At 36.0% G+C, this 115705-nt stretch overlaps 6 protein-coding genes and 2 pseudogenes across 7 annotated transcripts; 2 read left to right on the plus strand and 6 right to left on the minus strand.

The window, feature by feature from the left end:
- Positions 1-8442: 8442 nt before the first annotated feature.
- Positions 8443-11399, minus strand: LOC120118780 (annotated as a pseudogene).
- Positions 11400-27251: 15852 nt separating this feature from the next.
- Positions 27252-41929, plus strand: LOC120118781 (annotated as a pseudogene).
- LOC120118402 (acyl-carrier-protein phosphodiesterase PptH-like) lies at positions 38420-67723 on the minus strand. Its single transcript, XM_039138435.1, has 8 exons — positions 67343-67723; positions 66782-66901; positions 66599-66652; positions 65740-65903; positions 65208-65384; positions 64360-64594; positions 54878-54879; positions 38420-38430 (listed from the first exon to the last, which is right to left on the minus strand). The coding sequence occupies exons 1-6, from the start codon at positions 67706-67708 to the stop codon at positions 64384-64386; spliced, it is 1092 nt and encodes a 363-aa protein (XP_038994366.1). The 5' UTR covers positions 67709-67723; the 3' UTR covers positions 38420-38430; positions 54878-54879; positions 64360-64383.
- Positions 41748-44166, minus strand: LOC120118782. Its single transcript, XM_039138762.1, has 8 exons — positions 44006-44166; positions 43702-43894; positions 43531-43641; positions 43206-43412; positions 42908-43072; positions 42756-42809; positions 42525-42671; positions 41748-42453 (listed from the first exon to the last, which is right to left on the minus strand). The coding sequence occupies exons 1-8, from the start codon at positions 44164-44166 to the stop codon at positions 42076-42078; spliced, it is 1416 nt and encodes a 471-aa protein (XP_038994693.1). The 3' UTR covers positions 41748-42075.
- LOC120118783 lies at positions 48298-50775 on the plus strand. The gene is made up of 4 exons (XM_039138763.1): positions 48298-48302; positions 48377-48469; positions 49473-49925; positions 50204-50775. The coding sequence occupies exons 1-4, from the start codon at positions 48298-48300 to the stop codon at positions 50616-50618; spliced, it is 966 nt and encodes a 321-aa protein (XP_038994694.1). The 3' UTR covers positions 50619-50775.
- Positions 51203-53902, minus strand: LOC120118400 (protein REVEILLE 7-like). The gene is made up of 6 exons (XM_039138432.1): positions 53876-53902; positions 53294-53425; positions 53075-53186; positions 52930-52991; positions 52377-52802; positions 51203-52280 (listed from the first exon to the last, which is right to left on the minus strand). Exons 1-6 carry the CDS (start codon positions 53885-53887, stop codon positions 51609-51611), a joined length of 1416 nt encoding a protein of 471 aa, XP_038994363.1. The 5' UTR covers positions 53888-53902; the 3' UTR covers positions 51203-51608.
- Positions 56895-62052, minus strand: LOC120118401. Of its 2 annotated transcripts, none has more exons than XM_039138434.1 (13): positions 61943-62051; positions 61402-61462; positions 60793-61064; positions 60633-60707; positions 60486-60544; positions 60216-60348; positions 59890-59986; positions 59717-59783; positions 59348-59446; positions 58809-58898; positions 57391-57545; positions 57165-57266; positions 56895-57079 (listed from the first exon to the last, which is right to left on the minus strand). In XM_039138434.1, exons 3-13 carry the CDS (start codon positions 61043-61045, stop codon positions 56932-56934), a joined length of 1278 nt encoding a protein of 425 aa, XP_038994365.1. In that variant the 5' UTR covers positions 61046-61064; positions 61402-61462; positions 61943-62051; the 3' UTR covers positions 56895-56931. The 2 variants fall into 2 exon arrangements, with proteins under 2 accessions (XP_038994365.1, XP_038994364.1); XM_039138433.1 differs by having other exon boundaries at positions 56896-57079; positions 60793-61072; positions 61943-62052.
- A 29890-nt stretch (positions 67724-97613) lies between the features above and the next one.
- Positions 97614-100974, minus strand: LOC120118275 (homeobox-leucine zipper protein HDG11-like). Its single transcript, XM_039138360.1, has 10 exons — positions 100733-100974; positions 100508-100625; positions 100236-100424; positions 99676-100146; positions 99493-99594; positions 99206-99406; positions 98941-99121; positions 98609-98862; positions 98436-98525; positions 97614-98349 (listed from the first exon to the last, which is right to left on the minus strand). Exons 1-10 carry the CDS (start codon positions 100852-100854, stop codon positions 97957-97959), a joined length of 2121 nt encoding a protein of 706 aa, XP_038994291.1. The 5' UTR covers positions 100855-100974; the 3' UTR covers positions 97614-97956.
- Positions 100975-115705: the final 14731 nt, after the last annotated feature.

Genomic DNA, 115705 nt, shown 5'->3' on the forward strand with positions numbered 1-115705 from the left:
TGAGGGGGTCGCCAGAAGCATCGTTTACCCAACTGCCGGCTTATTGTCACAATTTAAAGTTGAAAAATCCTGGGTCGGTAACTCATATCAAAACAGATAGAGATGGACGCTTTGAGTTGCTGTTTATCGCCATTGGTGCTGCGGTTAGTAAATCAATATAATTTTGTTGACTCATTTTTGTTAGTTACATGCATTTCACATTTAAATGATTATATTTCTTGTGTATATGATTTTGTAGATTGTTCGTTTATTAATTGCATGCGCCCAGTTATTATAGTTGACGGAGCACATTTAAAGGTCGATACCTTGGAGTAAACTTATTAGCAGTAGCCATGGATGCTAACAATGGGATACTGCCAATAGCTTACGGGGTTGGCAAATCTGAAACCTTTGATTCATGGACATGGTTTATGGGGCATCTTAGGGATTGCATAGGTCCTATTAGCAATCTGACAATCATATCCGATAGGGCAACAATTGACAACGTTGTTAGAAGGTGTTTCCCATATGCTTTTTATGGACTTTGTGGTGTTCATTTGTATAGAAATCTAAAATCAAGGTCTGCTGGTATAAAAAATCACAAATGGACATACTGGAAGGCTGTAAAAGCTTATCGGGAAGTGGATTTTAATAAGCATATAAACTGTTTAAGACGTGTTTTGCCTCAGTGTGCTCAAACCTAGAAGATATCGGTTTGAAAGATGGTCAAGAGTACATCAACTTGGAGCAAGATATGGTTTCATGACGTCTAATAGTGCAGAATCAATCAACGCTCTAAGTCGTCATTCCCAGAAATTACCCATTACTATGTTAATGGAGTTTTTTCGAGCCTCTATTCAACAGTGGTACTACAAGAAAAGAAACCATGCAGGTATTATTTCTTTAAATTCGTAACTTATCATATATTTTACTAAGTATTATTTATTTAAATTTACAGGAACATTGGAACATCGTGTTACACCATGGACAGAAAAAAAGATAAGAAATGTGTTGTGAAGTCAACGTCATGGAGAGTTGAATCATGTTCAAACACTTTGTTTTAAGTACTGGATAATAACTTAAATGGGCTTAGCGATCTAAATGCAAAGACGTGTAGTTGTATGAAATGGCAAACATCTGGTTATCCGTGTGGCCATGTTATAAAAGTTTCTCTTCATCTAAACCAAGATGATTCAAGCGCATACGCTATGGATTGCTACACTACATAAGTATATCGACAGACTTATGGCGAGATTGTCTACCCTATTCCACATCCTCTGAGGGGACATATCAGATGACTTACAAACAGTTTTGCCACCAGCCATGGACAGAAGGCTACCTGGCCGACCAAAAAATCACGATCGTATACCATCTAAGGGTGAAGAGAAGAAGTGATCGACATGTCGGTGCAAGGAAAGTGGTCCTACAAGGTTGACATGTGGATCACCAGTGCCATCACAATCATCTTTTCCTCTACCAAAATATGGATCCTCATCAAAATCCAAAGCTCATATGGTGTCAAGCAAAAGGCAATCAAAATCACAATCATCTTTAAAATCCCAATCACAACCGGCTTCACCTTTTGGGACTGTTAACTTAGGTGATTTTTAAATGCAAACGTTGTATTATGTGGATTTTATGTGTGAACTTTTAACTTTTCAGTTAGGCATGTATTAGTAACTTGAGTTTGAAAATTGCTATGATCTGTTCAGTTGTTATCACTTATTAGGCATTCATTTGACTATCACACACGGAAATGACGTTCGCAATCATTAATGTCTATCGCAATGCGAAATGAAAATCGCAACGAGAGAATCGCAATGCGAAATGAAAATCACAACGTGAAAATCGCAACGCGAATATGATATCGCAACGCGGAAATACTATCGCAATGCGAAATGAAAATCGCAACGAGAGAATCGCAAAGCGAAATGAAAATCGCAACGCGAATTTAGTTTCGCGTTGCGATTTTCATTTCGCATTGCGATTCTCTCGTTGCGATTTTCATTTCGCATTGCGATAGTCATTTTTGCCTTTAACATAATGCAAATTGAAATCAACCATTACATTTCAATCAATTAAACAAGCACAAATAAGAATTATGTTCACATCAATTAAACAAATCAACTTTTACAAATCATCTTTTACAAATCAATTAAACAATAAAAAATAGCAATAATTCTTATTTCCCATCTACTATTGAATCAACTTTTGCAGCCATACATCATTTTCATGCAGCTCACTTCTGAGATTAACCTGGAGAAACCAAACATTTGCTCAAACAACACTTTCTACACATCTAAAACCTACAAACAACAATTATTGAATTCTAGTACTTAACCAACATTTTCAAACCAAAAGCCTATAAACTTACCAATTGTTTATGGACATTTTTATAACGCGGATGCAGGTAGGCAGCTTCTCATATATCGATCTAGCCATATGTTGAAACCACAAGCTTACTGCAGCTCTATCTCTATCGGTGGGAGGTAGATACTTTATACTTCCTGTGATCAAACGCTCCAACGCCAAGCATACGAGAGGACCACAATCCCCTCTGGCTCATTCCGTTTGTTGTGGTGCGTCTCGTCTCTGTTAACTGTAATATTGAGCTTCTTTGGCTTCTTGTTTCCAGAACGAGTCCAATAATTTATCGCATCCAAGAATTTAGCCAAATGAGAGCTCCATCCCTTAATAATATCTCTTAAATCAGCCAATGATATGTAATTTATCATGCTGTCATATACTATTACCTTAAGGGATGGGAGCTGAAGCGACGAGAAGCCAATGTTTACGTTCCAAAACAGGGATAAACACCTGCAATCATAAGTAATAATTCATTCATTTGCACACTTATTATGAATACCTTTAAACTCAATCTAAAATAATACTAACCTTATCGACCTCCCACCATGCAGGATAAAGTTTAACTTGTCCATTGCCCAACGCAAATGATTCATCTCGTTGATTCTTCAAGTGAACGGCGTTAAAAGACGTCGGCATAATTGTATCGTGTATTTCTTTTTTTTTAAGTTTTTAATTATTAGAAGACGTGACATCCACGCATCGATATGCTGTTTTACAAAAAAAGACTATATTAGTGACTTACATAAATTTAAAAAAAATAATCAAATTGAAATATAAGAAAAATATAACTTACCCCTCCATCAAATAGACATTGTCTTCAACCCCTAATAATACGCCCCACCAAGACCGATCAAGCAACAAATAGATATCATCGTTGAGCTTGCATATGTCAGTGAAACACCCTGGCTCCGCTCATAGATAAAAATTCAACTGCGGTCTTAGCCCAAAGGGTGTTATCCAGAATTGTGTCCGTAGTTGTCTCTTCTCCACTTCAGATACTGGAATGGTACTGGCCGGTAGCTCATACGAGAGCCAACTCTCATCCATGTCTGGCACGTCAGAGGGTTTCTCAAGAATCTTACATATGACGCCATGTGAATCGGGCTCTTGAATGGTGGAGGGACCTCTTCAACGATGACAGTGGCCTCTGAACGGTGGGAAGGGACTCTCGAGGAATGATAGGGCCTCTTCAACGATAGGAGTGGACTTGAGGGATGAGAGGCGAGTCGGGCTTCTTCTTGCGGTGTCTTCGCACTATTAGGGTGTACGAGACTTAATAGCACGTGCACGCCGTCTGATGCGTGAACTCCGACGTGCAAGAAAACCCGACGTAAATCCACCTTATCGGGCCGCTAAATAATTAAATACAAAATCAGTAAATAAACAGACATGATATTTAAATAGTGAAAACAAAGACAATATGTTTCAAACTTGCATTGTATTCACCCAAGTCATTATTCTATCATAGTTCACAAAATGCATCAGATAACAAAGACAAATATATTCAAACTTGCAACACTGTCAAGTTAGTATTTGCCTTTGTATATTGGTTGAAGTAATGCAATTCATTCAAGTTTCAATTTGCAGAAGAAGAATAGTTTCTGAACTTAAAATCGCAACGTAAAAAATGACTATCGCAACGCGAAATGAAAATCGCAACGAGAGAATCACAACGCGAAATGAAAATCGCAACGTTATAGTTTCGCGTTGCGATTTTGGTTTCGTGTTGCAATTTTCATTTCGCGTTGCGATTCATTTCACGTTGCGATTCATTTCACGTTGCGATAGTCATTTTTCATGTTGCGATTTTAAGTTTCGTGTTGCGAAAGTAAACTATTTCTTCTTCTGCAAATTAAAACTTGAATGGATTGCATTACTTCAACCAAAAGACAAAACAAAGATAAATACTAACTTCAGGTATTAAAGAATACACAGTTTAGCAGAATTGGCAGCAACCGAACAAATTTACTTTCAACCAAAAGACAAACAAAGACAAATACTAACTTCACAGTGTTAAAGAATACACAGTTTAGCAGAATTGGCAGCAACCGACAAATTACTTTCAACCAAAAACAACAAAGACAATACTAACTTCACAGTGTTAAAGATACACAGTTTAGCAGAATTGGCAGCAACCGAATAAATTTACTTCAGCCAAAAGACAAAACAAAAGACAAATACTACTTCACAGTGTTAAAGATAAACAGTTTGTAGTATTGGCAGCAACCGAATAATTTACTAAGCAATCTAGTGAAATGGTTAATCTAAGTGAAATTACGAGTAAATTTATCATCAAGTTAAATGAAAAATCTTAAACTTACCTCGTTGCGTAGAGTATGAACCTTATTGCAACGATACTACCATCTCACGTAGAGCGGCAACCTCACCAGTAAAGTAGACACCTCCACACGCCATGCACCATCGTTATCGCGTAGAGTACCAATCTCCTCACGCAAGGCATTGACCTCATCACGTAACTCCCTTGACTCATCCCGTGGAGGTGGAGGTGGAGAACAGGGAGATAAAGTCGTGGCATCTTTTTCGGTCGCCTATAATGAGGTGATGGTGGAGAAAGGCTCGATGATGTGACGGATAGGTGATGGCTCTCGTTGTAGAGTGTATAGTTGGGTCGATCAGGTGATGCTCTGGGTGAGGTGATGGCTCTCGAAGTGGAGGAAGTGGAGGATGCTCATCATTCGTGCCATCAAAAAAACGCTGACTAGCTTGCCACCATTCATGGCAAGCTCAGCCTCCGTGGGTGTCAGTCTCTGTAATGGAGTGTTGGCCTCCTAAAACATAAAAACTTAAACAAAGTTAAACGTCTACTATTAATAACTTGTTTATATATGATAATATTTGTGTTAACTTACATTATTTATTGTCGCATATGGTATTAAGTCTTCCCAATCCAACAGACGTTTCCTCTTCCAGGAAATAGCCCTAGGAATATCATTTGAAGTTTTAATGCATATGTCTGCATGCGGGGAAAGCCTCGAATATCCAAATCTACAAACAATATAATAACAACATTAGTAATTGTTAAATAATTAATAAATTTTGAAACATTATATAGAAATTCTTACCTTAAAGGTCCAAACAAAGCTTGACAAAGTGTATTTCGACCCATCGCGCGCAAACTTTGCGGTCATCAAATGAAGACGACAACTTAGTCCAGGTAGCTTTCCATATACGAACCCCACGAAACAGATTCCATGCATTTAGGTCCTCTACCAATAATATTAGCTCCTGAGGAATAGGTTGTCTGGCCTCTATGCTAAAAACCGGCATACAAAAGTACTAGAGGCATACTCGACATCGACGTCATTCATCGAGTAAAATCATTTTCTTATTAAACAATTTCTTCAGGTCGTCGACGTGTAAGTTCAGCTTCTCTATTGACTCATTAGGAAAACCCGGGATAACCTGATGGGCGGGTGATATGACGAGTGTACCGGCCTACATCGTGTCTGAATCGTAGACCAGTGATAAGCAGAACTCCTTCCGCCCAAAACAAGTATACGCCGGTGGAAAATGAAACCATATCTCTTCCTCACCACGTTGTATACTGTCGGATAGCTAGTCATGGTCTGAAGCCACAATGGGTCAAATTACATCTCTACCCGGATGCTGTACTCTCAGCCATGGCCCGAAGCAGATTTCCTCAAACAATTTTCTTTGTGCAGGTGAAAGCTTCGAAGTAATTGTAGTGGCTAGGCTAACTTATTCCTTAATGTCAATGCCGAAAAAAATTTCTACAAAAACAATAAACTATACCAAAAACTACACTGTGAAGATATACCAAAACAATAAACATAAAGAGTAGTAGTTTTTCTTGAAACTAAAATTTGCAACACTGTTTTGTCTTTTGGTTGAAATGAAAATCGCAACGAGAGAATGACTATCGCAACGCGGAAATGACTATCGCAACGAGAGAATCGCAACGCGAAATGAAAATCGCAACGAGAGAATCGCAACGCGAAATTAAAATCGCAACGAGAGAATCGTAACGCGAAATGAAAATCGCAATGCGATTCTCTCGTTGCGATTTTCATTTCTCTCGTTGCGATAGTCATTTTCGTGTTGCGATTTTCATTTTCATGTTGCGATTTTAAGTTTAGAAACTATTCTTCTTCTGCAAATTGAAACTTTAATGGATTGCATTACTTCAACCAAAAGACAAAACAAAGACAAATACTAACTTCACAGGGTTAAAGACTAAACAGTTTAACAGTATTGGCAGCAATCAAATGAATTTAATAAGAAATTTAAGTGAAATGGTTAATCTATTGAAATTACCTGTAAACTTATCATCAATTCAATATGAAAAACCTAAATAATGTAAAAATTTCAAAATAAAAATAATTAAAAAAACTAACCCTCAGAGTTGATTTTCCATTTCTGAATGATTGAGGATTTCTGACCGTGAATGGTTGTGAGGGATTTCGCCAGATGGGGATGGAAATCTTCGGAGATGGGGACGGATTTCGCCGTAGAGTGAGAGATGGAGATGGGACTGAGTTGTGATTTTAGGTTTTAAGTTATGAGTTGCATTACGATATATATTTGGATGGTTCAGTCCGATATTAATATTCGTTTGGAATTTGAAAATAAAATACGTAGCGATTCTAATGGCGCTTTAAAAATCGCGTTACGATTTACGTATTGTCGTTGCGATTTACAGATACGCATTACGATTACGTATTCTCGTTGCGATTTACAGATACACGTTGCGATTTACAGATACGCGTTGCGATTTACGTATTCTCGTTGCGATTTACGGATACGCGTTGCGATTTTACGTATTGTCGTTGCGATTTACGGATACGCGTTGCGATTTACGGATACTCGTTGCGATAGTCAGAATCGCGTTGCGATTTATATGTTCGCGTTGCGATTTTCATATTTGCGTTGCGATTCTGGAAAATCGCAATGCTAATTTGTACTATGCATTGCGATCTGGGAACTGATTTGCGATTCTGGAGATCGCGTTGCGATTTTTATTCGCATTGTGATTTGTCGGTCATTTGGCAAATCCAAAAAAGTTGGTTAAAATCGTATATATAAGATTTTTGTCATTGAGGTTATTTTCTCTAAAATTAAAGGGCTAAAGTCTAACCAAATCGATATATTGAGTTATACTGATTTTAGATTGATAAAATGGTAATGCATTCATCCTAAAGATACATTGGAAGTAACCAAAACCTAATAACACTAAAGCATCTAGACTATCGGCTCAACTAGTCATCTTCGGTAGTTTCATTTCTATAATGAAGTAATGATAGAAACATAGCAAGGTCATACCAAATGTGTTCCAAAACACTTCAATTGGTTCCAACTAAGTTCTATGATACATATGGAGATTGTTTCGACATCCTGCATGTTACTGCATCACAAACTAGTCAAAGTAGAACATCAGCTCAAACCATAAAATCAGCACAAAATTGGAAATCTGATACAGTGAAGCAGCCCCCCACTCTATCTTCATTTTACCCTGCCATATATTTCGAAATCTCAAATTAGAAAAATTCTTCACTACGAATCTTGCAGTCTTAAGTGGAGTTGAACCAATAACATAGTATATACGCCATGCAAGTTCATAATGTGCACAAATGCCTTGCCCTGAGATCCTAAGGATATAGTACAAATACCTATTTTACATAATTCATGAACTTGCCCTTGCCTAACGTAGGTAAGAGAGTCTGGGGGTTAACTTAGAAAGACGAAAACCAAGGGGTAAACATATTATTCAAAGACAGGAGTTCCTGGAAAACAATATGCTAGACACACTTTAAAGTTTGAACCATTAAGCATGAAAATCTTGTAGGTATGTAAAAGATTATTTGCAAGGCAGGAACAAGCCGGGTCAAGTTGACAGCTCAAAGCTCAATCTCCATCCCTTAATTTTTTGCTACTATCTATCGCAAGATATGACTGAATCTTCAAAGAAAACAACAACATTCTACTCATAAAATGGCAGACAGATATAAAACGTGTGTGTGTGCTACTTTCTGTATACAGTCCAAGACAGAGAACATGTAAGTTTGGATACAATGCCTTAAAACGAGGGGAACGGCGAACAAGTGGTGATAAAAGATCTTGTTTTGCTACTTCCTAATCCGAGGGGAGCGATGAACAACCGATGATAAGATATCTGATTTGGCTACTTTCTTGGGATATTTATTGAATACTCCATCAATAAATTTATTTCGTTTACTTTCATGGGAGATTCACTTCCTTGGCTGACTTTCTTAAATTGCCTATTTACATCTTGAAGTGGGATGTGATGCTCATTTTTCTGGCATAAGTTTCACTTCTATCAATTGAAACTGATAAAGCTGGACCAGACAGAGAGATTGTGGAACAGTCCTGATGAGAACTGTGGATTGGGGATGCAATCCTGATGAGTCATAAATGATGGAAGAATTTTGTTAAGAGCAATGAGTCCAAACTCATATTGGAATTGGAGGAACTGCAGGGGAAGAATTTAAATAATAGCTTCTTAAATTACAAATAACAGGAAAGGTCTCCATAGATGGAATTATATAATTGAATCCAAGTGTCAAATTCAAGCTCCAGCAAGCAGGGTGAAAGAATACAATGAAATCATACCAAGTGTCGCTGCTTCTTGAAGCTTTTCTCTCATGATTCTAACAAAGCCGAATAAGTCATTTGTGCTGTTCAACTCATTCATCAACCTTTAATGCCAGTCAACTGTGGGTTGCAATCCAGTACTTAAGATCATGAGGAAGAGATAAATATGTTAGAACACATACCATTTTAGAATATAGCTAACACATTAGAGTGAATTAAGTACAGGCGTAGGCATCATTTGAATGACGAATGGTAAAAGAATCTGCTTCAGATTTTTAAGTTAATATCATTGAACACAAATTCACCCCTGGATAAACAAAAGAGACAGTAAGAAAACAAAGGGGCAGCAGGAGGCTCAAAATGTCATGCAACATAACTAGTCACTTACCATGACCACCTTCAATCTGAAAACCGAGAACCCGATTGTAGCTTCTTGAATTTCTCTATTTTCCTCTCTTTCATGTACTGCCTCCTCTTCAGCTTTTGACAATGGTGTGGGTATCACCAAAGAGATAAAATAAGAAAGCACATAATAAGCAGTAAATTAGAAGAACCCTTGCGAATGAAGTGAATATAATCAATAAATTTACATAGAAATTATTATACGGAAAAGAAGAATAACAGCCTAAAAATTGTTTAGTGAATATCAGGAAACAGGAAAAATATATATATTCCAGAAAATTAGGCACAAGGAATAAGTTTTTTTGTTTCTCCTTTGCTTGGAGTAGATTCGTTGGATTGGACCACAAAAGTTGCATGGCGATCCAAAATAACTGCTTAAGAAGACCTCCTGAGTTTTGACACCTTAAAAATTCCTCGCCAGCCAATAGGTAGTGCAGACTCAAACCACCCACTACATGGCATGAGAAATAGAACACAGATACAGACAGTACAAATGTGCAGGTACAAACTTCCGTCAAAAAGAAAGGAAAATAAGCAAGTTCAGCAAGGAATGGAGACTTAGCAGTTCAATTGGCATGACAATGTCTCCACAGAAACTTATATAACTTGCTTCATCGATATCACAATGTATGAAATGCACTATCCATGAATAAAAGTTAATGTGAATAATTTAATAAATTCAGAATTTAAAAACGTTATGGTGTCAAATTTAAGAAATTAAGATTTTAGAATGTTATAGTAAAATAATTCGAGGAATATGAATAAAAGTTAATATAAAATAAAAATTAAAATATATAATAATCAGGTATCGAGTCGGAGGGTACAGGTTAACCAACATTTTCACGCTCGACCCAAACCCGATAGGGTACCCGACCCAGAAAATCGGGTATTTTTATTATAAATACCCGATATTTTTTTAATTGGGTAAGGTGTCAACGAGTCTGGTATTTTTTTAACAACCTTACTCGCATGACATGTGGTATAGTTCAATTGGAGATTTAAATTTATTTAATTTATTAAAAGTATCAGTAAATTGAGAGAATAAGTAATAACAGATACCAAATGTTTGATATATCAAAAATATTTAACTGTTGTTTACGGCAGTTAACTCGGGGTGACCACATCTTAATTAAATAAAACAAAGTAACCATATTTTAATTAAATAAAAACAAAAGTGACCATAATTTGTTTTTTGAAATCAGTGACCTAAAGTGGACAAATCACAAAGATAAGTTACCATCCATGTAGTTAACCCATGTGAAAATTAGATGTTTTAAAATAGGGTAAATTACAAATTTGATAACTAAACTTTCATATGATTCCTATTTTACTCACCATACTTTCAAAAATTATAATTTGCTCACTCAACTTTATAGATTGAGTTTTTTTTGTCACTCTGCTGTTAAACTTCTCACGTCGTGGACGTGGCTTAGAGAAATAGTTTTTTAATCTTTAAAAGCCACGGATGCTATGACAAGTCAGAAAAAATAAAGGGTAAATTACAAATTTGATAATTGAACTTCTATATAATTCATATTTTCACTCTACTTTCAAATTTTCAATTTTGCATATTCTGCCATTAAACTTCTCATCATCAACGATCGTCCACCGCTGACCTCATCGCTGAACCCATCTCCGGCCAGTGATGGCTCGTACTGCCACCTCCAACAACACCAGCGTCGCCTCTCGATTGAAGCCCTGTCATTCACCATTGATGAAACCCATCGTTCATCATAAAATCATAGGAAATCGTTGATCTCAGTCGCCGTTGGAACGGTGACTATGACCATCAATATCGGTGTATGCGTCAGGCCACCTAGATCAAAAACTGGTGGTCGATTGTCAAGGCTCTCCACCATTAGTCGTGGAGAAACCGTCAAAGGTTCGTCGGGAAACCAAAGCTTCCCATTGGTTTTCATCGATATTCGGACACCCTGACAGTCTGTTCGTCTCACTACCGCCACCGTTGAAGTCCTCTCATCTTTTCGACCAAAACCCAACCTATTTGCCCTTTCAGCGTTGTTGCCTCCGCTGACCGTTTGTTCGTCTAACCCTGACATAGTGAACAAAAAATGCATTTTATAAAGTTGAGTGAGCAAATTGAAAATTTTGAAAGTACGGTGAGTAAAATAAGAATTGTATGAAAGTTCAGTTATCAAATTTGTAATTTACCCTTATTTTTTTTAGGATATAAAACAACATTTTTTTGTAGAGATTTTCATGTCATAACACTGTTAGCTATTTAACGGTTAAGTGATCAAAACATGAGCAATTTAAAAGTTAAGTGAGAAAATTGAAAATTTTGAAAGTACAATGAGTAAAATATGAATCACATGAAAATTCAATTATCAAATTTGTAATTTACCCTTTAAAATATAACATGTAAGATATTAGAAATTAATGAAGTGGTACGATCCTTCAGTTGATTGTTAATATGTATAAAAAAAACTATCAGTGCATGATACTAATATTGTCATATTAAAATGTGTTTGAGTGTTAATCTATTATTAGGATTGTAACATCCTTAACCGGGTTAGTGACTAAATCGTAAAATTTCAGAATTTGGGAATAAAAGTAGAATAGTTCAATAGTTCAATGATTTATGTGAGATATTTCCTGAAAGTTATTAGTAATTATCAAAGGAATTAAAGGGCAAATGGGTCTTTGGACAAGAAAATAATTAAATAAGAATTCATGGGTATTATAATAACCCATGTGGAGCATGTTTGGAAACAAAGTTTCCAGGCAATTCTCATCTTCTCTCTTCTTCAACGTGAAGACCCAAGCCAGTGTAAGATTTTTCGTTGTTGATTATTAGTTAAAATTTAAGTTGGGTTTTGATCCTAGATGATAACTAAGCTTAAGGAAAGCTCAAGTTATCTTAAAATCAAAAGATAAAGGAGTTATGAAAGATTAAAGAAAATGGGGTTTTAAGTGAAATTTTGAATAAGAAAGTTTAAATGAATTTGGAGGATGAATTTGACTTGTCATCTATGAGAATAAGAAGTTAGAAGTGTTAGAATTAAGTTTGGATAACATGGGAAATTTGATATGATTCTTAGCTTTAAGAATTTGGACGAAATATGGAAGATTATAGGGTGTTTGGAATGATAGGAATTGGTTAAAGTTGTTATAGATGAATTTAGTAACATGATAAGGATTTTATACATGAAAATTTGGGTGAAGTATTGATGAATTTCGGGCAATTCTGGGCAGGTGCATCAATGCACTATGAGTGTGTATCGATGCACTAAGACAAAATTTGAAGATGCATCGATGCATTAAGGGGTGCATCGATGCATGGGAATTTCGAAGCTATTCTATGTACTGATGCACCTATAGTGCATCTATACACCCCTAAAGGAAAACTGAATTTTTGGGTTCATTAAATTAGCTCAAGTTATTAGTATTGAATTATAAGGTTTAGGCTTCTGAAATTCATCTCGGGAATTATATTTATGTAGATAATGAGCCTAAACAAATTCGGGAACAATCAAAGAATTAGGATCGAATCAAAGCAAGGCTAAGGTGAGTGCAATTTAATTGTACTTATGCTATCGAAAAACATTGGCTTGCGATGAGACAGTGACGGAGTTACTATGGTAAGAAGTGACTCCTAAAATGTTATATGATTGATGATTCTATGTGTGCATATTAGTTTATAGGATTATAAGGAATTGGACTTGTGATAAGTCTATTTCCATTAGTTATAATGTATGGAGTATTGATTATAAGAATGTGAATGACATGAAATGTATGTATACTTGATTATATGAATTGATATATGATATATGATATATGATATATGTGATGCATGTGAAGCATATGAGAACAAGAGATGACATGATTTGTATGATATATGAATTCATGAGTAAAGGCATATGTGAATATAATTTGTATGCATTATATGTCATGTGAATAAGAGAATAAAGCATATTATATGATATGAGGTTAGGTGATAAACATAGATGAAATATATATGATGATATAAGAATAAGACATGATCAAATGATATATATGTTATGTGAATCCATGCAAAGTGATACAAGCTATGTTATATATGAATATGAATTCATATGAAAAGTGACATGAAAGTAAACTACGTGATTATATGCACATGTGATATGTTATTACAAGAGAAATGACATGAGTACATGAACATATGAAACATAAGAATAATGCCCATGTTATATATTACGAGAGCTATAGATATAGTTGGTATGCCAAGAGTCGAGGGTCTACGCGGTCCTTCGGGACATATACAGTGGTCCTTCGGGACAAATTTCATATGTCACTTGTTCGCGTGTTGTGAGTACTATAAAATATACGCAAATAATGTGCAAGTATACACAATCGCTCAAGTAATATAATGATGAGTGAGTATCGTCTCCACAGGGATTGGGTGAAATTACGAAAGTCTAACCAATGCAACGCACTAAATTATCTAAGTATAGTTAGTCTTGATATATACAAATGTCACGGCAATGGATATGTGTATGCTGGTGGATGCGGATTGATGGTGTGATGGTGTAGCAAATGGAAATATAGTGGCAATGATGGATGTTTAATATTGAGTATGGTAAAATGTCAAGGCAATGAAAAATGGTAAAAACAGTAAATAAAAAGATAAATAAAATAAATAAAATAAGAAGAAAATAATCCTCACGTGGCAAGCTTCCAATGAAATGAATGTTAAGGATTGGTCTAAGGTTGCTAAACTTATTTATCAAGTATATTTAAACTATCTCGTCTTTACTTACTCGACAGGGCTTTCCTAAGGTGTTCAAAAGAACCTAACAGAATAGGATGCCAATGCATCTGCTCTCACTCAACGATGTTGGACAGCCTACCTTATTGATAAAGACACCCTTTTTAGTCATTAAAATCCTATCCTAGTCTCTTCCGAGATCTAAGGGATTAAGTTATAATATTCCTAAGCCGGTTCAAAGCCCCTTGAAAATACCATAACCCATTGCTTATGAGGATCTTATCTTGCGTTTCTTCCGAATACTTACAAGTAATTTTAGCTTAGGATTCTTCCGAATACCTAACCTTCATCTAAGAGATGGACATTTCCATGCCTCTTACAAGCCTAGATGGTGAATCATTCATAAGCAAAGCAAATAAAGAACCCAAAATAAACTTAAATATACCCTAAAAATAAAGTTTAAACAATCGTTCAACCAACCACCACCAAATAAGTTAGTTCATGGTGGGGTTCGAAATATCCAAACACAAAGTCATGAAAATATTCGTTCCAACAACCCACAAATTAATAAAAAAATAACAGCAAAAGGGAAGTGAGAAGAAGCCTTGGACGCGCCACCAGAGGTCTCTTCTTGGCCACCACGAACCACCTAGCTCGCTAGCTCATTCCGGCGCCTAGCTTGCCACTCCTTGGAGCTTTATCAATGGAGGAATATCCCAAGGAAGAAGAAAAGAAAAGAGAAAATAAAAATATGATTTTTTTTCTGCTCTATGCGTGTGCTCTCTCTCCCCTCTTTTTTTCTCTCCCATGAGGTGCCATATATAAAAATATCTAGGGGTAATGATGAGGTTGTTGGGTGCAAAATACCCCTCATACCCTAGAATCACATGTTGTGCATGAACCTTATCCTCCAAGTGATAGTGGTCCTTTGGCAGCTCTGGCAGGCGGTTACAACAGTCCTTCATGTGCAGAGACAGCTGTCCAGTGCCAGGTGTCCTTATGCAGAAATATCTTTTTGTCTTTTTCTGCGCCAGAAATGCCAAGGCATTTCAATCTGTTTTAGCAACGTGTGATGCCGCGGCATTACTTCCCAAAGAATCATTTTTCTTGCTATTCCCTGCACACCATAGATAAACTGCACATTTCCCTCAACAGCACCATTAAGAAATAAAATAGCACAACCACCACAAATGCAACTATATGCAACTACATGATCCTAAAATGACTAAAATGAGCTTTTAAACAAACAATAACTTAAGCGAAAAAGGCTTTAAAAGTAGCCTGTTTAGGAAGTTAACACACCCCCAAATTTAAGCTATTGCTTGTCCTCAAGCAATGGATAGCAGTTACATAAGCATAATGTCATGGCAAAGTTCGATAGTAAGACAGTAGGACAAAATTGAATTTCAACCCTCAGAACGATAGGCTTCAACATGCTAGACTTATCAATAATTCAAGTACTTTTCCCTAGGTCAAAATCCTTTGTGGTAGTGTGTGTGCGTGATTGTATCCAATCTATACTTAGCGAATTTAGACAATTTCTAATCAAGTCCCCTAGTTTTTGTCAAGGCATTTACTTATCATTAAGCACATTTTTACTCCATTTTCTTTGATTTTTTTTATGCTGTTACGAAGGGAGTCAGCTCATCACACCTACTCTCCCATACTCTAGATGAAAGAGAGCATACCTTCCATCCCCGAGCTAGTTAAGTAGAGTCATCCCGTGACTTCTTTCATTCACTCATATGCACAAGGCTTCCATTTATTAAAGAAAGTTCCAGGAAATGCCACGGCAAAGAGGAGTGTCCCTCTACAGCTATGCTTAAGCATTTATTCACAGTTTTATTTATAAGGGAGTTTGTTTTTGATTTTTCTTTTAAACACCATACTATATTTCAATGCCAAGACTAACTAAAGTTCCTTCATAAAATTTCCTAAATTTTCTAAGTATAGAAAACATACAAATCGTGTAATATTTTTCACAAAGCATCAAGCCCTAGAGTGAGTTCTATCATTCTCAACAGTCATTTACATTCAGATTCTAGCCTAACAAAATTATCATCATCGGGTATCCTCAAAACATTTCATCTAACTGTCCTACCATTTACTGATGCCATGGCATAATACTATGCTAATGCTATCATGCATATGACCTACCAAGAATAATACCTCCCCCAAACTTAAGGGAAGCATTATCCTCAATGCTTTAAAGAGAACTAAACTAACTATAAACTATATGTTATGCAATGAAATGCAACTAAATGAAAATGGATGCAAGAGAGGTACCTCAATGTTTACGTGGTGGTGGTTCTTTGGAGGTGCTAGCAGCTCCTCGTCGGGTGCGCTTTCGGATAGGTGCTGGGCTGGACTCGGAAGAAGTGGAGTAATAGTGCGCAATGCATCCAGCCGTGGTCTTGGTGCGGCGACCACTACGTTGTGCATGAGAAGGATTGGGTGCTGGGATGGGACTGGGTGTTTCTTCGACACGGACAGTGGGCGGATATTCAGGAGTCTCGGACCGGTGTGTATCAGGAGTAGGGTCAACATCAGGAGGATCGGGTGCATCGTGCTCAGGCTCTGGAGATGCCTCGGCATTGAATGCCAGCAGAATTTCGTCTGGGAAACCAGGGAAATTTTGTTGACCGTGGGGAATAATTTCTTGAAACAACGATTCCACCATAGCATCTCTATGCTTCACGTATCCAAAGAAATTACGGATGTCACCGTGTAAAGCATGCAGTTGAGCTTGAGTCTGCGTCACAGCTTCCTCGAGAGCAAGTAACCTTGCCTCGGCATTCGATTCTATAGTACCTGCAGATTTCTCATGAACAGGGTCTTTAGACTTGGGATTTTTAAGTCCCAACAATAGTGGAAGTCTAGCCCTAGTGATGCCCGATAATCCAGGTAAAATTTCATCAAAAGCATTTTCCTCAACCTTTTTCTTACGACATAAAGTGGTAATTAAATTAGGAAACACCAAAGCACTTGCCTTTTTACCCAAACAGTCATGAACTTGCTGAACAATAATACGACCCACACATCGATCGGACGAGATACTATCATAGAATGTAAAAGCAATAAGCGTGAAAGTGATACCATAGTGTTGTGGGAAGTGGGCATTAGTTTATGCTTGAGAAAGTGATTCCATAACTTTGCGCACGGCTGAAGACGTTCTCGGTTGACCGAGTATCTACTCGTTTGTCGTCCATTCCACTCAGTGTTTTCAAACAAAGGTCCTCCAATACCCATCGTATGTTGCTATCGGCTTCCTCTTCGAACATGGCATGGCCATCTACTACCTCCTGTAAATGAAAATAACGATTAATAGCAGTGGATGTAAAATGGATTTGCTTACCTCGAACGAAGATGGAGTGTTGATTGGGCTTGGAGATGTTCGCATAGAACTCCTTAACTAATGAGGCGTTCACCGAACCAGGATGACGGGCAAACTTCTGCCACTTGAGTGGCGTCACGATGTCCATAACATCGGGTCCAAAACCACCATCGGTTTCCTCGATAAAAATAAATCCCAACTCAAAAAAGAGTTTTCGGTTCTTGAAGTTTTGGAACCGAGCCTTGGCCTCATCGTTCTCAAACTGTTGCCAAGCGGTCATGTCGGTTGGAGCTGGTCTTGAGCGCACCATTTCCAGTGTTTTTGAAGTAAGAAAAATGAAAAAGGAAGAAGCTTTTGAAAGCTTTAAAAACTTGGATGTATTTCGGCTATGGAGAGAATAACGGAAGAATATGAGTAAAGAGAGAGAAAAGTAAAGTTAACATGAAAGAGAAAAAATGAATAAAGAAAGAGAAAAGAAAAAGTTAAAAATTGGGAGGGAAAAGGGTGATAGGACGGTTAAGAGAGGAATTAGTGGGTGGGGGTTGATGTATAGGGAAGGAAAAAAACTGCCAAAAGGTAATGATGGTGATAGGACAAGTCTGTGGAAAAAGAAAAAGAAATGTCAGAAATTAAATTAAATAAAAAGAAACAAATCAAAAGAATATCTCTCCAATTAATGCTTTGTCCTTTCCTCCCTTTGGTAACCGCTCCTTGTACGGTTTGCAGTAATGTGGCCCTACAAATCAGATCAAAAATTAATTACAAAATAAAATAAAATAAAACTAAAGAAAAAAACTTGAATGTTAAATTTTATTTATGCACAGACACAAATTCAATGCCGAGGCATCTAATTTTGGTTCTCCTCTGGGCACGCTTCAGTATCGTGCAGCCGTAACACGTCCTTGTTGTGCGGTGGTGGAATTCCATTGTAGGCTTTCAGACGCTGGCCATTGACCTTGAAGATCTTCCCATTGTCTATTCTCTTGATGTCAACAGCTCCATGGGGATAGACATAATGCACCTCAAATGGCCCTGACCATCGAGATTTTAGCTTCCCAGGAAAGAGTTTAAGTCTGGAGTTGTAAAGCAAGACTTGGTGCCCCACATGAAAATGTCGTGGCATCATTTTTTGGTCATGCCACTTCTTGGTTTTCTCCTTGTATATCCGAGCATTCTCATATGCTTGTGCTCTAAACTCTTCCATTTCATTAAGTTCTAATAATCTCTGCTCCCCAGCTAGTTGAGCATCGAAATTCAATCGCTTGATAGCCCAATAAGCTTTATGTTCAAGCTCAACCGGGAGATGACAAGCTTTACCATACACTAACTTGAAGGGTGACATCCCCAAAGGAGTTTTGAATGTTGTTCTGTACACCCAAAGTACTTCATCCAACTTTGGCGACCAATCCTTTCGCTTTGGGTTCACCACTTTCTCTAAAATCTGCTTGATCTCTCGATTAGATATCTCAGCTTGGCCATTTGTCTGCGGATGATATGCCGTGGCAATCTTGTGTCGAACTCCATATCTCAGCAATGCCTTGGCAATCAACTTGTTATCAAAATGGGTTCCTTCATCACTGATGATAGCACGAGGTACTCCAAACCGAGTGAAAATATACTTGTGCAAAAACTTGAGTACGGTCTTGGAGTCATTCCTTGATGTTGCTATTGCTTCCACCCACTTTGACACATAATCCACAGCAAGCAATATATATAATTTTCCTTCAGAAGATGGGAATGGTCCCATGAAGTCGATGCCCCACACATCAAACAACTCTATCTCCAAAATATTTTGCAGCGGCATCTCATGTCGTCTGGAGATGTTTTACAGTCCGTTGGCATCGATCACATCCTTTGTAAAATGCTTGGGCATCTCTAAACAAAGTTGTCCAATAAAAGCCTGATTGCAGGACCTTAGCAGCAGTCCTTGCTCCACCAAAATGGCCTCCACTTGGGGCCGAATGACAATGGTACAAAATATCACTTTGCTCCTCTTCAGGTACACATCGTCTAATGAGCTGATCGTCACAATGTTTGAACAGATATGGCTCATCCCAAAAATAGTGCCTTGCATCGTGCTTGAACTTCTTTTTAGCATGACTATTCAAATTAAAAGGCACAATTCCACTAACAAGAAAATTAACAAGGTCAGCGTACTACAGGATTCTCGCGGCATATAAAATTTTCTCATCAGGAAATTCCTCTTGGATATCTACAGTGTCATGGCATTCAGAATTGTTCTCTAGCCTAGATAAGTGATCAACAACTTGATTTTCAGTTCCTTTTCTATCTACCACCTCTAAGTCAAATTCTTGCAAAAGTAAGATCCACCTAATAAGTCTAGGCTTGGCATTCTTTTTGTTCACTAAGTATTTTATAGCCGAATGATCAGTGTGAACAATAACTTTAGTGCCTATTAGGTAAGGTCTAAATTTATCAAAAGCAAATACTATGGCAAGTAATTCTTTCTCAGTGGTGGTGTAGTTCAATTGTGCTTCATTTAAAGTGCGGCTAGAGTAATAAATAACATGAAAGATTTTACCTCGGCGTTGCCCCAAAACAGCTCCTACGGCATAATCGCTTGCATCACACATCAGCTCAAATGGTGATGTCTAGTCGGGAGGGACTACAATGGATGCCGAGATTAGTTGTCGCTTTAGCTCAGTAAACGCGTCGAGGCATAATTCGTCAAACACAAAGGGTTGGTTTTGTTGAAGCAATGTGCACAAGGGTTTAGAAATCTTGGAGAAGTCTTTGATAAACCTTCTATAGAATCCAGCATGTCCAAGAAAACTTCTTATTTCCTTGACCGAAGTTGGTGGTGGCAATTTTTCAATCACTTCAATCTTTGCCTTGTCCACCTCAATACCCTTGTGTGAAAATTTGTGGCCTAATACAATACCTTCAGTCACCATGAAGTGACATTTTTCCCAGTTTAAGACCAACTCAGCCTCCTCGCATCTCTTGAGAACTTTTGCTAAATTGTCGAGGCATCGTTCAAAGTCGTCCCCACAAACAGAAAAGTCATCCATGAAGATCTCCAGAAAATCCTCAACCATATCTGAAAATGTAGCTTGCATACAGCGCTGAAACATTGCCGGGGCATTACAGAGTCCAAAAGGCATCCTCCTAAAGGCAAAAGTGCCATAGGGACAAGTAAATGTAGTCTTCTCCTGGTCCTCTGGTGCGATGGCAATTTGATTGTAACCCAAGTATCCATCCAAAAAGCAATAGAATGCTTTGCCGGCCAATCGATCCAACATTTGGTCGATGAAAGGTAGAGGAAAGTGGTCCTTCTTCGTAGCTTTGTTGAGTTTTCTATAGTCCATACATATCCTCCATCCGGTCACAGTGCGAGTGGGTAATAGCTCATTATCCTCATTCGTAACCACCGTCGTGCCTCCTTTCTTCGGAACACATTGGACAGGGCTCACCCATGAGCTATTAGAGATAGGGTAGATCACTCCAGCATCAAGCCATTTCAGAATTTCTTTCATCACTACTTGCTTCATAACAGGGTTGAGTCTTCTTTGTGGTTCAATTGAATTGTCGTGGTAATCTTCTAGCAGAATATTGTGCATGCAGATCGTAGGACTAATGCCTTTCAAATCGGCCATAGTCCAACCAATTGTTTTCTTATGCTACATCAAAACACTTAACAAACTTTGCTCTTGGTTAGCAGTAAGGTTAGCGGAAATAATCACCGGTAAAGTCTCATCGCTACCTAAGTAAACATATTTAAGATGCCCTGGCAAAGTCTTAAGCTCTAGATTGGGTGCATGCAATAAGGAAGGCTTAGGAGAAATGAATTCATCAAAATTCAGAGGTTCAAAATTCATACCTGATCTAACTTGTACTAAGCTAGATTGCTCCTCCAAAATTGGAAAGTCGTCGGACTCCACTAAGCTTTCATCATCCACCCAATATTCATTTTCTGCAAGCTGAATGAATTTGTTCTGGCAAAGATGTTCAGTCTCTTCTTCAATCACTGAGTTCAATTCAGAAATGGCTTGGCATTTTTCAGTGTCATCAACATATTTGAGCGTTCTAAAAACATTAACAGTCACACACTGATCAGCCACTCTCATGGTGAGTTCACCTTTTTCACAGTCTATCAAGATACGTCCAGTGGCTAGGAAAGGTCTTCCCAGAATGATTGGTGCCTTGGCATCAACTTCGCAGTCCAGAATTAAGAAGTCGACTGGAAACACAAACTTGTCCACCCTTACTATGACATCCTCGACTCTCCCTTCAGGTTTAACATGGGATTTGTCGGCAAGTTGTAAAATAACTGAGGTGGGTCTTGCATCTCCTATGCCAAGCTTCAAGAATATCGATTTTGGCATTAAGTTGACACTTGAACCAAGATCACATAAAGCATTTCCAACGAAATTAGCTCCAATTGAACAATGAATAATGAAGCTGCCCGGATCATTTCTCTTTGGCGGCAACTTACTCAATGAAGAACAAAATTCTGTTGCCGTGGCAACAGTCTCTACTTTCCTCTTCTTGGTACAGATGTCCTTCAGAAATTTGGTATACATCGGCATCTGTTCAACAGCTTCCAAGAGAGGTATATTGATATGGAGCTGATCAAGAATGTCTACGAACTTCTTGAACTGAACTTCATCATTGTGCTTCTTCAATCTTTGCGGGAAGGGTGGGGGAGGTCTAGCTTCCTTAGCTGTAGGAATAGAATTTTCTTTTGCCTTGGCATCAGAATCTGGTACCTTGGCAGAATCCTCCTCATTGTCCTTCTCAGAAACTCTATCATCTTGTAATTCAACTTCAGTAGTGGGATTAGAATCATCATGCTGTGGCCCACTATCCTTGACTTGTCGATTGATTTGTGTTCCACTCCTAAGAGTTAACACATTGCAGTGCTCTTTTCCAGGCCCTTTAGTGACTTCAGTATCACTTGGCAAAAGTCCTTGCTGACGCTCTTGTAATGCCGTAGCAATCTGACCAACTTGACCTTCCAAAGCTCTCAGAGACGAGCTATGGCTTTGAAGTAAGGCGCCTTGACTATGAAGTAAAGCTCCTTGATTCTTAATTGAAGTAGAATGGTCTTGCAGCATTGTCTTCGTAGTAGATATGAATTCTTGAATTGTAGCTTCTAAGGAACTTATGCTCGCTGAAGATGAAGCTCCTTTATTAGCATTATGCCATGGCATAGCATTTTGGTAACTTTGAGACTCATTGTGATTCTGCTGCCTAGTAGGTTGATTAGCATTGTGGGCTCCTTGATTTCCCCATGAGAAATTGGGATGCTGACGCCATCCAGCATTATAAGTGTTTGAGTAAGGATTGTTGCTGCCTCGATTGTAATTACCAACAAAGTTGATGGACTCATGGTTGGTTGGGCATTCGCTCTCGTGATGATTGCCTTGGCATAACAGACATGCCAGATTAGTTATTTTCACTTCCTTCACATCAGTGGAACATTGTAAGTTCTTCAACATATTAGTAATAGCGGAGAGTTAAGAGGACACCAAATCTTTGGCTTCTAACTCGAATGCTCCAGGTGCTCTCCTCCCACTCCCAATTCTTGAGGAAGGAAATTGATAATCATTGTTAGCAATTTTGTCCAAGATAGCAAACGTCTCCGTAGGTGATTTGTCCAGTAATGTCCCATTTACCGAGGCATCCAATAACATCCTCGTGGGTGCATTGACTCCATTATAGAACATGACTACTTGAGTCCAATCATGAAAACCATGATTTAAACACTTTCGAAGCAAACTCTTGTAAAGATCCCAGTACTCATACATGGATTCGTCGTCGCCCTAGCGAAAAGATGATATTTCATTTCTTAGCTGTGTATTCATGTTTGGTGGGTTGTACCTCAATAAGAAACTCTTGCAAAGATCGGCCCATGATTCCATTGAACCGGCTGGTACACCACTCAACCAAGCTCTTGCTCGGTCACGCAATGAATACGGAAAAAACTTTAATTTCAGAAAATCCTCATGCACTCCTTCTTGGCGGAAAGAATCACAAACTTCCAGAAAATTGTGAATGTGCTGCCTGGCATCTTCAGTTGGCATACCCCCAAACTGCCCAATGGAATTCAACATGTTGAACATGACTGGTTTCAGCTCGAAATGTGCAGCTTGAATTTCGGGTGCCACAATCCCAGGATTCAGATCATCCAGCATCGGATTTAAATGATCTCGAATAACACGAGGCCTGATAGCAGGTTCAACATTGTTTAATGCCGCGGCATTCTGATTTCCGTCATCTTGACCAATGCCTTGGTTTCCAATCTGATACATATTTCCTTGAGCACGTCTTCTTCTTCTAAAGAGTCTTTCAATCTCAGGTTCTATTGGTTCCAAAGGCTCTTCAGAATTTCTTCTAGGCATACACTAAATAAACCTGAAAAATAAAACAAAAATATCAAGTAAACTATACAAAAAAATAAAAATGCAAAACAAAATAAAATTCTCTGGAAAAACTAAATAACTTCAGGCTGCCAATCCCCGGCAACGGCGCAAAAAACTTGTTCACGTGTTGTGAGTACTATAAAATATACGCAAATAATGTGCAAGTATACACAATCACTCAAGTAATATAATGATGAGTGAGTATCGTCTCCACAGGGATTGAGTGAAATTACGAAAGTCTAACCAAAACAACGCACTAAATTATCTAAGTATAGTTAGTCTTGATATATACAAATGTCACGGCAATGGATATGTGTATGCTGGTGGATGAGGATTGATGGTGTGATGGTGTAGTAAATGGAAATGCAGTGGCAATGATGGATGTTTAATATTGAGTATGGTGAAATGTCAAGGCAATGAAAAATGGTAAAAACAGTAAATAAAAAGATAAATAAAATAAATAAAATAAATAAAATAAGAAGAAAATAATCCTCACGTGACAGGCTTCCAATGAAATGAATGGTAAGGATTGGTCTAAGGTTGCTAAACTTATTTCTCAAGTATATTTAAACTATCTCGTCTTTACTTACTCGACAGGGCTTTCCTAAGGTGTTCAAAAGAACCAAACAGAATATGATGCCAAGGCATCTGCTCTCACTCAACGTTGTTGGACAACATACCCTACTGATAAAGACACCCTTTTTAGTCGTTGAAATCCTATCCTAGTCTCTTCCGAGATCTAAGGGATTAAGTTATAATATTCCTAAGCCGGTTCAAAGCCCCTTGAAAATACCATAACCCATTGTTTATGAGGATCTTATCTTGCGTTTCTTCCGAATACTTACAAGTATTTTTAGCTTAGGATTCTTCCGAATACCTTACCTTCATCTAAGAGATGGACATTTCCATGCCTCTTACAAGCCTAGATGGTGAAGCATTCATAAGCAAAGCAAATAAAGAACCCAAAATAAACTTAAATATACCCTAAAAATAAAGTTTAAACAATCGTTCAACCAACCACCACCAAATAAGTTAGTTCATGGTGGGGTTCGAAATATCCAAACACAAAGTCATGAAAATATTCGTTCCAACAACCCATAAATTAATAGAAAAATAACAGCAAAAGGGAAGTGAGAAGAAGCCTTCGACGCGCCACTGGAGGTCTCCTCTTGGCCACCACGAACCACCAAGCTCGCTAGCTCCTTCCGGCGCCAAGCTTGCCACTCCTTGGAGCTTTATCAATAGAGGAATATCCCAAGGAAGAAGAAAGGAAAAGAGAAAATAAAAATGTGATTTTTTTCTGCTCTATGCGTGTGCTCTCTCTCCCCTCTTTTTTTCTCTCCCATGAGGTGTCATATATAATAAAAATATCTAGGGGTAATGATGAGGTTGTTGGGTGCAAAATACCCCTCATACCCCTAGAATCACATGTTGTGCATGAACTTTATCCTCCAAGTGGCAGTGGTCCTTTGGCAGCTCTGGCAGGCGGTTACAGCAATCCTTCACGTGCAGAGATAGCTGTCCAGTGCCAGCTGTCCTTATGCAGAAATATCTTTTTGTCTTTTTTCTGCGCCAGAAATGCCAAGGCATTTCAATCTGCTTTAGCAATGTGTGATGCCGCGGCATTACTTCCCAAAGAATCCTTTTTCTTGCTATTCCCTGCACACCATAGACAAACTGCATATTTCCCTCAAACAGCACCATTAAGAAATAAAATAGCACAACCACCACAAATGCAACTATATGCAACTACATGATCCTAAAATGACTAAAATGAGCTTTTAAACAAATAATAACTTAAGTGAAAAAGGCTTTAAAAGTAGCCTTTTTAGGAAGTTAACATCACTCAGTGGGACTTATATGAGTTATGGTGACAACATTAGTGCACAACCTCAATGTACTCACATACCTTCAGTTCTCAACAGTGTACATGGGATAATAAAGAGATTAAATATGATATATATATATATATATATATATATATATAATGTATATGCTTTTGATGATATGAAATGTTACAAGAATTATATGATGATATATGTTTCTATATGATATGAATTGTATGAAATGATATATGTGTGTTATCAGTCATTGTATCTGTTATAAGAATGAGGCATAATATATACGATAAGAGCATAAGAGGTTATATGAACAAGAGATAAGAAATATGAATGATAATAGTGTATGAATATGATAGAGATCATAACAATGTTGCCATATGTACATGTATGTATTCTGTTATGTGAAATGTTTTATGATTTTTATTATATATGTTTATATGCCTCACTAAGTCATCGACTTAGCGTGTGATTATTTCACATGTAGGTTTGGAAAGCAAAAAGAGAAGTAAAGAGGAACAAGACATGTCAGTTCTCCTTATCTAAGATCAGATCAGAAATGTAAATCAATTTACATGTATTTTGTTAGAAAGAATTTAGTTGGCATGTACTAATATAAAAGATTTGAATCCGATATGTTTTAATCGGTTTTGTAAAATCATATGATTGAATTTTGTAATGTTTTAAATATGTATATGTAAAATGAAAATTTTATACGGATGAAACCTTGGATTTTATGAATTTATACGTATTTTACAAAGTTACTATAGCAATATTGTAGCAGTATTGTAGCAGTATTGTAGCAGTGCATCGATGCATGATTTATATTCGAATTTTTCACTGTTCATGGCATTGTTCGGGTATTGTAGAAGGTACTGTTCATTATTGTTCATACGGTACTGTTCATATCGTATTTTACTGTTTATAAATACATTTTTTCCTTAAAATTTTATAACAAACACAATTCAATAATATATTATCGTATTTTCTTAAAATGAGTTCAAATGTTTTGATATTTTGTAAGAAAAAGGTTTTGAAAAGTCAATGTGACATCTTGGGCTCGTATTCGGGTCGGATACGGGTTGAGGTGTTACAAGGATGGTTCAGAATTAATATTTGATAAAATTATGTTGAATTGTAATGGTATTATTGTAGTTAGCGAGGTTATTATAAATGATGTAAGAGAATAAATCTTTGGTTTCTCCAAAAATATATCCTGCATTCATGGCAAAATTGTGGATTGTGTAGGATGTTTTACGATAAGCAATGAACTTGAGATACATGAAAAGTATAGCGGAGACGAATTGCTTGAAAATAGTTCAATTATTCTGTTCTTAAACATAAACATCAAAAGGGTTTATATTAATTATTGCGATTTGTAATTTGATACACATTGAATGAGAAATATATATTAAACACATACGACACTTAACTAATAGAATAACTTACTTTCTGACATGTTTATTTAATTAAAATACTAAAAATAAACCGGGTATCCATAATTATTTCATTTTGTGTTACAAACAAGAAAAAATTAGAGATTCTAGCAAATAATGTCACTGCAAAACTGGGTTTTAGTGGCGTTTACTGTCGAAACGCCGCTAAGTTTTTACATATTGCTTCGTTTATGGTTAAAACGCCAGAAAATGGTAACATTAGCTGTATTTTGCGTTTGTAACAAATTGCCACTACAAACTAATATTTTAGTAGTGTTTTTATACAAACGCCGCAAAAGAATGTATATATAATGGTATTTTTTAAGCAATCGCCATAGTCTTTCTGTATATTAGTAGCGTTTACAGCCAAAATGCCACAAAACTGTAACATTATTGGCGTTTCTAAAATCGCTGCTAAAAAGTCCTACATTAGTGGCATTTTTAAGATAAACGCTGCAAAAAGAATGCATATTAGTGGTGTTCTTTTAGTTGTACTTGGCCCAAAATCAGCCTGTGCTATTTACTGGTTTAATAGATGATTGGACAGCTTCCAAACACTGGGTTTCAGTCAATGGCCAATCTAAACTCCTCTTTTTTTTCTACCCATTTTGGTAAATCCAAAGTTCAGGTATTTCGTTGTCTTTCTCAACTTTTCATTCTGTTTTTCTTTTGGTCGTTTTTACAAACACTTGGGGTACAATGGTTATGGAATTCACAACTTGAATTCCCCCACCCCCGTGAATTACGCACTACAGGTTGCAGATTTTGATACAAGGGAATTTACGGATCAGAAAAGGATAGAAATGTATGTTTCTGAGTTTGTTAATCACTGGCTTCAGGGTTTGAAGGAGAACCTTGATGTTAATGCGAAGTTCGTTCTATATTTGAAGGATTGGCATTTCGTGAAGGTGCGAGTTTTAATCTTTTAGTATTGATCGTTAGTTGATCATTGTTTCATAAAGGTTCCTCTTTTTTCTATTTTAAATCGCTAAGCCGTGTGGATTTCAGAACTCATACATGGATATGACTTATCCCTAAAGTCGTGGATGTTATTCTTGACAATTATCACATACATGACGATGTGGAAACTAATAAAGTTAATAATGATTTAAGTTACTCTGACTATCCCTTTGTGTATATGGGATCTAAAGATTTGAATATATATGCAACAATATCATCTGTAGTTGCATATATTGTAGAACTTTAGATATTTGTCTTTCCAGTGAAGATGCTTAATGACCATTCTGTATCCATGAATATTTAGTGTAAAGGAAACTATCTAACCATTTAAACCTTTTGATTCCAGGATCCTGGACATCTTTTCATGCTGATGTTTTCAGATCATATAGCTGGTCAAAAAATGTGTGTGGCAAGAAAAAGTAGTTTTTTCTGCCGCCTCAGCAAGTTATTCTTCCGTTTGACAGGCATGGATAACTTTTTTCTCAATATGACATGTTTGGAGATTTTAGCTTTCTAGTCTTCTTGCACTAGTTAAAAGAACATCTAGTCAGCTTTAGAACTATAACAACTAGTTTCTTGAGTTTCTTCTGCTTCACGCAAATGCTGAAGTCAATTAAGGTGCTATAAAGGCAGAGCAAGAGTAAAGAGTCTCTGAGAGATCCTTTACCTAAATGGCAGATGGTCCTTTTGTTGGGAAATTAACAGAGTACGAGTAATTTCCCTATAACCAGATTAGTGAGAATGCGAAATAAAAGCGGAAAAATAATACCCGAAATTGATAATGGAGTTCAACCAATTTTGCTTACGTCTTCGGACTGTTGCAGATCTTTTACTATAGCGAAAATTTACAGACAAAACACTCACTACTCACAAGAAAGCTCTCTAGTATTGGGAGAAGGAAATGATTTCGGATTTTGGGATGATTTTGAAGCTAAATGAGCTAGGGTATTTATAGTTGAAACTTAGGGATTAATCTTTGAAAATACCCTAAAGTGCAATGACTAAAGTGAATTTACCCATTCTTATTTTCAACAAACATCTACCAAACTTTGAAAAATATTTTTCAAAGAAACATTTACCAAACTTTGAAAAACATTTTTCAAAGTTGGTTGCCGAACTTTGAAACTAACTTTTAACAATCTCCCACTTGAAGACTGATTTTAATATGTCTTCACACCTCGATCAATGCAGCAGTATTTCTGGTCTTGTTATTCTAGCATGCCAACTGAAGCTGAACACAACTTCAGTTTGACCGTAGTCACTGTCTTTGTCAACATGTCTGCTGGATTTTGAGCTCCACTAATCTTTTCAAGTTTCAAAATCTCATCTTCCAGAAGAGATCGGATAAAATGATATCTCAATTGTATGTGTTTCGTCCTGGAATGAAAAGACGGATTCTTTGCTAGATGGATAGCACTTTAACTGTCGCAATACAAGACATTGTTTTCTTATTTCTTGCCTAACTCTTTCAAGAAACTTTGGAGCCAAACAATCTCCTTGCTGTCTTCCATAACAGCGACATATTCTGCTTCAGTTGTGGAGAGAGCAACTATCTTCTGTAGTTGAGAAACCCAACTCACTGCAGTTCCTCCTAGAGTATAGACATACCCTGTAGTGCTCCTTTTGATGTCAATATTTCCAGCTAAGTCAACATCTACATAGCCTGTCAGTATCGTATCTCCACCTTTGAAACAAAGTGTTTTGTTTGTAGTACCCCGAAGATATATGAGGATCCATTTGACTGCTTCCCAGTGTACCTTACCCGGATTATTCATGTACCTGCTAACAGCTCCTACTGCTTGAGCAATATCTAGTCTGGTACAAACCATGGTATACATTAGACTTCCAATTGCTGAGGCATACAACACCTTCACCATGTGTGCACGTTCTTCCTCCGTCTTTGGTGACTATTTTTTGGAGAGTCTAAAATTAACACCTAAAGGTGTACTTACTGGTTTAGCATCTTTCATGTTGAACCTTGAGAGTACTTTATTGATGTACTCAGCCTGTGATAACATAAAAGTCTCCGACTTTATGTCTCTCTTGATCCTCAACACAAGAATCTGCTTTGCAGCGCCCAGATCTTTCATTGCAAACTGCTTCGACAATTTTTGCTTCAAGTTTATAATCTCTTGCATATCTGAGCTTGCAACGAGCATGTCATCAATGTACAACAATAAAATAATGAAGCTATTGTCGAACCTCTTGATATAGCAACAATGATCTGTTTGGCATCTGGTAAAACCACTGCTACTCATGAAGTTATCGAACTTCTTGTACCACTATCTAGGAGCTTGTTTTAAACCATACAAGCTCTTCTTCAACCTGCATACCAGGTTTTTCTTGTCTGCCTCTATGAAGCCTTCTGGCTGCCTCATATAGATTTCTTCCTCCAAATCACCATGAAGGAAAGTTGTCTTTACATCTAACTGCTCAAGATGTAAATTCTCTGCAGCTACAATTTTCAACACCAGTCTGATTGTAGACAATATTACGACTGGAGAGAAAATTTCATTGTAGTCAATATCTTCTTTTTGCTGAAAAACTTTGACAACCAATCTTGCTTTGTAGCGTTTTCTCCCACCATGCTCTTCTTTGATCCTGTAAATCCACTTGTTGTGGAGCACTTTCTTTCCTGGTGGTAATTCAGCTAATTCCCAAGTCTGATTTGACATAAGCGAGTCAATCTCATCTTTCATGGAATACTCCCACTTGACTGAATCCTCCACTTGCATTGCTTCATCATAGCACTCTGGTTCATCATTGTCAGCCAGCAACAAGTAGTGCAAAGAAGGAGAATACCGTTGGATTGGTTTAGAAATTATGGATGAGCGTCTCAGTTCTGGTGTGACTGGTTCTTCTTGAACTGCTTCAGGAGTGATCTGAACATCATTTCCAAAAATCTCCTCAAACTCAACAAATTCCTTTGTTTCAGCTTCGGTGTTGGAGCTACTTGATTCCATGGTTGACATGTCTTTGTACATCACATTCTCATTGAAAATGACATCTCTGCTTTTGATGATCTTCCGATTTTCATAGTCCCAAAACCGGTAACCAAACTCATCACCACCATAACCAACAAAGACACATTTGTTGGACTTGGCATCAAGTTTACTTCTTTCAGTAGAATCTATGTGTACATAAGAAATACAACCAAACACTCTTAGGTGTGAAAGGTTTATTTCTTTCTTGCTCCAAACTTCCTCTGGTATTCTGCCATCCAAAGGAATTGAGGGCCCACGGTTGATCAAGTAAGTTGTAGTATTGATAGCTTCAGCCCATAGAAATTTGGGCAATCTGGCATGTATCCTCATGCTTCTGGCACGTTCATTCATAGTTCTGTTCATGCGCTCTGCTACACCATTCTGCTGCGGTTTCATGGGAACTGTTGTCTCCATCTTGATCCCATTATTTGCGCAGAAATCTCTGAATATCCTATTTCTATACTCTCCTCCATTGTCAGACCTCAATCACTTGACTTTCAGACCAGTCTCATTTTCCACTATGGCCTTCCATTTTCTGAAGGTATCAAAGACTTCTGATTTCTTCTTCAGGAAATAAACTCACACCTTCCTTGTTGAATCATCGATGAAGGTGACATAATATAGTGAGCATGCAAGGGATAGAACTGGAGATGGTCCCCATACATCAGTATGAACCAACTCTAACTTTTCTGCCTTGGGTGTCTTGTCAATCTTTGCAAAACTGATTTTTTTTGTTTGCCAAATATGCAATCCTCACATAGTCTGACATCTACATTCTTTAGATCCGACAGCTTTCCTTTTGACAAAAGTGTCTTCATCCCTTTCTCGCTCATATGGCCAAGCCTTTGGTGCCATAGGTTTGATTTTCCATCAGCATCTGTTGCAGCAATGATATTCTCTAAATTTGAGGTTATATAGAGAGTACCAGTCTTCATACCACGAGCAATGACGAGTTCTCCTTTGGCGATCTTCCATTCACAGCCTGAAAAAGTTGTGATATATCCTTCTCTATCAAGCTGTCCTACAGAAATCAAATTTCTTTTGAGGCCAGGAATATGTCTTACTCCTTTCAGCATCCAGGTGGTCTGGTTTGGCAACTTTAATCGAATGTCTCCTTTTCCGACGATCTTCAAGGTTTCATCATCAGCTAGATAAACCTTCCCAAAATCACTACTGACATAGTTCTCCATGATTTCTCGGCATGGGGTGGAGTGGAAAGAAGCTCCTGAATCCAAGATCCATGATTCAATTGGACTGTTGGCGCTTAGAATCATGGCATCACTTGTCTCCTCTGTCATGTTGGCAGAATCCTGTGTGCCGGTATCTTTCTTCAGTGCTCGACAATCTCTTTTAAAGTGACTCTTATTGCCACAATTATAACAGGTAAAATCTTTCTTTCCCATTCTAGATTTTCCCCGTCTGGATTTCGATCTGCCACGATTTGAATTTCTTTCTGAAGTTCTCCCTCTGGACTCCGTGTGCAAGGCTGAGGAGGTTGATGTTTCACCCGATTCTCTCCGTCGAATTTCTTCACTCAATACCAGATCCTGTACATCGTCGAATTTTAATTTGTTATTTTCCGATGAGCTGCTGACTGCTGTAATAATAGTATTCCAACTGTCTGGTAAATATGATAAGAGAATTAATGCTCGAACTTCATCATCAAATTCAATTTCTATTGAACTCAATTGGGTTGTGATTGTGTTGAGTTCATTTAGGTGTTGAGCCACTGATACCCCTTCCGCCATCCGCAAATTGAATAATCGCCTCAACAAATGAACTTTATTTGAGGCCGATGGCTTCTCATACATACTGGAGAGAACCGCCATAAGACCCACCGTGGTCTTTTCCTTTGCTATGTTGAAAGCAACATTGCGGGATAATGTCATTCGGATAACTCCGAGGGCTTATCTGTCGAGAAGAGCCCAGTCTTCATTCTTCATGCCCTCTGGTTGATTTCCTGAGAGAGGTTGATATAGATTTTTCTGGTACAAAAAATATTCAATCTGCATCTTCCAAAAGCCAAAGTCCGCACCATTGAAGTTTTCAATTTTCACATTACATTCGTCTGCAGCCATCGCTCCCACTCGAATCTGGCTTCTTTAGATCGTTCTGACAATTTTCGTAAACACCCGTGTATTAGAACACCTCCGTCAACAAATTTGTATCGCCGACAAAATTTTACTATTCACAAACTTCACTATTCACGTGAATATTAACCTCGCAAAAATTGACAAAATTCATAACCAAAAGCTCTGATTGCCAGTTATTGGGAAATTAACAGAGTACGAGTAATTTCCCTATAACATGATTAGTGAGAATGTGAAATATAAGCGGAAAAATAATAGTTCAGCCAATTTTGCTTACGTCTCCATACTGCTGCAGATCTTTTACTAGAGATAAAATTTACAGGTGTTTACAAAACACTCAATACTCACAAGAAAGCTCTCTAGTATTGGGAGAAAGAAATGATTTGGGATTTTGGGATGATTTTGAAGCTAAATGAGCTAGGGTATTTATAGTTGAAACTTAGGGACTAATCTTTGAAAATACCCTAAAGTGAAAAGACTAAAGTGAATTTACCCATTCCTATTTTCAACAAACATCTACCAAACTTTACCAAACTTTGAAAAACATTTTTCAAAGAAACATTTACCAAAATTTGAAAAACATTTTTCAAAGTTGGTTGTCAAACTTTGAAACTAACTTTCAACACCTTTAAATAAGTAGCCCAATTAATCCGAATTAGGGAGTGATACATTGAGTGTCATATGTTTGTGTCTGGTGGCCTTAATACTAGCCTAGCACAATGCTTCGCTGCCCTGAGCTTGAAACCAGGTATAACCTATCATATATGGAGCTGGTGGCTTGTGCAGCTCTCTTGTTTTTAAATTTGCCCTACAGAATGGATCCATGGTCTTTGCTCATATCAGATATCACCTAAAAGGTTCAAAAGATACTAAAAAGCTGAGAGAAATTTACATGTATTCTTTTATGGGGTTGTGATGACAACTGCATAGGATATTATCATCTTATCACATCTTATTATAGAGCGGATTACTGTTACAAGAATGCATTTTCTATACATTGCAGGCCTTTAATGGCATTGTTTCTTGACTGCTGTCTTATTTCACCCCAAGAACATGAAAACCACTATATATAACATCTTTGATGACATTAGTGAGACTAAATTTCCTGGTTTTAGGAAGGTAACTAGTCCTTCTAGAGCTTCAAAATGTATTTGTAATTTTTTTCCTGTGCATATTAAACATATGCTCTTATTTTCATGTTATGCGAAGGCTACCTGGCTGGAGTACACGCAGGACTAGAATGAAATTATCTTTGTACCTAGTGGATGGTACTACCAAGTCCATAATCTGGTAAATTACATTATTTTTTCTTTTTTATTCTTTCCTAAAAATCAATTTGAAGGTTATCAATATTTTAAGGGCTTGCAATTTAAAAAGGTCCCCTGAAAAAGGATAATAGACTTAGAGGAAATGACAGATAGAGGGATTGGGGAATGGAAGGGCATTGGCTAATGTGTTTGTTGGATAACGACTGAAGATATTTTTTTCATGGTGTTTCTAACTTATAAAGAGGGGTAAAATACCGTCTTGCAATATTAGGTCCCATAAAGAGGGGTAAAATGTGATCTAGGTCCCAAAGCTCCTGTGATGATGTAGTTCGCCTAAAGCTTTAGTTTCAAGCCTCGTATAGATGTTAGTAGGGTGAATGTTCGATCGAGTCGATTAAAAAAATTGAGTTATTCGAGTTGACGAGTCCTATTTTACAACTCGAACTTGATTTGAAATTTTTTTCGAGTAGAGTTAATTTTTCAAGTTTTTGTTTAAATTTAGTTGTAAATATTTATAATATTATAATATTATTTGATTCCAATTCAAGTGACTTTCTATAACTATATATAATACATATATATTTCTTCGTATTTTTTCATGTGATATACATATATTATACAAAGTCCAAGGAATCGACTCAAACTTAAAAATAAGTCCACTAATTACAAAAATTTCGAGTTATTCGAGTTGCATTTTACAACTTGATTTGAACTTGAATTTTTTTTGAGTTTAGTTGAGTTTATGAAATTGCAACTCAAAGTCAATTCGAGTCAAGTTTTTTTGAGTCGAAAAATTCAGTTTTTCGAGTCGAAAAATTCAGTTTTTCGAGTCGAGTCGAGTTTTGCTCACCCCATATTAGCTTTCTTGCATGTGATGATTGGTACACCTCTTTAACTCATAATACAAAGTTTTTTAGAACCACAACTGGTTCAATGGCTACAATCTTTCTTGGGTGGTAAATGCAGTTACTAGACTTGTTTTTTAGAAAAATAAGAATAACCCAGTACAGAATATGAAGTATGTCTTGTTCATTATTCTTTCTTTCAGTGGGATCTGTTAGTAAGTGACTACAAGGAGGCCAAGGAATACATAGAGGATATCAAAGACATTTGCAATGATTTTGAAGGGCTCTGTCAACACAATCTTGCAGCAAATACATGTATATTTTAATCTCGACATAGATGATGATAATTCACCACATGTTTAGTTACAAGTTTTTCTCCAGTTGAAATATGTTCTCTTTTCTTCTTCTAGCTGTTTTTTCATGGCCAAAATTTATGGATGGACTTATTTATTTAATTTTGGCCATGAAATTTTAACCACATGATCTAATTGTTGAAAATAGGTTAAAGCAAAGCACCGAAAGTTAGCATTAATTCCAACGAATTAAATGGTCAAAAGTAGGTGTAAATGTTGAAAAAAATGAAAGGGTACAATTATAAACTTTAGTTATTATAATTTAGGGTATTTAGAAATTAGTCCTTAAGCTTCAACTATAAATACTCTAGCTCATTTAGCTTCAAAACCATCCCAAAGCATTCTAGATTTCTTCCAATACTAGAGATAATTTAGAGAGTTTCTTGAGAGTTGTTTTCTCCTTTTTATCAAGAGAGAATTATCATTGTTTTCTTCTTGATCGATCGAGAGAAGTTGTAATTCCTATTTTCTCATAGTGAAATTCTTCTATCGTTGCCGTGGTTTTTACCCTATATTATTTAGGAGTTTTCCACGTAAAATTTGTGTCTTCTTTATTTTCATTTTTATTTTCACAAATTATCAGGTGCGATTTTGCTCTATCCGATAGCCGTCTTCCGTAACAATTGGTATCATAATCAGATTTGAGTGTGTAATATATGCTTATCGTCTTTGTGGTTGCCACCAAAAAGGTGGATCCTCTAACATAAGAAAGTAAGAAGATATTACCCATTCTTTGAAGGTTCCAGAGAACTATTCACGATAGTGAAATAGTAGGAGCTATCCGTAAAAGAAGCTATGGCAACGAAATTTGATATTGAAAAATTCAATGGGAGAAATTTCTCATTGTGGAAATTGAAGATGAAGATCATCCTGAGGAAAGACGTATAGCAACTATCAGTGAAAGGCCGGTAGATTTTTCAGATGACAACAAATGGATCGAAATGGACGGGAATGCTATGGAAAACTTTCATCTAGCATTAGCAGATGAAGTATTATCAAACACCGAGGAGAAGAAGACAGCTAAAGAGATATGGGATCATCTCACCAAATTGTACGAGGCCACATCGTTGCACAATAAAATTTTCCTTAAGAGGAAAGTGTACACTCTCCGTATGCCAGAATCTACTTCAGTGATGGAGCACTTAAACACACTGAACACTTTATTTTCTCAGTTTACATCCTTAAGATGTACAATAGGAGAACAAGAACGGGTTGAACTTCTACTTCAAAGTCTACCTGATTCGTATGATCAACTCATCATCAACTTGACAAACAGTAATGTCACTAGTCTAGTCTTCGATGACGTTGCAGCTACTGTTCTACAATAAGAAAATCGGCGCAAGAACAAGGAAGACAGACAAGTAAATCTGCAACAAGCAGAAGCGTTGACAACGATGAGAGGGAGATCAACAGAACGTGGCCAAAGTAGCAATCACAAACATGGTAGATCGAAATCGATAAGCAAAAAGAATTTAAAGTGCTACAACTGTGGAAAGAAGGGTCACTTGAAGAATGATTGTTGGAGTCTAAATAAAAACTCCAATCCACAAGGCAATACCATAAATACTTCAGATGATGGAGATGATCTATGTTGTGAAGCGTCAACCACCATGGAAGGTAGAAAGAGATATGCAAATATATGACTCATTGATTCGGGAGCAGCATATCATATGACCTCGAGAAGAGAATGGTTCCATCATTATGAACCTATCTTAGGAGGATCTATGTATAATTGCAATGATCATGCCTTAGAGATCGTTGGCGTGAGAACCATCAAATTAAAGATAATGATGGAACAATTAAAGTTGTTCGAGATGTGCGGCACGTGAAAGGCCTGAAGAAAAATTTATTATCATATGGATTGTTGGATAATAATGCAAGAAAGATTGAAACACGGAAAGCAATCATGAAGGTGTTCCGTGGAGCGCTTGTGGTGCTGAAAGGCGAAAAGATAACAGCAAACTTGTACATGCTGAAGGGAGAGACTGTGCTAGAAGCAGAAGCCTCTGTTGCCTCATGTAGTTCAGATTATGCAATGTTATGGCATCAGAAACTTGGACACGTGTCAGAAAAGGAATGAAAGTCATTGTGGAGCAAAAGCTACTTCCAGACTTAACAAAAGGTATCACTTCCTTTGTGTGAGCATTGCATAACAAGTAAGCAGCACCGATTGAAATTCAATACGTCAAATTCTAGAGGCAAAAGTGTTCTAGAATTAGTTCACTCTGACATATGGCAAGCACCAGTTACATCTTTAAGCGGAGCAAAATACTTCTCTCATTTATTGATGACTACTCTAGGAGATGTTGGGTGTACCCTATTAAGAAGAAGTAAGACGTGTTTTCAACTTTCAAAAACGTAAAAGCGCAGGTGGAACTTGATTCTAGAAATAAGATCAAGTGTTTCAGAACAGATAATGGAGGAGAATACACAAGCGAATAATTTGATGACTTTTGCAGGAAAGAATACATCAAAAGACAGTTCACAGTGGCGAACACTCCTCAACAAAATGGAGTGGCAGAACGGATGAACAGAACCTTGATAGAAAGAACAAGAGCAATGTTGAGGAATGCAGGCCTAGAAAAATCGCTCTGGGCAGAAGCAATCAATACCGTCTGTTATTTGGTGAATCGAGCTCCATCAACTGCAATAGAGCTGAAGACACCAATGGAGATGTGGACTGGTAAACCAGCTGATTATTCAAACTTCCATATATTTAGAAGTATAGTGTACGTGATGTACAACTCCCAAGAAATTTTAAAGTTGGATCCAAAATCCAGGAAATGCAAATTCTTGGGGTATGCTGACGGTGTAAAGGGGTTTCGCTTGTGGGATCCCACTACCCGCAAAGTGATCATCAGCAGGGATGTTATCTTTGTAGAAGATAAACTACAAAGAAAAGAAGACGATGATAGCGTTGAAAAGTCAGAGACTACTCAGATACATGTGGAAAAGGAGTTTGAACAAGGAGATTCTTCTGAAGCAGAACCAACACATGATGAATAAGAACTAGAGAGTTTTGAAGCTGCTCCAACAACTCGTCAATCAGATCGTGTGAGAAGATGTCCCAATTGGCACTCAGATTATGTTATAGAAGGTAATATTGCATACTGCCTTTTAACAGAGGACGGTGAGCCATCAACATACCAGGAGGTAATAAACAGCTCAGATGCTTCACTGTGGATGATGGCGATGCAAGAAGAAATTGAAGCCCTTCATAAAAATAATACATGAGACCTTGTGCCACTACCACAAGAAAGGAAGCCAATTGGTAACAAATGAGTCTTCAAAATCAAGCGAAATGGTGAAGATCAAGTGGAGAGGTATCGTGCAAGACTGATGGTCAAAGGATATGCTCAAAAAGAAGGTATTGATTTCAATGAAATCTTTTCTCCTGTGGTTCGACTAACAACAGTTCGAGTAGTCTTGGCAATGTGTGCTACATTGAACTTAAATCTAGAGCAGCTAGATGTTAAAACAACTTTTCTTCATGGAAATATTGAAGAAGAGATTTATATGCTACAACCTGAAGGTTTTGAAGAAGACGAAAAGAAGAACTTGATTTGCAGGTTGAACAAATCTTTGTATGGTCTAAAGCAGGCGCCGATGTGTTGGCATAAGAGATTTGATTCCTTCATTATGTGCCTTGGATACAACAGACTTAATGCATACCATTGTGCTTATTTCAAGAGGTATGGTGATAACGATTTTGTTATATTACTGTTGTATATGGATGACATGTTGGTTGCAGGACCCAACAAAGATCATATTGAAGAATTGAAGGCACAACTGGCTAGGGAATTTGAAATGAAGGACTTGGGATAAACAAACAAGATTCTAGGGATGCAAATACACCGAGACAGAAGTAATAGGAAGATTTGGCTTTCACAAAAGAATTACTTGAAGAAGATCTTGTCATGATTCAGCATGCAAGATTGTAAGCCAATTTCTACCCCTCTTCCTAGTAACTTCAAATTATCCTCCAGTATGAGTCCTAACAGTGAAGAAGAGAGGATAGAGATGTCTCGAGTACCGTATGCATCAGTAGTGGGAAGTTTAATGTTCGCTATGATATGCACAAGACCAGACATTGCACAAGCAGTGGGAGTGGTTAGTCAGTACATGGATAATCCAGGCAAAGAGAATTGGAATACAATAAAGAGGATCTTGAGATACATCAAAGGGACCTCTAATGTTGCATTATGTTACGGAGGATCAAACTTACTAATAAATGGGTATGTAGATTCTGACTATGCAGGGGATTTGGATAAAAGCAAATCTACTACATGATATGTGTTCAAAATTGTTGGTGGAGCTGTAAGCTGGGTTTCAAAATTGCAGTCAATTGTGGCTATATCCACAACAGAAGCAGAATATGTTGCAGCTACACAAGCCAGTAAAGAAGTAATTTGGTTGAAGATGCTATTGGAGGAGCTTGGGCACAATCAAGAGTATGTCTCTCTGTTTTGTGACAGTCAAAGCGCCTTGCATTTAGCAAGGAATCCAGCATTTCATTCAAGGACAAAGCACATACGAGTTCAGTACCATTTCATTCGTGAAAATGTGGAAGAAGGGACGATAGATATGCAGAAGATCCATACCAAAGACAACATAGCAGATTTCATGACGAAGGCAATCAATGCTGATAAATTTACCTGGTGTCGATCCTCCTGTGGCCTGTCAGAGACGTAAGAAACATGATGGTACAAGGTAGAAAGAATGGTGTGAAGATATGGTTGTTCTAATCAAATCTTCAAGTGGGAGAATGTTGAAAATAGGTGAAAGCAAAGCACCGAAAGTTAGCATTAATTCCACCGAATTAAATGGTCAAAAGTATGTGTAATTGTTGAAAAAAATGAAAGGGTAAAATTACAAACTTTAGTAATTGTAATTTAGGGTATTTACAAATTAGTCCTTAAGTTTCAACTATAAATACACTAGCTCATTTAGCTTCAAAACCATCCCAAAGCATTCTAACTTTCTTCCAATATTAGAGAGAATTTAGAGAGTTTATTGAGAGTTGTTTTCTCCTTTTTATCAAGAGAGAATTATCATTGTTTTCTCCTTGATCGATTGAGAGAAGTTGTAATTCCTATTTTCTCATAGTGAAATTCTTCTGCAGTTGCCCGTGGTTTTTACCCTATATTATTTAGGAGTTTTCCGCGTAAAATTTGTGTCTTCTTTATTTTTATTTTTATTTTCTCAAATTATCAATTGCGATTTTGTACTATCCGATAGCCGTCTTCCGCAACACTAATCCCTTGTTATTCAACGATTTTCCGATGTAGAAGGGGCAAGAGAAGAATTTTACAGACCTTATACATTTTTTTTGGATAGTATCATTCAGTTGATTCTGCAACTTACTAGAACTCTTCCTATCACATGTGTTTTTGCAATATACTTTCTATTACAAATGCTCCAATGCTATTTCTACTTGGACAGTGGTAATTGATATTCCAAAGTTGACGTTCTTATCATAGCTTGATAAAATTTGTTCTCTTTCCACAGGAATGAATTTTAATGATTTCTTCATCTTCATATCACGCTTTTCACTGGCCAATGCGGTGGAGCTGTATTATCTACATGGTGAATCAAACTCTGAAAGTTCAATCTGGCATTGCTCTGCTACAGTAAAGCATTTTGCTCTGAACCTTGCATCGATAAGGAAAATAGCATTGAAGATGAAATCTGAAGGCGTGGAAGGAAATCTGGGCATCATAAATTTGTGGGAAACTCTAAGTGATCCTAAGTTTCTTAAACTATGCACTGGTCTAGGCAGAATATATTCGGCTGTCCCTGAGGAAGAGGACTGGAGCTGTACCGAGAAGAAAGTTCTGATGGCTGATTTTGAGAAGTACGGATTTCAAGTTTGTAGTCCGGAAGATCTCGTTACATTTATAGACGATGCCGTTTCAAAACTTAGTAGCAATTGCAATGAACAAAACACTCCTGTCAGCATTATACGAAATCCAGCCACATCAGAGAAATTAGCATTCTTCTCTGTTATCCCCCCCTCCCCTATATCCACGTGTGAATTCGACTCGAATGTAGACAAGAGGCAGATGGAAGCATTCAAGAAAAGCTTGTGGAATGGAAGTGTATGCATTACGGCAGGAAACTTGACCTATATAAGTTTGTTGTATTACCTAGAATCAAAACCGACGCATTTCGTTAATATATATATTTAAGGGTTCTTTCTTTGGCACTTTTCTTGAGCTCCCAAACATCTAAATGTGTGTAAACTGATGAAATTTCTGCTGTTATTTACTGTGAATGAGAATTTTAGATTTTAGCAGCAAACAAGAAAAGACAGACATCACTTGCTAGTATTATTAACAGTTTGTATTTTCCCTCCAAAATTTACATGTATATAGTTCCCAGATGGTAGGGCAAATCAACCTTCCAGGTGGCCAAAAATATACATTGATTGATAGAGAGAAAAATATTTCTAAGAATCAACCTGGGATGAAAACTAAATACCCAAAGGGGTAAAAAAGGACAAAAATAAAAATAAAGGGTTCAAAGTTGAAACAGTCAAGGACATCTTACATTCCTTCCTGGACCTCCATAGTAAAAGTATGTTCCCCAAACATTGTTTCTTCCATGTCTGATGTCGTAACAATTTGAATGATCAGCCAACAGTCGAAGGTTTTTAAACGGAACCAAATTATTATCCCAATCAACGGTCTGCAAGTTCCTGAAATAAGCTGCTTTCCCGAAGCCTTCTCGGGCAAATCGGCCACTGCCCATTTGCGTTGATGTGTGAAATCCTGAGGATCTGGTGTTCACAACTTCTCCTCCGAATTGTACCATGTTTGCATGGCTTCTCAAGTGACTGAAAAGCAATGCAGGCCAGTATCCCACCAGTAATCCTGATCCAAATTCTAACCACCAATGTCCATGTTTTGGATCCTACAAAAAAAAAACTGCGTTAAATGTTGAATGTTGTATGACGATTCTGTTTAAGCCGATATCGAACTCACCTTCCAGACCATTAAGCCAATATCGAACTGCCTGCCATTGAAGGAGGACTTTGGGGATATGGCTGCTCCAATAGCAATCTTGTTGTTGATTTGGACAAATCCTGAGCAAAGCAAGTTGTAGCATCCTGTGGTGTGGTAAGCATCATTCTGTAAATTAAAAGTTAATTAGCAGTTGATTCACTTTTCTTGGTTTTAAATCTTGCTTTCGGATTTGCTAGATATTATACTCACTGTCCAGTATATGAAGAACCTTGGGCGATTATCTCCATATAGGTCAGGGCTAACCTGAAGAAACGTGAATATGGAAATCTTATCATAAGCATAAAGAAACTTCTCAATGAACAACTTCTGAATATTTTTGTACCGAAAGTTTAGGGACATGCCTGCCAACCAGCTTCAATGGTATTAAGATCATTGCCAAAAGAACCAGAGATGATCCATATCTGTGACAAGCTAAACTCGTACGCATTTGTCACGCGAGGCGCCCATACATTTATTTTTGCTTTTGCTCCATAATACTGATCTCCATTCTCAAACACAACTGCATGCTGCAATGAGAAAATATTTTTTTCTGATACCAATCTCATTGTCAAGACCAACTGCCAGTTTTACTCATATTTTGTGTCTTGAATTTTAAAAAAGTAGACAAGTTTTTAGGTATCAAAGGTCGAAGGTACTAACCTCATGGCCGCTGCTCGTGGAGTCTCTCCGCACATGTCTTCTTCTTCCATATCTTCTAACAGAACTTGCTCTCAGAATGTCTTTCTCAGTTGTCCTTCTGATTGGAACAGTCCCTTTGGGACAGGATTCACCTGTGTCTGTCCAAAGCTGGAAGCTTTCAGAGCCTGCTTCTGTAGAGTTATGACCTTTTGGCCTCGCCGGTGGATCCTGTCAGAACGAAGCTTCCATTAGTTTTTGTTTCATGCTCACCCACCCTAATGACTAAACCATATTGTCTTGAAACTCAATGCATCCATTAAACAAGAAGAAATTTTTAAATTTTTACCAATGGCTTCTTCCCTCTAAGCTCAGGGTGATCAAATGCAGGTTGAAGGAGAGATGGAACACAATCTATGACATCACCATCTGGACTCTGCAGCAACAAACGAAGAGACCAAAATCATATAATCATCAAGCCCACCAATCAAAGACTAGCTGAAAGTTTCAAAGAAGATGCCTGAATGGTCTTCACAGCTGGCTTGTTAATCTTCTTGAGATAAGCGTCGACTCTCCTTAGCTTTTGACTGTCTTTATCCGGGTTAAAAGTATGGTTCACCATTTTCCGGTGGTCGGAATCCGGTAAAGACAGGAAAGAGCCGAGAGAGGAAGAAACAACGAGGAAAGCAACAAAAATGGGAATCATTGAAAAACTAGTATTGTGGAAAACAAAAGTAGTCATACAGTGGCAAGTATTTGTGCTGCTTGGTTTTGATAGCAAGGATTCAGTTTGTATGCATTGGGTGTTGTCTTGTTGTGTTCACAACACAAGAACCACACTCTTCTCAGGCCTCACTTCACTTCCATTTCCATTGTTCAACATATAAACAAACCCAAGAGGTTCTAAGAAAGTGCTTTTGGATTTTGAGATACAGTACACACCAAGAAACTTGAAGGACCACCACCACCTCTTAGTCTTAATCATAGTTGGTCCTGTACTTTTGAATATGTAGAGGAACATTTTAACATTTTTTGTGTGTGTGTGGGGCATTTGTGTTAGTTGAAAGATACTGCCGTAAAACAGAAAAATTACTAGTATTGACTTGTAAATAAGATTATTGTGTGGTGTCGAGTAAATTATTATTTTAAAATCAATTTCATATGTATTTGTACAATCTTGAAAGTAAATGTTATCCCAAAATTAACACAATATTCTAAGTTTTATATAAAATTCATTGACCACACTAGGTTAAGCTTAATGGCGTATGAAGTAGGTAGTTGGGTGATCTGATGATGCACTTAATGAATGGTAGTGGTAGTATCCTGACCTGGTATTTGCGGGCAACAACAAATTTCCTAGTCGAGAATTGCACACAATATCTGCTCTTTGGACCCCAAATACTCAAAACTATGGAATGAAGAGGGAAAGAATCATTGATACCTATATTAATTTAGAAAATAAGGTCTGAGTTACTAAAGGTGAGAAAATACAAAATTTTAAGAATACAACAACATTAAATATTGTGAGAAGTGGTGGGTGGAAAAAGACATGTTCTTCTGGACCTCTGGTTAGCTTTTTTGGTTGGGATGCTTGCCACTTCCAACTCCATTTTTTTTTCTTTTGAGGAATGGCAACTTAATAGTTCCCACCAACCTGTGCAAAGAATTAAAGCTAGCTGTTGAGGAATATTGGGCCACTGCAACACTAGTCACCCTCATTTTTTTTTTGAGTAAACTAGTCACCCTAAATTTAAAGCATTGCCATATGGGGATTAGGATTAAAAGGCTGCCAATCCCATGCATACAAGTCACCCTCAATTCCATGGGGATTAAGAATAAAAGGCTGCCAATCCCATGCATGTATTTTCCCTTTTGGTTTCTTTATGCTAACATGTTGGTGTGTGTAATAATAATTCATGCGGGTGAATTACAGGTTGGACCACTATAAGTTTTTGTGTTGGGGGGTAATAAAACAATGCTACCAAAAACAATGATGAAGCCTAATTACTAGGGCAGTGATTAGGTTTGCATTGCAGATGCCATGTAATGTGCGATTGCCAAGTTAAATACAGCCAACTGTATACTTCTAACCTCGTACAACTCATTACTTGGTTACTCTAAACAAAGTTATATATATATATATATATATATATATATAACCTTATCAGCTTTCTTCCTCCTATACCTTCTTTCTTTCTTTATAATTTATATTAATTTTATTGATTAATTTAATTTTTTTTAATTTTGTTTAACAATGATGATGTTGATTTTGGTTGTCGTTCACCAGTTATTTTTTTTATTTTTAAAATAAAAATAAATATATTTTTGTGATATGTTCTCTATCTTTATAATATATTTTATTTGTATTTGTGACACGTTTTTTTTTTACTTTTGGTAGTTTACGATTTTTTATCGTTATTTTCATTTTTATTTTTTATTTGGATTTGACATTGTCATGACTGATCAAGATATAATTATTTGTTATCATGATGATCTTCCATGTTTTGGACTCTAGGATTGATTTGGATACATGTTTTGCGTTCGTGGATATTTTTTTCACGTCGCTTGACTCTGATTTGTGATTTGTTGGTGGCCTTAAGTAGTTTCATCCCCTTTTATGGTTCATTTGTCGATGCAGTCAGATTTGTTTGTATATTTATTTTGTTTGAGCTTTTTGGTTGGTTTTTTTACCTTTTCCTTATTGGTATTTATGTGATCTAGGTAGCTACTTTTGTGTCAATGGTTATAGGAAAATATCCTAATTATAATCTTGTTTACGTTTACATTATACTTGTAAATCTTCATTTTAATTTTGAATATTTTATATTTTTAATAAAACTAGTTGATTTCTATAAAGTATATATAGTTATATATAGTTATATAATTTTTTTTTAAAAATAAAATAGAATTAATTGAGTCATCTTAGTGATTAAATGAAATATTATTTTCTTAGATATCTCATATTCAAACATTTCCGTCAGTGTTATCAAGAGGTTGAAAAATTCTAAATAGATATTAACCTAATCACCCTGAATTATTAGAAAAATAATATATATATATATATATATATATATAGTTTTTAGATGAAGATATCATCACTACCACATGATGTAATCTTGTGGTGCTGCACGAATCTAACGATCTTAGCGTCAATATCAAACTAGTTGTCGGAAAAAAAACATATGTATCAAATTAGTAGGAAAAGAAAATCTAAGTACCAAATTATAAGAAAATGATAAGTACAAAGGTTTTATACGTATTTATACCTCATGTACAAATTACTATGAAGTAAAGGGTGAATATAAAGGATAAATGTACAAGTAGTATAAGAAAATGGTGTTTCAACTTTCTTTAATACTTTAAACACCAAATGACAATCCAGTAAAGTCCAAAAGATCGATGGTGATGCATGCCTGCCTACCACAATCAAAATAAATTTATATCTAAATTAAATTTAAAATTTTCAATTCCTGAAATCCCAATAAACAAAGTATTGTTCCATCATCTTTGCGGAAAGCAAAGCTGCAAATTGATGAACTTTTTCTAAAAGCATGGCCCTTTAATCTTGAATCACACAATCCACATAACTGAAATGGGATTTTGACATGAAACTTTAGTATAATTTTTCTAAAATTTATATTTTTAACTCTCTGAAAAAAAAATATCAAGTTAAAACAAAAATTTCCGACTTTACTCCTGTTGTTGGGTTGGGCATGCTTATAGAGTTGATAATTTTAACCATCTTTGTTGTGGATCCAAAAGCACAAGACCAGACGAACTAGATGATTTGGGCTCAGCAATCAACACACAGCAATACCAGAGGGACCTGGACTCCAGCGAGTAGAGGTAGGCTGCAAGTTGAGTTAAGCCCCTCTTTTAGTCTGCAAGTGACCCGAGACAACAATTCGGGTGTCACCATGGTCCTATTTGCTACTTTTGAAGATATAAATGGAAGATAAAGAATAAAGCAAGTTTCATTTTGAAGCTGTTTTGGGAGAAGGAGAGGATAGGAGCTGAAGATATCATACTGTCTAAAGGTGAGTCTCCTCCTCCTCCTCCTCCTCCACTTATCTGTTTTAGTTTTAATTTATTCTTAAAATTTTGAATGCACTTTGGGATTTTGTTTCCCTGAAGATTTTTTTGTTCAAAATAGCAAACCAAAATCAATAAAAGCAATAGGTTACGGATTGAATTCGACTTGTGTTTTTAATTTCTTTAAAAGAACGAGGAATTTAATTTATCCATATAGAAATTGGTCTGCTTTGGAGTTTTTAGCTTCAACCTACGTTTGGATGCTGAGAAAATAGAGGGAAGGTAATGCCAATATCTGCTGATAAGCTGAAAATAACACAAATTTTCAGTCCAGCTTTTTTTTCTCCCGAGAACAAAGTTAAATGAATAGATTTCTCTTTCACTTTCGGAAACTCAACTGAGCTCCCATTTTTCTTGGCATTCTCGTCCGACTTTTGTGTAAATATCTGCTGTTTGTTCTGTACTGTAAATCTTCACTCAATATATTTGATTGCTACAATTAGGACAAGGTGAATTTGGTTCCTGTAATATTTCTTACTATGGCTGGTATTGTTCTATCTGGGAGTCTGGGTTTAGCAGGGTCCCTTTTTTGTTCTTGTTGGGATTTTTCATATCATTGTTTTGTAAGAGTTTCTTGCTTACGTATAGTTGAAAACTTCTAATCTCTTTTGGTGCCATGTTCATTTCGTTTCATTTCTTTAGGCCTTGTTGAATAAATGTTCAGGCGCTTGAGGTGAAAGTTGCAACTATGGTGTTGGTGACCCATCAATTGCAGGTATTCTAAGAAAACTTTTGAGCAATAGTGTTAGACTAGGAGTATATTAATTGGGACTTTGATGTAAAGTTCTTTAGAAACCAAGAGTTTGATGGGCACCTTGCACCCAGGACAGTTAGGTCCATCTAAGTGCTGTTTGTTGAATCCTATTAGATGTAAAATTACGTTCCGGAAGCTTCTGTTTGTATTGGTTGGAGAACCTTTGTTTATCGAGGAAGTCTCATTTGATCTCATGTACAAATATAGTGAGCTCAGCTTTCTTTTGGTATTTATCTGAATGCAAAGTATGCTGCCCATTTTAGGGTTCATATGTGGTCTTCTTTCAAGGCCATTTTTATTGTATTACAGGGTTCATATGTAGCATTCGTACAAGGCCTTTATCATGTAGGAAAGGATTGACATTAAGGAGACCTGTAGCTACTCTTCGTATGCTTGGGAGAAGGGAGAGGGGCATATCAGTAAGGCACTCCACTTGTTTATGGTAAGTAACATTTCCCTCGTGATTAAGCAACGAACTCCGTGCTGGTAGCTTGTCCCTTAATATAATGGTTGGTTTGATTAATTTGCATGGTGTATGTGGAAGTGGTGATCTGAAAGGACTAGGACTACGCTTTTAATTTAGCATATTGATTTTATCTCTCTAAGAAAGATCCAAAATGTTTATTCTTACCACGTTTTTCCTTTCCCCAATTTTACCATTTCTTTTAAATAGAAATTTAGAAGTGAAGTTACAAGTTAGTAAAAGAAGGCAGGGGATCAACATAATACAAGCGAGTGTGTGTGAAGAAAATAGGCTATGAGTTATCTCTGAACTAGAATTAAATTGAGGCCTTTTCTTTTTTCTATCTTTTTGCAAGAAAAAGAAGTGAAGGAACAAGTTAACAAAAGAAGTGGTGAATTAAGTATGTTGAAAATGCAGCATAGTAATTACATCTACACTTGGTGCATAAAATTTCAATGAGAAGTTTGTGTGATGTGGTGTGAGGTTGTAAATGAAAAGTTGTTTACTTGTGATTACTGGGTGTTAACGGTGTCAAACATTTCCTGATTGGTGCATTGATGCTATCTCTAACTCTATAATAAATACAGGTCTATCCAAACCATATATTTTTGTTTTTCATGTGTTCTTTCTTCTTGGATGTGCAGTTCTTGCCTCAGAATTCTTAGTTGTTTTCATTTACTCGTGTGGATGACAAGAACTCTTTTGCATGGCATGAAAATAGTAGTAGGCGCAGTGGGTGCCATTCTACTATTCTAAATTAATATTTTTTCTTGTAAAACCAAATTAATTTGTTCTCATCTAACATGCTTCTGCATTCATTGTTCCGGTGGAAAAGGGATGAAGTGATCTCTTTTCTACTTTTTACAATTATTTTTCTTGTGTTGTATTTCGCATTCCTATTTTCCATTCATTTTCTTCATATACTTCATTTTTCATTGTATGCATCTGGAGCATTTAAATTCTGACAGGCTTATTTTTGCAGTATAGGGGCTCAGTCTCGCGGATGGAATGCCAATAATATGAGGATTTCAGCTTTCAAAGGCAGTGTCCAGAGTGATGAATCGGGAGCCAGAGAAAACGAAGGGAATGCTTCAAAGAGTTCTATTAAAGTTTCTTATCCTCCAAAAGATGGTGAAGGGGCCAGGATAGAATCTTCCAAGGCTCATAATGGTCCAGTTGCCTGTGCCTCGGAAACTGGTGAGAACGTTGTGGGATCCCCTGCTATTCAGAAATTATTCAAGAAATGGATAATGATGCTGCGATCACATTCCCCAAGTCAAGTGGTGGATGATGCTTTGGGAGAAGAAGCACCTCCTACGGATGCATCAGAAACTCAAATTGGCACCCAAAGTAATGGGAAAAGCGAGATTCTAAAGATGGTTTGGTGTTATTTCTGGGATTTGAACGCAACAATCAAAATACCCTTGTTAATATTGTAAGTATGATTAACGTGTTATCTCTTTCTGCTCCCTCCCTGGAATTATTTTCTAGCGGCTTGCATGATTTATTACTGTGTGGCATTATGTTGTGATATCAAACGGCTGTGTGTCTACTGTAAAGAGCAAAAAGTGACAACCATAAAGCTCTCGTCTTGATTTATAAGGACTTCTGGTGTACGTCTGATAAACCGTTTCAAAGTTAACTGGTTCTGATTTTGTTCTTTGTCAATCATACCTACATACATCACTAACAGATGCTCTGCCACATGTGCAGTGTTCCGTGGTACCTCGGTGTCAATTTGATATACGGGGCTGAAGTTTCGGAGGACTTGACTCCTCTATGGGTGTTTGGGCCCCTGATCGTTGCCCTTTACATCAAGATGCTCAGAGGCTTGTGTGCGTTTTATGTTTTCAGCTTCAAGCAGACAGTTCAGATAATTAAGAACCTACCTACCTACTACCTCCTGGCTTACAATTATATTGCACGTGGAAAGCTGAAGGAAGATGTACGAGCTCACTTGTGGCAACCCGTGGAAGACATGAAGAACATGGACTACAAAGAGATATGGAGGAATAAGGTGAAAGATTTTCAAGAGTGGTTGACGGAGAAGTACCTGGACTATGTGGAATCCATATGGCCATATTACTGCAGAACCATCAGGTTCCTAAAGAGGGCTAATCTCATTTAGGTTTATAGTTCTTTTGATCCGAGCGAAGTGTCAGGCGAGGTATTAACGCTGAGGGTTTAGAGTTTGAAATTGATTGCAAGGCTGAAAATTTTGGAACAAAGGTAGCAGAGTGCAAACCCCATATTTTTGGAGTTCAAAGAAAGATGATTCAAACCGAGTGCTCACGCACAAACCCCGTCTGTAAGTACTGGAAGATTTGTTTATGCCTTTTGCGATGCCACTTTGATGGTCCATTCATTCCTAGTAACGAATATCTTCGATAACGAAATATAATACTGTGAAGGTAGTTTTTTTTTTCTTCGATAAGGAAGGGTGGTGGTGGTGGTGGTGGTTTGATAATGAAAGAGAAACTAAGGGTATGTATTCGATTGCATCAGATTAATTTTTTTTTTAATTTTTGAATTAGATGAACTGACAAGTCATATTTTTTGATTCAGATTTTATTTTAAAAAAATGGAGTCATGATCTATATTTTTTTTGCTTAATAGTATCCCAGATGTTGGGCGACATGCTTCTTAGAAGCAAAGGTACTAATCAAAATTGCAACCGTTGACAGATGAACAATAGTATACAGCCAGTCAACGTTTATGTAGAAGATGGGTAAACAAACTGTTCAATTTAACAAGGGGAGAAGTTAAGATTACAGGCGTTGCAGTAAAACATGTCGGCATCCAGAACATACATATATGTACATATATATCTTCAACTCGATGCTTGACATGAAAAATCTAGGATACATGATTCTTTCACACACAAACAGACCCCCATGTTGCTAAGGCCATTCCAACTCTGGAGCTATAAACACACCGGACCACAGATGTTAAAACTGCCATTGATCGGTCTGCTTCCCCCGTGTCCACGTGCCACCTGGAGGTAGCTAATATACAGAATGGTATATTACAAACAGGTCAAAATTACCTATAATATGTAAACCAGCACCTGAAGTGATTATTTGTCACCCCCTTACTAACAAAGGCGCTGTCATAGCAACTATGACCAAACTCGGGCTTTCTGCGCTCTCTCCTGCTCCTTGGGAACGGACATATCTCTTTCCCCTAAGCATCTTTTGTATGGCACAAACCCCTTACTACTCTTTTGGGGGTTCATTTTTCCCTCTGGAGAAAGATTTTGGCACTGAGAATCAACAGAATCTGAATTCTTCTCCCTATTTTCTGTTTGACTAACCGAGCCAGTATTTGAACCCGTGGAAGATCTTTCATTCAGAGTTTCCTTTTCTTTCGTACTCTCTTCGACACAAGAGTCTTTACGGGTTTGATTAAATGAAGTAACGTAATAAAAGGGTAGACCTTGGTAAAGAGCCAACCATGGCACAGGAGCATTACCGGTGTATTCTACATGGTCTTTTTTATCTGGGTGGATTTCAGTACAAGGGGATAAACTAGATTTGGAAGGTACCATTCTCCAATTATCGATGACTGTCCCGTTTGACAGATGCAAGTCCAAACATGTCGATGGTAATGCCTGAACAAGTCTCTCACTGTCTACATCATTTCCCTCTACACTGCTCTTAGATGTGTAAGGTTTACCAGAACATTTCACCTCAACTGTTTTCCCAAAAAGCTTAATACTAGTGAAAGGCACATCTACTGTGTCTGCACTTCCTTTGGCACAAACAGGTTCCTCGAAATTTGTATTAGATTTCTGGGTAATTACATGAAGATGAAAGATCAGATTCTAAATTCTGGACAAAGGTCAGTAATAGTTGTTTGATATAATGAAGAAGGGCAGAAATTTTACCAAAGATAAAATGTTCTCCTCAGTTGAATGTCCTGAAACTTTAACAGATGATAAAGATTCATTCTCTTTCTCTGTAGATGTCACATAGTCATTTTCTTTTTCAACAGGGGATGTATTGAGTGACTGTATATTAGTAGTAGTACAAGATGTTGGGGAAGAGCATCTATTTGGTTGCTCCGAGGCAGAAGACCCCATTGCATCGAAAACAAATGCAGACAGAACTGATGAGGGCGACTTGTTATCCTGTTCTGAAACAAAGTGATTGGGGGATGGAGACCTCTCTGGTTGAGATGATGGAGATATTCCTTTGAGCAAAACAACAGATTTACGTGGATATGGACGCATTGGCTTCCTTTTTGGACGAGGAGGTGGTATCTCAATTGGTTTAGTGGAACTCTCAAAGCCATCATTGGATTCACGAGCAACCTAGAACCACAATCGCAAAAGTATGAGATGCAAGTTACAAAAACCTATCTAAAAATGTCTACACATAGCATGTTCAAAAAAGATACAATCATTTTTCAATCAAGAAAATCTTGCAGTGAACTTAAACCTTAGAGAAAAACTTTTGAGCATGACTTCGAATTTGAACAGCAGTTTTCGTGCCTACATGCTCTGCATAAAAACAAGTGTAACTTGATCTGCTCACGGCATAACTGGAAAAGGAATGAATTTGATAATCTCCACTGTGCACTTACCTTCTATTTGGCGCCAGCCACGACCATACAAACTTAAAGCTTCAAGAAACTTTTGATGCTCTTCCTCTGTCCATTTTTCCCTTTGCTTGGTTATAGAATAGGGCTTCCGGACCTATTTTACAGGAAAATTTGAGCATAGCAAGAAAAGATTAACAATTACTCATCGGGGACTGTTAAATAGAAAGGAAAGTAAAGTTAGGCAACACGAAGAAATGGAACCTTGGGTGTTTGGTCATGCTTAAATGAGTAAAGCACCTGCAGTTGGGTCAATGATTCAGACTGTTGGTTGCCAACGGAACAGCATATACCGGATTTAAGAGCATTAGGCGATATTCTGCCTTCAATTTGATCCTATATAAAATTTGCAACAGCATTTTAACAATTAGAAAACGCTCTTCACAATATGGATTATTATATAAGAATTTTTCCATTCTAAAAACAAACCTAACGACACCAAACTACTACTAATCCTTCCCATTAAAGCAGATTCAGGACCGCACATACTTTAGCACATTAGAACATACGACTTGGAATAACCAAAATTAAGATAATACGAAAGAAGAAGCATGCAATTTCATAAATTGCAGTAATCCATAAAAGGAGCATTTTTCAAGGTCCAGCAAATATAGCAATAACAATTAAATAAATAGCAGCATTTGACTCAAATTATGCGTAGTACACACTGAAAATTGGCAGCTTACATTATAACTTCTTCTTTTTATATCTAAACTTTAAAATGAATAAAGTACAATGCAAAACAACAATCCAAGTATAATCATACAAATATAGAACTGCATGTACCTCAGTAGGCATCGGGAGCAACGGATTTTTGCTTCAAATCTTACGGAGCCTAGAATACTCCTGCAACTTCACCTAAACCAAAATCACCCTCAGTATATCTGTATATTTCTTGTATACACATAATTTAATTATCAGAACAAATTCAACAATCAGATAAGACTTTTTCTTTCCGATTAAAAAATTACTAAAAACTCCTCTCTCTGGTATGAAGAGTGAGTCCCATAAGAAGGAAACATTATGAAATGAAAAAAAGTAATATAATCCATGAACAAAGCAGATCGGGCACAAACTTACCAGTCACAACGATAAATCTTGAAAACAGAGTGATCAAGGAACCAAAGGAAAAATTGGATGATAATTGTTAAAAAATAGCAGAAAATTGAAAGAGTCGTACTGCACTGATAATTTGCTGAAGAAGCAATTGTTTCGAGAAATTAAAAAAGAATACAAACAGAAGATGAAGCAAGAAGAATCGAAATTAGATTTGGACGTTGAATCAAGGAACGAAGGGGAAGGGAAGAAGAAGACGGAAGGTATTTTGAAAATAGTGAAGATACATATAATCATGTTTATAAAAAAGCGAAGGGAAGGACGCCACGTCAGATTCAATTCGGATTATTTTATTTAATTCTCCAAGGAAAACTCGAGAAGGGCTTGGAGTCTTGCCGCTGAGAACGCTCCAGTCCTTCGCCACGCGTCGTCTTTCGACATTTGCACTTTCTTTTATTTCAAAGATTTTTCTTCTCCTTTTTTTTGTGTGGAAGATATTGGACCGTGGATGGATAATTGACGAGTGTTGCCTATTTCAGATATTTTTCAACTTTTTACTCCCACGCGCGCTTCGTTTCACTCCTCTGACGTTTCGTCTCTTTTCCACTAGTGAGGGAGCGTGGTTTGCATTTTCTCCGAAAATAGGTGGAGAGTGATATAAAACAATTAAAAAAGGAAAAAATTTATATTAGGGACAGAAAGACGGCTGGCCCTACTGCCGGGGGTGGGTACAGCTGCTCGTGACATAAAGGCCTCAGTGGTGGGGACTACCACACCTCTTCTGCGCTTTTCTGCCATATCAGCCCGTCAACGCCACGCGTACCAACCACAGCCAAACGTCCATGTAAATTTTTTATTTTTAATATGCTTGTAATATTTCATTCATTTGTTTTTACTTCTCCCTCTTCTTTTATTAGAAAGTCGCGTCTCAACTTTTTTTGGTAAAAGAATAAGGTTAGGCACATTCGATCCTAGAAAATAATTAATTACACCCAATTCCTTAAACTATTTAGGCTTTTGAAATTTAATCCTTTACTTTTGTATTCAATAATCTAATTATTCAGCCTCGTTTGAAAATCAAAGTCTATTTTTTTAAATAAATTTTCATTAACATTTTTATATTCTAATATTTTGTTTAAAAATTAAAGCCCACTCGATAACATTCATTTATATTTAACAAAAGTAAAATTGTAGTGTTGCTCTCACAACATCCTAAAGATTGTAAATTCAAGCGTGTGTTGAGATCGTAATAGTATCTGGGGTTTAGAAGGAATATTGTAAAGGATCAAACTTTAAAAATTGAAAGAGAAGGGGGGCGAAAACAAAATAGACGTATAAAAGTGTTGAAGGGCCGTAGATTGGTTGAGCGGCGATGAGCACTAACGGTAGCGTGACACACCATGTGGTGAAGCAGTGGTATCAGTGTTGCGAGTATCAGCCTCTCGTTTGTTGAATTGTTTTTTATTTTATTTTGTATTCCCCACCGTGGAGTGAGGTGGGCCTGGCTCTCGTTTATTTTATCGTATTTCTCTTTGGGTGGATAATTCTGAATGTCTTCTACTCTCGTCATTTACGTTCACAAAAATCCCCTCCTGTACTCACCGTTTACTTTGAATTCTAGGATCAAAGGGTTGAATTTTAATATTATAAATCCACTATAATCAAGAAATTATTTAATATCAAATATTTTCATACCTATTATTTTTGAGTAAAAAGTAAATGGTGTGAGCACATCCACTGGATATGCAAGTGTAGAGCCAAGATTGCGGACAGGGTCTTGTATATTAATATTGTTATACTAAAAGAAGATAAATATAAAATTTCATTAATTTATTTCAATCTAAAACAAAAACAATTTCGTAGGATTCATAACCTTCCCCCCCCCCTGATTGTATGACCTTTTACTAACAAAATAAAATAATAGGAAAAATTGAGAGCCACAAGTTGTGTGGCAGAGGTATTTGAAATATACGATTATTTATTTTTCTTAGATCGGTATTAACAAAGAGGGTTTTAGATTTTTAAATTAGATTTCTTTAAGACGGTCTCTCTGTGTGTGTGCTGTTTTTCTTTTTCTTTTGTCATGAAATATATAAAACTTCATAGCTGGGTCGGTATATCTAACCTCTGGTGAAATTTCCGGATCCTTTAATGCAAATCAGTTCCTAAAATTTGGTATCATCATCGGTTTTGGGTGAATACTAAACTTTTGTAAGATGGTGATGAATGACCCCACATTGCTCGTATATTTGTTTTCTAAAGGCTTAAACCACTACTGATTCTTTAAATTATATGATTATAAACTCTGAATCGGATATGGTGGCTGTCTAATCACCCCCTCCCTCTCGGCTTAAATCAAATCCCGATTGCAGCACGTGATTCCATTTCCGTTTCGCCCGACTACCCGGTGCTTTGCCACGTGATTCCATTGCCCAAGTACCCAACCTTTGGCTTTCTTTATCCTTTTGTTTTTCTTTTCTTTTCTTTTCTCCACCACTCATTTCCCACTTGCTTTGCCGTTGGGTCGTACCTCTGCCAAACTTACACAAATAAAAATTGTATTTATTATTTTTTAAAATATAAAATAAGCAGACATATATAAATAATTATATTTTCAAGTTAACTTTTCTTATAGTATATATGAATATTAAATAATTCAAAAAATGGGCAGAACACAAATCCTTTTCTGCAATGTAGGCTTGAAGCCATGTTACAGCATACTTATGAAATCCACCAACCTTTTACCCGTTCCTCGTACCATTTTGATACAAAGAAACATCAGTCAACTATCTTTTATCAGGCTTCACCTCATTAATGCCATCGTGGCTCAACTGTAGAATCTTATTCCACGGGGGATCCACCGGAGGCAATTGATATTCGTCAGGTTTCAGTGCCAACGGAAAATCCGGTAAACTAGGAGCCGTCCCCATGATTCTGAATAACATTACCAATGCCGAGGTTATCTTGATTAACCAAAAGAATCCACTACCAATTTTGGAAATAGAAACCATGCACTTACTTTTCATGAGAGTAGAGGTCTCGGTTTATCCGGACCTTGCTAGAAGTGTCTTTCGGAATTTTCTCGGATAGATACTTCATCGTCCCCCAAAGAGGTGGATTTCTGTACCAATCAAGAATCTCTAGCTTGTAACCACATTGCTAAACAAAACCAAGTCCACACAGAGAACGCATGCAAATGAAATCGTGATGGTAAGAAGATAATAGTTTGTCACCATCTAAATTACCTGGACAAAGGATGAGCCGCATTAAATACTTCACAAGCCCTCTTACTTTCTTCAAAATATTTATCGGCAGCTTGCAGAGCGGCTACAGCCATACCATGGGATTTCTCTGTGTTTCCCTCATCAAGGATCAAACCATGATAATAATATGCTGCAGCCTGCATTTGTATAAATCAATAACCTTGTGGTAGAGCGCAAGGTTCTTAACCTTGTGGTCGTGGGATCGAGTCCCACGGAGGGCATTTCATAATTCGAAGGTCTCCCACGAAAGCTGCTCTCAACCTGGCGTTGGGAGCAGCCTACTATCCTACCTCCCCCTTACCCCATTACATATGGGAATAAGGGTCAGCTAATTTTTAATAAACAGATATAATAACTACTACTGTTAGCTGATAAATGCAACTTCAAGATAGCCATCACTGCCATCTCCATACGCTTGTGGTAAATGAAACCATGCTCGCTGCACTAATCTTAACAAGTCAGTTTAGGACAAGAAGGTTGGCTCAAATCTAAAAGGAGTTCCAAATAAAAAAAAAAGAATTATATAGTCCAATTCGCCCTTAATTAGCTAATATTATCATACACACCCAACAGCAATACATACTGTAACATCAAACAGTTCTAGGCACCATGTCTAACAACGTGTCATGCACTAATAGTAAAAGGCTAATAGTTACCTATATGTTTGGTCAGACTCGGGTGCAGTGTATTTGAATACGATCCAATTGTTCAACATGAAATTTGTTAACGCAGCTATAGTTATCCGACAAGAGAATAAGAGTTCAGAAATCATCATCCCTATCATTGAGAGTGTTATGATTTGATTTCTACGAAAACTATATCAGTTGTGTGACTGTTTATACAAACTAAAACATGATATTAGCTTTTTTGAGTCTCGAGGGGGGGGGGAAAGAAAAACGTGGTTCAGTTGTCATTTTTCATGATCATCTATAAAAAATGGCATTATAAAACTTTTTCTTTCCTTCTTCCCGCTTGTGTAATTATTATTTTTCCAGGATGGAATCATAAAACTGAATTTATACGCTATTGGTATTACTATGGCCCAGGCCGACTTTAGAGAGTCCAGACACAAATCTCAAACACAAGCCATTGTCAAGGCATTTTGACACAGGTATGCCATAAGAAAAATGCCATATAGAGTTGATCCAAATTCTACCAATACAGATGCCGCACTTACCACTAGGTTTCAACTTTCAACTACTAGTAAATATAGCACATATCTTGATTGATATTTGCTACATTCAGTATATACTGTTATTTGCTTCTTCAAAAATGCTACCGCAATCTCATATTTAAATTCAAGAATGCACGAACGAGAATAACCACATATGACATAACCATGCTTTTGTCCTCAAACCTAAAAAAGAAAAGAGAGGAACGAAACAAAGGATATGATATACCTTGGCTTCAACATATTTCCACTTTACAAAAAGTCGATGCTTTTCACCCCATCCATTTGATAATGGAAGATTCATAATGTTATCTTGAGCCTGTTAAAACAGGGAAATAAATATAAATATATGTTTGAAGATCGGGAACTACAATTTCATTCAGCAAATGGATGATAAATTACAAGATGAATGATTTATAAAACACTTAAGTGAAGATAGAACACAAACCATAATATCAATAGCACAGTAAGTTTTAAGAAACTCTGTTATCAGATTATGAGAAAATTGTCATAAAAAATGCCAGTAAGTGCTGAAAGTTGCGAACTTGCTGAAAGGTTATCAGGGCACCATTAATCTCATTCTTACTACATTTACAATAGTGAATCACCAATTTAACACATGGCTGACACAAAAACTGAACAATTATATATGCAAATAAAATGAACAGGAAATTTTGATAAAAAATAGTAGTATAATTGAAACGAAGACATTGATGCAGTAGGCTGGTCAGAGTTCGAAAAACAATGAAACATAAAGTGCATTGATACCTGCTGCCAGTATTTTACCATCTCACATGCAAGCCTTCGCTTCACAGCAAGGGTAGCCTTGATGCTATCAATTGCCATTCCAAGCTGGATTTCAACACCCTACAACAGAAACATAATATATAATGTAAAAAAACCTAAACCATGAGGGGATAAAATAAAGCCTGCACAATGCCTGTTCCAATTTGTTTTGTGTCACACACATAAAAAGAAAGAAAAGTGCACATGACCAACACTTGATCCCTCTACTAATTTATTCTTTACCATCACGCTTCATTACACTGCATTTTTAATGAGCGGCAATACATATACAGTGACATTCAGAGGAGCAACCTAACAGTCCTTCCATCAATCCAGAGATGAAGTTAGTACCTGCCCTAATGCTTGCAAACAAAGTGCTCGAAGAACACCTTCTGCTAGGTCTACCGGTAAATTTCTCCTACAAGAAAAGCGGACATCAGTAGATTATTACAAGATCTGGAAGCGAGAAAGTCATTGTGAAGATACCAAAGAAAGTTGACAGCCGGTATTTCATCTTTATATACCTTAGTTCAGATGGTAGCTGAGGAAGAACCTGCCTGACAGCACAATCCAGGTATCCAGCTGCCTTCAAGAAAATATCAATAGAAGCTCGTCTCCTTTCTGTTTATTGAGAGAATTGAAGTCACCAGGCACATGAAAATAGAGGTTAAAGCCAATATCAGAATGAAAATCTAAAGTGAGTTGAAAGGATCAACATATTTTCTGCTAATAAGCATTTTAAACTTTTAAAACCAAGTGGGAAAAAGAGGGGACAAAAAACAAAAGAAATAGCATCCAGAAAGAACAATCAGCAATTGAGTTTTCCATTTTTCCCTTCATAACTACTTACCTTCTGATACTTTTGGTTGATGACTATCAGAAGTTCTTGGAAGAAGCAGTAAGTTGGCTTGTGATAATGATAACACTGCCATCAGATGCAATAATGACAACACTTCATACCAAGCATTAAACATGGCTGTTTCCTGCTCCCCCCCCCCCAAACAACCAAAAAAAATTGATTTACTCAAAATATGTATTCCTGAAAAAGTAGGACCAAATAAAGCACCAAACACTAGGAAAAGGCTAGTTGATATTTATAGCTTACACCCCCGAGTCATACCTCAGCATCATCTTCCTGATTAACCCAAATAAACTGTACTTTGAATTGTAGCTGGCTCCCTGACCAGAAAAATGAATCATACTGTTACAACTTGACTTATACTACACTAAACATTTTAAAGAACATAGCATTAACAACATATTTTACCATCTGAAACTAATCCCAGAAGGACAGGCAAATAATCTTCAAGAACTTGAAGAAGATCTGCCAATGCCGAACCCCCTGCATACTATTTTCAACCAAAATATCAGTAAAAGTGCTTACTAGATACCATTTTCAAGGAAACCAGGTTTGGATGTAACAAAACCATGCTGTGTAGAAGCTTTCCTTCTTGTTCTTGTAATTGTAGGTGCTTCTTGCCCAGCCATAACAACTATTCGAGTTCTCAATGCATTAAGGCGCTCCACTAATGTCTTTGACAAGTGACGACCGAGTGGTTGAGAGAAATCAATAGGTTTGGGAGTTCGTAAACCCGGGACATACACAGAAACGTCCCCAATATTTGTTGGCCTCCGCCTATTTCCCCCAGAATCCTTTGGTTTTGAAACCATACATCCCATATCTTGAGAGTTTCTGTATCTGCCAATCTTGGCATAAAATGTCAAACTCTCCAGTAAAGTGACCTATATTCTAGCATGAAAGAAGAGAACCCTAAAGCATGTATCCAATATAAGCCCATTGATGATAAAGCAAACGGAAAAATGGGGAAGGAACAGATAACATGTATTGCAATAGAAGCTAATGAGAGTATGTAATTTGCAAGCCATGGAGAGTACAACTCATTAATTGTCCAACCATCAAAGCAGAACAAGTAGGCAATTCACGAGCTCCATCAAAGGACTCCAACTAGAACTCTCCAAAATATATTTTAATCATTTTAAATGGAAAAATAAAATACAATGATCGGCTTACTCACCTTGTCTCCCGGATCAGAAGAAGATGATCAGATGAGTCAAAACTCTAGTAGCTTCTGCATCCGACAAATGTAAAAAACTTAAAATTACTCCTTTAAATGAAGGAGGGAGAATGAGTACAGAGAACAAACCAATAAAGCTAACGAATCACGAGAAAGTCATGAAACTTGACAATTGTCATTAAAAAGTAGTCAAGTAGGTGATAGACTTTTTCATTCTAAGAAAATTTAAGATGCTTTTATGGATTTCGCATGCGAAATTCAAAAGAACAATGTGAAACTGAAGAATTATGAATTCAACTCACAAGCAGCATCGATAATCATATCCATAACAAGAGACCATTTTAATTATATTTGAATTTACTGAAAAGGATTGCGGATCAACGTAGCATCCCCGAAATTTGGGAAAAAAAGCAGAAAATCAATGATCGAAGAGAACTGAAAGCTATAGGTTCAGCAATCTAGAAGGTTGAAGAAAGTTCTGGACAAGGATACATATATAAATAATAATAATTAATAACCTGGTTCTCCCACCATGGGTTTAAGTAGAGAGTCAAAGTCCAATGTCCAAACCCTAGCAGTAGCAGTACATGCTTATTATGATGAGTTTGGGTAAGGAATTCTCAAGCGATTGCGAGGTAACGGTGATGGGAACTGAAGAGAGAGAAGGGGGGGGGGGTTTGAGAGTTGAGACTGTAAGTGAAGGTTAAGTTCGCGGCTTCTAATTGGGTTATTTTTTTTAATTTAAATGTTTGAATTAATTATTATATAATAGACGGTAAAAAATGTTTCATAAACGAAATAATTATTATACTATAAATTTAAATCGAAGTTAATTTAAATTTAAATACTCATGATTCAAACCCACGATGTTTAAAATATTACTATAATATAAAAAAAATAGTTTTCTCTAAAAAAAACTTAGTTTCTGCCGCTCATTTTTTTATTAATTAATTGTTACATTAATTTTAGTGTTAGTTACCTATCATCTGTATTTTTTATTATCTTTTTCTTTTTTATATCGTATATTTATTTTCTTTTTTTATTCTCAATAAGTCTTTATTTGTTGTATATTTTCATATGCATTTATGATATATTTTCTTTTGTCTTTTTGCATGTTTTTCGGTTCTTTGGTTGTATTTTCATTTATTTTACGGGTTGATTTGACATCGCTATGACTGATCAAGATGTCACTTATTTGATATCTTGTGTCTTCCCTGCTTTGGACCTTCGAATTAGATTTGGATATCCGCTTTGTGTTCGTTGATAGTTTTTCACGTCGCTCGAGTTTGATTTACGGTTTGTAGGTGATCTTTCAATAGTTTAATCTCCTTTTGTGATTCGTTTATCGATACGATTATATCTATTTATATCTATCTTTGTTCGAGTTTCTTGGTTAATTTTTTTTTTCTGGTGCTTATGTGATCTTAAGTTGTTAGTTTTGTTTCAATGATTATAGAAAAATTTTCTAATTATATGTTTAATTTACTTTTGTAATTGTAATTTTTTATTATAATTTGAGATATTTTTTATTATAATTTGAGATATTTTAATTGCTTCTTTCAAAAAAATATTACTATAATATATTAATAGTACCGATTAAGATTGGATCAATGAAAATTAAATTATTTTGAGATATTTTTTGAGTTTCAATAATTTCAAAAAGGATGAATCATTTTAATATTTCATATTCAAATTAATTTGCGTGTTTAAAAATATTCATATATTAATTATCGATTGCCGGTTATTATTTAATATACAATTTAATTATCATATCTCTTTGCTTTAATCTATTTTTTTACTCACAGGCCAGGCCACAAGTAGGGATGGCAAACAGGCGAGTCGGATGCGGATACCCCCTCCCCATCCCCATACCCACCTAATATTTTTCAATCCACCACCCGCCCACCACCCATGATGGGTACAAATTTTCAAATCCACACCCGCCCACGCGGGTACATTTTCAAATCCATCCCCACACCCACAACCCACTGGTGACGTACCCGTCTAGACCTGCCTGAAAGCAAACTTAAGTTATATATAAGCAACAAACATAAAAAAACATGTCCATTAAGAAACATAATAAAATAATCCAAGGATTATTTTAGTTAAGTGTTAATATAGATCTTAAAGTACATAAAACACCATAATAAAAGACATAATTAAAGTTTAGAAACATAAATGACAAACACATAATATTTTTGTTCTTTGACACAACATTCTAAAATTTCAAGCAATGCTTATGACATCTGATACTCGAGTATTACAATCATCATTCTCTATTTCCTTCAATTGAGAGCGCTCCAATTTAAATTCACTACTACCTACATATATAATAGAAAGTGGACGAGCGGGTAGATATTTAACTGGGCGGGCTGATGTGGGGCGGATGCGGGACGGGTAATGTCTTAAACCCATTACCCGCCCACTACCCGCGACGGGTATCACTTTCTAAATCCACACCCGCCCACTACCCGCTAAAATTATACCCATCCCCGCCCCAATTGGAGCGGGTGCGGTGCAGAATCCGCGAAACTGTATCCGTTTGCCATCCCTAGCCACAAGTGGGCAAGTGGTTTGTGCATTTTGGCAGTGACGCAACATAAAAAGTACATTTTAGCAAGGACTAAACCACCAGCTAGAAACGCAACATCCTCTAATATACTTATTTCTCGGTACACGTTCTTGCATCGTGTAAACAAACCTTGATTGCAAATATGTAAGTTCGACCTATTTAACTGACTGCAATAGAAGCGGGGAGCAAGCAACTGTTGCTCAATCACTATCTCAAACTCCGATTTGTGTTGAAATCTTTCAAATATTGCATAAACGGATATGTATCAACTTTGAAACCTATCACAACTTCAAGTACCACAAGTTTTTATGTCTGAACTCCTCTAGGACATGGCACTATCAGGCCTGAGTGTAAACTTGGTCTAGGCGATTTGACCCACCCTCAACTGTGTAAGCGTGTCTATGTTTTTCCTAAACTAATTTATAAAACCTAGCAACCCAAGGTGCGAGTTGAGTGTTACTCGGGGTTCTCGGATTTACGGCATAATAATCAGACCAATAGCAAGGCATAACTTTGGCAGCAAATTCCCCATCCGAATAAATGCAAAATGGCAACCAAGTCTCACCTCCATTCATCCTTCTTTTCCTCTCTCTTGGGTATGCCAACGGTGCCTGTACATATCTGCAAAAATGATTTCCCATATTCAAATCAAAACTTTGGTAATATTTAAATCCTCAATTGCAACTTACAGCTCACCTACATGCTACAGAAGGACGAAAGATACAAATGAAATTGACTAATAACCATAACTAATAGCAAATAAGAGAGACAACTTTCCTGAAAATGGTTATAATGCCCAACAATCATTATTTTAACAGCTTCCCCATTTGAAAACTGAAATCCTCAACAAACTCTAAAAAGAATTTTAATGTCAATTAGTGTTCCCCAAGGTTAACACAGAAGCTTCTAGAATCGTACACCAGGCAAAGGAAGAACTCAAAATAGAACAGCTATTTTCTGAAGGTGGAGAACAGCCAAACTTGGAGAAGAGAGAGAGAGAGAGAATAAGAGAGAAATCAGATGATTGTGGTGTGAAAAAAAATGTGAGATATACATCTTTTCATTACCAAAAAATAGGATAAAATATGAAACCATCCAGTTCAAAATAGGAATGCAGCCAGTAACTTAAACAAAACTAGTCTTAGTATACCATTCCTAACCACAGAAATTGTATTTAATAGAAAATTTTCAAGAAGAAACAATAATCTGGTGAAAAATGTGACTACATTAATACCTGATACCATCCACTATAGCATCCCAGCAGAAATGTGTGTGGCCAAACACATGACATGCAAAGGAACTACTTTCAACCCCGTGTATAGACCTTATACGATCCTCAAGCCAATCAGAGCCAATGACTTTTGGGAGGTTTGGATAGAACAACATTCTTTTCTCGGGACACAGCTCTTGCCTGCATAAGAATATCACAAGAAACAGTTACACCTCACTCAATGTATTTGTCGAACCAACAATACAAAAGCCTATTGCTCACACAGTTTCCACCATTCTAATCATCTTTGCAAACTTCACTCATTTTTTTATGCTGACATTTATATACTGCACTTGTGGGGCCATTTTCGCCTTCACATCTACCTACCTATTTGACAAAAGTATTCTATACTGCTTTAAATTGTCATAAACTTCATCCCATTTCTCTCACAATACAATGTTTATGAACCTGATAAGGAAACTATCCTTTTCTAGCCACCATTAGTGCATTACAAAATACGAAACAAATTAAGAATTTAAATAAGCGTGTAACTAACCTAGGAACAAAGTGAGAAAATGTAATTATTTGGCTACAAGTCCTCTGGATCTGCTTCACTGTAAGCTGGTTTTTTTCGTTCATCGTATCAAAGTATAAAGAAAGAGAGGTGTCCCTGTTTGAAAGGTTGCCAGGCCACTTGCATGCGTGATAATCTTTACATGCCTATGTATATTAAAAACACATCTAAGAACATCTCATACCCCACCAGATGAAAATCAGAAAACACTAGATAACAAAAAACATAAAATGAAGAAAGAAATAACCAAGGAAAGAGAAGGTAAAAAATGAAACAAGCAATTTTCCAAACCATTAACACAACAAGTAACTAGTAGATGGAAGATGATGGAAAGCAAGAAATGGAGATTAACACAACAAAACTTGTCATAAAATACCATTGACCAGAATAAGTACAAAATCAATCTACATTGGGCTAGAGAATATAAACAAAATCAGCTATGCATAACGTGCTAGATGTCTTTGTCAAATGGAATGAAGAGTAAGAGCTAAGGACACAAGAATCCCATGATACCACACAATTAAAAACCTATCGTCTGTAATAATTAACAGCAGTCATCAATATCATTTATCAATCAATTGATCTTTATTAAATAGCATTGGCCATACCAAGTCATTCACCTACATACGTAAAAAACAATCTACAATATGCTATAGACTATAAATAAAAATCAGCTATGCAGAATGTGCATCTTCCTCAAATAGAATGAATAGTAAGGATCAAGGACAGAATAAACCCACTATACTATACCATTAACAATATATTGACTGTAATAATAAACAGCATTGATCAATATCAGTGAGAGATGACACTTCAAAGCTTTTTAATGAAAGTGAATCACCATATCCAAAGATGGAATTCGAACACCAATAATGTCATCCTCTCTATCAAAGCTCTGCAGTTGAAGAGAAATGCAGAACAAACAGGATTACTATTAGACTATATTTCAAAAGGGATAACTTTCAAATAATCAAGCAAACAAGGACTAAAAGAATTTACAAAAAACTATTTGTGAAGTAATCACCTCATGGTACCAAGAAAATAAAGGAATAATACCCAAACCATCTATAACAACCGGATTGGTTTCAACTCCAAGTTGTTTACATGCATCAAGCAATTTGTTCAGCTTCTCAAGTGAATCAAGCTGGAAAGGAAAATCACAACTGTAAGGGAAATATTATATAACCAGCAAAGAAGCACAATGCAACAAAAACAATCATGGGGGCACTATAAACATAGAACAATGAAATTGGAAAAATAACATTATATCACACAAATCATCAAATTAATAATGAAATCTTTATAATTTAATCAGAAATAGGAAACACTATAACATGACAAAACTGCAAGTTGCTTCCAAAATGGCAAGAGACATGCCTCAAAACTCATTAGGTGATAAAATTGCACATTCTAATAGGCAAACACTGGATAAGAAACTAAAGGAGGAGATGAGATTGTTGAACTATAATGTAAAATTGCATATGCAATTGCAAATGTAAAATACACATAACCATATCCATAAATGCATCTATATATAGGCATGCTAACTTCAATTTCTTTCGTAATATGTACATGTCTTTCTTACATCTTCTGCCTCCCAACGACACCAAAGATCATGGTTTCCAGGTACAAAAAAGACATGTTCAAACCTTTCCTTCAAGAGAGACATGGTCAAAACGAAGTTATCATAGGTCTCTGCTACATCACCAGCAACAAGAAGAACATCTTGGTCATGCCTCTTTGTAGACAAATTCCTCACCCATGCCATATTCTCGGGATAGTCTGTATGCAAGTCCGAGAGCACAAAAACCCGTAGGCCAAAACCATCTTTCTTTGCAGCAGATACTACCTGAGGCCTTTTAATGCAATCCCTCTTTATGCATCTCATATACTTTTTGGATGTTATCTTCTCACATAAAGAGTATGAAGATAAGCTCAAACATGAGGCCATGAGTGTTGTTCAGTCTCAGGGATTGCTTTGATTTACCAATAATCCAGCTGATGATCGACAAGCAGGTAAGCACAAAGCATTAGCTTATTTATTGCCTTACAAAGGTTGAGCATCTATCCATAATCAAATACAAACTCCACCAACCAAATTAACTAACTCGTAGATTGGCTAAAATCAAAACATGCCTATGAGTGCCAAAGAATTACTAAAAATTTCTGAGTAACTGATTTTTTTTCTGACAACATTAAGCAGAGACAAAACACGCGTACTATAATTGACATCCTATATAACTAAACCTTGCAATTGTTCGGTTATTACTTCACATTTCAGCACTTTCTAAAGGGGGGGAAACATGTACACAAAACGCAGCTCAGCTCAACCCAACCGTGGAAGCAGTTGACCTTTGCAAACATTTTAAAAGAAGTAAACTGGAGCTCATATATGGATTTTGTTTCCAACGGAAGCTAAATGAAAAAGTCCTCTTCAGATAATCGTTATTTTGGAACTACTCTTTTAAAGACTTTATTCATAAATCTGGAGGATTTTACACATTTTCTTCGAATTAGAGGTGCAAAATCTGAGACTAAACCCCGCATATAATCCGAGGGAATGTTTGCAGGTAGAATCATAATGGGCATTGAATTGAAAAGAAAAATTGCTTACCTGCTTTCCCTCCCAAGACTGCTCCTCTCTGATCCAAACGAAGAAATGAAGGAACTCGGAGGATGAGTAGAGTCTTGTGGAGCGGTTTTCTGACATGAACCGTCCGATCTGGTGTTTCCGTTATTCATCGCTGGATCCAAATATTATGTTTGTTAATTTTTTTTTTGAAAAATATGTTTGTTAAATTGGATATGAGACAAATAGGCACGATCCGGTTAGTTTATTTATTTATTTATTAATATGTTGATTTGATTTCTATTTTAATAATAATAAAGGAGATCGCAACGTTGTGGTAATTACAGAAGTATTAAACTACTCAGTTATACAATGAAGCTATGGGAAATGGTGATAGAGGTTAGGTTGAGACATGTTACTAGGGTTTCGGAAAACTAATTTGACTTTATGCCAGACAGATCTACTACGGAGGCGATTCATTTACTTCGACGGCTTATGGATAAATATAGGAGAAAAAATAGAGATCTTCACATGACGTTCATTGACCTTGAGAAGGCGTATGATAGCGTACCCGCAATACGATTTGGAAGACATTGGAAACGAGACGAATCCCAACTACTTATATCTGGGCGATTAGTGATATGCACTGTAGATCTACTACATACGTCAAGACTACACTTTGCGACACCAAGGCATTCCTGGTGGAAATCGGACTCCACCAGGGGTCGGCTCTTAGCCCTTACATCTTCGCCTTGATTATGGACGACATCTATTGTGCGACACCAGACGGTGTTCCATGGTGTATGCTTTTCACTGATGACATTGTCCTAGTTGTTGAAACAAAAATTGAGTTGAATAGTAGACTGACTACCTGGAAGATTGCTTTGGAAGAAAAAGGTCTAAGTATCAATATTGAAAAGACAGAGTATTTATGTTCAAACTTCAGTGGGAACCAAAAAGATGAAGATGTAGAAGTATGCATCGAAGGACACGTTCTCCCCTCAAAAGATTGTTTCAAGTACCTAGGGTCTATGATACATAATGATGGGGGTGTAGATGATGACGTTACACACCATATAAAGACAAGATGGCTAAAATGAAGGGCTGCTACTAGAGTTTTGTGTGACAAGAAGGTGCCTTTAAAACTTAAGGGAAAATTTTATAAAATGACAATAAGACCAGCGCTGCTGTATGGATCAGAATGTTGGGCAATCAAGAAGGACCACGTAAGGAGGATGGAGGCCGTAGAAATGAGAATGCTTCGATGGGCATGTGGTAGGACTCTGTGGGACATGACACCAAACTCTGCAATTAGAATGTCATTGGGGGTGGTGCCTGTATCCGAAAAATTGAGGGAGGGAAGACTACGGTGGTTTGAGCATGTCCTTAGGCGACAACCGTCAGATGCGGTCAGGAGGGTAGAGTCGATTACAGTCGACGGTGCCAGAAGGAGATGACGACCAAGGAGGAAGTGGGTAGACTGCTTGAGATCTGATTTGAAGGATTTAGCCCTTACCGAAGATATGACCTCTAACAGGAAAGTATGGAGACTTAAGACCAGGGTAGCCGAGTAGTGTGGGTCACAACCATAGGGTGTAGCATCTATGTCTTCTTTTTAATGCCTTTGTAGTAATTTTCATGACTTCTACTTTTTATACGTTTCTGTCATTGGAATTTAAGAAGGCTTAGAACTAGGGTAGCGGAGTAGTGTTGCCTTAGTTTAAGTTTTAACCCATTTGACTTTGTTCCTTCTCGTACCTTACTATCGATGACTACTGTGTATAATTCTCTTCATATTTCCTCTTTTTAAATTTAGTCGGGACTTAAGTTTCTGTCTATATGCATGCAAAGATTTTTACGCAGGGATTTATTTTCAGAGATTACTTCCCATTACAGACGTGCATATGAAGACTGTTCAACTATGTATTTATTTATTTATTTATTTATTTATTTATTTATTTATTTATTTATTTATTTATACATGCATTGTATTTTATCTTTATTTTTAATTTTCTGACTGCCGGAGGTCTTCCACGGAAGCTGCTCTCAACCTGGCGTTGGAGGCAGCCTACTACCCTACCTCCCCTTACCACATTGCATATGGGAATAGAGTTTTGTTGTTGTTAATATTATCTCAAAACCTAAAATTCTCAAATTCTTAAATTTCAATCCCTAAAATACCAAATACCCAATCTCTTAAATTCATTTGATCGATTGTGATAATCAACTGTGGAAACAAACCCCTTAACCATTTGATCGGTTTACTGTTTGAATTTTGGCCTTTTGGCCATAAAAATTAAAATGATGAAATAAGAGGGGAAGGGAAGCACACGTTTTTTAATAATATTTTTATTTTTTAAAAAAATAAATATTTCAAAATTCTATATTTGTAACACGTGTCATTTAACCGGGGTTTTAACGTCCGTTAACATTGAAGCACTTAAAATAATAATGTTTATAACGTCAGACACCATAATGTGAAAGTAGCCATTAGCCAAGACTTGTTGTACACATGGTGTTGAGTTAATCGATCGATGGAATCGGCCAAGAGGGGGTGAATTGGCAATAAAAATTTTGGTGGAAGTTTTTGCAGAAAATTGAAAGTAATTGCACAGCGATTTACAGTGGTTCGACTTTATCAATCAAAGTCTACGTCCACTACCTTAGCTATCCACACTAAGGATTTTCCAACAAATTCACTAATTTGTTCTTTCTTTTGAGGCCAAAGAGATAACCTTACAACTCCCTCAAGAATATACCCCAATTCTTGAGAACACTCTTTTCTCAAAGAGAAGATTACAAATTTGCAAACTTACAAGAAAAAACCTCACAAGGCAAATATGTTTGCACAATTCTAGAACAAAGAAAGAACACTCAACAATAAATACAATTGAGCACAATAAGTTTTCTTGAAAGCAAAATGAATATTGAATGAAAAATAGGCTTGAAATGCTCAAACTTGAGGTTTGATGCTTTCTCTTTGATTCTCTCTTGATTCTAGTTGCTTGATGTTTCTTGTTTTGATCAATGGCTTCTAAGCTAGTTTAAATACACCTTGAATCACTTCTGAACGTTGGGGATGATTAGTGGAGTCAATAGAGCCGTTATTGTGTGAAAACAATTAATAAAACTGGTTGGGAGCGTCGGTGCATCGATGCATGACCATAGTGCATCGGTGCATCATTGTAAAATTCAAATATTTTAACCGTTGGAACACTTAGTGCATCGGTGCACCAAGTGTGCATCGATGCATAAAATGCATTCGATGTTTGAAAATAGCCAGAGTGCATCAGTGCATTGCTTGTGCATCGATGCATGAAATGCATTCGAGGTTTTAATAAAACCCAAGTGCATCGATGCATAGAGAGTGCATCGATGCATGAAATGCATTCGATGTTCAATTTATTCAATGGTGCATCGATGCATGGATTGATGCATCGATGCATGCCTTTGAAAAATTGATTTAAGGCTTGACTTTGGTTCAAAATACTTTGTGAAAATTGTTTCAAAAATAGTTTAAGTACAAATCACAATTTTACACATTTAGTAAGGATTAAAATTGATCTTGAAAGACTTGGAGTAATAATTTGATATCTGATTAATTAATTCGAATATACCTTAGAAAATCATTTATTAAATCTTAAAATTCATTTAACTTAATTTGTTATATCGAAATATCAAAATGTTTTCAACAATCTCCCTCTTTTTGATATAACAAAACACTTGAGTAATTTTAAGATTTTATTTGAAAACTATTTTGAAAATCAAGCTTGAAATTACTCCCCCTTACTATAACATTTCTCCCCCTTTAAAACATTTTACACTTCTCCCCCTTTTTGTTAAATCAAAAAGACTCTAAAATAACTTTACACAAGGTTTTGAAAAACTTAGCCAATTTATATTTAGAAAATTAAAGATTAAGCTGCTAAGATCAAAGATCAAAAGAGAGATTAGCCATTAGTTTCATAATAAATATTCATAATAAAACGTGAAATGACATAATTGGTCATAATACAACTAATATGTAAATGATGCAAGAATTAAACCAAACCAAATATATATAATAAGTTCAAACAACCAATCATTCAACTCCAAAAACAGTAAAATGTTTAATCAATCCAAGTTTTAAGTTTAATCTCAAATACAATCAAACTAAAATAAGTCTAATCATCCATGGAAGTATTGGGAGGCGGAGGAGGAAATCGGGCTTGCATCTCAAGAGAGAGAGCATCCATGCGTGCAAGCAGCTCCCTTTGAAACTCCATCTGATGAGCTTCCAAAGTGTATAAGCGTTGATTTACTGCTTCGTGAGTAGCATTCAAGTGGGATTCAATGGAAGAATACCGTAAATCAAATGTCTCTAAAAATGAACAAAAAAATGGAGGCATTTGATCTTCTTATGGAGTTGGTTCCGGTGTAGGCTCGTCATCGGGTACGCGATCATCGATGTCTTTCATAAGCTGTTGAAATTCAGGATCATCGTCAGAAGCCGGAGGAGGAGGAGCACGAGAGGAGCTACGAGCAGCTCGTGAGGAACTAGCTCCCGGAGTTTGCTTTCCGGGTCTAAAAACCCATTGACTGGTTACCTTGTCTTGTTTCCAATCCGTTTTCTTCAAGGATGTGAGATTGATTAGGTTTTGGAGAGGAATAGGATTGTCAAGAGAGACATCCAAACCGAGTTTGATAAAGAGATTGCTAAGAAGACAACCATAAACTAATGTTTCAACATGTTTGGATGGGATAATGTTTACGGTTTTGACTAGAACACTAAAGATAATATGTGGAAGATTTATTTTGATCTTATTCTTAATATAATACATCCACCATAAATCCCTAGCACGAAGAGTGGAGTACCTACCCGTTGATGGTCGAAACCACCATGAGATCATTAAATTATTTTGCACGATTTAATGATATAAACAGGTTTTGAAAATGAAAAGCATGAAGAAACCGATGATTTTTCGATGATTTTGAGCAAGAGGAGGATTTAGAGTAAGAGAGGGATGAATGGTGGGAGAGTTTTTAGTTTTAGGGTTTGAAAAAATAAAGAAAATGAGGCATTTTAATCCAAAACCCGACGGATGCATCGATGCATGACCATGTGCATCGATGCACTTTCAAGGCGTGCATCGATGCATAAACATGATGAATCGATGCGCATTCAAAGGGATGCATCGATGCACTGTTAAGTGTATCGATGCATGAAGCACAGAAATGTCAAAAATCTATTTTAAACACTTAAAATGCTAAATTAATTAGATTTAGTGGTATTGGCAACTCATATATTGAAGATTAATCATGTTCAATCAATCAAATTAATCCTTTAAATTTTATTTGAACATAAAATTAATTTTCATCAAGCAACATAAACTCCCCCTAACTAATAGCAAAGAATGCAATCAAAAATTATTATTATAAGCATTTTTCATTTATTCTTAAAAGTGCTAAAATTGTTTTAAACACTAAGTGAAGATAGGTTGGTCAAACCTAATTCTCTCCTAAGTGTACAAAATTTTTCCTTGTCTAAAGGCTTTGTAAAGATATTCGCTAATTGATGCAAAGTATCAACAAATTCTAGAACTACATCTTCCTTAGTGACATGGTCTCTAATGAAGTGATGTCTTATTTCAATGTGCTTAGTTCTAGAGTGTTGGATGAGATTTTTAGTGAGACAAATAGCACTAGTATTGTCACACTTGATAGGAATAGTACCTACTTCAATTCCATAATCAAAAAGTTGTTGTTTCATCCATAAAACTTGTGCACAACAACTACCGACTGAAATGTATTCCGTTTCAGTGGTAGATAATGCAACATAATTTTGTTTCTTTGAAAACCAAAAAATCAACATATTTCCAAGGAATTGGCAAGTACAGGAGGTGCTTTTCCTATCTAATTTGCATCCTCCATAATCCGCATCAGAAAAGATATGCAAGCTAAAGTTAGAGTCTCTAGGATACCAAAGTCCTAAACTAGGAGTGTCCTTAAGGTATCTAAAGATTCTCTTAACAGCTAGTAAATGTGATTCCTTAGGGCATGATTGAAATCTAGCACATAAGCAAACACTAAACATAATGTCCGGTCTACTTGCAGTTAGATACAGTAAAGATCCAATCATTGACCTATATAATTTAACATCTAAACATTTACCTCCTTCATCTAAGTCAAGCTTTGTTGAAGAGCTCATTGGAGTGTCATGAGGCTTGCCATTTTTCAGTCTAAATTTCTTGAGCATATCTTTGACGTACTTAGCTTGATTGATGAAGATGTCATCTTTTCTTTTCTTGATTTGGAGTCCCAAGAAAAATGACAGCTCCCCCGTCATGCTCATTTCGAATCCGCTTTGCATTATCTTAGAAAATTCTTGGCAATGAACATCATTAGTAGAACCAAATATTATATCATCAACATAAATTTGAACTACTAATAAATCTTTACCTTTATGCTTTAAAAACAATGTAGTGTCAACCTTCCCTTTTGAAAAACCTTTTTCAATTAAAAAGTTTGACAATCTTTCATACCAAGCTCTAGGAGCTTGTTTTAAACCATAAAGTGTTTTTGTCAATTTAAGAACATGATACGGAAATTTTGAATCTTTAAAACCTGGAGATTGTTCCACATACACTTCTTCTTTTATAAAACCATTTAAAAATGCACTTTTAACATCCATTTGATATAATTTAAATTCATGAAAACATGCAAATGCTAATAACATTCTAATTGCTTCCATCCTAGCTACGGGAACGTATGTTTCATCATAGTCTATGCCCTCTTCTTGAGTATACCCTTGAGCAACAAGTCTAGCCTTGTTTCTCACTATATTACCACTCTCATCAAGATTATTCCTAAATACCCATCTAGTACCTACAGTAGATTTATTACTAGGCCTTTCAATTAATGTCCATACTTTACTTCTCTCAAATTGATTTAATTCTTCTTGCATAGCCATAATCCAATGTTCATCATTTCTTTAATATTCTTAGGCTCTATGCATGAGATAAATGCAACATAATTACAAATATTTCTAAGAGAAGATCGAGTTGTTACCCCTTTTGATGGATCACCTATAATCTCACCATCCTTGACATAGTTGTACTCTCTTGGATAAGATACTTCCCTTTCTTCAATGGTTGGATTCTCAAGAGGATCATGAGTTTCCTCATCTTTCGTTTCTTCCTTTGATGATGATTCTCCAACGTCATGTCTAACGTCATTTGCTTGTACAATACCTACATCATCATTAACACAAGAATCCTTCCTCGGAAGGAGATTATCATCGAAAATAACATGTATAGACTCTTCTACAACTAAAGTTCTTTTATTAAATACTCTATCAGCTTTAGAATTTAAGGAATAACCCATAAAAATTCCTTTATCACTTTTAGCATCAAATTTTCCAAGGTTTTCTTTACCGTTGTTTAAAACAAAACATTTACATCCAAAAGGATGAAAATAGCTAATGTCGTAACCGGTTTCCGTCCGGGCACGAAAAATTTATTTGGCGGGAAAATTGATGTGAATAAATGGTTTTGAAAATAATTTGAGAGTCGCCATCGACCTTTTGGGTCAGGTAGGTCGAATACCTAAAAATTATTTTTTAAAAGAGTTTTAAGAAAACATCAATAAAAAATGATCTGATCTGCGTTTATAACCAAAAATTCGTTCTTTTTAATAATAAAAAGGGATTCGTGTCGGTTACGTTTAGAGAAGGATTAGCACCCCTACAACGCCCAAAATTGGTACTTTTTAATTATAAATTGTCTCTATCATTAAAAATTTAAAAATTCAAAATATATTTAATTCATAATTATGTTATTTTAAATAATTTAAAGAAAATATGTTAATATGTATAAATTATTTATTTATTTAGAAATATCAGGAAATGGCTTCTAGGTGCTTTAAGACAGCTCTTTTCTTCGATATTAATAAATAAATAACTAAAAAAACAATTTTTTTTAAAAAAAATAATTAATTTATAATTTAAAAAAAAAGATAATTATTTATTTAAGAATATCAGAAAAGAACTTCTAGGTGTTTTAAGACAGTTCTTTTCTTCGATATTAATAAATAAATATTAAAAATATAATAATTTTTCATAAAAATGATTTAGATAAATTATAATTTTTATAATATTTAATATAAATATATTTATAAGACTAAGATAATAATAAATAATAATTAAAGCCATAATTAAAATATAAAAGTGATAACAAAATAATATTGTAATTAAATAATGATCAAAATAAAAGAAATTAAAATTATAAAACTAAATATAAAGTATCAAAAATAAAGATAATAATTTGAAATATTATGAAAGATAATGGTTAATAGTGTAATTTAACCTAATTAATTAATACGGGATTAAAATAAAAAATACTAAACTATAAGGGACTAAATTTGATATTTACCTAAATATATTATTTAATACTAGTAAGGACTAAAACATAATAAAATAAAATTCAAAAACTGAATTAAAATGTTTAGAAATTAATTTCAGTGACTAAATCGTAAGGATTATAAACTATAGTGATTGCGGAAATGGTTTACCCATGATGGAAATTACACGCACACCCCTCCCCTCAAAACGACGTCGTTCGGGGGAGGGTTTATAAACCCTAAACGCCTGGCCCGAAGGGCCAAGCTTTCCCATTTCTTTCTTTCTCTGAGAGAGAAGACTCTCTCTGCTCTCTCTAAACTCTCTCCCCAGAGAGAGAGCTGAGCACCGGCCGGCAACCCTGATCTGCCGCATGTTCCGCCGCCGGCCACCGTCTCCGGTGGCCGGAAATTCCCAAATTTACCTAAAGTATAGATCTAAACGCCCTAAGACCGATTCCGATCTTTGTTTTCCCTAAAAGACTCCTAATCGGAGTAAATCTACGAAAATACCTTCGGTATTTTCTGTTCTCCGGCGATGTTTAGTGCTTCCGACGATGGTCAAGGCTCCAAGGGTAAGTTTCTTTCTTCTTTCTTTGTTTTCTGTTTTGGTTTTATGCTGGTTGTGGGTTCGTCTCTGTTCGGTTCTTTCCTCTCTGTTTTTTTTTCTTTTCTGTTTTCTGTCCTTGTTTCTCTCGTGTTCTCCGTTGCTCTCTCTCCCCGTCTTTCTTGCAGGTGTGGTGGCTTTTATAGCCACCACCGAGGCTCTCGTTGGACCAGACAATAGAGGGTCGAGTTTGGTGAGTCACCATAGCTATGGTGGTGACTCACCATAGAGCTCGACGTGGGCGGCTGTTATCGTTGCAGCAGAGCTTCTGGAGTCTTCTGTTGGAGTCATCGTGGCACTGAAGCGTCGGCAAGGCGGCTGGAACTCACTGGAACTTTGGAGCGGCGACGGCATCTGGAAGCTAGGGTTTAGACAACCCTAGCTGAATGTTACAAACCCTAAAGGGTTTGGGTTCTGCTGGGCTAATTGTAATCGGGCCCCAGTTTTGGGCCTTGTAATATTTTTATTATTATTTTTTTTATTTAATAATAATACTAATAATAATAATAATAATAATAATAATAAATTAATGTTTACAGCTGCCCCTCTTTGCTCATTCTTGTGTTAACAAGATTAGAGCAAAGACGAAAAAACAATAATTTTTTCATTTGGCTTCTTTTGAGTAGGATGGAAATGTTGAAAACATTCTGCCCAGAGGTCTTATGAATGACTCTGAGGGTTTGAAAACATCAAAAAACTCCCGAAGGCTTTTTGGAAGCATCATGCACTGAAGGACTTACAGATGACCCTGAGGATTTGAAAACATCAAAAAGCTCTCGAAGGCTTTTTGGAAGCATCATGCACTGAAGGACTTACAGATGACCTTAAGGTTTTGAAAACATCAAAAAGCTCCCGAAGGCTTTTTGGAAACATCATGCACTGAAGGACTTACAGATGACCCTAAGGCTTTGAAAACATCAAAAAGCTCCCGAAGGCTTTTTGGAAACATCATGCACTGAAGGACTTACAGATGACCCTAAGGCTTTGAAAACATCAAAAAAATCCCGAAGGCTTTTTGGAAACATCATGCACTGAAGGACTTACAGATGACTCTAAGGTTTTGAAAACATCAAAAAACTCCCGAAGGCTTTTTGGAAACATCATGCACTGAAGGACTTACAGATGACCCTAAGGCTTTGAAAACATCAAAAAGATCCCGAAGGCTTTTTTTTTTGGAAACATCATGCACTGAAGGACTTACAGATGACCCTAAGGTTTTGAAAACATCAAAAAGCTCCCGAAGGCTTTTTAGAAACATCATGCACTGAAGGACTTACAGATGACCCTAAGGCTTTGAAAACATCAAAAAGATCCCGAAGGCTTTTTTTTTTTTGGAAACATCATGCACTGAAGGACTTACAGATGACCCTAAGGTTTTGAAAACATCAAAAAGCTCCCGAAGGCTTTTTAGAAACATCATGCACTGAAGGACTTACAGATGACCCTAAGGCTTTGAAAACATCAAAAAAATCCCGAAGGCTTTTTGGAAACATCATGCACTGAAGGACTTACAGATGACCCTAAGGTTTTGAAAACATCAAAAAGCTCCCGAAGGCTTTTTGGAAACATCATGCACTGAAGGACTTACAGATGACCCTAAGGCTTTGAAAACATCAAAAAACTCCCGAAAGCTTTTTGGAAACATCATGCACTGAAGGACTTACAGATGACCCTAAGGCTTTGAAAACATCAAAAAAATCCCGAAGGCTTTTTGGAAACATCATGCACTGAAGGACTTACAGATGACCCTAAGGCTTTGAAAACATCAAAAAACTCCCGAAGGCTTTTTGGAAACATCATGCACTGAAGGACTTACAGATGTGGGAAATAGTTTACTAAGTAAGAAACTATGGAAATCGTTTTCTTACTATTCATCAATTTCATTTTCAGAAAAGATTGAATGAGAAACTATGGACATCGTTTCCTCATTATGTTTCAAAATAACATATTGATTGGGTAACATGCCCTAATCTCAAGATAATTTTCATTCTTGTGGATTGCATCTATCACTTCTTCAGATGTTTGTATGATTCCTTTATTTGCGGTTTTGAATACCTTCTTCTTGTAAGGTATTTCTTACAATGAATCTTCTTGTTCTTCCGAAGATCTGTAAAACTTCATGTTTGAATGCACTCAGATGTATCAATGTAATGCATTGTCTATTGTGCAAATGATGTTCTTATGAATGCATGAATGTTGATGCAATCTTCATTTGATTTCAAAGTGGTGAACTCGATCTTCCTTTAGTTCATCATTTATTGCCAGGGTTACCTCTGGATATCAATATCGCAACTTATGCTATCAAGCTTGCATTCATGCAGAATCATCTGATCAACTTATATCTTTGCTGTCTTCTTTGCTTCATGAAAGTCTTAGAAGAAATATTTCACTTGTGGAACTCTTGTCGTAGTCAAAACTATGACCTTGATGCCTCATTTTGTTTTGGATAAAACCAACTTTATTTATTTGGACTTGTGTAGAAATCCCATAAAGTTTTCATCTTTGAAAAGAGAATCTGTCATCTTTAAAAAGAGAATCTATCATCTTTGAAGAGTGTAGATGTAGATATACCTGACTCAGCAGGGATTAATTAGGAGAGTAGAGTCTGATCTGATTTGACTCTTGAAACATATCACAAGGAGGATTTATTCCAATTCCTTTCATGTCTCCACATATAATCAGATTTCAAATAAGGCAACTTGGACCATATAATGTCGAGATGCTTAACAACAACTTGTAGTTCAACCATAGTTGGCTCCACTAGTTTCTTATTGTTAAAATTTCTGCTTCCCTTCTGTGGAAAGAAATCTTCATTATATCTTGGGGTTGAAGAAGACAGATTTCATCTTGGATCAATAAATGGAAACCATATGATCGTAACATTGGTTCAGCATAAGAATAGCAGGTTCGTAAAACATTTGACAGTGCATTCATCCTTTCCTGTGGCTTCTGCTCAGATGTTCGTAAAACATTTGACAACACATTCATCCTTTACTGTGGCTTCTGCCAAGATTTCTCAATCATGTAAGCTCTTTGCCTAATGTTCAAAGCTTTTGAATAACGTCACAAGACCACTTGAGAACAAAACTCAGTGGGGATTCAAGTGTAATGTTGGTATGACCAAAAAGTTGGTCAAATTCACAAGATATGCTGGAGTCGAATTGAATAGGAGACACTAACTGATCTTGATATCATCTCGGGCAAAGACAAATGTAATACTGATCATGTTTTCTTCTGTAATGAGCATTGTAGAAAGTAGAAGTACTTCAGCTATAGGATCCATGTACAGAAAGATATCTATGGAATTCTTGCTGCTGGGGATGAAACGCACATAATAAAACCCAAAATAGATAAAAATTCAGTTCATTCCTGGCTGGCAATAAAAACCCCAGTAACAACGGGAATAACAATAATATAAGTGAATCGAGTCTCCCTTTCCAATGTCATCGATTAAGCGAAAACTATTGTGAAAAACAGCTTCGTAATTCCAACAGTATGGTATGAAACTAACTGCCAGGAAATCTCAAAGAAATATTTTCAATTGTTACCGACACAGAGAATACAAAATTCAAAGCTGAGATCTCGAGGAACTGAACCCTAGATCAAATAGTCTGTATGGGGACCATCTTTATTCATGCAACCATGATGTAGCTTAACAAAGAACACGCTGTCATGTGATACATGGTTAAGAAGATTGGGTACTTGAAACCATACTTGCTGAGTAGATATTTGTTTAACAACATGATCATAATATAACTGCTTGATGAACGAAGCAATTATGTATAGTCAGTTCGATTATCACTGTTTCACCATTTTCATTCTTCACACCTTTCTATCTCATTGGAAATATTTGTTCAAGTCAATGATCTTGACATAAGATGTTGTGGGCCTTCAGCATGCCCCAACATTGGCTAATACAAGTGTTCAAAATGCCTCAACAGTTCTGATTCTGATTGAAATGGCTTTCAGCATGCCCCAACATTTGTTTCTTGTTAATCTGAGCCTTCAAAATGCCCCACATGGATCTGTCTGAAGGAATCTTTAAAATGCCCCAACATTTGCTGATGCAGATGCTAAAAGTATGCTCAACATTACTTCTTGTTGAGATGAGCCTCCAAGAATGCCCAAATATTCATATTGTTGGTGGAAATGAGCCCTCAAGATGTCCCACATGAAATATTTCTATCTGAAATGGGCTGTCGAGATGCCCCAATATTCTGCTTATACAAACGTTCAAAATACATCAATATTCCTGATTATGATTTGAAAGGGGCTTTCAGCATGCCCCAGTATTTGCTTCTTGTTAATCTGAGCCTTCAAAATACCCCATATAGATCTGTCTGAAGTAACCTTCAAAATGTCCCAACATTCTATTTCTGGTTGAAATGAGCCTCCAAGAATACCCAAAATGCCCCACTATTCTATTTCTGTTTGAAATGGGTTTTCAAGATGTCCCGCATGAATCTGTCTGAATTGGACCTTTAGAATGCCCCTAACCTTCTAAACTGTAAGGCTTACTTCCAATGTTTGTTTGATTTCAATATCGTGATCCCCACGAGGTTCAATTTTGACAATGTACTGTTGTGGGTACTTGTAGCTTTATTCGTGCCTCAAATCTGTTTATCTTGAATACTCTCATTCTGGTGTCACTAAACAGTAGTTGTCAAGTAACTTGAGGAAATCTCTTCATGTTGTCACAAACTTAAGAAGTGCTCAATCATTCTGACGGAAATGACTGAGATATGTGCCTCTTCTGAATGAGGTGCCCACTTCTTGGATCTGGAAGGATCTAGTCGGACAGAGCGATATAAATCGTTTGGTAACTCATTCCAGGCTGACACAGTGAACCTTTTTTCAGTGAAGGCTATTTCTGGAATATACTTTTTCATGCAACATGTTGATTCTGATAACTACTCATCTGATTATGAAGCGATCTTTCAGGATGATTTCACAGATATTGATAGTTCTTCTGATACTGAGGAAATCCTGAATTCTAATTTTTATGAGGAGAATAAACTGTTATACTTGACGAAAATGGGGTACTCAGAGGCTGAGGCTTCAATAGCCATGGGGATATGTGATCTGAATTCATCAATTGCAGAGTTGACAGATTTTATATGTGATGCTCAAATGGCTAAGGCTGCTAACGCACTTATTCCGATAGAAGATAGGAAACCATTATGCAATGACCCCAAATACAAGCAAATGAGAAACTTGGGCTATGATATTTGGAAAAGGAAGAAGCAGATGAAGCTTGAAAAGAAGCTTCTTAATGAAAACGATCATGCAATTCCTCTTCTAAATCTGATGATTGGTTTTGTAGTTCTTACCAAACCAGATCAAATAACTCAAAGAACACTTCCAGAAGATGCTATTGAGTCTCCTTATTTCTACTATGAGCAAATTCATCTTCCAAATTCAATGATTGGTTCTGCCAAACCAGATCAGATAACTCAAAGAACACTTCCAGAAGATGCTATTGGCAAATTCATCTTTTAAATTCAATGATTGGTTCAGCCAAACCAGATCAGATAACTCAAAGAACACTTCCAGAAGATGCTATGAACACATTCATCTTCTAAATTCAATGATTTGTTCTGCCAAACCAGATCAGATAACTCAAAGAACACTTCCAGAAGATGCTATGAACACATTCATCTTCTAAATTCAATGATTTGTTCTGCCAAACCAGATCAGATAACTCAAAGAACACTTCCAGAAGATGCTATTGGCAAATTCATCTTTCAGTTAATGTTTGGACTAGGATATCAAAATACTTATTTGATGTAGAGCCAGAATTTGTAGATTCGAAGCATTTCCATGCTACTACACTGAAAAGGGCTATATTCATAATTCTGCCAATTAAGAACAGATTTTCTCTTATTCTGCTTCCTCCATGTGCTGATGCTTTTCCATTGACAAAGAAATGATGGCTTTCATGTGATCCATGAACAAAGTTGAACTGTTTATAAACATGTATAGGAAGTGCCAAATTGACAGAAAGGATCTGTAAGGCTCTTGAAGCTTATGACAATGAGCCACCTTCGAGTATCCAGAAGTATGTTCTTGATGAGTGCTGAAAATGGAATCTAGTATGGGTTGGAAGGAATAAAGTTGCTTCACTTGAACCTGATGAAATGGAAATGCTTCTAGGTTTCCCTAAAAACCATACACAATGATCTGTATAGAGACATGTTCCATGGTGGTATCAATGTCCTATCTCTTTTCTCTGGGATCAATGCTGCAGAGGTCGCCTTCTACTGTCTTGGCATATCTTTGAAAACAGATGTGCAAGAACTAAATGATGATCGGTTGGAGCAATTGATGAGTAGATTTTTCGAATTTGACCTTGTTGTCAGTGGCATCCAATGTAACAACCTTACTGGAAGAAATAAATGTCATCAAGATGGACTCGAGGATTTTTGTTGGTGCATTTTCTTGCAATGACTGCTATAACGACTGTCTTTCTATTGCTCCAAATATGTTCCACTCTTTATGAAACGGTTTAGTTGACAGTAAAACTGGTAATCTTCAACTTTTGGAATCCTGTAACCAATGTTACCCTATATAAAAGGCCTATAAGGATAGATTCTGTTCCAATGTCTTATTCTGTGCCATAAGTCCTCAAATTCAAATTCATAAATCTTCTGAAGAACATAATGGATATCATCACAAAGAAAATGATCGGCATAGAAGAAGTAGCAATGATGTATCAAGACTTTAGTCAGCATCATAGTATAACCAGAGCGCAGATAGTGACTTGTTCATTCCCATAATACATCTTACTGGGACCTATATCTCTGTGATGTAATCTGCCAGAAACATGGATTAATGGCTGGGGAAAGTAATTTGTCTGGTGATGTTTATCGATCTCGGCATGAGATAAACGATAAGCTTTCTTGATGAGCTGATAATAATGTCATAGGGGAGTGTCAAAAGTTTAATTCTCCAGACTTTCTGGCTTTTTGGACCATTTGCTTTCAAGAAAGTGAAATGCTTCATCATTCTGGCTTCGTTCATTCTTCTTCTACAACAGAGGTAGAATAAGCAACAATTGCTTCAAGGACCTTCCTCATTGAGACTGTCCTGTTTGAAAATGTTTTTTCCTCCTTTGTTTATTGAAGAATGAAAGACTTTTACAAAGTATTGCCCTTCTTAGGTTCACAATAGAATCAGATCATAAACAATGAATTTAATAAATATCAAATAAATCAACTACACTTTTAAATCATTCAAAAATCATAGTCCTATGGCAAGTGTCAAAATTATTGACTGATTTGAGGTGTAGGTTGATTTTGGTAAAGTAGGTTCTTTCAAGTTGGTTCAATATGTCGCTTCGGGCTTCCACTAACTTGAAGAAATGGTTGTTATGCCCATCTTGTAGAGATGCTTCTTGTTTCCCTATTCTCAGGAACGTCTTTGGGATGTGCGGTGCTTTTAAGAGCTTAAGATCGTCTCTTATGTCATTGTTGCACCATTCATTATTCGAGCCACCTTTTTTTAGGTTTTCAACTCGAATCCTCCTTTGGTTTCAAGATGTTATTTAAAAATTTACATCTTGAACCCCCCTTTATCATTTTTCATATCATGCATTAAAGATTTTAAAAAACAATTTTTGCAAATAAAAATCAATCTTGGAAGGCGGAATGAATTCTAAAGATATCATCTTTTACTTAGAAATCCATGTATGATTAGAATGGACTTTTCAAGTACGTAACGTAGGCCATGGCTTATGGTTACGAAAGAAATGAATAAAAGGCCCAAATAAGAGTTTAAGGGTAATCAAACCAAGGTTCAATTCATTCTGATGCCATCAATCTTGCCTTGCTTCACTTGGATCTGCTTTGTTGGGGATTTTTCCATCATCTGGATCCCTCTAGACTGCCAAATTTTGGATTCATTTCCAATTTCTCATATCTTCAGCATTTCTTGCTCTTCTTGTTTGTACTTGATCAACCTTGTAACGTGAGGCTCAATAAGTCACCCATCTTGATTCAATTTTCCTTTTTCTTTTTTTCTTTTTTTTTATTCTCTTTTTTTTCTTTTTTTTTTATTTTTTTCTTTGCTGGATGAGTATAATACTTCAACTGCTTTGAGCACCTCCTTTTTCTTTTGCATTTTGGAGGTTTTCCATTATTCTTGATTGGATTGATCTTCAAGCACTCTGTATTTGACATACTTTGTAGTTCAAAACTTTCATGACTTCATGGAAACTTGTCTTCGTAATAAAACTGTATTGACAATCTTTATTCTTGTGAGCCAATATCCTTTACCTTGCCCTCCAATGTAGAGGGTGATCCTTGGTTAGGGTTCAATTAGAAGAAAAATTATTCAGGATCAAATGGGGACAACAAAGGATATATATATATATATATTAAAGGATAAATGAAACAATGTCGTTCATCATCTCATACACAGAAACCTTTGTAAAAAGAGGTATCCACAGGGGGATGAATATTCAAGATTAACTTTATTTACATGAAAAAAATGTAATTAATGCATGATATATTTATTTCAATCAATCACTTTCCCCTTCTTCTTTGAGTATGCCCTAATCACTCGAAATTATCATCAATGAGTTGGTCCCTGATGCCTCATCTCGTCTCTTCTTGTAGTAAGATTCACGGATAATTGAAAGTTTGGTTCTTTTGAGATCTTTTGGTTTATGATGGTTTTATATTCGAAAAGAAAAATGTGTGACTTTTGAAGTCATGTATATGGTGGAATGTAGTATCATCAATCAACTATACCCGAAAAGGTAAACATCTGGAGTAGGTATAAAAACAGGTGGATACATTTCTTCAGAATCTTTGTAGTGTCAGGATTTGGTTTGAGTAATTGGCATTGGATGGGATATTGAAGATATAATTTTATCACTTGTCAATAAATCTATAACTCTTGAAAAATTAAAATAATATTTAATCTACTTGATACTCAATAATTTCAAGATTAAAATTTGATTCCTTGCTCATAACCTTAATAAGCAACACACATTTATTGCACAAAAAGCGGAGAAAGGAACAAAAACAAGTTCAAACAAGATGTTGAAAATAGAAAAGTACTACAGTGGTAGATAACACTTCCACTTATTTATTTTATTATGCCTCATTACTCCTATAATAGTATGTAATAGGATCAGGGTTCTTTTCTTCATTTGCCCCCCATTTCTTGATCATTTCTTGTGTCAAAACCCCTTTTGTCAACAAGCATCTCAATTTCTTTTAACAATGGCCTACAATTGCCTGTAGAATGCCCCTTTACCCCCAAGTGGAAATTACAAACACTATCTTGATCATAGCTATGAGCAGAAGGGTTTGATGTCACTTTAGTTGGTCTTGGTGTGATGTATTGACCTTTAACCAAATGAGGATACAAATCTGAAATGGAAGTTTGGAACACTTCCAATGTTTTTCTTGATCGCATGACTTTCTTTGGTCGATCCGAACAGTTACTTTCTCTTTTTCTTTTACAGTTGCGGGGATTTTGGATGCGACATACATTTACATCATCAGCTTTTGTTTTCTGATCATTTGGGCTCTTGGATATGACTTTTGAGTTTTCTTCATTGATTACATTCTCAATTAAATCTCCAGTTGTCACAAGATTCTCGAATTCCTTTGTCGGGTTTGCATGCATCAACTCGCGGAAAGGAGCGGGAAGGGAATCACGAAACATACGTGATATCTCTTCTTCTAACATGGGAGGTTGAACTTGTGCTGCCACTCCTCTCCATCTTAGGGCATATTCTTGAAATCTTTCATTGGTTTTCTTCTTTACTCTTCGAAGATCCATACGTGTTGGAGCTAAGCCTTTAACATATCGATATTGTCTCAAAAATGCATCAGCTAGATTTACCCATCTCTTGATATGTTCTTGGGTCAACTGATTGTACCATACTACTGTTGGGCCAACAAGACTATCATGGAAAGAGTGAATTAATAAATCATTAGAACTCAAATATCCTTCCATTTTTCTGCAAAACATTCTCAAATGGATTAAGGGACAACTGGTGCCATCATATTTCTCAAAATCAGGCATTTTGAATTCATGGGGAATAATCAAATCTGGAATCAAGCTGAGCTCTCTTGCTTCTAATTCTTTGTGGTAGGCACTAACATCTTTCATGTTTCTGATTGCTTTCTCTGTTCTCTTGACTTTCTCCTCATATTGTGAATAATTAATGAGGTTATTCTTTGAGTTTGAGTGGGATGCCCCAGGGTATGTTATCTTTCTCGACTCTTCAATCTGATAGCACGATTTCTCTATAGCAGTTGTATCTTCTTTATCAGATTCCATTCCCTGGATAATTTGATCTGATCCATCTGGTACTGAATCTGAAACTTCTTTCCTTGTATCCCGAGGTAACCCTGTCAATTGTTCTGGCCACTGGTCTTGTAGTCCCTTATAAGATTGCTCCATTGTTTTCATGATGATAGTAAAGTAATATGAATGGTCTTGGTTTTTACTGTTACAGAATCTTTCATGAATTATTTACATGTTTTTATAATCAAAGTACATAACAGTACTTAAATAAAAATTTGAAAAATGCATAACTGGAAAAATAAGAATGCAAAAATGTGCATTTCATAGGCAAACATAAAAGTATAAATGCAAAATGAAAAATGCAAAGATGCAGAATGAAAATGCATGTATGAAAAGGTGTTTCTCAAGAGTGATCATCTTAGAACAGATTTCATTGAACACAAAAGTTTCGGTACATCAATAAAACTTTTACATATAAGGGACAACTTTTAGTCCTAACTTCAACAAAACTTTACATATAGGGAATAACTTTCCCATTTTCTTCTCTAAAACCAAGTTATTTTATCAGCTTGGTTCATATTGCTTGTCTGAACTGCAGCTTCTTCCATGACATTCTGGTGTTCTTTCATCTCCTATGTCAATTCTCGGAGTTGCTCATTTTTCCTTGTGAGAGAACATTTGTGTTCAACAAGTTTTTGGACAAGATCTTCATGTATGTTGCAACTCTTTTTCAATTTGGTGACCCCTACTATCCACTCTTCTGGGGTATTTCCTATACCAGCATTTTGAAAGGCTTGACTGACCTTCTGGAAGTCTTCATGTATGGTTTCCATTTTGGTGCTCAATTTATCGTTTTCAATCTTCAAATGACATATTTGAGCTTCAAACCTCAGCAAATTTTTTCTCTCTGGGCGCCCTACTGATATTCTTATCTTTGAAGACTTTTGGTATTAATCTATCAGGACCCTCGGTTACCAAACTAGGTCGATCATTTACCATAAATTATAAGGTTCCATGATCCAAAAGACTTTGGACTCGACGTTTGAAGGCAAGACAACTCTCGATGGTATGTCCTTGAGCTCCGGCATGATATTCACAATGAACGTTGATGTCATACCAATTTGGATATGGAGGTTGGAACGGTTTTATATAATATGGATCCACTTCTCGTGCTTCAAGTAGCTTTTCATACAACTCTTTATATGATATGGGGATAGTATCAAGATGAGAACCGCCTTTTGTCTTGGATTGAACCTGAGTTTTAGACATTGGGAGCATACCAAACTTTGATGATTTCTGATTACATGATTTCTTCTCTTCTCTGGGAGCTTGTACAGTTGTCACCATTTCTTTGGTATCTCCATACGATTTGTGAATACGAATAATGACTGTCTGTAATTTCTCTAATTGGTTAGGAATCGAAATCCCTTGCGTATCTGAAACTGCAGAGTTAGGTTCATTGAGCTCTCTCTCTTTCTGTGCTGGAATCTCTTTTCCTTTGTCCAACACAGATATTTTATCCATCATCTTGGACATCTGCTCTCTTATTTCTCGTATCTCCTCTTGCTCCTTAATGGTCATATGATATTTGGGTGCATAGCTTGCTTCTATCCTCGGAGTTTCCTCAGAATGTCTTTCTTTGGCCGCATCATATTTTGTTTGATCATAAAACTTTTTGTCCATTTACGATTTCTTTCCAATATGATGAACAGTCTTTCAAGTAAACACCTTTTGGTTATGCTATGATCATGCAATGCAAACAAAAGAAATGAGAAAAAAATAAAATAGTTAGTACTAACTAATGAAAAAAATCTATCTATCAAGGTATAAATCTTAACCTCATGCTTTCTAGTTCCATGCTTTGTTTGGAAAATTTAACCTAACCGCATGATTTTTAGTTCGCATGCATTTATTCAGGAAAAGGAAATAAAATAAATTAAAAGCTAGAGCTTATTTCTCCTTTGTGTATACCTACTGACAAAATTTCGGCATGGTTTCAGATCGGGAGAGTTTCTAGGGTTTATTATATGCAGGTTTTCAGTTCTAGGAGTAAAGGTACTCGAAATGTCCTTGTTGATGCCCCCTTGGGCTGTCAACCCTCAATCCTAGTCCATTACAGACTTAAGCGGATTGAGTTCAATTCGAGGGGATACATTTCTCTATTCCTGACACGGAGGATAAATTCTCACGAAGACATAGAGCATATGAACCCCGAAAGTTACTTGCTAGGTCTGACACGGAGAATAAATTCTCACGAAGACGTCGCTTTCACTCCCACTTAAAAGGGACAAACTCAATTATAGAGCTTTATGTTATGCAATGCAAGTGTTGTGTGTGAGGAGAAATATTCAAACCTCTAACAGATAAATAAAATAATTAATACCTGAATAAAAAAACAATTATATAAAATAATAAATAATAAAAATTTGATAGAAAAGAATTAAAAATTAAATAAATGAATTTTTCATTTCTAATTAATAGAGACAATTTATAATTGATTTTAAAGTTTGACAGGTCCCCAGCAGAGTCGCCAAGCTGTCGTAACCGGTTTCCGTCCGGGCACGAAAAATTTATTTGGCGGGAAAATTGATGTGAATAAATGGTTTTGAAAATAATTTGAGAGTCGCCATCGGCCTTTTGGGTCAGGTAGGTCGAATACCTAAAAATTATTTTTTAAAAGAGTTTTAAAAAAAACATCAATAAAAAATGATCTGATATGCGTTTATAACCAAAAATTCGTTCTTTTTAATAATAAAAAGGGATTCGTGTCGGTTACGTTTAGGGAAGGATTAGCACCCCTACAACGCCCAAAATTGGTACTTTTTAATTATAAATTGTCTCTATCATTAAAAATTTAAAAATTCAAAATATATTTAATTCATAATTATGTTATTTTAAATAATTTAAATAAAATATGTTAATATGTATAAATTATTTATTTATTTAGAAATATCAGAAAAGGGCTTCTAGGTGCTTTAAGACAGCTCTTTTCTTCGATATTAATAAATAAATAACTAAAAAAACAATTTTTTTTTTAAAAAATAATTAATTTATAATTTTAAAAAAACAAGATAATTATTTATTTAAGAATATCAGAAAAGAACTTCTAGGTGTTTTAAGACAGTTCTTTTCTTCGATATTAATAAATAAATATTAAAAATATAATAATTTTTCATAAAAATGATTTAGATAAATTATAATTTTTATAATATTTAATATAAATATTTATAAGACTAAGATAATAATAAAATAATAATTAAAGCCATAATTAAAATATAAAAGTGATAACAAAATAATATTGTAATTAAATAATGATCAAAATAAAAGAAATTAAAATTATAAAACTAAATAAAGTATCAAAAATAAAGATAATAATTTGAATATTATGAAAGATAATGGTTAATAGTGTAATTTAACCTAATTAATTAATACGAGATTAAAATAAAAAATACTAAACTATAAGGGACTAAATTTGATATTTACCTAAATATATTATTTAATACTGGTAAGGACTAAAACATAATAAAATAAAATTCAAAACTGAATTAAATGTTCAGAAATTAATTTCAGTGACTAAATCGTAAGGATTACAAACTATAGTGACTGCGGAAATGGTTTACCCATGATGGAAATTACACGCACACCCCTCCCCTCAAAACGACGTCGTTCGGAGGAGGGTTTATAAACCCTAAACGCCTGGCCCGAAGGGCCAAGCTTTCCCATTTCTTTCTTTCTTTCTTTCTCTGAGAGAGAAGACTCTCTGCTCTCTCTAAACTCTCCCCGGAGAGAGAGCTGAGCACCGGCCGGCAACCCTGATCCGCCGCATGTTCCGCCGCCGGCCACCGTCTCCGGTGGCCGGAAATTCCCAAATTTACCTAAAGTATAGATCTAAACGCCTAAGACCGATTCCGGTCTTTGTTTTCCCTAAAAGACTCCTAATCGGAGTAAATCTACGAAAATACCTTCGGTATTTTCTGTTCTCCGGCGATGTTTAGTGCTTCCGACGATGGTCAAGGCTCCAAGGGTAAGTTTCTTTCTTCTTTCTTTGTTTTCTGTTTTGGTTTTATACTGGTTGTGGGTTCGTCTCTGTTCGGTTCTTTCCTCTCTGTTTTTTTTTCCTTTCTGTTTTCTGTCCTTGTTTCTCTTATGTTCTCTGTTGCTCTTTGTCCCCGTCTTTCTTGCAGGTGGGTGGCTTTATAGCCACCACGAGGCTCTCGTCGAACCGGACAATAGAGGGTCGAGTTTGGTGAGTCACCATAGCTATGGTGGTGACTCACCATAGAGCTCGACGTGGGCGGCTGTTATCGTTGCAGCAGAGCTTCTGGAGTTTCTGTTGGAGCATCGTGGCACTGAAGCGTCGGCAAGGCGGCTGGAACTCACAGGAACTTTGGAGCGGCGGCGGCGTCTGGAAGCTAGGGTTTAGACAACCTAGCTGAATGTTACAAACCCTAAAGGGTTTGGGTTCTGCTGGGCCAATTGTAATCGGGCCCCAGTTTTGGGCCTTGTAATATTTTTATTATTATTATTTTTTTTATTTAATAATAATACTAATATTAATAATAATAATAATAAAAAAATTAATGTTTACAGCTAATGTTAGGCTTTTTATTTTTGAAAATTTCATATGGAGTTTCTTAAAATTGGCCTAATCATTACTCGATTTACACATAACAAGCGGATTATGGCTTCGCCCAAAAATATTTTGGCAAATTATTTTCACAAAGCATGGTTCTAGCCATTTCTTCTAAAGTTTGATTTTTCCTCTCAACAATTCCATTTTTGTTGAGGGGTTTTAGGTGCTGAAAAATTATGGCTAATATCATTAGAATTACAAAACTCATTAAATCCAAGATTTTCAAATTCAGTGCCATGATCACTTCTAACACTAGTGATAGAATAACCTTTTTCATTTTGGATTACTTTTGAAAATGTGATGAAATTTTCTAATGCTTCATCTTTAGTACTTAAGAATAGAACCCAAGTATATCTAGAATAGTCATCTACCAAGACAAATGCATATTGTTTTCCACCCAAGCTAGTAGTCCTAGTTGACCCAAAAAGATCTATATGGATCAATTGTAATACTCTACTAGTTGATACGTCATTAATGGATTTAAAAAAAAATTGCTTTTGTTTTCCTTTAGCACAAGCATCACAGATTTTATCATTATCAAATTTAAGCTTAGGCAACCCTCTTACTAAGTCTCATTGAATTAGCCGTTGCAAAACACTCATACTAGCATATCCTAGTCTCCTATGTCATAACCAACTATCATGTTCATTCTTAGCAACCAGGCACAAATTAGTCATATCAATAGAATCTAAATGCACCATGTATATGTTTCATATTCTATGACCAACAAGCATAATCCAATTAGATGCAATGTCAATGACTTTACAACCATTAATTTCAAACATAACATTGAATCCCTTATCGCATAATTGACTAATACTCAATAGATTATGTTTTAATCCATTCACATATAACACATTTTTAATTTGTATGGAAGAGGTATTACCTATAGTACCAGTACCTTCAATGTGATCTTTTGAATTATCACCAAAAGTCACTTCTCCTCCATTTTTGGCGTTAAGCTCTATGAACCCGGCTTTTGTCTCCGGTCATGTGTCTTGAGCATCCACTATCAAGATACCATGAATTTGGATTTGTTTCCCGTGCCTTGTAGCAATGCTCATTTTCCTACAAACATAGATTAATTTCTAATTTTTGGTACCCAAATTCTTTTGGATCCATATTCATTAGTTTCTAAAATCTTTGTCCCCTTTGGTATCCATTTATGAAGGACATCCTTATCTTTAGTAGTAATGAATTCTTTAGGAACCCATATACTCCTAACAATTTTACAATTCAAGGTTCGTTGAGGACTTCTATGATTGTAGCTTCTAAAACTTTTCTTAACAAAGTTGGATTTTGAATTCTCACATTTTTCAAAACTTTTTGTTCCAACCTTATTAAAAGAAGTTTTAAGATTATCAATCTTCTTTTGATGATCATCATGAACTTTTGAAAGTAAGTTATGCAAATCAGTATTTTTCTTTTCAAAATCATTAATTTTGATTTGCAATTCTTTGATCTTACTTTCAAGCTCATTGTTGGTCTTGGATATAAGACTATTTTCGTTTTTCAATTTTGAAATATCATTTTTGTTTTTTGAAAATAGAGTCTTATAATCCGAAGCCAACCCATTATAATCCTCTAATAACTCATCATAAGATAATTCATCCAAATCGAATGAGTTAGAGGTTACCTTAGAATCTTCCCCGATAGCTATCAAGCACAAGTTTGCAACTTCTTGTTCCTCTTCATCGGAACATTCTTCATCGCTCCGTGTAGCTACATGAGCCTTGTGCTTCTTTTTGGATTGACCTTTTTTCTTCAATTGTGGGCAATCATATTTGACATTCCCTGACTTTTTGCATTCATAGCAAATGATCGGGTCTTTCTCCTTTGATTCAGTTTTGAAGCCTTCATGACGTTTGAATTTTCTTCCTAGGTTGGGCATCATCAACTTTCTGAATCGTTTGGCAAATAATGCCATTTCCTCGTCATCATTATCGTCATTCGAATTACTCTTATATTTTGTGGATTTGAGAGCAACTCCAATATTTTTCTTCTTCTCATTCTCCTTTGGTGTCTCGTCAATCTTATCGAGGTCCACTTCATCTTCAAGCATCATTTCATGAGTGAGAAGGGAACCAATTAGTTCTTCAAGAGTTAAGGACGTTAGGTCCTTAGACTCGATGATTGCCTTCTTCTTTGATTGCCACGATTTTGGAAGGGAGTAGACTAACTTCCTCACAAGCTTTTCATTTGAAATGATCTCTCCATATGATTTAAGACCATTAACAATCGTTGAAAATCTATCCATCATAGCTTTAATATCTTCATTTGGTTTCATCCTAAAATTTTCATAGTTATGCGTTAGAATACTAATTTTAGATTTCTTTACCTCATCGGTACCTTCATGAGTGACTTGAAGTTTGTCCCATATTTCTTTGGAGGTTGTACAAGATGAAACTCTTCCGTATTCATCTGGTCCAAGAGCACAAAATATGATAAGGATGTCTTTGGAGTTGAGTTAGAACATTCTTGTCTCTCATTCACTCCACAATCTTGGATGACTGAGAGGCTTAATGTATCCTTCTTCTACGGCATTCTATGCTCCCATGTCACTTGCTTGAATGAAGTACATCATCCTATTTTTCCAATAGGCATAGTTAGCCCCATTGAAGAAATGAGGCTTGTTGACAGGCATCGAATCGTGACCAGAGTCGAAGTTTGAAGTAGAGGCCATTGATGACTTTGATTATCGATGTAACTCTTCCCGAATCGACTCAAGAGGCGATTAAACCTTCAAATGAGTGAGGCTCTGATATCAATTGTTGAGTTAATCGATCGATGGAATCGGCCAAGAGGGGGTGAATTGGTAATAAAAATTTTGATGGAAGCTTTTGCAAAAAATTGAAAGTAATTGCACAGCGATTTACAGTGGTTCGACTTTATCAATCAAAGTCTACGTCCACTACCTTAGCTACCCACACTAAGGATTTTCCAACAAATTCACTAATTTGTTCTTTATTTTGAGGCCAAAGAGATAATCTTACAATTCCCTCAAGAATATACCCCAATTCTTGAGAACGCTCTTTTCTCAAATAGAATATTACAAATTTGCAAACTTACAAGAAAAAACCTAACAAGGAAAATATGTTTGCACAATTCTAGAACAAAGAAAGAACAATCAAGAATAAATACAATTGAACACAATAAGTGTTCTTGAAAGCAAAATGAATATTGAATGAAAAATAGGCTTGAAATGCTCAAACTTGAGGTTTGATGCTTTCTCTTTGATTCTAGTTGCTTGATGTTTCTTGTTTTGATCAATGGCTTCTAAGTTGTTTAAATACACCTTGAATCACTTCTGAACGTTGGGGATGATTAGTGGAGTCAATAGAGCTGTTATTGTGTGAAAACAATTAATAAAACTGGTTGGGAGCGTCGGTGCATCGATGCATGACCATAGTGCATCGGTGCATCAGTGTTAAATTCAAATATTTTGACCGTTGGAACACTTAGTGCATCGGTGCACCAAGTGTGCATCGATGCATAAAATGCATTCGATGTTTGAAAATAGTCTGAGTGCATCGGTGCATTGCTTGTGCATCGATGCATGAAATGCATTCGATGTTTTAATAAAACCCAAGTGCATCGATGCATAGAGGGTGCATCGATGCATGCCTTTGAAAAATTGATTTAAGGCTTGATTTTGGTTCAAAATACTTTGTGAAAATTGTTTCAAAAATAATTTAAGTACAAATCACAATTTTACACATTTAGTAAGGATTAAAATTGATCTTGAAAGACTTGGAGTAATAATTTGATATCCGATTAATTAATTCCAATATACCTTAGAAAATCATTTATAAAATCTTAAAATTCATTTAACTTAATTTGTTATATTGAAATATCAAAATGTTTTCAACACATGGGTTACGAGGATAAGGTTACCGTCACACTAATTACGGGAATTAATGAAAAATTAAAGTAAGAAAATGAAATAAAATCGGCCCTTATTTCTTTAGATATTTTCATTGGATATGTTATATAAGCATCGGTGCAGTAATACTCGTATAAATTTCTTCTCTTTCCCTCGGATGATTTACTGCAAAATCTTTTTGTTTTGTGGAATTGAAAAGCTGGCATGTACATGGGTGATTCTTCATGTTCGAGTTTGGCAGTGGGGCTAACGGTCTTATGCGTTTGGCTGGTGTCCGATGCCAGTGAGGTTGCCGCCGCTCTATGATGAGAGTGGAAATTATGTTGGCTAATGGACTTGGTCGGACACCGCCTATCTTATTCTATAACTACTACTGAATCTTCTCCTGTTTAATTTTAAAATATTATGTGATTGCTTGGTGATCAGATGGAACAAATGGAATCATTTTGGCTGTAATATCCAAGAGAAACTAGTAAAGGAAACAGGTATACTTAATAGGGTTCATATTTGATGTATTAATAAATTTATAATTTTAATTTAATTTGATTATGTTTTTCTTATTTATATAGCGGATGCAATGGTGTCCAGGGGACACTTGGATACAAATAATAAGCCGTTAATAGACCAACTAGGTTTTCAAGTAGTGGCAGATGCACCTCCATAGGGTTAAGTACATCTCCATTATTTTAGAAAAATAATTAAATTTAGCATAATGTGTTAAGGAAAAAAATAAAAAAATTACAATTTTTGCATACCCATTATTTTTAAAAAAAAAAAGAAAATTAAAATTTTAGATCCTATTATTAAATTTCTAGATCTGTCACTATGTTCAAATGAAGAAAGATGGATACTTAGAGGTTTGTTTCCAGCACCCTCTTTTTTCTTTTTTATTTTATACTTTTGAGATTTTTTGTTTCATTCAATTTTGTGTATTTTAGGTTTGGGCTGGTCTGTGGTTCTACGGAATAGAAAGCAATGGTAACGTCCGACATAGGCCTCGATCCAACATTTGCCGTGAAGGAACGGGACGGGATCTATGGACGGTGAGTGATCTATTTTAATAGTTTGGATTTATCATACCATACGATAAAGTTTAGGGATTTCCTATCATTTTACCCTACAATTTGTAAAATCATACCGCTAAACCAAAGCTTGTTTTGCAAGCAGCATTCGAGTCAGTACGCATTGAGACACCAATTATCAGCCCATTTGGACCCGCATGCCTCCAAAATCAGTACGCATTGAGATGATGCGACACAAGATAATATTTATTTGAGTTAATTTGTGCCTTAAAATACATTTGCATGGACTAACATAAATGTTAAATGTATACGCTGTAAACGTGTATGGAATTTTCATAAAAACGAATTAAATTAAATTCAATAAATTGTAAAATACCATGACTTGGTTGACATGGATCAATCTTGATTATAAAAGATGAATAAGACCAGCCCAATTTGAAAAAAAAATAGGAAGAGCAATAATAGAATTATTATTGAGAGTCCGTGGACAGAAGTCAATACCCGAACCATATTATTGAGGTGCAGCAATGACAATGAAAGACAAATAGTAATATATGGTGCGTTCTTGACTTCTCTTTTAATGCTACCAGCCACTCTTCTTCCAAAGTAAATTGCAAAAAAAAAAAACCCAAAATGCCTTTGTAAAAACAAAGGCCTCCAAAGTAAATAAAAGCATTAGTTGATGGTGGAGATGGATTGACAGAGCAAAGAAAAAGACAGCAGCAGCAGAAGCAACGACCAGTAAAGAGAGGGGGCATTCAAAATCCCCAACTAACTTCAAACACTCCACATTCAGTACCACACACGTTCAGGCTTTATCTCATCTTTTGAATTTAAGGATACGAGTACTCAGGAACTCCGACAATTCAAAGCACCCTTGATTTGCTGGACCGTGGTGTCGATAAGGTTATTAACAGTTGTCACCGAGTCCATGTTCAGTTTAGCAGATGGCAAGCTGCTCACTAGGATCTGAAACGCTACTGTAATTAGTGAACCCCCCGATCGTCCCATGCTCCCATGTGCGCTGGAGCTCGTTGACGCTCCTTCCCTGCCTTGGTACGGATGGCCGTCCGGTGAGATTGTGAAACCGGATGGGAGTAATGGTATGTATGAAGGGTCTTCTCCACTCATTGCTACATTAATGGCTGGCAAATCTACCGGGCAGTAAACTACGAGTGAACCTGAACTGTCTATGAAGCTCTCTTGAAGTATTAGCATGTTGTTGTGACTTGTATTAAATGCCTACTCAAAGAACAATAAATTCTTATTAAACCAAAGTTTTGAAGTGAAGAACACAAACGAAAATGCTTTGGTTTCGGGTATCTTACTCGTAAAACGGATATGCAATTGCCTGGATGTGACCCGTTTGCAATATGAGCAACCTCTTGCACTGCATTCCCGTTGGACAGAACATCCCACTAAAGGAAGTGACAGATTATTATTAAGTTATACAAGGCAGAATAGTATACGTATACTTTGACATTTACAAATCATAATATACCTGCGGTCGAGTTCTTTCGTCCTTGAAGAAATTGAATACATTTTGTGGACTAACGGGAAGCCAGAAGGTGGTAGCTGCACTAAGAATTATACCGTTAGAACTCTTATGAACAGTTACCCGGACATCGACTTCATTCAAACCAGAAAGCGTTGTCCACTGGTGACTATTTGATGTACTGATGCTTGTGCAGAAATTGGCTACCATCCTTTGAGCAAGCTTCATCATGCTTCTCTTACCATCGGGAGAAGGAATTACTGCAACATTTGGAAATTTTATTTAAGACCTCAAGAAAAATAATAGCCGAGTCTGTAGATGAATTACTAAATATTTACCTCCCCCAAGATCCCGGGTTAAAGTGTTTGATACCATTAGGCAAGCAAACCTCTCGCACATCCTCTGAAGAGTCGCAAGCCACCGTTCTGCACTGAATGCCAAACCAGTATGCACAAGATCCCCATAGAGTCTATGAATTCGAATCTCATCTTCAATCTCCACATGCTCCAACCATGTAACCTATAATCATTTAGATGTACATTTGAGATTAATGTTGAGCAAAACCGAGCATGCAAAACATTAGGAGAATAAAATTTGAGCAACCTTGCAATAACCATTGGGCATGTCCTGAATCAAGCATCCAGAAGGAAGCCTATGAGATCGACATTGAGAGGCAAATTGCGGCAAATCATACGAAACATTTACTATAGCCCATAACCCTTGCTCAATATGCTGACAATATCGAAGGATATAAAATTCACGTGTAGGTACTAGCGGGGAGAGCACCTGCAACTCTTCATACATCTGCAAATGGAGACGAGAATTAGTATAGGAAAGAAGTAAAAAGAAAAAAAAATGATATGAACAAAAAAAAAACAAAGCACAATTACCAATTGCAAAGAACCACTGTGTGTACCCATCATACCAGATGAAATTACTTCAATTGTCTTGGCAATCGACACAATGGTAGGGAATAGCTCCACCCATTTGTCCTGCAAAAGGAGTCTTAGTTTCTCCATTAAAATTTCGAATTCCGATAAGGATTCAATGTAAGGGACAAATTTGTGACTTACTGAATCCATGAACATGTCAACCAAAGCCAAACCATTCATGATGACAACACCAGAGTCTCTTGAAGCTTCAATCCTAGCATTGGGAGATTTGAAGCGGGTACTAGGCCTAGGGAAAATTCTTTCATAGGTCTCCAGATTAAGAACATCCCTGCCATCATTAGTGGACTTGATCCATAAAGGTTCATTGCTCTGCAAGAGCCTGAGCATTTCTTCCATTGCATTAGTAGCAATATCGGACATGAGGGACTTGTCCATGTCCGAGATAGCAACCGGCTGGAAAGGTAAATTCGGCACTGACGACGACGAGCTTCCGGGGAGAAGATCAAGATCGAGGGAAGGACCAGAAACACCATAGCCATCGAAACTCCCCATCCTGAAATCCAATGAAGAGAAATGAACGGGCTGTACAGGTGGGAGTTGAGATATTGGCCTCCCTATGTACTTGGCTGCAATGCTAGATACTCTATCAAGCTGAAAAAGTGAAACAAAACAAAACATAAGCATACTAAAAAATCATAATCATCGTCATTATTATTATTATCAGAGAAAAAAGGAAAAACCTCCTCCTTTAATTGGGCATTTTCCATCCTCAATTTGTGGTCATCAAAATAGGAATCCTCGGTGACAGGAGGGCCGCCGCAAGAAGGGCAGATGACATTTTTAAGCGCTTCTCTGATGGCTATGTTCTCGCATCGGATCTTATCGTTCTCGTTACGAAGAGAACGGTTATCGGCTCTTTCGTGTTGTGCCTGAGGAAACACAAGCGAGTGAATGAATATAGGAGAAAAAAGAGAAAAAGGAATAAAAGAGCAAAAGTCCCTGCCGAACCCACCTTCATCTGGGTCCTTCTGTTTTGAAACCAAAACTTGATCTGCCTTGGTGCCAGTCCCAGCTCCCTACTCAGCTGCAGCCTTTGCTTCTCATCTGGGTGCGGGCACTCCTTGAACATTCTTCACGTTTTCACCAACAAAAAAAACATTTCTTTATTGAAAAAAAAAACAAAACAAGACGAGCAAGCTAGCAAAGGAAGAAAGGCCAGCCGACAGTGTTTTCTTACGATTCAAGCCGCTGAATCTGGTTAGCAGTGTGGCGATGGTAAGGCTTTTTCCGCCGGGACGGGTCGGAGGCGTCGTGGTCCCCACCGGACCCACTCCCTCCTCCTCCGCTTCCGTAATCCATATATGGACTGCACCGTCTCCCTTCCAAAAACACCTTAAAATGAATCACAAAAAAAAACACTCTTTTATTCCATTGGATCTCCCATTCTGATTTCAGCACCGCCCATCATCACTAAAAAAAGAGAGAATCTTTTGTAGCTAATATAGTGAGAGATGAAAACAAGGACAAAGAAAGAGTTTTTGTATGGAAGAAAAAGGTACTTGATCAAGTTTTGTGAGGGAGCAAAAAGGGTGAAATAAGACAGACAATGGGCATGATTTGGGGTGAGAGTGAGTTTAGGCAGAAAATGGGTTTTGGTATGTTTTAGCGGTGTAAATGGAGGAGGAAAGAGTCAGAGAGAAGCAGCAACGCAGAGAAAGGCTCCTTTCCTTTCCCTCTTGCCTTGCCTGCTCTCTCCACTCGCTAAAACAAACTCAGAACCCAAAACCGCAAAGACTCAGGCTACTTGTAGTGACTGCTATTTGCTGCTGCTTCGTTAAAGCTCTCATGCAGCCTTTCCCTTCATCTATCTTCCTCCTGTCTTGTTCTTCAACAGTACGTCAAAACCCTTTAACCGAATATTTCTCTTTTTAACGCTATTTTTTTTATATTTTTCGAAATGACACCCTTTCAGTTGAGGTGATGAAAGTCGCATCATCGAAGATGTGCTTTACCTAATTTTATGCTGAGTTAGATGTCGCGTGTGAAATACGCATCTTTGGGAACGCGTTTTATTTTTATTTTACTGATTCAGTTGCTACGTGTGAAAGACGTATCTTCGGATACGCGCCTTTCATTAAATGTTTTAAATGCCCATCCGATTTTTCCCCAACTACCCCTCCTCTTCCCCTATATAAACCCTCTCAACCCCCTTCATTCTTCACACCAAAATCTTATTCTCCTTTCTTATATAACTCAAATTCTCTTAATCTTTGAGTTTTAAATTTCTTATTAATGGTAAGAAATTTATTTTTGAGTTATTTTTTTAAATAGTTATTATATTTTATCTTAATATAATTATATAAATATTTTTTTATTAAAATATTTATATAATTATTATTTATTTAAATTTATTAATTAATTATTTTTTGTGCTAATTATTATTTTTTGTCTACAGTTATAATGGAAAGTGAAATGCTGATGCGATTGGATACTGATCATATCTCCAGACATTTTAGCGATATGATAATATTTTTTTATAATTAATGTTAATATTTATTGTTATGTTTAATTTAAATTTATTATGAATTTATATTAATTTTAATTTTTTATAATGAATATTATTTAGGATACTGATCGTATTTTAGAGATATTTATTAAAAATCCACGTATACCGACACCGGAACGTGTTTTGCCATTTTTGGCTTCTGCCGGGTTTGGATATATTGCAACAATCATTGGCGGTTGCAAACTCGAATATGTCCTAATTTCTGCATTGATTGAGAGGTGGAGGCCTGAGACACACACTTTTCACCTTCCATGTGGAGAGGCTACAATTACATTGGAGGATGTCTCTATGCATCTGGGCTTCCCGTCGACGGAAATTTGATGTGTGATATGGCGGATGGTGATTGACAATCAATGTGCATTGATTATCTTAGAGCTGCTCCGCCAAAGTTTAATAGAGGTAGAATAGCTTTATCTTGGTTGAAAGCTAATTTTGAGGTTTTAAATGAAAATGCTTCAGAGGATCAAGCAAAGGCATGTGCTCGGGCATATATTCTACGAATAATTGGAGGAATATTGATGCCCGACAAATCTCGCAACCAGGTGCATTGTATGTGGTTGCGACATCTGATCAATTTTGATGAAGCTGGAAGATATAGTTGGGGCGCTGCAGTTTTGACATTTCTCTTTAGAGAAATGTATCGGGCGACGAATTATAAGAAAACTGCTATCGGTTGATGTCTCATTCTTCTGCAATCATGGGTGTGGTTCCGCATGCCTTTCTTATGTCCGATCGTGAATGAACCATACGTATTCCCCTTATTGTTGAGGTAATTATCGAACTAAATTTTGATTTAAATATTTTTAATTAAATAAGGTGATATTTAGTTTATATTATATTTCATATGTGGTCAATGAAAAGAAAGAACCATAGAAGTATACCTACTGGGTTAGAGGAAATTCGTCTACTTATTGATACAAAAGCTGGGTCTGAGGTATGTTTTTACACCTGTTTAAATATTAATATTTTAATTTAAAATGCTAGATATAATTAGAATATTTTATTTATTTGAATTGTATATTTATATTTCAGTTTCAATGGATACCTTATGCGAGGGATGAAGTGAATGCTTGCATCCCACCTCACCTTGGTGGGTCATTAGAGGTTTGGATATCGGTTATACCTCTTATATGTTATGTTATTATTGAGTGGCATCCAGTTGATCGCATGCTCCGTCAGTATGGTTGTACGCAATATATTCCTGGAGCACCTAGGAATTTAGACGACGTGCATAACATAGATAGACGAGGAAAGAAAGATATTAACTGAGTGGTGAGACACATAGATTGGATTGCGCTTTGGGAGAACCGGTATGCACAGTTGGCCCCTCGACAATATTACGCTGAAACTGGTCATATGGTTACGGATAACTATATGGACTGGTTTAATGAAAATGGGAAGTCGTTTCTACTTTCGGCGGAAGCACGAAGGGTTAGCATTCCTAGACGCCGAGAAAGACGTCGTCTCAATATCATCGTCTTCCAACGCATGGACGGAGAAAATGTGCTACCGGTTCTGCATCAGTCCCACCACAACATCTTTATCCACCGATGCCACAATGGTACATGCCCAGCCCTTCACTTCAGATGCCATCTCCTTAGGGGTATATGCCAAGCCCACCAGTTCATATGTCATCTCCGCAGGGTTATATTCCAAGCCCGCAGGGTTACATTCCTAGCCCGCCAGGTTACATGCCTAGCCTGCAGGGTTTTATACCATATGGAGGTGCATATACGGCTATGTTTAATGATCCAACATATGGTTCATATGCATCTTATTTGGCTGGTGGTGCTTCTCCTCAGACACCTCAATCTCCATCTGGATCACAAACATCGATGCTAATGTTTCCACAGTTTTCACAGTTCCCGGGGAGCGGTGGGATGGTTACTAGCACTCCTCCAGGGTCGTTATTTTATTCAGCCCCTTCAGCGTTATCTACACCAAATAAAGAAAATACCGATGATGATGATAGTGAAGATGAGGAGACTGAAGAACAAGTTCCACGAAGAAATCCTCCGCGAAATAGACAACCACCGCTATGTGGAACTCATTCGAGAAGACGACATCGGTGATCCAGTTGTATTTTAATGTTATTTAAATAGTTATATTTTAGAAATTTATGTAATTTGGTTATGTTATTTAAATGTTTCATGGTTGTTACTGCCAATATTTTTAATGTTATTTTTTATTCAAATTTAACATTAAATGTTTAATAAATGTTTTTAAAACACAAATTATAGTATTCGAAATTTAAATTTAAAATATAAATTATAGTATTCGAAATTTAACATTAAATTCAAGTTAATATTCCAATTGTATTCGAAATTAAAAGTTATATTCCAATTATAGTTCACAGTACTTAAATTGAAATTAAATTTATCCATACATATGATTTTATCATTAACACATATATTAAAACGTATACATTAAAATCAACTTATCACTTCACATTTATTCGTAAAAACATGTCGATGCTCATTCCATACAATTTCAATGTCACAATAAACTTATCACTTCACATTTATTCAATTTATCCATAACATTTTATCTAATTTATTCAAACTTCACATAACATTTTAATTTAAGTTATGAACTTAAATTTATCTATATATATAATTTTATCCTTAACTTGTTGAACTTCCAAAAGAAGTTAAATTTTGGTTATAATTTACCTGATTTCACCATCCATCTATAGTTCCCCAGGAACGCGCTTTAAAGTCCCCTAAGGAATAATAGGTATTGACATGAATAGTTCCCGGGGGACATAAGTGACATAATAGGGTAATGATAACATATTATCTGACAAAATAATGGAAGGCGCGCACCCGGGAACGCGTCTTCACGGTCCCCTAAGGAATAATAGGTATTGACATGAATAGTTCCCGGGGGACATAAGTGACATAATAGGGTAATGATAACATATTCTCTGACAAAATAATGGAAGGCGCGCCCCCGGGAACGCGTCTTCACGGTCCCCTAAGGAATAATATGTATTGACATGAATAGTTTTCGGGGGACATAAGTGACATAATAGGGTAATGATAACATATTCTCTGACAAAATAATGGAAGGCGCCCCCGGGAACACGCCTTCACGGTCCCCTAGGGAATAATATGTATTGACATGAATAGTTATCGGGGGACATAAGTGACATAATAGGGTAATGATAACATATTCTCTGACTAAATAATGGAAGGCACGCCCCCGGGAACGCGCCGTCACGGTCCCCTAAGGAATAATAGGTATTGATATGAATAGTTCTCGGGGGACATAAGTGACATAATAGGGTAATGATGTAACATCCCAAACTATGGGTTAGTGACTAAATGGTAAAGTTTCAGAAATTTGGTGATTAAAGTAGAAGAATGGATTAGTTCAATGATTTATCTGGAAATAAATCTTAAAAGTTGTTAGTAATTATCAAATGAAATAGAGGGCAAAATGGTCATTTGACTAATAAATGAATTAAAAATAGATATGATAAGGATATATATGTTAGAGGGGATAAGGATGAAGAGATATTCTCTTCATCATCATCTTCTTCTTCTTCTTCATGTACGAGAGAGAGAAGAGCCAAGCTTGCAAAGGTAATTCCTTGTTAGCTGATTATTTGTTAATTTTAAGAGTGGGTTTTGATCATTAGGTAATACTTAAGCTTATGGAAAGCTTAAGTTGTCCTAAAATCAAAAGATAAAGAAGTTATGAAAGATTAAAGAAAATGAGTTTCTTAAGGAAATTCTGGAAAAGAGTTAGTAAGTGAATTTTGAGAAGGAATTTGACTTGTCATTAATCTAATTAAAGAATATGGAGTGTTAGAATTAGATTTAAAACATGTTAAAAATCTGGTATGATTCTTGAAGTTAATAAAGATGAGAGGATATTAAGGTTAAAGACGAGATAATTGATTATAAATGAGTTTAAACATGTATATGAAAGTTAGGAATATGAAAGGGGATGAAATATGAAGCATTTGAGTGAAGAGTTGATGATTTTCGGGTTCAAAAAGAGGTTCTGGGCAGAGTGCATCGATGCACATTCATAGTGCATCGATGCATCAAGGTTAAAACCCAGAAATTGTTTGAAGGTGTATCGATGCATTGGTAGTGCATCGATGCACTCTTTTAAAATAAAAACATCGAAATGCAATTCATGCATCGATGCATAAGTAGTGCATCGCTGCATACCAGTAATAATACAATATCGAATGCATTTTATGCACCGATGCATCAGCAGTGCACCGATGCATACTTTCATTGAAAGATGAAATTGTCATTTTTCTTAGTCTAAGGAGTGAACCATTAGAGTATATTAGTTATAATACTAATATAGATCTATGTATGATGAAGTAGATATAGAACGTGATCCCATTCCAGATCAATTGAAGGATTATAATCGAATCAAAGCAAAGCTAAGGTGAGTGCAATTTAATTTGTACTTATATTATTGAATAAACATTTGGCTTGCGATGAGCCAGTGATGGAGTTACTATGGTAAGAAGTAACTCCTAAAATGTTATTTGATTGGTGATCAATGTTATGATTTGTGTGATTATGAGATATATATGTTATATGGAAAGTATATGTGAAATAAGATATGAACTTATATGAATATGTGATATGAATAAAGCTATAAGAAATGATTTATGTGAATACATGCATTTGTGATGCGTGTTATATGATATTAGATATATGTTTACACATACATATGGTATGTGACCGAAGAGAATGAACATGTGATTATAAGATCAATGATTACACGTACATTTGGTACGTGACTGAAAAAAAAGATATATGTTCTTAAGGGAAAGGATATGAATAAGTAAATTGAATGTTATGAATGTTAATGCCCATGTTATGTGATAAGAGAGCTAGTGGTATAGTTGGCATGCCAAGGGTCGAGGGTTTACCTATGTTCTTCGGGACATATGGACTGTTTACCTATGTTCTTCGGGACATATTGATTGTTTACCTACGTTCTTCGGGACATATGGACTGTTTACCTAGGTTCTTCGGGATCTATGGACTGGTCCTTCGGGACGAATACTGAACTAAGGTTCGGTGCCCCATGAGGGAATTGATACGAGCTGTGGTGACAGCATTAGTGCACAACCTCAATGTACTCACATACCTCTATTCTCAAATGTATACATGGGCTAATGCAAGGGCTTTAAAGATAATAAATAACTTGTTATGATACTATATATATGCTTTGTTGTGACATGACATGGATACTCGACGGTGAGTATATAAAGGTTCAATATATGCTTACATGATAGAAAAAAATTAGTAATAATGATATGAGTACTGATAAGTATATTAATGATATATGTATAAGTATGCATTATGTTATATGAAATGGTTTGTGGTTTTATTATATGTTTTATATGCCTCACTAAGTCAACGACTTAGCGTGTAAGTGATTTACACGTAGGTATGGAGAGGAGTAAAGAGCGATGTGGAGTAAGACAGGTCAGTTCTCCTTACTCAATGTCAGATCAGAAAAGAGGTGATTAATATGTACTTTAATATATAAAGTTCTAGTTGGCATGTATTCAAAAGAATATATTGTATAAACTCTGAATAATTTTGTAAACGTTTTGAATAAGTTGAATGTTATAAAAGTTTTTAAATTACTTAATATTTTATACGAATAAATGTTTGAAAAGTCAATGTGACACTTCGGACTCGTATCCGGGTCGGATACGGGTTGGGGGTGTTACAAATGATAACATATTCTCTGACAAAATAATGGAAGGCGCGCCCCCGGGAACACGCCTTCACATGAATAGTACCCCGGTTATAGACACTATTATATGTAATGTATTATAAACTTTCAAAACAAACTTCAGTTCACAAGCTTTGAAATTCTCAAACTCTAAATTTCTCAAAAATCTCAATCATCTATTCTCTGAAAATGAGTCATTTTTCTGCTGTTGTTTTGTATGATGGAGAAATTAAACAAGCTGAAGAGGGGGTTGTTTTTGAGTCAGATCATTATATCCCCTTAACCTTGAAGAGAAATATCACTCTTGCGGAGTTAATCACAAAAATTTCGTTAAAGATTCGTGTAGCAGGCCGGAGAAAACTATATTCACTTCAGTACAGATTTCCTACTGAACTTTTTCCGCTCACGTATACATCATTTCAGCTTTCAAACGATGATGATGTTTCTATGATGGTTGATACTCATATGGGAAGTTCACAATCTCTTATTGAAATGTATGCATCTTTTATTGAGGTTCGTGCTTCTCGTGGTCTCCCATATTCCTCTCACTTTGGCATTGCATATCAAGCTGATCAAGTTGATAGCCCGACACAACTGATCTGCAATGATTTCACATCATTAATGGCGAATACAACACCAGATGCCATGCCATCAAGTTCAGTAGGAAGGCATTTATCTGCAACTGCTTATGGTCTCAACCCACGTGGTTTCACCAATAATCCATATGGCAACATCTCTTCTACTTCAAGGGGTAAACATTCATCTGCCAATGTTTTCGACTTACATATGGAAATGCCAACGAGACGACAGTCTATTCACATCCCACATGATACAATGGCCACAAGTTCAAGGGGATGACACACAAGCAGGAACGTATTTGACCTCAACATTAGATTATCGGAAGAACCATCATCTCCACCAGAAGAACCTCTTCGGGAGCCAGGTGCAGATGGTGCTGAAACGGGTTTATTCGTTGAACCTGACTCACCACAGTTTAATGTACATTCTGATGATGATGAGGATGACGTTCCGATAAATACAACACCAGCCGAACTTCCTTCACATATGTATGAGGCTGATTACGATGCAATGTATGAGCCTGAATTTCCGGATCTTCCTGATGTTGGCAACTATGGACTTCAATCAACAGTTAATGACAGTGATTTACATATTGGAATGGAGTTCGCATCGAATGAGGAAGCAATGATGGCAATAAAGAGTTACAATATTCGTAACTCAGTTCAGTCCAAAGTTGATCGATCTAACACAGAGAAATATGTCTGCTACTGCGTCCAACGTGACAACGGATGTCAATGGATGATTCGTGTATCAAATAGAAGAGGAAGAACAACTTATGGGAACTAACCAGATACAACGGTCCTCATACATGTTGTGCAAGAGGTATAAACCAAGATCATCCCAACTTGGACTCTAACATTATTTGCCAAGCAATCATGCCCATTGTGAAGCAAAACTCTCATATAGTTGTTGCAGTGTTGATTTCTACTATACAGTCACAATATGGGTACACCGTCTCATATAAAAAAGCTTGGTTGGTAAAACAGAATGCCATTTGCAAACTTCATGGAGAATGAAATTCATCTTACAACGAGCTACCCAGTTGGTTTCATGTTGTGCAAAGACTCAATCCCGGGACAATTGTTGAGTTCGAAACTCAACATCATTACGTGAATGATCGAGTGGTTCGTGATCGCTGCCAATTCTACCGTGTCTTTTAGACTTACCCTCAGTGTATTAATGCAGTCAAGTACTGTAAACCAGTTGTCCAAATTGATGGTACTTTATTGTATGGGAAATACAAGCAAGTTTTATTATTGGCTGTGGTCCAAGATGGAAACCGCAATATTCTTCCCGCTGCATTTGCCCTCGTTCAAGGAGAAGACACTGAGTCTTGGGCTTTTTTCCTTAAAAATTTACGTTTACATGTTGTCACCAGGGAACGAGTATGCATTATTTCAGACCGAGGAGCCGGGATAAAAACATCAATGGACTCTTTGGGTATAATTTATAGACCTCCACATGTTAAACATCATTATTGTGTCTGTCATATTGCTGCAAACTATTACGGAAAATACAAGAAGAACGATGAACGTCAATTAGTCGTGCGGATGGATATGTTACTTTTCCCCAATTTTTCTATCATTTTCGTATTACTTATTTATACTTCATATTAACTATTACATATTCCTAATGGCTTAGGTTACGAACTCTAACCTCAAAGGTATGAGTCGATGCCACAAGAGTTGTTTGGCAAAAATAAGAAGGGGTGCGAGTACATTATGGACATCAGCAAAGAAATATGGACAAATGCGTATGACGGGGGGTATCGCTATGGTCATATGACAACAAACTTGGCTGAAGCAATAAATTCAATCTTAAAGGGGGCGCGTCATTTACCAGTCACGACATTGGTCAAAACGACTTATTTTCGTTTGGGTCAATTATTTGCAAAGCTCGGTGGACAAGCTCTTACTTGGATGCAAAATGATCATATTTATCACCCAATACTAGTAGCTGATTTACAAAAAAAAGTGGTTGCATCAAATGGGATGTTGGTAACAAATTTTTCTCGCACCCGTGAATTGTTTCGTGTAACCGAAATGCCACGTCCGTTGCAAGGGGTTGAAGCTAACTCTTTCAGAGTCAATCTGTATGAGAGGTGGTGCGATTGTGGTTTCTTTCAAGCACTCAAATATCCATGTTCTCATGTCATTGCAGCTTGCTCACATTCGTATTTGGACAACAAAAATTATGTTGATCCCGTATACCAACTTTCACAAGTATTCAAGGTATATGAATTTGAGTTTCCGCCCATAGGAAACGAAAGAGACTCAGATGAGATTCAAACTTGACTTACAATTGTACCAGATCCATTGCTATTGAGGGACTCAGGTCGTCCAAAATCTACTAGAATACATTGTGATATGGATATTCGGGAGAAGTCAACAGACCAAAAACGATGTGGGCATTGTAGAAACATCAGACACAATAGAAAAAAATGTACAACTCTATTATCATCACATAATCGTTAACCCTTATGTAATCTAATATTCTATTTAAATGAATGTTTTTGTTTCTAATATTTAAATGTAATTGCATTTTCTATAATTTCTCAATGTATAATAATAATAACAGATTAAATGTGTAATTATACTAATTTTATTAACTTATGTATCAATATTTTGGTTAAATAATAATAACATGACTAGATTGATAATATTTAAATAATTAAGTGATTAAATTAATAGATCGATAATCAAAATAAAAAATAATAATATAACCATACGTGTAATATAATAATTTTATACATTTTTCATATAACTACAATAAAATAAAAACTAGTTTTCATCTGTTGTTCTATCCGATTAATGTGGATAATACACTCCACCTTTAATACACATTTAAAAAATATATTCGATAATTATTAAATTATAACTGAAACAATTTACATAATATATTACTAATTTATAATAACAATAAAAATAAAAATTTTATTATTAAAAAAAATATCGTGTGGCAACTGAATCAGCAAAATAAAGGTAAAGCGCGTCTCCGGGGATGCGCCTTTCACACGTGGCATCCAACTCAGCGTAAAATCAAGTAAAGTGCGTCCCGGGGATACACCTTTCGCCACCTCAACTAAAATGGTACCACTTCAAAAAATATAAAATAAACGATACTAAAAAGAGAGATATTCGATCAAAGAATGTCAGTTTGGTCAAATCGCCCAAAATGTGTGCAACCCAAAATGTGTGCAACTGAAGGGTTTTAAAAGACCATTTGCATATTTGCCTCATTCGGACACGTTCATCATTCATGGGACTTTTCGAACAAAAAGCTCCTGTCATTCTCTCTCTTACACCAATGCTTTTAGTACGGATCATTTTGTAAAACAAAAATGGTAAATTATGATCAACAGACTCGGTATATTCTAAGTTCCAAGCCAGGACAGCATAAATGAGCTTTTCCATTACCAATTACGACTAACCAACAATTTATAAACATATGCATTGCGTACTTCCTTAATGGAGTCGCCCCTCTCTCTCATGTCCTTTTAGATTAATCATTCCCCTTTGCCTTTTTAAATTTCAAAATTCACTCCTTTAGGGTTGATTGTGTTGGACATCCCCAATGTCTTATGTAATTTCAATTTGATCCCTATATTCAGAAAAAATATAATTGAATCCTTAAAATATCAATATCATATCAATTAAGCTATCTAGCTATTAGTTTGGGTCTAGAATGAAAAACTAAAACTAATATGTACCATATTTCAAATACATTGGTCAAAGTTTAGACTCGCTTACACAAAAACTAAACCACTAGAGGATTGGAAGGAGCCTCCCTCCAATCACGCTGCTACCGTTACCACTTACGATGTCCACACAACGTCATATCCCCAAAATTATTCCTCTCTTCTCATTCCCTCGTTCCTCTTTCCCTAAACTGAATACTTAAAGTGGTCAATTCACAAAAAGTTTAGGTGAAATTCATTTCAATTTATTATATTATGTTTAAATGACTGTTTTCCTTATTCATTTATAAAAATTCTAAAATACATATTAAGATTATTAAATTATTATAAAACGATTGTTTAATTTTATTAAATTATTATAAAACAGTCATTAAATTTAATAAATTCCACATTTGTTATCGCTTATATAACTATGCAATAAATTTAATTATAATCTTATAAATTTTAGGGTAAAGTACACAAATGGTCCCCCGACTATAGGATATTATTTTATTGAGCCAATTGACTATTAAAAGTTATAAAATGATCCCTCGACTATAGGTGGTTGCTTTGTTGAGTCCCTCGAATAGTAAAAGTTACAAAATGGTCACTTAGATATTATTATGTTTCAAACTCGTCTTTTATGTTAAAAAAGGTAACGGTCATATGAGTTGAACATTAACATGCTAACTGAGTATGATAGTCATTTGCGATTATGAGATAAAATTTTATCATATTTCAATCAGTAGGTTAATGTACAACTCAAACTGCCATCAAATTTTTAATGAAAAAAGAACGAGTTTTGAACACAATAAATAGTCAAGTGATCATTTTGTAACTTTTAATAGTCAATGGACTCAATAAAACAATATTCTATAGTCAGGAGACCATTTATGTACTTTATCCTAAATTTTAAAAGTTATATGACTAAAATAATTATTTAAGTATATTTTAATATTTTTAACGTATTCTACTTTTTAAATCTATTTTAAAACTTGAATTTGACCCTAGTAGTATATCCTTCACCCAATCGACCCGTGTGTATATACCCTCAAAATGACCCATTTTTTAGGATAAAATTCTCATCCGACCGACACGGATATATATATCAATTAAAATAATGATTAATTAAAAATTATAGATATGTATTATAGTAATTAACTATAAATATTTGAAGTTATATTATATTGTTATTTAAGAGTTGAGTTAGTTCAAGTATTTCTATTATAAATTCACAAAACTCAAAGAGTTTGATATATGTAGCTTGTTATGGGCTGTTTCTGCAGCTTTGTGTTCTGCTTGGCTTTGATGTATATAGAGATCTCCTTTGTTTCCTATCTTCCATCTTCCATCTCAATGATACACTCTTTTTCCTCCAATTAAGATTAGAGAGGTTCTTTAATGAGGTCCTTGGGATGGTGTACCTTGTAATCAAATACAAAATGCTCATTTTTCAAAAAAAAGAAGAAGATATTTCATCATCTATGATATGATCGAGTCCGAGTCTAACCTTCATTCTTATTGTTACCTTATAGTTAATGAGACACAATATGCCGTTTGTTGGAAAAACATAATAATTATATTTAATTATAATGGAATTATTCATATTAATTTGCTGATTTAATTTATCCCTTGGCAATCATGAACCGTTATCGACAAGTTGGGATCCATTTGCTTATTTTCAAAGTATCAGAATCTTAATCACATCTCTTAATATGCATGCTAATCTCATTTATACACACGCACTTATGATACCAATAAATTTAAAAAGTAAATAATTTTTTTTTTAAAATTCTTTCTCTTCACAAATGAGACAATTAAATCGACACGTCCTTCTTCAATTATATTTAAAATTTAAGTAAAAGATTTGACCCTTTTTTTTATTTTATGGATTTGTTGTAATCGCCGGTTATTACGAGCTTCAATTTATTTGAAGGATTTGTTGGCGGTTGCCTTTGGATTTCCCAAATATCTTTTGAATTTAAGCATGGAAAGCTATGCTTTTGTATAAATACAAAATTATATATATTTTTTAATTTGACTTGACACTTTATTGTGTTTAAATTATATTAAAACAAATTTTAAAAAAATAAATTAATGAGGTAATAATAGATTAAAGAGTCATTTTAAAAATTATTTGAGAGACTCAATCTGTTTTTTTTTAATACAATTTGAGTTGATAAAACCGTTAAATATATGTATGTTTTATGGTTTACATCATAATTATTCTTTGCACGCCAACATGTACTCATATAATTAAATATAATTTTATTACATGGTTAAATGATTTAAATAAATATATTTTAGTTTTCCATAAAAAAAATTCTGACAATATGTAGTTAGTGAAGTATGGCACCTTGAAAGCAAATAGAGGTAGAAAACAGTTAGAAGATGCACGAGGTAGTAAAAGGGGAAATGTAATAATAATGTCATGGAACATTAATTACGTGCATAGGTGAAAAAAAAGAAGAAAAAGTAATATATATATATTAAAAGAATTTAACTTTAAGTTAGATATATAAATATATTTAATATTGTAATTCTTAAATAAATTATTAATATTTTAATTCATAGCTGTCGAGTCCTTTGTAATTTCATCAATTGAACTTGGGTCACTTAACTCATACACAAAACTTAATATATATAATTTAATTTTAAATTATTTAATTTCAATTGCTGTCATTTCACTAACCCGAGTCATGCAGTCCATATAGATATTATTAATGGCCTAATGTCCTATATATGTAGGAACCATTTCTTTCTAGAAAGTTAAAAACACAAGCTAAAACCTTTGGTTTGCTTTGTCACAAATATTGTTTTAAAATTGCAATAATTAATTAAATAAATTATCCTTATTGAACTAGAGTTGAATACAGAGTGAGAGCGTATAAAATTAGCAAAGATCAAGTTTTATTAAAAAGAGGCAATCACGAAAAATCTTAAATTCTAAATGAAAATGAAAGTTACGGAAAAGTAAATCATTTTTTTCTTTTAAGTTTTCATTTTAGTGCCTAGGGTTATTTTTTTCCATTTTTTTTGTGAATATGCAAACATTGACTTAATTCATCAACAAGATCTTGGATTCTATGGAAACCTATAAAAGTTAGGGTATTGGGTGAAATTTGGTATAAATGTCGTAGGTTATCAATACTATTGCCTTACCTAACCTTCCATCCTTATGAAGGGGCTGACTCCTCTCCCTGTATATGTAGGAAATTAATATGCATAACTTTCCTTGTTTACAAGGGCACACGACATGCCAAAGTCACCATGAGATAAACTTGATGGACCAAGATGAGCATGGTAGCAATAAGATCGAGGGCATTGATAAACTAAATTACTGATGTAATCGAGTCTCAAATTTCAATCTTAAACAATTTCTTTCTTCATTTCTTATATAAAAAAAGATGTTTTTATTGGATGATATTGACCATTTTTGCCTCAATATACAAGGTCAACACATACAAGGGCAAAACCAGAAAAAAGAATTTAGGAACTAGAATTGAAGTTTAAAGTATTAGGATCAAAGTATAATTTTACCATTACATTAACTTATTATTTCACTATTTCTAAAGGGATTAAAATGTATTTTACTTTACCAACGGGGTTGGTTCAAGTGGTGAGCAACTAGAGGTGGCAATCGGATCGGGTTTGGGTCAGGTCAT

The sequence above is a fragment of the Hibiscus syriacus genome, unplaced genomic scaffold (genome assembly GCF_006381635.1).
Source record: "Hibiscus syriacus cultivar Baekdansim isolate YM2019G1 unplaced genomic scaffold, ASM638163v2 tig00110328_pilon, whole genome shotgun sequence".
In the NCBI taxonomy this organism is placed as follows: domain Eukaryota; kingdom Viridiplantae; phylum Streptophyta; class Magnoliopsida; order Malvales; family Malvaceae; genus Hibiscus; species Hibiscus syriacus.

Bases quoted from the DNA above. Each gene is read 5' to 3' on its own strand.
- LOC120118782 (XM_039138762.1), bottom strand. From the start codon at position 44,166: ATGATTAAGACTAAGAGGTGGTGGTGGTCCTTCAAGTTTCTTGGTGTG. The intron at 43,642-43,701 runs GCATCTTCTTTG...ATTATATGATTT, and splicing joins CAGCTGTGAAGACCATTCAG to TGGTCTCTTCGTTTGTTGCT. The intron at 42,454-42,524 runs GTGAGTTCGATA...TTTTTTTTGTAG, and splicing joins TTGGCTTAATGGTCTGGAAG to GATCCAAAACATGGACATTG.
- LOC120118783 (XM_039138763.1), top strand. The intron at 48,470-49,472 runs GTAAGTAACATT...TTATTTTTGCAG, and splicing joins AGGCACTCCACTTGTTTATG to TATAGGGGCTCAGTCTCGCG. The intron at 49,926-50,203 runs GTAAGTATGATT...CCACATGTGCAG, and splicing joins AAAATACCCTTGTTAATATT to TGTTCCGTGGTACCTCGGTG.
- LOC120118402 (XM_039138435.1), bottom strand. From the start codon at position 67,708: ATGGCCTCATGTTTGAGCTTATCTTCATACTCTTTATGTGAGAAGATA. The intron at 65,904-66,598 runs GTGATTCACTTT...TAATATACATAG, and splicing joins GAATTCCATCTTTGGATATG to GCATGTAAAGATTATCACGC. The intron at 64,595-65,207 runs GTATTAATGTAG...TCATTTTTGCAG, and splicing joins GCTATAGTGGATGGTATCAG to ATATGTACAGGCACCGTTGG.
- LOC120118275 (XM_039138360.1), bottom strand. From the start codon at position 100,854: ATGGATTACGGAAGCGGAGGAGGAGGGAGTGGGTCCGGTGGGGACCAC. The intron at 100,626-100,732 runs GTAAGAAAACAC...GAAAACGTGAAG, and splicing joins CAGATTCAGCGGCTTGAATC to AATGTTCAAGGAGTGCCCGC. The intron at 98,863-98,940 runs GTAAATATTTAG...CAAATGTTGCAG, and splicing joins AACCCGGGATCTTGGGGGAG to TAATTCCTTCTCCCGATGGT.
- LOC120118400 (XM_039138432.1), bottom strand. The intron at 53,187-53,293 runs GTTCCATTTCTT...CCTGTAAAATAG, and splicing joins AGCATGACCAAACACCCAAG to GTCCGGAAGCCCTATTCTAT. The intron at 52,803-52,929 runs GTTTAAGTTCAC...TTGTGGTTCTAG, and splicing joins CTCAAAAGTTTTTCTCTAAG to GTTGCTCGTGAATCCAATGA.
- LOC120118401 (XM_039138434.1), bottom strand. From the start codon at position 61,045: ATGGGATGTATGGTTTCAAAACCAAAGGATTCTGGGGGAAATAGGCGG. The intron at 60,545-60,632 runs GTAAAATATGTT...TTTTCTGGTCAG, and splicing joins TCTGGGATTAGTTTCAGATG to GGAGCCAGCTACAATTCAAA. The intron at 57,546-58,808 runs GTATATCATATC...ATACAAATGCAG, and splicing joins GGAAATATGTTGAAGCCAAG to GCTGCAGCATATTATTATCA.